Genomic DNA, 144,179 nt, shown 5'->3' with positions numbered 1-144,179 from the left:
ACGGGGAAAGTGGCTGTGAAATTCTCCCACCATGACGTTGCGGGTCCTTCAAGCTGATGTGTGGCAAACTTCACCTTCTCCGCATCCGTGCATCCTGTTGTGGTCAACTCTCTAGCTGTCTTGCCGAGCCAATCACCTGCTACTATCGGCTCGGTGCTACTGGAAAAAACCGGCGGATTTAGCCTAAGAAAATGGGCTAAGTGATCAACAGGTGGTTGTGGTGGTGGGTTGTTGTTGTTGTTGTTCCCCTGGTTCTGATTCTGTACTAGCAACTGCATCAATGTGTTCTGCTGCTGGATCAACTGGGTGAGCTCCGGTGGAAAGGTAAATCCGGGGTCACGTCTCAGAGGCATCTGAGGGTTTAGAAAAGATGAGATGTAAGAATAGAGGGGGTCTAAATAGAAAACACTACCCATATGCACGTGAGGCAAAAGCAAACAATTCACTTCATTCAATCAAACAAGGGCATACAATCGATCTAACTATCGCAAAAGTGCTCGGACTACTATATTTACATGGTGGACTACTACTACTAATGAGGTGGTCTACTAGAAATATTCTTCGGTTGCAGACTCCATGATATCTGCTCCGGCTTCATCAACATAGTCATCATCGCTTTCATCTGGGTCCGAGTCGGTGTCGTTGATGATCATGTAGTCTTCCGGGCTAATCTCCTTGGGTTCTTCATCTTCATCTACTGGTGTAGGGCCTCCCATAAATATCCCGATCTTCTTGATCAGATCGTCATTCTTCTCCACTAGTACTTCTATTTCCTCTTCATAATCTTCATGTGTAGCCTTGAGTTCTTCCTCCAGTTCCTTGATTCTTGTATTAGCCTTCTTCAGATCTATCATGTCGGCGCACATCTGATTCTCCTGACGTCGAATGTGCTGGTTTAATTCCTGAATAAAAGCTGCAATTGATCTATCCTTCCTGGTGCTAATCATCTCCCAGTGCTCATCTCGGCACCCACAAATCTGGTAGATAGTATCCTTGAGATCATTGCGGTAGACTTCTCCAATGCGTCCCATGGCGATATGAGCTGCCATGCTCTTTTCTAGACTCCGAGTGGGTACATCAAAAGAAAACTCTATGGGCTCAGTGACTGGCATGAACGTCCTTCCTGGAACTTGAACTTGAATCATCCAGCGCTCTTCTTCAGGTAAAGTGGCGTTGTAGGTTCCCGTGAAGCTTGGTACTCCTATATTCAGGTATCTAGTGACTTCCTTCAAGTGGCGTCCAAAGGGTGTATCTTCATCCGGTTGTGTGAACTTGTTCCTTGCATCCGCCATCCTAAAGAGTAGAAACGATGAGAGGTCAGAAGAGAAGAGAGTGAATAGTGATCTAGGTCTTGTGCTTAGTGGTCGTGTCCTACAGTCAGCGTGTGCTCTGATACCATCTCTATAGCGACCAGACCTCAAACAGTCTGATCTCTGTGCTCCGGTGTCATCCCTAGATCAGTAATGCTGACACCACAAAGTACTCGGAGGATTTATAACAGAGTAGCAATCACACACTTATTACATCAAGTGTCTCAAGAGAGAACTTATTACAATAAATATGGCTTAAGGCCATCTAATAACGATAACAGCGGAAGGCTTGGAAGATAAGTGAGTCCATCAACTCCAACGTCATCACTCAGTATAGAACCACGACCTAAAAACCCCTTAATCATCGTCTGAAAAGTTTGCAACATTAAAGTTGCAGCCCGAAAATACATGGAATATGCTGGCAAGGTAACACATAGAGTAATGGAATGAAACAGCTATACTATATGCATATTTGGCTGGTGGAAAGCTCTATGGTTACAGTTTTGCGTAAAGCCAATTTTTCCCTACTTCAAAGGAATAAATTTAATTACTATCATGGTGGTTGTTAAACATTGAGAATGGTTGACAGCATTCTCAATCCCAATTAAGCATCATCATTAAGCATAACCCAACGAAATTAATTTAGAGTAACATGTTGAGATTCACATGAAAATCCAAGTACTAGATACTCAAGATGTGCATAACCGGGGACACGGCTAACCATGATTAGTTTATTACACTCTGTAGAGGTTTGGGCACTTTTCCCCACAAGACTCGATCGCCTCCGTTTGGTTTCGCGCACTACACGGTGTTTGAGAAGACGGATGACCGAGACATAGTCTTTCAGAAGCGCTAGCACCTTACGATCGGTTAGACCGTACCACCTACATCCCCTACATCTGCTAGTCTACCACTGTAAGAGTTCGCACGACTTAGTCAACTATGCTAGATCCCATAATAGCTTGTGGCTGCACACGGAAGTTTCTAGTATGAATAGTCTCATGATCCCTTTGAGCCTGGGTGGCGGTCCAAAAGAAAACAGGCATGTCCTGGAATACCCAGGTGCCTCAATCCACCCAGATGTGTGTTTAAGTTGCCACCTTAGATAAACCATTAATTAACAATCTCACATCTGTCATGGATTTCACTCACCCAATCCACGTCTACTAGCATATCATGGCATAATAAGCAAACGTAGAAGTAACTCCCAAAGGTTTGATAGTAAACAGGTAATAGGTACTACCTCATCTACTTCCCATCCCACAATTTAATTAGATCCTAATCATGCAATGTGTGAGGATTGATCTAATGCAATAAAACTTGGTAGTAGAAAAGGTATGATCAAAGTGTTACTTGCCTTGCTGATGATCCGCGAAACCTAACGATACGAAGTAACAAGCGGCGCACTCCGGGTATTCTATCGCAGACAAACAAACAAGCATACAATAAGTACTCATCTAATGCACAGGTAAAAGTCAAATAAGAGATCTAACCAGAAGGTTCAACTTAAGAACTCCGGTTTGCAAAAAGAATCAAATCGAACGAAGCAAAGAAAGTCAAACGGTGAAAGAAAACAACTTCATTCTAGTAATCTGGATCTAGGGCAAATTTTACAGTAGCAAAATCTTCTTTAAGTTGGTTAAACGGATAGAGGGTTTCGAGACAAATCCCTAGGCGCTTGAATCGCATGATTTCGATAAACGAGCAAAAAGTTAAACTAAAACGAAAATCGGATCAGGAATCTCGATCAGAAAAATCGCGGATTTAATCCGAGAAAAAGAAAAAATCGAACGCCGAATATATATTTTTTTCTTTATTTCGGCATGGAAATCGAGGCGCGACGAACCTCGGGCGGCGGAATCGTCAGCGGCGGCAGCGGCGGCTCTGGCGGCACGCGCGGATCGAGGCGGGGCTGATGGGCTGGGGCGGCTTGGGGCGGCGCTATTTAAAGGCTGCCCCCGGGCGGTGTCCCGCTCGGGTACGGCCCGAAGTCGGTTCGTTTTTTTTATTATTCCGCTCGGAAGAAAAATAAAAATAAATACTAAACAGACTCCAATAATTCCAAAATAAATTTTTACGTGCTTCTAAAATCAAGCCGCACAAGGTGAACATTTATTTGGGCCCTAAACGCAATTTTGAAAAACGCACATTTTTCCTAAATTCAAATAAAACACTGAAAAACTCCAAAATAAAATCTTATTTGATTTTATTATTAAATCCTCAATATTTCTTTATTTTGGGAAAGTCATTTTATTCCCTCTCTCATATTTTTGTAATAGAAATAATTGATGATAAAATAAATAAAATCAAATGATCCTATTCTCAAAATTTGAGAAAACTCAAATATGAAAATAACAAAATCCCTAACTCTCTCCATGGGTCATTGAGTTGCGCAGAATTTCTAGGATCAACCAAAATGCAAAATAAAATATGATATGCATGATGCTCTAATGTATAACATTCCAAATTGAAAATTCGGGATGTTACACAACCACTTGAGGGAAAATTGCTACTGACCTACAAAACACTGCGCTTGGAGGCCCAACACGTGTCTACAAGAATAAAGTTGAGTAGTAGACATCAAGCTCTTTTCTGGTACCGTTGCCGGGGAAGCGAGTTCTTGAAGGTATATATTTAGATCTTGCAATTGAATCTTTTAGTTTCTTGTTTATAACTAGTTTGGTTTATAAAAAGAAAACTACAAAAATATGGAATTGAGGATGCATCATATTATTCATCGTTATAATGTATTTCGTGAAAATGATGGAAAGGAAAATTGTGCTCAATTGATAGAAGAAGAATTCAATAGAATGTATGTTATTAATTATGAGCATGATTGCAATGTTGTTAGTATGAATTCTTTGAATATCCATGATGTTAATGATATGCAAAGCCATAAGCTTGGGGATGCTATGTTTGATGAAGATGATATAATGATGTGCAAATTTGTTATAATGATTGCATGCCTCCTATTTATGATGATTATAATGATGAAAGTGGATTTGGAGAGGTCATGACTTTATTTAGTGATGAATCCACCATTTTGGATGAGGCTTCAATTGACTATGATAACAAAGTTGCTATCTATGAAGATTATGGTGATGACATTTATGATATTTTGAATAATGATAACCATGGAACTTGTCATCATAATTTTAATTTTCAATCCCATGATAGTTATTTTGTTGAGTTTGCTCCCACTACTATTGATGAGAATAAATTTGATTATGTGGAGAGCAATAAGATTTCTATGCTTATGCATCATGAAAAGAATGATTTACATGACAGTTATATTGTTGAATTCATTCATGGTGCTACTGAAAATTATTATTAGAGAGGGACATATGCTTGTAGGTATTGCAATAATATCAAGTTTCCTCTCTACGTGTTGAAAATCTTGAAGTTCCACTTGTTTTGCCTTCCTATGCTAGTTGATTCTTGTTCCCATAAGTTGTTTGCTCACAAAATCTCTATGAATAGGAAGTGGGTTAGGCTTAAATGTGCTTGCCATGTGTTTCAGGATGCTCTTGTTATGTTTCAATTATTATATTTTATGCGAGCATCATTGAAATCATCATGCCTAGCTTAAAAGCCATTAAAGAAAAGCGCTTGTTGGGAGACAACCCAACACTTTTACCTACTGTTTATGTGTGTTCACATGATTAGGCTACTGTAGTAATCATGTTTTATTGCTTTTGTTTCAATAAAGTACCAAGTAAGACCTTTGGGATGGCTTACGCTGATAGTTCATTTGATCTTGCTGAAAACAGAAACTTTTGCGCTCAGGAAAATAATTCTCATTTTTAATAGAAGCCTGATAAAATGTTGATTCTTATTTCAGAATATTAATAGACAAATTGCCCAGGTTTTCCTATTTTTTCAGAGTTTTTGGAGTAGTAGAAGTATGGTTGGAGTACAGATTACTACACACTATTCTGTTTTTGACAGATTTTGTTCTCAATGCATAGTTTTCTTGTTTTCTAGTTTCTATGGCTTATATTGCTCAATATAAATCATGAAAATGATATGATACAGTAGGCATTGTTCTTAAACAATTATGAATCTTGTCTTTGACATTACCAAAGTGAAATGGTTTGCTCTTTATCATACTAACCTATCTCACGAAGTTCCGTTTTGTTTTGTGTGATTGAAGTTTTCAAGTTTTGGGTGAGACATCGATATGAGGAGAATAATGAGTGACAAGACCCAAAGCTTGGGGATGCCCAAGGCACCCCAAGTTAATATTAAAGGAAGATCCAAGCAACTAAGCTTGGGGATGCCCCGGTAGGCATCCCCTCTTTCGTCTTCAACATTATTAGTAACCTCACTTGGAGCTATGTTTTCGTTCATCCCATGATATGAGATTTACTTGGAGCGTCATTTTATTTTGTTAGGATTTGCTTTCTGTTATTTAGAATATTTTTTTGCATCTTTTATTTTAATAAAAGTGGCAATGATAGCCTTTGCCATGCTTAATTTGCAAGTATACATGTTGCTGTTTCAAAACAGAAAGCTTATTGATGTTGCAAAAATTCCCTAGAAAAGTAAGAATGTGATAAAATGTTGATACTTTTTGCAAAATGAGCTCTGATAAATTTTCTACAGTGTGGAAAATTTTCATAAGTTTTGGAGTTAGTGAAGTATTGATACTCTTGCATTCTTACAGACTGTACAGTTTTGGCAGATTGCTGTTATGTTTGCATTGCTTGCATATGTTAGCTTGTTTAATGATTCTATTTGAGGATAGGAGTACTAAATATGAATAGGCATTTAGTGTGAAATGTTGAATAATAATTTTAGTGATTTTCTACAGTAGAGAATGATAAGGTTTTTGCATTGGTTTATACTAACTTATCTCATGAGTCCTTGCTGAGTTTTGTGTGGATGAAGCTTTTGAGATTTAGGAAAACCATGATATGAGAAGAATTAAGTAGACACAAAAGCTCAAGCTTGGCGATTCCCATGGCGTCCCAAGATAATATTTCAAGAAGTCTCAAGCACCTAAGCTTGGGGATGCCCCGGTAGGCATCCCACCTTTCTTCTTCAACAGTTATCGGTTAGGTATCAGTTGAGCCTAAGTTTTTGCTTCTTCACATGAGTTTTGCTATTCTTAGAATGTCATTTTATTTTCATTTTGCTTGATGTTCTAATAAAATACTTAGATCTGAAAGTTTTTAAATAAAATAGAGTCCTCAAATAGTTGCCAGAGAGGCTAGGTATGCGGCACTCACATCCTGTCAACGAAGCTCTTTTCTATGGAATTGCTCTAGTGCTTCATTTTTTCTTTTTGAGCACGGTGTGCTTTAGTATTCTTGAAGAAATTCTCTCTTTCTTCACTTAAATTAATTTAATAGAAATAAATATTATGCTCATGATCTTAATTTATATGTTTTTGGAGTAGCTTGTCATTTACTCTTGTGCTTCACTTATATCCTATGAGTAAAATTTTCAATAAATTGAATGTCATGAAGTTGAAATCATATCATGCGAGTGGTAGCTTCACATTGGGTTTAGGAAGTGAAATCTTTTGAGGATTGATAGTCACAATATTGGTCATACAAGCAATTCACAAATAATTAGGATAAGGAAGAGAACTTTCACATACAAATACACTATCTTAGATATCTTTTGTGATTGTGAGCCCCCATCAAAATATTATATGCCAAAATTGTTGACGTTGGACAAGTAAGACAACAAAATGGTTTACGTTTGTTCATATTCACATAGAAGTCATATTGTCATAGATCCTTCAACATGTGGTGCTTGCGCCCCATCTTTGCTAACCAAAAATTCCGCACCAAGTAGAGATACTACTTGTGCATCCAAAAACCCTTAAACCCAAATCTTATTTTCAAGAGTCCAACATACCTACCTAAGGATTGAATAAGATCCTTTAAGTAAGTTGTCATCGGTGCAATAAGGCAATAAAAATTGCTACTAAAAGTGTTAGATCATTTAGTGTAAAGAGAAAATTGAGCGTTGTACGAACTTGTGATGGCAAAGAATAAACGCGATAGAATGCATAATAAAGGTTGCTATCATCAGGGGCAATATAACGTGACGTTATTTTGCACTAAGGGGTTGAGCGTACAAACAAATAAGCACATGGAAACCTCTGCTTCCCTCTCCGAAGGGCCTATCTTTTACTTTTCAGTATTTACTTTTATGCAAAAGTCAAAGTATTTCTCTCTATTCCTTTTTATTTTTTTCTTTTGGCAAGTGTCGGTGTCAAAACAGGCGGATCTCGGGTAGGGGGTCCCGAACTATGCGTCTAAGGCGGATGGTAACAGGAGGCAGGGGACATGATGTTTTACCCAGGTTCAGGCCCTCTCGATGGAGGTAAAACCCTACGTCCTGCTTGATTAATATTGATGATATCTGTAGTACAAGAGTTGATCTACCACGAGATCGGAGAGGCTAAACCCTAGAAGCTAGCCTATGGTATGATTGTTTGTTTATATGATCTATGGACTAGCCTGGCCTCGGTTTATATAATGCACCAGAGGCCTAGGATAACAAGAGTCCTAGCCGAATACGCCGGTGGGGAGGAGTCCTTGTCTTGATCACCAAGTCTTGTGGAATCTTCCATGTATGCTGCAGCTGTCTGAACTAGCCCATGAGTATATGGCCATGGGGGTCCTCGGCCCAATCTAACAGATCGGGAGACGACGTGATGAGTACCCCCTAGTCCAGGACACCATCAGTAGCCCCCTGAACTGGTCTTCAAGTTAGGGACACTCCTCGATTCTTCCGAACTGCTCTTCATCTTCGGTCGTCGGTCTTGAAAACTGGTTCAATAAATCTTCTCATCTTCGATCTTGAGGATTGCCGAAATGCATTCGACGAGTTTATATGTCGGGTATCCGAGGAGCCCCTTTATGTTTCCGGCCTTTATCAATGCCTTGTTATTTTTATGCCACACCTCAGGTTTGAAGTTGTTCCCGGGAGGCAGTGTCCTCTTGCGTCCGAGCTCCAACGCCGGACTGCATTCGAGGTATCTTTTGCAAACGAGAACCAACGCCGGACCGCTTCCGAGCTCGAACGCCGGAATGTATCCGGGCTCCAACGCCGGACTGTATCCGAGCTCCAACGTTGGACAATGTCCAAGCTCCAACACCGAATAAATCACCTTGGTTCAAAAAAGTTGAAGGAGTTTAGCCGAGCTTAATGCCGGAAATGCCCTCTACGGAGCCAGCCACTAGCGCCCGAGCTTTATGCCGGACTACTTCCAAGGTGGTGCACCACCCCGACTGTGGGCCGATTTTTTTTCAATATTTTTGATTGATGCAGTTTATTCTCAGCCGAGATATATAGCCAGTAGCCCTCAAGGTGTCTATCGGTCTAAAACTCGAGATGCACCTGAAGGATGACGTAAGACCGCTGATCCCAGTAGCCGCTGAGACTCAGGGTGATTTGCCAAATCGGCCCGAGGATCAAGTCATAGCTCGGCAGAATACTTCGGGACACAAAAGGCGGTGTGATCAGTCCTCTAGACTCAGGTTGGGTGCGGCCGACCAACTTGAGGATCAAAATCTCGTCGGAAACTATATTGCACTTAAAATTTTCTGCATTGAACAGGCAATGCAGTAGCCCCCGAGACACTGGTCGGCTGGCAACACCAGATCAGGGGATCGATGTGCCCCTTTAATATTTGTAAATAATAAGCTCGAAGCCCAGTAGCCCTCGAGCCTTAATGCGGACATGGGTGGCCGAATTAAGGATCGATATCCATAGTAAAATCACAAATTATGTGTAATGACTCTATGTATCCAAGTACTTTACGTCATTAATGCTTGGATCCGCATTGTACAAAACTTTGTTGATCGACCATCGACTTCCACCTCCTCAGCCAGTAGCCGAGGAGTGTTTGTCCTACTTTATAAAGCCTTTATGAGGGCAAAGATTTACGACAAACAAGGCAATCTGGCCATACGGTTTTATAAACAAAGGTACGCAGAGAGATATTTTATATTACTATTTAACATAAGAAATGTCTTCCAAAGAAAATAGTCCCTCTATCGGTTCCTTTCTTTGGGTTTCCATGCTAAGCATGATCATGAAACGTCAGCTCTAATGTAAGAGCAAAATATCAAGGATTTAGTTTGGGAGGCTAGTTAATAGCCCCCGGTAGTGTTCGGCGACAGTCGAGGTTAAGCCGTAAACACTTCGGCCATTGTTATGAATGGCCCGTCATTTAACATAGTCATCGGATCGCTGACCAGTTTACGCTTATTGTGATAGTCAGTTTTCGGCTTTCTCCACTGAGGTGCTTAACCATGTGAGCTGGAAGCACAATCGCAGTGGTTCTCCCTTTGCACGCCTAGCCGAACAAAGCGGAACGTAGGAAGCAAGTGTAGGAGTAGGGAAACCCAACTATTGACCGAAGCCACAATTCGAAACCGATGCATATATAGCAATATCTGAGAATGTTTTTGCCGAATCTCTAAAGGTGTCTGGCGTTGCACTGCAAGACTTGTGCAGAAAACACACAAATAGTTTAAAAGTGCCATAAGCTTGGAAAACCAAAAAACGTTAGTAAAAACTTGACGCCCGAACAAGATCAAGTGTTCGGTGCCAATCCGAAAATTGGTCTTAGAAAAAAAGAGTGCTTCTGTTGTGCTTTAACATGACACATCCTATCTCAAGACTTCAAGCGGGCCATCCTACGGCTTCAACCTCCTATCCCGAAGGTGGAGTACTTCTCATTAGGCCAGTTTAGCAAACTAAACTCTAGCGGCTTTGAGAGAGAAATTAGGCTCCCCGGCTAGTGACCACACACTCGTGTCGAAAAAAGGTGTGATGAATAATAATAGTAATAAAAACTTTGCAACAATTAAGAAGAAGAACACTTATTATAAAACGGCTCATATAAATTTAAGAGCCCCCAAGTGACTTGGGTAAAAGAATTTTTTGTATAATGATTGTATGTACCGAAGTACTAATATCATATCTTTGTTCACCCGAACTTTAAACACGTCTTAACCGACCGTTGGCTTCTCCCTCTTCGGTCAAGGACCAAAAAGTGTTATGTACTCCACCTGTCGAGAATATCGACAGTGTTTCCGATAACCAGGCAACCGGGCCATAAGGCTGTAACAGACAAAGCACGTTCAGGGAACTTATGCTATATTACAGACGAAGTGTAAGAAGCATCTTCGAAGAAAATAGTACCCCCACCGATACCTTTCTTCGGTGCTCATTATTAGTATGAGACTTGTGCAATAGATTTTTTGTACTCATGAGTTCCGTTGTGTGCCGACCATGATCGAAAACAATAAGAGCGCTAGCTTTCGGCTTCACCAAGTCTGAGGTCAGAGCTCGGAGGACCCGGTCGTGAGAATCGCAGAGGTGCTCCCTTTACTCCCTAGCCGAACAATCGGGAACGTAGGGGTAAGCACAGGAGCCAGGCAACCCAGCTTGCAAATCGCTTAAGTCAATATGGTGCATATTGTGGCGTAATACACGAACAAGGAACGAAGCTGTACAAGTATAATCATATGCAAGAGGAAAAGCTTCATAAAGGAAGCCCCCAAATAAACGGGGTATTTGAATTTGTGCGTCACAAACAAAGTTTGGACAAGGAAATTTTTACAAGCAACTTTTTTCCAAAACAGTATGATGCTTGGTCGAACCGAACACAAGTTAAAAATTTAAAACTTTGAGCATGAAGGCAACTTAGCTAGTTAATGTGTTCGGTATTGATGACGCGGTCTGAGCTTGATGCGGGACAAGGTTCCATCCCCCAAGCCGGTCCAGAGGTGGCGGAGCAAAGGGCTCGGCACTCCGAAGTGGTGACATAGCACGGTCATTGCAGGCCAGCAGAGTGATGCCGAAGTCCCCGGCATGGGGTAATGAAGTGTTGACGAAGCCCCCCGTCCAGCCGAGGTGACGTAGTATGTCAGTACGCCGAGTTGACGATACTGCCCAACCCGGATCATTTTCCTGTGCACAAAAAATAGTGCAAATCAAAGATAATAGTAATGATAATAACACAAATGTTGCATACTAAATAATTTATGCAAAGTGAGTAATAAAAGAAATATGGCCTGGCGCCGAAGTCAATGTCGATGGAGGGCGTCGGCGTGATGCGATAAGGCGTGGCAAAGCCTCAATTCACAGGTCGGTCCGAGTTCCGGATGCGGCGTTTCACCGGACCATGTACGGAAACTGACCGAAGCACCATGCGACCATCGTTAATGCGACCATCATTTGATAGACCTGCGTACATATGATGAACAAACTAGAGTATTAATTCCGGTCAATGTCACATAGTAAGAGGAGCGTGATGCCAGTATCTTTAATATGTTGTGACTGCAGATGGAGCTGCCGCCGTGGAGACCCTTCGGGCGGAACTTGCCCGAGCCAACAAACAAACAAGGATTAGTAATGCGGCCACTTTAAAGGTGGGCGAAGAGTTAAGAGACGAGAAGGCCGCGCATTGCGAGAGCAAAGAAAAGATGGCCAAGATGGCTATAAAGTTAAAAGACACTGTTGACCGTTGCCGGTTCCTTGAAGAAGAAAACTGAGCGAAGGCGACGGACCTCGAAAAGGCCATGATGGCGGCCAAAGACACCCGCTCTGCCATGAGGGCAAAGAAGGAAGATCTTCGTGAAGCTGGTGATACTGTGGTTGGGAAGCCCTTTTTGCTGCGGAGGAAGTTCGGAGATCCGCGGTATGCCCCTCTGGATCGGCTGTGGAGTTTGGCAGACGCATATCTGGATTTGGCGGTGAGTGTTGTCGATGCGGCCGAATACTTCTGAGATCAAACAGATCGTGAAGTGGACAAGCTATTCTGGTCGCAGTTTAACGTTCCAGAGCGTCCTCTTCCACTAACTGATCAACTTGCCGAATGGGCCGAACTCAATAGATTGTCTGGACTCGCCATGAGGTCCGTCGTAGATCATCTGTGGCCGGAAAAGCCGAAGCCGAACAACTATTTTAGCTTAGTGCAACAGTTCCTTGGTGCGGTGCCGCGCATCAATGCGATGAAGAGGTCGCCGTGCATAGAAGGCTCGCGGATGGCCCTACCCCGTGTCAAAGCATACTGGGCGGAGATGGATGCTACCACTGTTGCGGCGCAGGGTTGGGCCATAGGCCGAGTGCCTGCCGAGCACTTTTTTGAAGAAGTTCTTGAGGGTGCTCGTTTGATAGAGGCCCAGTGCTCGAAGAATATTATGTTTGAGTGACATGTATTCCCATTGTAAAAACAATGATTATCAAATTTATTAGGGCTGTATTTATACTTTTGCCTGAAAGTAATATGATGCCTCCTGTGCCGCCGTTTATGTATATATGTATATAACCTGAAAGATTGCAGTCGTCGGCTTCAGCCCCCACGCATATAATGCGGGGGTGTTCACAGAAGATGCATGTTCACACTTAATCCAACGTCTTGGTCCTAATAAGGAGGTGATAGCGCAGCGAACGTGGCAACCGGACTATAATGCTTTAACACTTTCACTTAGCCATAGGAGTTTGACGGTGGGGCTACTATATAGCCCCTGGTGGCTCCGCACTCTCCCGAATTCGGGGTGCGTACATGCCTGGCCGGGAAACGGCCCTTCGTTAAGGCGGAGGAATTCTAACATTCCGATGGGTCATCGAGTGGTTGACCTGTCTCACGCTATATCATGACAGTCAGTTTTCGGCTTTCTCTACTGAGGTGCTCGTCCGGATGAACCGGGGCAAAATCGCAGTAGTTCTCCTAGTGCCGCCTTAGCCGATAGAGCGGAACGTAAGGAAGCAAAACACAGGAGCCTGGCAAACCCAACATTTGACCAAAGACATGATTCAGAGCTAATGCATATAAGGCCAAACTCGCGACGTCGAACACTCCCTAAGGTATTCGGTCTTTTATGGTATAAACCGGGCCTAAACAGTGCCCTTTGTAAGAAGCCCCTAGTGTCCAGGTACGTGCATTATTCTGACGTGGCCACATGCCAAGACGTCAGCATCCTTCTCAATAGTACTGAGAATCCGAGGGGTGTGTATCAACAAGAGACAGTAAGAAAGGTTTAGGCAAGGTCTTAATCTAAAAAGAATCCTTGGAACGGGTCCCTGCTGCACGTCTGCGCCTGTGTCTCCGTTGTGCCGTATCCTGGATGGGTGTAGCACGATGGTCATCTGTAAAAGAGAGGAGCTTAGGTGAAAAAATTTCGTGCAAAAAGGTAGGTTATATTAAAGAAACCATGTACAATTCAAGATGACTAAAAATTGCCACTTGTCTGCGCGTGTTGAGCCCCTTGTATTTGTAATAGGGGTGTGGCCATCAAACCTGTATGAATTACATATAGTTGCGTCGGACTCATCTAACCGTGTCCGTAGTCTTGACGACATATCGAATGCTTTAGTTGGTGAGTCCGTTTGAGTGTGCGGCTGCCAAGGCAGCCGCACTATCTTTGGCGCACAAGGATCGCTCAATATTTCCATTTACTGTAATGATGCCACGTGGACCGGGCATCTTAAGCGTGAGGGAAGCGTAATGCGGTGTTGTATTAAAGCGAGTGAAAGCTTCGCGTCCAAGTAGTGCATGATAGTCACTTTGGAACGGAGCAATGTGGAAGGTTCAATTTTCGCTACGGAAGTTATCGGGGAAGCCGAATATAACCTCTAGTATCAGGGAGCCCGTGCAATGAGCCCCTGGGCCTGGCGTTACTCCTTTAAAGGTAGTATTGATGTGGCAAATTTTCGTTGGGTCTATCCCCATTTTGCGGATTGTATCCTGATATATCAGGTTTAGACTGCTGCCACCGTCCATCTGGACTCATGTGAAGTGGTATCCGTCAATTATTGGATCTAATACCAAGGCAACCCATCCTGCACGCCAGATACTTGCTAAGTAATCCCGATGGTCGAAAGTGATCGGTTGGGATGGCCAGTGGCAGGACTCCGCGGTGATAGGCCCTTGGGCATATTTCTCTGGGAGTGCCGCTTTGTTTCTCCCCTTGATCACGTGTAACACGTGTACTGTTTTGACTTCTGGTGGAAATTTCTTTTGTTCCCTAGTGTCTTGCTTGAGAGGCCCATCCTCGTCTTCGCTTGGTGTATCCTCCCCCTTGTGTACGGCGTTGAGCTTGCCGGACTGCTTGAAGACCCAACATTCTCTTTCGGTATGATTTGCAGGTTTATCAGGGGTGCTATGGATCTAACATATTTGGTCCAGAATTTTTTTTAGGCTGGACAGTTCATCTCTGGCGCCTTTAGAGGGCGGCTTTTGCTGACCTGGCCGAGAGCTTTTGAATCCGGCGTTTACCGTCGTGCTCTTCGGGCTGTCTTCTTTATTCCGGCGCTTATTATTTTTGCTGCATCATGATTTCCCGTTTCCATCTCTAACTTTGGATGTACTTGGGTTGCTGGTGCTGCATCGGGCTAGCCAGCTGTCCTTGCTCGTGCAAAAGTGGGTCATGAGGCTTGTTAATGCTGCCATTGTTCTTGGCTTTTCTTGGCCGAGGTGTCTAGCAAGCCATTCGTCTCGGACGCTGTGTTTAAAAGCTGCCAAGGCTTCGGCGTCCGGATAGTCGACTATTTGGTTCTTTTCAGTAACAAACCCGTTCCAAAGCTTTCGGGATGACTCTTCGGGCTGTTGAGTTATATGACTTAAATCGTCCGCATCCGGAGGTCGGACATACGTCCCTTGAAAATTTGCCCGAAAAGCGTCTTCGAGGTCTTCCCAACTTCCAATGGAGCTTTCGGGGAGGCTTTTGAGCCAGTGCCGAGCTGGCCCTTTGAGCTTGAGGGGTAAGTACTTGATGGCATGGAGATCATCTCCTCGAGCCATATGGATATGGAGGATATAGTCCTCAATCCAGACCCCAGGGTCTGTTGTTCCGTCGTATGCCTCTATGTTTACGGGTTTAAATCCCTTTGGAAATTCATGGTCCAGCACCTCGTCGGTGAAACATAGTTGGTGTGCGGCACCCCTGTATCTGGGTGTACCGTGATGTTCGGATGTTTGTTGTGTTGCATCTTATGCTGGAGCACGTATTAGCTTATGTGCGGCGTTGTTTGCCGCTCTATGTTGGCCGTGAGGTCGTCTATCCGGCCAGATGGCTGTTTTAATTTTTGGTTGCAGGGGATCTAAGGCTTCCTCATCGAATTCAGGTAGAAACTTCCGCTTCGGGTAGCTCTTGGTGGGGCGATTACCGCCGTACTTCGCTGTTGTGTTGAGTACTTTACTCCATCTGATTCTGAGTGTGTCTTGCGCAGCCTTGAGCCTTTGCTTCTGCTTTTTTGGACTCCTCGCGGTGGCAACAAGCCTTTGACGGGCATTCTGTTGCTCCGGGTGTCCGTCCGGTGTGATGTCGTCCGGACTATTATCTTTGACAGAGTCGGGTTGTTCGGTTTGATTCTCCGTGTTGCCGTGGTCCGGCGATTGTTCACCCTGCTCTAAGGCTGGGTCTATATGATCGTTGTTTCTGCCGAGGCGGGATTTGGGGCGGCGCTTATGCCGCTGCTTTGACTGCTTCTCGAGGGGACAACCCTCTGTTGCGTCCTTCCATTCCTCGTCGTCGTCTTCTTTTGGTGTGTCCACCATGTATACGTCATGTGATGAAGTGGGCGTCCAGTGCCCTGTGGGCAGTGGTTCCTGTTCGCCTCCTGCATCCTCATCCATACCGTCGATGTCTTCGGAGTCGAAGTCGAGCAAGTCGGTTAAGTCATCGACAGTGGCTATTAAGTGGGTGGTGGGTGGGCGGCAAATTTATTCATCATCCGCATCCCAATCCTGCCGGACATAGTTCGGCCAGGACTCTCCTGACAAGGAGAGAGAGACTTTAATGAATTCAGTATGTCGCCGAAGGGCGAGTGCTGAAAGATATCCGCGGAGGTGAACTCCATGATTGGCGCCCAGTCGGATTTGATAGGCACGGGCGCAGGCGGTTCGGAGTCCGTGGCCGGGGAAGGATCCGGCAGTTTGGCAACACGGCTCTCGTGAAGGGTAAGGATGATATTCGGCTCGATCGCCGCGGAGGGTAAGGCCTCCATGGTGGGGTCCATCAACCCGTCCATGGACGAGCAACAGGCTCCGAATTGAGGGTCGGAGCGACTGCTCGTGCGATCTCCTGAACATTGTCTGATGGTAGAGCCACATCGTACTCATCATGACCGCGCAACGCACAAGGCAAAGGCTCGAATCCGTCGAAGATCAAGTCTCTGCGGATATCAGCCGTGTAGTTTAAGCTTCCAAATCTGACCTGGTGGCCCAGGGCGTGACTTTCGATCTACTCCAAATGGCCAAGCGAGTTGTCCCGCAGTGCGAAACCGCTGAATACAAAAATCTGTCCAGGGAGAAAAGTCTCACCCTGGACTGCATCGCTATCGATGCTAGAAGGAGCCATCAAGCCTAACGGCGACGACACAGAGGAACTCTCAATGAAAGCACCAATGTCGGTGTCAAAACCGGCGGATCTCGGGTAGGGGGTCCCGAACTATGCGTCTAAGGTGGATGGTAACAGGAGGCAGGGGACACGATGTTTTACCCAGGTTCGGGCCCTCTTGATGGAGGTAAAACCCTATGTCATGCTTGATTAATATTGATGATATGGGTAGTACAAGAGTAGATCTACCATGAGATCAGAGAGGCTAAACCCTAGAAGCTAGCCTATGGTATGATTGTATGTTATTGTGTCCTACGGACTAAAACCCTCCTGTTTAGATACACATCGGAGGGGGCTAGGGTTACACAAGGTCGGTTACAAAGGAAGAGATATCCATATCCGTACTTCCTAGCTTGCCTTCCACGCCAAGTAGAGTCCCATCCGGACGCGAGACGAAGTCTTCAATCTTGTATCTTCATAGTCCAATAGTCCGGCCAAAGGATATAATTCGGCTGTCCGGAGACCCCTAATCCCGGACTCCCTCACCGACCATAACGGGCCATCGTTAATAGGCCGTATTTGATGATGCTATGAAAACGGCCCAACGTATTGAAGGACCACAAACAGGCCGACTGTAACCACAGGCTGAATTTGGCCCACAAGCAGAAAATGACAGTAACGGGCCGTAAGTAAACGAATGCTGGAAATGAGCCCAAGAATAAATGGGCTCTGAGAAGGCCGAAAGATAACATGGGCTGGAAATGGCCCAACGGAATAACGGGTCGTTAATGGTTATAAAGTGATACACTATTCATTACGGGCCAGTTTCACCACGGGCCGTTAATGGGTGTAAAGCGATACACTGTTCATTATGGGCCAGTTTCACCATGGGCCGTTAATAGGCCAAGAGTTACATAGGGCCTCATATGCGCCGAAAGACGTCATGGGCCAGAAGTGAAAACGGGATGGAATCATATTGGGTCGCCCAGATGACGCTACTGGGCCTAATTCGGATAGGGCGTAACGGGCCTTGGGTTAGCGGGCTGTAAATGGGCTATATGCGAACAGGCCGTTAACCGGCTTTACATGGGCCCGCCCGCCACCTTTTGACCAAGTCAAACGGGCCGGCCTTTTCACAGGAATGGGCCTCCGTTGGGCCGTGCCACATGTCGACGTATCATATGCGCCTTCTATCCAATGAGTGGATGACATCTGTCCCAACGATGAGCCCACACATGTTTCCTCCAGCCAATGATGATTTTACACGTGGAAAATCCCCATTGGTTGGGGCTGTTAACGGGTTATCAGATCCAAAACCCGACCCGATAGCTTAACAGCGTTCCGTTATGGTGGATGCCACGTGTCGGTCACCCTTGACGAAACCACTTCTGTGACGCGGGATTTATCGTCATGGAAGTGGACACTTCCGTGATGATAATTTTGGTAATGTCATGGAACACTTCTACGACAACACAGGTATGACTATCTTGATTCTGTCATAAAATCGTCATGGATGTACATGCATGACAGAAAATGCGACCTACTGTGACAAACATGTATCATCACGGAAGTGTATTTTTTTGTAGTGTGTACTCCTAACGAGGATGCCGCATCCCATCTTAATACCTTCGTGAAATTATGCGATATTCAGAAGAAAAAAGATGTGGACAATGATGTTGTGAAGATGAAATTATTTCCGTTTTCTTTGCGTGATTCTACAAAAATTTGGTTCTCTTCTTTGCCTCGCAATAGTATTGATTCTTGGAATAAGTGCAAAGAAGCTTTTCTCACTAAGTATTTTCCTCCTACAAAAATTATTTCCCTTAGAACCCAGATCACGAGTTTCAAGCAACTTGATCATGAGCATGATGCACAATCTTGGGAAAGGATGCAAATGATGCTACGGAATTGCCCAACTCATGGGTTAAATCTTTGGATGATCATACAATTTTTTTATGCGGGGTTGAATTTTGTTTCTCGTAATCTTTAGATTCCACTGCGGGTGGTACTTTTATGGAAATTGCTTTGGGTGAAGCCACCAAATTGCTTGATAATATCATGGCTAATTATTCACAATGGCATACCAAAAGAGCTCCTACTAGTAAAAAGGTTAATTTGGTTGAAGAAAATTCTTCTTTGAGTGAAAAAGGTGATGCTCTTATGAAAATGTTTGCTAGTAAAAGTGATCCCATTGATTTCAATGATATGCATTTGTCTACTTTGATTGACCAAACTAGTGATGCCGAATATGTGAATTTTATCTCTTGAAATAATTTCAATAGTAATGCTTATAGAGGTAATTTTAATCCTAGGCCTTTTCCTAGTAATTCCTCTAATAATTATGGTAATTCCTATGGAAATCCTTATCATAATAATAATAATATGAACACCTCTGATCTTGAGAATAATATTAAGGCTCTTAAAATCAATTAAAGCTCTTTATGTTTCTATGGATGAAAGTAAGAAAATAACCGCTATGCTTAGAGCTAAAAGAGAATTTTTAGAAAAAAAATGTTTTCTAGTGATTACTTTTGCAAAAGTGATGAAGATCTTAAAATGATTGTTGTTTCTTCTATTGATTCCTTGTTTAGTAAAGTTATGATTGATTAAAAAGGGACTGGAGAGGAGTAAACTTTAGTTAGAAGGCGTCCCGATATTTCAGAGGGTGAAAATATTGTTGACAAAATTGATAAAAGTGGGTTTGAAGAGGTCAAAACTTTAACTAGTGATGTACCCACTCTTTTGGATCACAAAGACTTTAATTATGATAGTTGCTCTTTGATTGATTGTATTTCTTTGTTGCAATCCATGATAAATTCACCCCATGCTTATGAACAAAATAAAGCTTTTACTAAACATATTGTTGATGCTATGATGAAAGCTTTATAAGAAAAGTTGGAATTAGAAGTTTCAATTCCTAGAAAATTCCATGATGAGTGGGAACCTACTATAAAAGTCAAGATTAAAAATTATGAGTGCTTTGCTTTGTGTGACTTGGGTGCTAGTGTTTCTACAATTCTGAAATCTTTCTGTGATGTGGTTGGTCTTACAATATTGAATCATGTTCTATGAACTTGCACTTGGCGGATTTTACTATTAAAAACCCTATGGGAAGAATTAATGATGTTCTTATTATTGAAAATAGGAATTATGTGCCCATATATTTTATTGTTATTGATATTGATTGCAATCCGTCTTGTCCAATTATTCTTGGTAGACCGTTTTACGCATTATCAGTGCCGTGATTGATATGAAAGAAGGCAATATTAAGTTCCAATTTACTTTGAGGAAGGGTATGAAACACTTCCCTAGAACATGAATTAGGCCACCATATGAATCAATCATGAGGGCATCTTATGGATCTCGAAACAAAGATGACAAAACTTAGATCCTTGCTTTATGCCTAGCTAAGGGAGTAAAACTATAGCACTTGTTGGGAGGCAACCCAATAAATAAAATTTATTTTTGATTTTTTCTTTCCGTTCTTGAGTGTTAGCACAATTATCCTACTGTAATGATTGTGTTTTTTGTGTTTTAATTAGTGTTTGTGCCAAGTAAAGCCTTTAGGATCTTCTTGGGTGATAGTTGTTTGATCTTGCTGAAAAAACGGAAACTTTTGTGGTGGAAAAAATAATTTTCATTTTTAACCAGAGAGCGATAAAATACCAATTGCTTTTGAAGTAGATTAATATACAAATTTCGCAGGTCTTCCTAATGTTTCGGAGTTTTTGGAGTTACAGAAGTATTCGAAACATCCAGATTGCTACAAACTATTCTATTTTTGACAAATTCTGTTTTCTTTGTGTTGTGTGCTTGTTTTGATTGCTCTATGGTCTTCTTTGATGAGTTTTTGCCATAGAAAAGTTGGAATACAGTAGATATAATGCAAGAAAAAGATATGAATTGGTTTACTACAGCAATTATAGTAGTGATTTGTTTTCTTATACTAACGGATCTCACGAAGGCTTTTGTCGAGTTTTGTGTGATTGAAGTTTTCTAGTTTTGGTTTATCTTACGATGGATGAAGGAATAAGGAGTAAGAAGAGCCTAATCTTGGGGATGCCCTGGCATCCCAAGCTATTATCCAAAAGAGAGCAAGCAAATAAGCTTGGGGATGCCCCCGAGTGGCATCCCCTCTTTCTTCTAACGACCATCAGTATTTTACTCGAAGCTATATTTTTACTCGTCACATACTATGTGTTTTGCTTGGAGTGTCTTGTATGATATGAGTCTTTGCTTATTTTTGTGTGTGTTTTAAGTCTTGATTCCTTGCTGGACACACCTATTTGAGAGAGCCAAAATTATGCCATGACTTGCTAGAATTGCTCTCTATGCTTCACTTAAATTTTTATGAGCTATGGACTTGCTCTAGTGCTTCACTTATATCTTTTTGAGCACGGTGTGCGTTAATATTTTTTAAGAAATGCTCTCTTTATTCACTTAGTATTTGAGAGTTAGTAAAATTTTCAAGAAATTCTCTCTTGCTTGACTTAAATTAATTTGAGAGAAATAAAAATTATGCTCATGATCTTCACTTATACTTGTTTGATATTATCAAAAGCAACCCATGAAAATTAGTCCCAAAGTGATAGATATCCAAGAAGGATATAATAAAAAACTTTCATGAAGATCATTGGAAAAAATAAACTTGATTCTTAGTAATAGTTTTGAGATATGATGATGTGATATGTGAGTTATATTGATAAGTAATTATGCTTTAGTAAGAATATTGGTGTTAAGGTTTGTGATTCGATATGCAAGCACGAAAGTCAATAATTATGCAATGAAATTATATCCTACTTGTGGTGCATTATTCGGTGTTAATTATGCTTAATGCTTGCTTATGAGATTATTCATTTCTTGGTTGGTCGCTTCTCAATCTTTTGCTAGCCTTCATTTTGCACTAAGTATGATCACTATTTGTATATCCAAAAACCTTTAAACCAGTTTTGCCACATGAGTCCACTATATCTACCTATATGTGGTATTCTTTTGCCGTTCTAAGCAAATTTGTATGTGCCATCTCTAATTTTCAAAATAAATTTCCCTTTTGTGTGTTCGTTCCGCTAGCGGAGCGGTGAGGGGTGGCTAATATTTTCCATGCTAGATGTGTTATTCTCACGGTGAGTGTTTATTCACTTATCATTGCATGAGAGTAAGGCAAAGGTATTAGGGATGCCCAGTCCCGAAATGAAAAATGAATTTATTTTATTTTGTCAAATAGTAAATTCCTTGGAAAGTGTTGGTATGGAAGGCACCCGTGGATACAGTTAGCCATGGAGAGTGAAAGTATGGTGGAAAAAGGAATAAACTTTATTTTCTGTTCGGGAACCACCTATGATATATCTATCATGGAAAGTGTTGGGAACTCTAAGTCGTTTTCGTTGGTGGGAAGGACACACCTACCAAAATGTTTTTATCCCTAAATTTTTCGCTTTGAGCTCTGGCACCTCTACAAATCCCTACTTCCCTCTGCGAAGGGCCTTTCTTTTACTTTATGCAATTTTGATTTTGAATTTGAGTCTCCATCTTCTCTTACAAAAGCACCAACTAGGAGGCACTATGATCGTACTTGAGCATTAGGTGTAGTTAATATGCGAGTGTGTTTCATGAATGGATCAATGATTGAGCATGCTATAAAGAAAAGATTATGATATGACATGTTAGGCAGCATTCCACATCAAAAAATATGTATTTATCACTTACCTACTCGAGGGCGAGCAGGAGTTAAGCTTGGGGGTGCTGATACGTTTCCAACATATCTATAATTTTTGATTGTTCCATGCTGTTATATTATCAATCTTGGATGTTTTATAATCATTTTATATCATTTTTTGGTACTAACCTATTGACATAGTGTCAAGTGCCAGTTGCTATTTTTTGCATGTTTTTTACATCGTAGATAATCAATACCACGGAGTCCAAATGCAACGAAACTTCACAGGGATTTTTTATGGACCAGAAGACACCTAATGGGCCAAGGCATCGCCTGGGGGTGCTCTGAGGAGAGCACAACCCACCAGGGCGCGCTTGGAGGCCCAGGTGAGCCTTGGTGGGTTGTTCCCACCTCAGGTGACCCCTGGACCGCCTCTTTGCTCTTTAAATACCCCAATATTCCAGAAACCCTAGGGGAGTCGACGAAAATCAATTCCAGCCACCGTAGAGTCCAGAACCACCAGATCCAATCTAGATACCATCACGGAGGGGTTCACCACTTCCATTGGTGCCTATCCGATGATGCGTGAGTACTTCTTTGTAGACCTTCGGGGTCCATAGTTAGTAGCTAGATGGCTTCCTCTCTCTCGTTCGATTCTCAATACAATGGTCTCTTGGAGATCCATATGATGTAACTCTTTTTGGAGTGTGTTTGCTGGGATTGGGTGAACTTTGAGTTTATGATCAGATCTATCTTTTTATATCCATGAAAGTTATTTGAGTTTCTTTGATCTCTTATATGCATTATTGCTTATAGCCTCTTATTTCTTCTCCGATATTTGGGTTTTGTTTGGCCAACTTGATCTATTTATCTTGCAATGGGAAGAGGTGCTTTGTAGTGGCTTCGATCTTACGGTGGTTGATCCCAGTGACAGAAGGGGAACCGACATGTATGTATCATTGCTACTAAGGATAAAACTATGGGGTCTATCTCTACATAGATAGGTCTTGTCAACATCATGTCATTGTTCTTATTGCATTACTCCGTTTCTCCATGGAACTTAATACACTAGATGCATGCTGGATAGCAGTCGATGTGTGGAGTAATAGTAGTAGATGCAGGCAGGAGTCGGTCTACTAATCTTGGACGTGATGCCTATATAATGATCATTGCCTAGATATCATCATGATTATTTGAAGTTCTATCAATTTTCAACAGTAATTTGTTTACCCATCATTTGCTATTTTTCTCGAGAGAAGCCACTAGTGAAACCTACGCCCCCCAGGTCTCTTTCTCATATTATTTGCCTTCGCGATCTATTTTATTTGCCTTTTATTTTCAGATCTATTAAATCAAAAATACAAAAATACCTTGCTGTAATTTATTTTATTTGGCGTTCAATCTATCAATATTTACAACTTTCTCCTATCCACGTGTCAATTTCTGGCGCCGCTACCCGAAAGGGATTGACAACCCCTTTTACACGCCGGGTTGCGAGTAGTTGTTATTTGTATGCAGGTGCTATTTACGTTGTGTTGCTTGGTTCTGCTACTGGTTCAATAACCTTGGTTTCATATCTGATGGAAATACCTACCGCTGTTGTGCTGCATCATCCCTTCCTCTTTAGGGAAATACCGATGTTGCTTCAAGCGACATCACGTCACGGTCATCTCCTTGGTCCGAAGATGGAAAATGTGTCTCTCCGTCCTCCACCGATTAACAAGCGCGATGATTGTTGTAGCATTGAGACTCGGCGTCGACCGGCTGACCGGCTAAATGAAAGGGAGGAGTCATGTCTCCCTTATGTGCGGTGTGTACCGCTCATCATAGCATATGCCACCACTGGTGACCCCGTGAGACCGAATCTTCAGAGGTTGAAGCTCCTACAAACAAGCAAATTAGAGTATTACATATGGGGCATGTGTTTTTCAAATAAACACAAAATTCGTAATACCGACCACTTTGATTATTACCCACTGCTCCACTGACATAAAGTAGGGCCGGTGTCGAGTGTCATAATGGTCATCGAGAAGACAAACCATCCTACAAATTTCAAACAATAAACATACGGGAGCTAACTACCATACTTCCTACGGAAAATTTCAACAATCGGTACAAACTAAAAGGAAAATTTCAACAATCATCAGAAAAAACATATCTTTCCAAAACAATATAGGGTTCCATAATGGTTTCATCTAATAAACATCTCAACATGTAGGGCTCCTAAATGAAAGCATTATTGACATGTATAGGGTTCATCTAAAATACAAATCTAGAATTTCATCTCACTCATCTAAAAAAAAACATCAACACAAACATCTATACATGTATATGGTTCATCTCAACAACCTAAGTTTTCAACATGGAAGCATATATTGTCAATACAAATCAACTAAACTAGGGTTACAAAACGATTACGAATCATATACAAATCTTAAATCCCACAAATCTATTTCAAAATATACATGCAAGTTTCTAATCCAATCAAACAAGGGTTCAACAAATCTTCAAAAAAAAAGTAACATTTTCTAGATAGAAAGAAGGGGGTTGGAGGAGAATACCTTCTAGGATGGATTCGTAAAGAAATCCACAGAACAAATCATCATATCTGAAGATATTTGGACAGAGGATTGAGAGGGGGAGAGGAGGAAGCCGCCGCCCCTAAGTTTCTGTAACTGGGGTGGGGGAGGGCTAGCGCGTGGCTGCATCTAAGTCACAGTGCAGTGCCTAAGAGTTAGGCGCTACACATTACATGCGTGGCGCCTAGCTCTCAGGCGTTGCACTGCTCGGTGCGGGCCCCAGGGGTGCCACGCTAGCCAGACATGCAACGCCTCAGAGCTAGGCGCCACACAAAAGGGTCAGCTGAGAAATTTTTTTCCTAATCAATTCAGTTTGTGAATTGTTTTCGTTCATAGGTTAATTTTATCTTTTTTGCCGGATCCAGCACCGGGGGCCACGCGTGGAGGGCGCCGCGTGTAGACGCGGGGTTTGTCTGGAAATCGTGTCTGCGCCGACTCAATCACAGGACTCCACGTGGCGCCGTTTGATTGGTGTGGAGCAGGGCAAGGCGGAGATTGGCGCGCCTGGGCGTTGTTGCTGTCGCTATCACGGGGCGCCTGGCGTGGCCCTAACCCTGGAGTGTATGGCACCACAGACCATCCAGGTGAGCAGTTAGTTGGGCCAGGCGCCAATCCCGAGGCAGATTCGCCTTGGATCATGTCCGAGCTATCTCCTAGCCCTGGACACATGAAATAAGGTCTGCTTTGGGCGATTTCTACATTATTTTCATCGCTGTTTTTTTTCTTCTGTTTCATCACAAACCTTAGATTCAGCATTAGTACGAGGGTTAGCCAACGGTGGAGCATTACAATTATCATGTCCCCAATGATCAATACTGGTCAGATGAGATGGCAAAAGAAGGATTTCCTTTTGATTGTAAGCCTCCGGCATTGGGATGAAGATGGGCAAAAGAGAAATTTGTTTCATCAAACACAATGTCTCGAGAAATATAGATGTGGCCAGTGGTTACATCTACACATTTGACACCTTTGTGTTGAGGGCTATAGCCAAGAACAAACACATTGGGTGGAACAAAAGATAAGTTTACGTTTGTTGTAGTGTCTAAGATTCGGCCAAGAAGCACATCCAAACACACAAAGAGATGTGTAATCTGGTTTGGTATGAAAAAGTCTTTCTACCGGAGTTTCATTATTAATGACATGACTAGGGAGCATGTTAATCATATGAACTGCAACAAGAAAAGGTTCATCCCAGAATTTTAGAGGCATAGATGCGCCTGCAAGAAGGGCTAGGCCAACTTATACAACATGTATGTGTTTGCATTCAGTAGATCCGTTTTGCCGATGAGCATGAGGACATGAAACATGGTGTGATGTTCCTATTTGTTGAAAAAAGGAATTCAAGTTGCGGTATTCGCCACCCCAATCTGATTGAAGGGCAATGATTTTGGAATCAAACTTGCATTCAACGAGAACTTGAAAATTGTGAAAAACTTAGAAAACATCATATCGTTTCTTGAGAAGATAGATCCACATATATTTGCTATAGCCATCAATGAAACTAACGTAATATGAATGTCTACGAACAGAGGTGGGGGCAGGACCCCAAACATCAGAAAATATGAGTTGCAATGGTTTGGTAGAAACTCTGGTAGATATAGGATAAGGTAACTAAAGACTCTTAGCACGTTGACTTGAATCACAAATTATTTCACTACTACGCTCACCAACATACACGAACTTATTTTTCCTAAGCACTCATTCCACTAATGAAAAAGAAGCATGTCCTAATCGATCGCGCCACCGGGTTGATGAATGTTTGGTGACACCATATGCTTGTTTATTGAACCTTCTAATATCCGGAATCAACGGGTAAATCCCTCGAAAACATCTACCTCAAAACATGATTCTCTTCGTGCCTGATCCTTGATCAAAAAGAAGAAGGGGTGAAATTCAAGAAAAACATGATTATCAAGAGCAATACGATGAACGGAGAGAAGGCTTTTTGAGGCACTAGGAACATGCAAGATTTTCCTAAGATGAATTTTGCGAGTGGGGGTTTTAGTAATTGAATGACCAACGTGACAAATCCTCATACCTTCACCCTTTGCGGTAGTGTGGATTTGATCCTGGCCACGGTACTTCTCGCACATGGTCACCTTCTCCAGCTCGACTATGATGTGGTTAGTGGCGCCACTGTCCACATACCAGTTTGTGTCGATGCCATAGGAGCCATCTGCTGCGGCAGCCACCTTCTCATCTGCGGCATGTGAGCAAAGTAGGCCGCCACCGTCTGAGTTCGCTTCTACGCAGTGGAGAGGGCGATCCGGATGTTGTTGATCCGTGATCGGGACTGCGACGAGAACATGCTCGACAGTGCAGTCCAGAGCTCGTGCGGCGTGGTGATGGATGTGACCAGCACGAGGACTACGTTGGAGAGGCTATTCAACAGATATCCAAGACCTTGGGGCGGCGTGTTCTTACCTGTCCGTGTATGTGGTGACCAGGACCTTGGCGGGCTCCGGCGTGGTTCCATCGACATAGCCGAAGATCCCAGCACCTCTCAGTTGCGGCGTCACCTGGGTACGCCACAGCACATAGTTGGTGCAAGTAAGCTTCTCGGTGACCTGACCACTTAGGCCGGCAGAGGAAGTACCGAAGGAGGACGACATGGCAAGAGCGGAGGCGGAAGGCGTGGTGGCTAGATGAGATGGGAAGAGGAGGCTCTGTATACCATGTAAGCTTTCTATGAAGCGTCGTGCCTTGTTCGAGGCAGCGCCTGCGTGTTTAGAAGGGCAGGGTCTAAACCCTGATTGCATTACAGAAGGTTGTTGCGGGAGTACAACTTGAGAGAGAAGAAATAGATTACAGAGAGATAAAGACTACAACAGTTGATTTGAGAAGAATCCTATCTCTCTACTCTAAGGCTAACTCCCTACCGAAGGCATGCATTTCGTTATCAGTTTTGCTAAAGCACATCTAGATGTGCCATAAGTATTGCACATCTAAGTCCTATGTCATTGATCTTACGTTGAGATTCGTGTGGATATTTTCCTTTTCTTTTTCCTTTTCCTCTTTATGCATGATTCACTCACTTAGATGTGCAATAACTAGAGCACATCTAGATGTGCCCTAGACACACCCTTTCGTTATCATCAGTGACCAACATGGTAACGTGACAACAATGTTTAACAATGATAAGACCTATGGTGGGAAATGCCTGCTGAACTGGAAGCGTATTTGTGCCCCCAAATCTGTTGGGGGCCTTGGCATCAAAGAGCTTGCAGCTTACAGAAGGGCCCTTCGCCTGCATTGGCCTTGCTACGAGTGGGGCAACATTGACAGGCCTTTTAAGGGCACTGCAACCCCATGTGATGATCCTGATCATCAGCTTTTTGCCGCCTGCAGTAGCATTCAGCTCGGAAAATGGAAGAAAAGCACGGTTCTGAACTGACAGATGGCTCCCATGGATCTTGTGCCTGAACTGTACAAGTTGTCTCGTAGGAAACAACTATCTGTCCGAGATGATCTTCAAGATAACCATTGGATGGTTGGGTTGAACAGGATCACCGATGTTGAGACGCTTGACTCCCTGCTGAACCTTTGAACGGCCATGCAGCAGGTCCTCCTCAATGATTGGGAGGATGAAATCACTTGGATTCGCTCCTCGAATGGATGCTACAGCTATGTTGGCATACAACATTCAGTTCATCACTAGAATTGCAATGCCGCAGCTTGGATTGGTATGGAAACTTAAAGCTGAGCCAAAGATCAGATTCTTCTATTTGGACCTTGCTCCAAAACAGGTTGTGGACTGCTGACCGCCTTGCCAATCGAGGATGGCCTCACAATGATAGTTGCAGCACCTGTGATCAGCTTCCGGAGTCTGCGCATCACCTCTTGCTCGGCTGCCCTTTTGCCAAGGAAATATGGCAATCCTTTGCGTCTTTGCAATTTGAGACCACTGCTGCTGCCGTGCCACTTCCATTCAGTCCTGGTAGACGGCTACAACAAGATGCAAGATCAAGTGCGACAACCTCCATGCACCTACGGTGGCGGTATATATTGCTTGGAATATATGGAACGAGCGAAATAGGGCGTGTTTTCCAACACAAGATGGCAACAGTGCCTGGGGTTCATGTGATGATTAGAGATGAGATCAGCCTCTTTATTGGGGCTTGGGAGTTTTAGGTGTTTTCTTTCTGGGCCAGGCTGCTTCACAGTGACCTAGCCCTTTTCTTTCTCTCCCTCCGGCTGTTTTTCCAGCCTAGCTGTACAGTTTTTTCCCCTACTAAATGAAAAGGCAGAGCACCTGCCATTGTCCGTCAAAAAAAAAGAGGAACACAAAAGCGTGCAGATGTTTTGTTTGATGCGTTCTCGATCAGTAGGTGTATATATACTAATCATTATCTCTGAAAAACTAGAAATGGTGTATTTATACATGAGTGATTAACTGAGTACATCGAGAAATTTGTGAAGTTTCACCACAAAGACAAACATTCAAGGATATAAAATATATACATACACATTACGACAGAAGCAAAGTAAGTATTAAACTAGAATGTAGCACACTAGCACGAACATACTCCTATTACCAGAATGGCAGCTGCAATGCACCAGGTCTGCTACTGCTTCTTATTGCAGGACAGTTGCCCAAATGCGTCCCTAATCGCTGCTACGGCTGCCAGGTACTTGCTCCTCTGTTGAAGATACATTTCTTCTCTCACCAACCGCTGTGCTGTATCATCTAATCCGAGCAACCATTGCTGCTCTGAACGATCTTCGACAAACAACCGAGCAACGACTAAGGAGAAAGACTCCGGAGAATGCATCCTGCTGAGCTGCCTAGCCTGGTCTCCCATTAGTTTCCAGCTGAGCTTGTCTGAAAGCATTGTCAGGTCCTTCAAGTGCCCTTCCACCTGCTGCATCAGGCACCCCAGGTTACTTGAATCAGGCGAGTCTCTGTCTTTTAGTACCTGGACTCTTGCGATGACATAGGGCTTTGTTCTGACGACCTCCAGGACACGGAACCGATCACCGCCGACGCACGTCAGGAAGAAGCGGTCATTGACGAGCTTATCGCACTGAACGATATGGACCATGCATCCAACATCAGCCATCCTACTATCTTTCCTGCTGGAGTAGATGATACCAAAGCTGCGGCCTTCCTGGAGTAGTAGTGTCTGCATCATGATGCGATATCTGAACTCAACCGTCTGCATCTGCAGCGTCTGGCCGGGGAAAACGACTGATTGGTGCAGGACTATGGGGATCTCAGTAGTCTGATGATCCTGATGGGGCTGGACAACCTCGTCGATGTGGCCACGCGGATTGGCTCTGCATTTCAGGACTGAACTCTGAAGGCGATTCTTCGTGGCAATTCTTGCTTGCGGTCTTGAGTGAGGTTTTGGCTGATAACAATAAGACTTGGAGTTGGAGGGACTGAAACTGCAACTGTCTGGCCTTGCTAAACTGGGTGGAGCTTGCAGAGTCTTAAAGGCCATGTACTTGAAGTCCTCTTTCAGTGATGAGCCTGTTAAGACATATCCAAAGACAAAGAAAGTGCTGTGTTCAGTAACCCTCTGGCAGCAACATGAGTGCCTTGTACCCAGTGATATGGCTACTGAGCAATCTTTAAACATGAACGAGTAACGGAAGTCAATCAGATATTAAACACGTGCAACAGCTAAACAAAACTTAAATCGACATGCTGAGAAAGATGTTAACACTCTCATAATATGTTTCCTGGAAAGGCACTAACACTCTCATAATATCTTCTTTGAAAAGGCATATTCACACTTCCATAATTGTAGTGAAAAAGCTCTGTATCAGTTACTGGTGAGTTGGATGAAAGCTTCTACTGTCTCCAAAGAAAATCAGTCACTAGAGAGTACAATTGTACAAATACCAATCATCTGAAGCAAAGTTTATGCTCATGATCCTGGCAGCTGTAAGCCTATAACTATAGTTCTAGACCAGCTTGTAATGGAACAGAGTCTGTCAAAGTGCTCCCTAGTAGTACTGTATTTCCTAACAGAGGATAAATAACGAACAAAGAAAAAACTAATATAAACCCTGGCTTTGAAAGACGCAGTTCGTGGCACCAGTTTGACAAGAAGATCTACTTGATGAAGAACACCATGGGGGATGGATAAGACGAGGAAAAGCCGCCGGATCATATCTTCATATCACAGCCAACAAAGGGGAGGAAAAACAAGCCGTACAGGTGGAGAAGAAAGCGATCGACATGCAGGAAGAGGAAGGGATGCATCGCCGCTGTTTACCTTGTTTGGCCTGCTTTCAGGAGGAGCAGAGCAGCAGATCGGACTCGGCTCAGAGAGGATAGGGGGGACGGCCGGCAAAGGGGGGAAGAGGATAGAGTGATAGAGCCTGCCACTTATATCAACTCAATATGTTTATCGGATCTAACCAATCTTCTAGACCGTGGGTGGTGGCCCCCACGCCGTACCTACCGCTGCCGCTAGTCGAATCGTTATACTTTCTAGTACGTTTCATAATGTATTGCATATAGATTTTTTTAAAGTCAAATCTCATAAATTTTAATCAAGCTTGCGGAAAAAAATATGATTTTATAAATTATATTTTTAGTATAGTAGATACAAATAGTTTCTTCGTAAACTTGATCAAATTTTATAAAGTTTAACTTCTTAAAAAACCTATATGTACTACATTGTAAATTTTATATTTTACGTTTTATTAAGAGTAAATAAATTTATCCATAAATTTAATGAAATTTTATGAAATTAACTTCTTAAAAAATATATACGCACTACTCCCTCTATTTTTAAATATAAGTTTTTTAGACATTTCAAATGGCTACAACATACAATGCATGTAAACATATTATAGAGTGTAAATTCACTCATTTTGCTTTGTATGTAGTCATTTGTTGAAATCACTAAAAAAACTTATATTTGGAAACGGAGGGAGTACATTATAAAACGGGGGAGTAGTCATCGTAGAGATGATTGAGTTGATGCCGCCAAAGTGCCCATATCATCATTTTTTTTATCATGAAGCACCCCAACGCAACAGACAACACTTGTTATATATAACTGCAAGTAGGTAGCTAGCAGCAATCGAACAACAGTGTGCCGCACATTGTTTCCATCGTACGCCCTTCTCTTGTGGATAAGGAGGACTGAGGCGGGGGGATCTGGACCGGAGTGGAGTCCTGCACTTCTCTCCTCGTCGAGACATGATCCAGATAAGATTAGCCAAGGCGGCATCATTTGTCGCACACTCACACCCACACGCACACGCTTGATCCTTCTTAGCCATCGTGTGTGCGTGGCTTCAACAAGAAACGGCTTGGGATTCTGCTGGCAGCAACTTCCTGGAGATTCAGAACGGCACTTCCTAGGCATCGATACGCAAGGCACCGAATGTTTTTTTTTTCAAACGATCAGTGTCACAAGTATGGCACAAAGCAATTTCATCCTGACATTTTTTATAACTAAATTTTTACCATCCAAAAAGTAAAAAATAAATCACAGTACAGCCGTAAATACTCATACATACGCATATACATTTACCATATATACGCATGCACGCACGCCCTACCTACATCTATAAGTATCTACGGAGACTAAGCCCGCACATCATTTTAAAATTGACGAAATCGTCACACACGTTTTTGTAGTCGACGGAAATAGCTCCTCCATTAGCGCACATCGCCGAAAGACCTAAAATAAATCCGAAAAAATGTGAGCCTTTGTATAAGAATTTCATGAGATAAGATTCCTAAAAAGGAATCTTTAGAGCCTTTTTGTTTGTAGGAGTGGATTCTTATTCTTATATGGAAGCTCTTCACATTTCAAAGGAAGAAAAATCATTAGCTTGGATGTAACTCGAAAAAAATATCCTAGCCTACTAACCAAATGAAGTATCTTTTTCTATATGATTTGCCATTTTTTTTAACTTCAAATCCTATCATGCGAACCAAATGACATCACTTTTTCTACATGATTTGACATTTTCCATAACTTTCCTATTCCTATGAACCAAAGAGACCCCAATGAAATTGTTTTCGTCGGCATATGCAGCCATGTACCATGTTCTCGATGAAGCCAGAAGGTTGAGCACAATAGACTGTCTCATGTAAGTCACCATGAAGGAATGCATTTTTAATGCCGTGTTGATGGTTGGACCAAGAATTGAACATGCCGATGCTGAAAACGACATGAATGGTTGCAGGCTTGACCACCAGACTGAAGGTCTCGTCATAATCCACTCCCTCTTGTTGTGTAAACACGCGAGCGAGCCATCTCATTGTGTACCGCGCCATGGATCCATCTGTGTTGAATTTGTGGCAAAAACAAATCCACTTAATTCCTAGTGAAGGCATTCACACTAGCAGGCCTAGGAACCAAAGATCAAGTCAACATTTTAATTAAAGCATCAAATTCTTCTTTCATTGTTTGTCGCCAATGGGGATCTTTGAGAGCAGACCGGTAGGTAGAAGGGATATGAGATGTGGGTGACGAGGAGTCAGCGACAAGGATTAATCGGGGCATAAAATGTCCTTGTTTGGCACGGGTGGACATCTTGTGGGAGTTTCTAGGTGACTCTATGGAATTGCTTGGCGAGGCAAACATGGCGAAGGAGTAGAGGGCGGGGCGGAAAAATCGAGGAAGATTGGGGGAGGTTCTGCCAACGGATCAGTGTGGCCAGGCACGTAAACGAAGCACGAACTGGAGGCATGCAATTGGGGTGTGGAAACGGAGGAATATCCCAACAGATCTGGGACAGGGGAGGCAAGCGTGTGGATCGAGGACGGGCTGGTCTCTTGGGCGGTCTATCCACAGATGGAGCGACATGTGGACAAATTCAGTAGTTGGGCGGATGGTGGATGGGAGCTGATTGGTCCGAACATAGCTGGGGAACCAGAGTGGGGCCCATACCTAATTGGGACGACGGTGGGATCCGAGAGGATCGTGGTAGGTGGGATAGGACTTAGTTGATCCGGTGTGAGGGGAAGGTGTGTGGGTGATGGTGTGGGTGGGATATAGGGAAACACTGATTCATCAAAGATAACGTGTCGAGAGACGATCACCCATCACGGGAGTAAAAACTCCTATAGCCCTTATGTTCGAGAGGGTAGCCAAGAAAAACGCATGTAGTGGAACGAGGTGATAATTTGTTGGCGGTGGTGGAATGCAAGTTGGGAAAACATAGGAAACCAAATACCCGAAGGTGGTCATACGAGGGAGGAGTGTCGTGGAGTAGGTAGTATGGCGTAGCACCGATGATGCCACGAGAATGATAGTGTTAAGAGGTAGGTGGCGGTGTGGAGGGCCTCTACCCAAAATACCGGAGGGAGGTTTGCGTGTAGAAGTAATGTGTGAATGACATCATTGGTGGTACGGATCATAAGTTCTACTTTGCCATTTTTGGGCGAGGTGTGGTGCAAGAGAAGAGATAAGAGACACCGTTGGTAGGGAAAAATGTACGGAGTGAAGAGTTGATAAACTCACCACCATTGTCACACTGCACGCTCCATATAGTAACATTGTATTGTGTGTGAAAAAAAAGATAAGAAACTCAGTAGGGTGGTGGACGTACCAGATTTTTGGCGTAAAGGAAATGACCAAGAAAAATGACTATAGTCATCAAGAATAATAAGATAGTACTGAAAACTAGAAAAGCTTACAACCGGAGAGGTCCACAAGTCATAGTGAATTAAATCAAATGGTTCATAAGATTTGCTAAACGAGAACGAGAAAGGGAGGCCGGGTGTTGGCGTCCTAATTGATAGGGTTTATATGGAGTATGTGGAGCTTTATTGCATGATGAAAGAAAATCTCTAGCTAAGAAAGAGATTGGGTGCATGGGTGACCAAGTAGTCGATGCCACAAATCCGAAGTCATGGTAGTGAGAACCGTGCACATCGCATGTTATCGTCGTGCAAGGAGTAGAGACTGCCAGAGCTGGTGGACATCAGGATGACTCTCCGAGTGCGAAGACCCTTCACAAGAAAGCCTAATGGGTAAAACTCAATTAAACAAGAATTGTATTTTGTAAATTTCCTAACTAAAATAATGTTCCGAATAATGATTGGAGAGACTATGAAATTGCGTAGACAAAAATTATGAGGGGGAAGTACGGTAGAACTGGTAGAGTACTGGATAGATGATTCCCATTGCCAACAATAATAGTAGAAGGATGAAGATTTTAAAGAAGAATTTGACAAGGTAAGGTTACCAGGGTTTCCCGTCACATGTGAAGAGGCGCCGCTATCAAAGTACTACTCAAATGCGTGGATCTAGTTGGGGAAGCTTTGAGTTGCTACTATGAGCCACTTGGAGCATTGCAATGTACTCCCACGACGGAGAATAATATGGTGCTGGAGGTGGTGGAGACACGTGCATCGGGTAGGCATGAGATCCAGGCCGAGGATCAAGGATGACGGTGGCCTTGGGTGGGACCTATCAGCATGGCAATGGGCACACGCAACCCGCAAAACCGGCGGGTAAAACCCCGATTAGGGTAAGGGTTTGGGAAAATAGATACCCATGGATTTATAAATGGGGAAAATTGTACCCATTGGGTAAGCCGAGTATGATTACATGAAGGCAATACTTAGACCCGCGTACCCGCGTAAGGGGATGCAACCGCTAGTCCAACCCAAAATCCTCTCCTTTTACTCATGTGCATGATCTTGTTGAAATATGTTGATCTTGTTTTGTGAACTTATCATTTTGTCTCTGATTTTGTTGATCTTATTATATAATCTCCTTCATTTGATCATTTCAATGTAGGGGTTGCAGAAGTAACTTCAATAAAAGAAAATTAGAGAAAATTGTGCCCATCTTGTTTGTCTTGTAATTGGAAAAAGAAGAAAAAACATATGTGAATGTTTCTCTAAGAAGTTCACTTATAGGCTACTCATCCATTAATGTAATTGTACATTGTTTGGTGTCATTTAGTTCATGCTTATTACTATCCACTTTTGAAAATTAATACCCTTTATCACACAACAAATCGTGATATATATGTGCTCAAGTGGTAAAATGTGGTATATATGTGTTTAAATTTTAAAGTATACATCCTGAAATATTCTGTATATATGCAGAAATGCTAAAAAATACATGGTGAAGTGTGAATTGGGTAAGTTGGCCGAGATGGGTATTTTTACCCGTGAGTATTACCCGCACCCGACCGGATATGGCTATGGGAACAATTTGAAACCCAACATGCGGGTACGGGTTTGGGCGAATGATATTGAGATGAGTAACGTCTAGGCAAACATTACCCGCATCCGAACCCGGTGTGGGGACAAGAGGGCCATCAAGTAGGACGCAAAGTAGCCCATGAAAGGATGATGTGCTGGACCAGGGGTACTTACCATGTCGACTCCCGGGCAGGTGGGCTGAGCCGAGGACCCATTTGTCAATTTTGTCCTGGGCCACTTCGGATGGGCCATGACGCATACATGGGAGATTCCACAAGACAAGGCATACAAGACAAGGACTTCTCTCCACTGACGTAGCCGACTAGGACTCTTGTTATCCTAGTCCTCTGGTGCTCTTATATAAACCGGGGCTAGGCTAGTCAATAGATCTCATGGTAGATCACATGGTAGATCACATGTACTCTGTACCCCCTCAAAGTAAATACAATCACGGTATTATCCCTCGAGAGGGCCCGAACCTGGGTAACTCTTCTGCCTCGGTTACCTTCGTGCCAAGATTACCAGCTCGGGACCCCCCTACCCAAGATCTGCTGGATTTGACTCCAATATTGGTGGCCCATAGAGGTCCAGTCGCGTAGTCGCTACGGTATGATGGGAATTCAGATCGGTTCCAGCATGATCTATGTACCAGAATGAATCTTTGTATTCGACGTCGGCATCTTTGTTGCCTTCACCTCATCTAGGTAGAGGACTACACCCCATGCCGGATCATCAAGATTGGACGGGTGTCTTCATCAATGTCAAGTTTGATCTCAACCGAGATCATGGAGAAATTCATCCATGGAGCGGACATGTCTCCAACGTATCTATAATTTATGAAGTCTTCCTGCCTTATTTACCTAAGTTCTACATGGTTTTGGTGCACTTTATATGATTTTGATGGACAAACCTATTGAGCTAGTGCTTAGTGTGAATTCCTATTTTTTTTGGCTATTTTTTGTTTCGTGGAAAATTCATACCAAACGAAGTCCAATTGCCACTAAACGAAGTCCAATTTCCACTAAACCTTATTTCCCGAAGCTTCAAGGAAGGACCAGAAGACCCATGAGGGAGTCATGAGCTCACCCCACATGCCCTCGGGGGGGGGGGGGGAGGGAGCGTCCACTAAGCTCGTGGGTCCCTTGGCACTCCCCTTGATGTGAAACCGACGCCAAAAATTCTTATAAATAGGGAAACCTCTAGAAAGAAACCTAGAACTTCCACGCCGCCGCCGCAAGCCTCTGTTCCAAAGCGATCTTATCTGGAGGCCTTTCTTGGCGCCCTGTAGGAGGGGGAAATCGTCACCGAAGGCCATCTTCATCATCCTGGCAGTCTCCATGACAAGGAAGGAGTAGTTCACCCTCGAGGCTGAGGGTATGTACCAGTAGCTATGTGTTCGATCTCTCTCTCTCTCTCTCTCTTGGGTTCTTGATTTGGCATGATCCTGATGTACCATGAGCTTTGTTAAGATAGTTGGATCCTAGGGTGTTCTTCCCTCTCTATCTTGTTGTGATGAATTGAGTCTTTCCATTTGAGGTTTCATTATGGGATTGAATATTTTGGATTTGAGATCACTTGATGTATGTCTTTCATGTGGATACCCATGGTGACAATGGGATAGTCTATTGAGTCACTTAATATATGTTTTGGTAATCAACTTGTGGATTCCCGTGGTGACATTGGAGTAATCTAGGCACAAAGGTTGATACATGTTTTCATACTACTTTCTTCGATAGAAACTTTGGGATACTCTTTGAAGTTGTTTGTGTTGGATTGAATATTATGAATCTGAAATTGTTTGATGCATGTCGAATAATTAACTCATGGATACTTGTGGTTACATTGGAGTATCTAGCTGACATTAGAGTTGATTGATGCGTATCATATGGTGTTATTGTAGTACGAACTCTAGGGTTATTTGTGACACTTATATATAAGGATGGCTTAATAGATTGATCAGAAAGATAACTTTGAGGGGGTTCACTACCTACAACAACTTCATCTTATGTTCTCTGCTATTGATAAGAACTTTGGAGTGATTCTTTGTCACATGTTGAGGGATTGTTATATGATTCAATTATGTTAGCACTGTTAAGATATTACACTAGTGAAAGTATGAACCCTATGCCTTGTTTTCAAGCATTGCAATACCATTTGTGCTCACTTTTATCACTTGCTACCTTCTTTTTATTATTATTTCAGATTACACAAACCTACATCTACTATCCATACTATACTTGTATCACCATATCTTCGCCGAACAAGTGAACCTATACAATTTACCATTGTATTGGGTATGTTGGGGACACAAGAGATTTCTTGTACTTGATTGCAGGGTTGTTTAAGAGAGACCATCTTCATCCTAAACCTCCCATGGATTGATAAACCTTAGGTCATTCACTTGATGGAAATTTGCTGCTGTTCTATAAAACTCTGCGTTTGGAGGCCCAGTAGGGTCTACAAGAAGAAAATTTACGTAGTAGACATCAGGAGCTCGGGCGCTAAACATCAACATTGCCCTCGCGCGTCTGTGCATATTTTTCTGGCAACAGATTTGTTTTCGTTGTCCCCGCCTCCTCAAGCGATGCTTTAACAATTGCTTCAATAAAATTGTGTGGAACTGAGTCTACAATGACAACGTAAAATTTCAACGCGTTCGGATGAAGGAATCTCTTGCAACTACCGATATACTAGAGCCCTGTCGGATCTGGATGGGGATCCACACGAGTTCGGGGCGATGAGTCTGGCCATCGTCTCAAACATCTTTAAGAAGATCTAACCATTCATCTGCAGTGAAATTCTTATATAAACAAGCCCTCAAAATTTTAGCTCGATTCGACGGTGTAAACTCTGAACAATACCCGAGTAGTGCATCAATTTTTGAATTGATTTTCTATGTGGAAACAAATCTAACCCAAGTCCATCCTTTTTGGAGGAATTTTTTTTTGTAAGGTATTGTGTTTTGATCTCATAGACATGCCTACAATTCATGGGTTGCGCCGGTGTCAAACCGGGCCGACCTCGTTGCTCCACGGGTGCCGGCCTGCGCTGGCCACGCCGTCACTTCGTCGGGTGCTACTTGTAAACTGCAGTGGGATTTTCCCCGAAGAGAAAGGGTGGAGTAGTATAGTAGAGATAAGTATTTTCCTCAGTGAGAACTAAGGTTATCGAACCAATAGGAGACCCACACAAATTCTCGTCTTCAACACCTACACACACAAAAGCAAATACTTGCACCCAACACGGGCAAGAGGGTTGTCAATCCCCTTGAACTCTTACTTGCATGGATTAATTTTGATAGTGATAGATAGAGAAAAAGAAAAGTAAATTAAAATATAAAATTGCAACAAGGTATTTTTTATTTTAATAATATGATTAAAGTAGACCTGGGGTCCATAGTTTTCACTAGAGGCTTCTCTCTCGAAACAATAGCATACGGTGGGTAGACAAATTACTCTTGGGCAGATAGAAAAGCGCGTAGTTATGACGTTATTCATGGCAATCATCACACATATAGGCATCACGTCCGTGACAAGTAGACCGACTACTGCATTCATGCATCTACTACTATTGCTCCACAAATCGACCGCTATCCAGCATGCATATATGGTATTAAATTCATGAAAGACTGAGTAACACCTTAAGCAAGATGACATGATATAGGAAAAGTAAACTCAATCAATATCATTGCACTGGTAGAAAAAGGGCCTATTGTCCCGGTTCGTAAGGGCCTTTTGTCCCGGTTCCTGAACCGGGACTAAAGGGTCGGTACTAATGCCCTGCCCCTTTAGTCCCGGTTCAATCCAGAACCGGGACTGATGGGCCTCCACGTGGCCTGTGCGCGAAGCCCAGGCAGGAGACCCTTTGGTCCCGGTTGGTGGCACCAACCGGGACCAATAGGCATCCACGCGTCAGCATTTCTGTGGCTGGGGTTTTTGTTTTTTTTGAAGGGGGGGGGTTGGGGGTTTTGGGGAGTTAATTTAGGTGTTTCATATATTGTGTTAGCTAGCTATAATTAATAGAGAGAAGTGTCCTCTCTTATGTCTGTGCTTGGTCGACGCTACGTACTATACATACGTATAGAGAGGACTACACACGCTAGCTAGCTAGTAAGAAAACAAGGAAACAGAAGATCGTCATGAACATATATGCATACAGAGAAAAGGGATATCGACCACCTCTCCTTCTCCGAGAGATTGGTCGAACAACAAGTTCTCGTATATCTATCCGACACTACTGGCTACATATATACAATAATTATCTCTTACAAATATAATCATACGGACTCATGGTCCACATAGTATTCTCCGTCTTCAGCGATCACGTGGTCAAGAAAGAATGCTGCAAATTCCTCTTGAATTGCTCGCATGTGAGCTGGTGCTAGGAGTTCATCCTGCTTCCAAAACATCTAATTTGAAGAAGGGGGTCAATACATATATATATATATATGAATGAATGAAACTCAACACAAATGATGGTAATAAAATAAAATTGTGAATGTTGTTATTTACGTACTTCATATTGTTCGTCAGTGTAGCCCCGCTCACAGGTCGTGTGGCGGATGGAGTCGCAAACGTAGTATCCACAGAAATCATTCCCTTTTTCCTGCCACAACCAGTTTACAAGAAATAGAGGTCAATCAAACTGATAAGCAAGAATGCCAAATCAATAGGAGATGCGCGGAACATGCTACTATAGTACTTACTTTCGGGTGTCTAAATTGCAGCTTCTTCGGGAGTCCTGGAGCTTTTTTGGAGAATTTTTTCCAAACCCTGCCATACAAAGAGAACAATTACTTGATATATCAGGAAATGAACAAAGTTGCTGATATGGTGGATAATGATCGATTTAACTTACTTCTCGAGCATCTGAGTCATGTCCGCATAGTCCTGGGGATCTTTTCGTTTTGAGTCTAAGACAGTTACTAGTCCCTGCTCAGGCTTAATCTCTAGGAGAATATAGTGGTAACTGCACACACATGCATAACTCATCAATTACATTACTATAACCTTGACTAATATATATATATATATATATATATATATATAAGGGAAACCGAATACGCACAAGGCAGTAACACTCACTTGAAGTTGTAAGGAAAGAGTATTATATCTTTGTTTTCATTTATTACCAACGATCGTAGCAAGTTGGCCTCGGTATCTGCGGCATGAAATTTAACCTAAGTTGCATCTATGAGATATGTGTTAATGAACCCAATATCACCGACTTGTCTTTTCTTCAATTCGGCGATCTTCAATCTGCATAATATAGTGAGGATGATTATAAACACATGCAATGAAAGAGCTGAGCTATATAGAGAGACTTAATGACAGAAGTAGAACTACTTACAGACAGTAGCAGGTGACCGTTGTTTTATCGAGGGCCAATTGATTGAAAAACTGAAAGAACTCCTCAAATGGAACAAGCAACAGTTCAATTCCAACGAGGTCATGCTCCTTTTTAACTTTCACATACAAAGTACTCCTCCCCCCAGAGTCTCTGCAGATTTTCAAGTACCAATCATGCAATCTTCGCATCATCGTTGATAGAGATCTTTCATCTTCGCATCACCGTACTCGTATCTTTGTATCTGCACCTCCATGGGTTCATAATGTACATCGTCGGGCAGGTAATCGGCAAGATTGCTATAACCGGGCACCATCCTCGGATCATTAGCGACATTGTCGCTAGGCACCTTGAGCGGGGGGCACAATTGCTTCGCTTGTTCGCCGAGCTGGGCAATTTGTTTCCCAGCTCGTCGTTCTTTCAGCCTTTGATCACTGACAGTACTTCCCGACTGCTCCGCTTCGGAAAATTCCTTTCCAATAATGCGCTCATAGTTTCCTTTCGGCGGAGACTTGGGTGGTTTTGTCAGGGCAGCCAGAGTGCGCTTCGCTTTCACCGGATCTACCTTCTCCTCCGGAGGTGGATGTCTCTTTGCTTTCAACCCTTGAAACCAGTCATCCACTTCGGTTCACGCGATCTCGGCGTTCTCCTCTAGGGTCCTCTCGTATTGTAACTTCTCTGGAGTCTTCAGAGAAGGACCGAATCTGCATGTCCTCCCGCCTCTGGCTGTAGTGCTAGACGCCGGCCGAGCAGACGGAGCGGTTGTCTTCTTTACTTGCTTACGAGGCGGAGGAGAAGGACTACGACGCACCGGAGCAGCCGGAGCAGCGGCAGGTCTCTTCCGCCCTTGCTGACGAGGCGGAGAAGGAGGAGGCTGGGTGGTCGGGCACGTCGGCGCAGGCGGAGAAGGAGGCGGAGTGCCGCCACGTGCTGGAGAAGGAGCCGGTCGAGTGCCCTGATCGTCACTCGCCGGAGGAGGAGGCGGTGGAGGAGGCGGAGTGCCCTGACTCGCCGGAGGAGGAGGCGGTGGAGGAGGCGGAGTGCCCTGACTTGCCGGAGGAGGAGGAGTAGGCGGAGGCGTCCAGTTCGGAAGGTTGATGAGCTCCTTCCGCCATAGGCATGGAGTCTTCAGAGCAGACCCCAGCCTAGTCTCCCCTTCACCGGTAGGGTGGTCAAGCTGGAGGTCCTCAAATCCCTCCGTTATTTCATCCACCATCACCCTAGCATATCCTTCTGGAATCGGCCGGCAGTGAAAAGTTGCGCCGGGTTCAGTAGGATAAACAGAGCCAACAGCCGCCTTGACCTTCAAATTCATCCATTGCGTCATAAGGTGGAAATTTTGAGACTCCGTGATAGCATCCACGAGATAGCTGGCAGGAGCCGTCAAGGCATGCTCCGGCTGAAGCAGCTCGGTGGAAGCCATGCTGCTTCTCCGCTGAGATGGCGGGGTAGCTTCGGGGGAAGCTTCGGCAGTACGTTTGCTGCGATTTGCTTCTCATTCCTCTATCGCTTGTACCCTTGCTTGCAGCGCCTGCATTTGGGTCTGCTGCACTTTTTTCCTCCTCTCATAGGATTTGTAACCGCCTGCGTCCGGAAACCCAACCTTCCACGGAATGGAGCCTGGTATGCCTCGTGTCCGTCCAGGGTGCTCAGGATTCCCGAGGGCCATTATGAGCTCGTCGTTCTCTCTGTCTAGAAAGAACGTCCCTTGCTGCGCTGCTTCGATATACTGCTGAAGCTTCCTGACTGGTATGTCCATTTGATCGTTCGTCCAAATGCACTTCCCTATTACAGGGTCCAAGGTTCCGCCAGCCCCGAAGAACCAAGTCCGGCAACGGTCTAGCCAGTTAATTGTCTCTGGTTCGATCCCTTTATCAACCAGATCATTCTCAGTCTTGGCCCACTTAGGCTGGGCTACGAGGTAGCCACCTGACCCCATGCGATGGTGATGCTTCTTCTTCGCAGCATTTTGCTTGTTTGTCGCCGACATCTTCTTATTCTTTTCCGATGTCTTGTGGGCCACAAATGCGGTCCAGTGATCTCTGATCTTCTCATATCTGCCCTTGAATTCTGGTGTCTCATTATTTTCGACAAACTTATTCAGCTCTTTCTTCCACCTCCTGAATAGTTCTGCCATCCTCTTAAGAGCAAAAGACTTGATTAATTGCTCTTTAACTGGCTTCTCTGGATTATCCTCTGGCGGTAGGGTGAAATTTGACTTCAGCTCAGTCCAAAGATCATTTTTCTGCATATCATTGACATAAGACACCTCAGGGTCTTCTGTAGCCGGCTTAAACCATTGCTGGATGCTGATCGGGATCTTCTCCCTAACCAAAACCCCGCACTGAGCAACAAATGCGCTCTTTGTCCGGAGGGGTTCAATCGGTTGGCCGTCGGGCGCGATTGCTATGATCTCAAACTTTTCATCCGAGCTCAATCGGGCCTCGTCTCTTTACCGAAGTTGTGCTCGATCCGGAGGGCTAGAAAAAAGAACAAAGACTTAATTAATATGTGTACATACCAAAACAATGAATGCATCAATTAGCTAGTCAGCAGAAGCTTAACTAATATATATACCTGGCCGGACTCGGTTCGGTCACCGGAGACGTCATCACGGTCTCCTTCTTGCACCGGCATTGGGTCACCGGAGCCGTCCTCACGGTCTCCTTCTTGCACCGGCATTGGGTCACCGGAGCCATCATAATCATAGCCAGCTGCTTCTAGACCATCGGCGTCATTGAGAAAGAACGAGCAGACGGCATCACTTCCTCGTGCGATTATGTCCCCCAACAACTCTTCTTGTACTTCGTCTCGGGCGGTGTCCATAGTTTCTACAAATATTGACAACATGGCAATTATTATTCAAACATGACAGATGGATATATAAGTGGCAAACGTAGAACTAATATTAATTAGTGGCCTCGACGCTGCTTCTCTAGGGTTTGGGGGTGGCCTCGACGCTGCTGCTCTAGGGTTTGGGGTGGCCTCGACAACGCTTCAAGGATAAAAAAAGAAGAGGAAGAAGAAAAAAAAGAGGAGAAGAAAGAATAGAGGAGATCTTCTCCTCTATTTTTTCTTCTCCTCTTTTTTTTTATTCCTCTTCTTTTTTTATCCTCTTCTTCCTCTCATGTTCGATGACCCTTGACCCGTCGGCGACCCTAGACCCCTCGAACCCTCGACGACCCTGGAACCCTCGACCCCTAGACGACCCTGGAACCCTCGACCCTCGATCCCTTGACCCTATAGAACCCTCGAACCCTCGACCCTCTACCCTAGGTCTAAAATCCGTCTATGCACGATAGAAAATTCTGAAAAAATACATCTATTATCCCTCAACGTCCCGCCTGATCATGAACAAAAAAAAATCTGTGAATTAAAAAAACATCATGTTCTATGAATAAAAAAACATTATATTTCATCCACATTCGTGCATACATCATATATGGGATCATCTATGAAAAAAACATCAGATTCTATAAAAAAATCATTACATATATATAAGAAACAAGCATATATATATATATATATATAAAACAAGCATCTATCTTTTGCACAGAGAACATATATACATACAATCATATACTCACACATATACATATAATCTGAAAAAAACACCATATATACATGAAAAAACAGATCCGGGGGGGGCGCCGACATGACAGTGCAGTGGTGGCTGGGCGGCGCGCGGCGCCAGCGCAGGGCAGGGGCGGCGCACGGCAGCCGCGCAGGGCAGGGGCGGCGGCGCGGCGGCCGCGCAGGACAGGGGCGCGGGACGGGAGGGGCTGTGCTCACAGGGGGGGGGGCGGCGGCGACGGCGAAGGCGATCAGCCTGACGGCGTCGGTGGCGGCAGCGACAGCGAAGGCGAGCAGCCTGACGGCGTCGGTAGCGATGGCGACGAGGAGGAGCAGGGGCGTCGGGCGGCGACGGCGACGAGGAGGAGCAGGGGCGTCGGGGGACAAGTGGGTGATTTGGTCGAAAACTGCCAAGTGCTGTATATATAGCCAGAGCATTGGTCCCGGTTCGTGAAACCAACCGGGACTAATGCCACCTTTAGTCCCGGTTGGTGGCACCAACCGGGACTAAAGGGCACCAACCGTGACCAATGCCCCCTTTAGTCCCGGTTGGTGCCACCAACCGGGACCAAAGGCCTTGTGCTGCCCCACGCCCAAATGTTTAGTCCCACCTCGCTAGTTGAGAGGGAGCCGCACCTGTTTATCAGGTGCGGTGCGCCTTCCCTCTCGAGCTCCTCTCTAAAGCAGGCTTTCGGGCCTAACCGTGCAATGTGTGCCAGTGGGCCTACTGGGCCTCCCGCGAGCCTGAATCCTGGCCCATGGTAGGGTTTCTAGTCGTATTCAGGCCGTGGGTGCCCAGTAGGTGGCACTTTTTTTGTTTTTTTGTTTCTACTTACAGCAAAATACTTATTGTTGCTATATTTAATTTTTTTCTAGTTTTTTTGTTTTGTTTTCCGCATTATTTATTTTCTTTTGTTTTTTGCTTTATTTTTTAATTCTTTTTGCTTTTAGTTTTAGAAAAATTATAAACTTTCTGTTAGTGCCATTAGTTTTCAAATTTGAAAACACTTTTTTTTGTTTTTTTGGTTGCTTTATTTATTTTATTTTGTTTCTACTTACAACAAAGTACTTATTGTTCCTATTTTTATTTTTTTCCATTTTTTTTGTTTTGTTTCCTGTATAATTTATTTTCTTTTGTTTTTTGCTTTATTTTTTAATTCTTTTTGCTTTTAGGTCAGCAAAATTATAAACTTTCTGTTGCTTTATTTATTTTATTTTGTTTCTACTTACAACAAAATACTTATTATTGCTATTTGTTTTCCAGTTTTTTTGTTTTGTTTTCTGCATTATTTATTTTCTTTTATTTTTTTCTTTATTTTTTTATTATTTTTGCTTTTAGTTGTAGAAAAATTATAAACTTTCTGTTAGTGCCAATAGTTTTCAAATTTGAAAACACTTTTTTAGTTTTTTTGGTTTTCTTTGTTGCTTTATTTATTTTATTTTGTGATTAACTTTACTATAAAAATAGTTTTTTTCCTATTTTTTTGATTTGTTTTGTGCATTATTTATTTTCTTTTATTTTTTGCTTTAATTTTTAATTCTGTTTGCTTTTAGGTTAGCAAAATTATAAACTTTCTATTAGTGCCATTAGTTTTAGAAAAATTATAAACTTTCTGTTAGTGCCATTAGTTTTCAAATTTGAATAGTTAAAATTTGAATTCTTTGAAAATTGTTTGAATCACAAGTTTGTGATTAACTTACTAAAAAATGAGAATAGATGCGCTTATAGAGAAAATTCAACCTAAATTCCTAGTAAATTTCTATGAATTTCAGAGAAATTCACTATGAATTTAGGTTAAACTTTTCTCTATTAGGGCATCTATTTTCACTTTGAGAGGAGCTCAACAAGGCAGAGAGGGAAGGGCTTATAAACCGGTGTGAGCCCCCTTCGGTTGGCGAGGTGGGACTAAACTCTGCCCGCAACGAGGACCAACCCTTTAGTCCGGGTTTGTGGCACAAACCGGGACTAATGGTGATGGGCCAGGGGCGAGGAGCAAAATTATAAACTTTCTGTTAGTGCCATTAGTTTTAGAAAGTTGAAAGTTGAAAGTTGGCATGGGCCAGGGACTAATGGTCATGGTATTACGAGGGCCGAACCATAAGACATGAAAGCATTTCAAATGAACTCTGAAAAAGTTGAAAGTTGGCATGGTATCATAATTTCACCCACATAGCATGTGCATGTACAAAACGGACAATGGTAGCATGTTCGTGTGTTACAAAGTTGGCATGGTATCATCATAATAGTTGCGGGAGAAAGTCTTCACTTTTTCTTCGCTTGTGTCATTTGCTTATTGCGCCGTAACCATGGATAATCTTCATTGTTTATTAGGATGCTTGGGTCAGCCTTGACATTGAAGGGAGGAATTTCATGAAACTTTTCATAATCTTTAGACATGTCTGTCTTGCCGTCCACTCCCAGGTTGTCCCTTTTTCCTGAAAGAACTATGTGGCGCTTTGGCTCATCGTATGATGTATTCGCTTCCTTATCTTATCTTTTTCTCGGTTTGGTAGACATGTCCTTCACATAGATAACCTGTGCCACATCATTGGCTAGGACGAACGGTTCGTCAGTGTACCCAAGATTTTTCAGATCCACTGTTGTCATTCCGTACTGTGGGTTTACCTGTACCCCGCCGCCTAACAGATTGACCCATTTGCACTTAAACAAAGGGACCTTAAAATCAGGTCCGTAGTCAAGTTCCCATATGTCCACTAGGTAACCATAATATGTGTCCTTTCCGCTCTCGGTTGCTGCATCAAAGCGGACACCGCTGTTTTGGTTGGTGCTCTTTTGATCTTGGGCGATCATGTAAAATGTATTCCCATTTATATCGTATCCTTTGTAAGTCAATACAGTCAAAGATGGTCCCCTGGACAACAAGTACAACTCATCACAAACAGTGTTGTCACCTCTGAGACGTGTTTCTAACCAACTGCTGAAAGTCCTGATGTGTTCACATGTAATCCAGCCGTCGCACTGCTTCGGGTGTTTGGAGCGCAGACTGTTCTTGTGTTCATCGACATACGGGGTCACCAAGGTAGAGTTCTGTAGAACTGTGTAGTGTGCTTGAGACCAAGAATATCCGTCCCTGCATATTATTGAGTCTCTTCCAAGAGTGCCTTTTCCAGTCAGTCTCCCCTCATACCGCGATTTAGGGAGACCTATCTTCTTAAGGCCAGGAATGAAGTCAACACAAAACCCGATAACATCCTCTGTTTGATGGCCCATGGAGATGCTTCCTTCTGGCCTAGCGCGGTTACGGACATATTTCTTTAGGACTCCCATGAACCTCTCAAAGGGGAACATATTGTGTAGAAATACGGGCCCTAGGATGACATTCTCGTCGACTAGATGAACTAGGACGTGCGTCATGATATTGAAGAAGGATGGTGGGAACACCAGCTCGAAACTGACAAGACATTGTGCCACATCACTCCTTAGCCTTGGTACGATTTCTGGATCGATCACCTTCTGAGAGATTGCATTAAGGAATGCACATAGCTTCACAATGGCTAATCGGACGTTTTCCGGTAGAAGCCCCCTCAATGCAACCGGAAGCAGTTGCGTCATAATCACGTGGCAGTCATGAGACTTTAGGTTCTGAAACATTTTCTCTGGCATATTTATTATTCCCTTTATATTCGACGAGAAGCCAGTCGTGACCTTCATACTGAGCAGGCATTCAAAGAAGATTTCTTTCTCTTCTTTCGTAAGAGCGTAGTTGGCAGGACCTTTATACTGCTTCGGAGGCTTGCCGTCTTTTTCGTGCAACCGTTGCAGGTCCTCCCGTGCCTCAGGTGTATCTTTTGTCTTCCCATACACGCCCAAGAAGCCTAGCAGGTTCACGCAAAGGTTCTTCGTCACGTGCATCACGTCGATTGAGGAGCGGACCTCTAGTTCTTTCCAGTAGGGTAGGTCCCAAAATATAGATTTCTTCTTCCACATGGGTGCGTGTCAGCGTCATTCGGAACAGCTAGTCCACCGGGACCCTTTCCAAAGATTACGTAGTGTAAATCATTGACCATAGCAAGTACGTGATCACCGGTACGCATGGCGGGCTTCTTCCGGTGATCTTCCTCGCCTTTGAAATGCTTGCCTTTCTTTCGACATTGATGGTTGGTCGAAAGAAATCGACGATGGCCCAGGGACGCATTCTTCCTGCATTTGTCCAGGTATATACTTTCAGTGTCATCTAAACAGTGCGTGCATGCGTGGTATCCTTTGTTTGTCTGTCCTGAAAGGTTACTGAGAGCGGGCGAATCGTTGATGGTCACGAACAGCAACGCCTTAAGGTTAAATTCCTCCTGTCTGTGCTCATCCCACGTACGTACACCGTTTCCATTCCATAGCTATAAAAGTTCTTCAACTAATGGCCTTAGGTACACATCAATTTCGTTGCCGGGTTGCTTAGGGCCTTGGATGAGAACTGGCATCATAATGAACTTCCGCTTCATGCACATCCAAGGAGGAAGGTTATACATACATAGAGTCACGGGCCAGGTGTTGTGATTGCTGCTCTGCTCCCCGAAAGGATTAATGCCCTCCGCGCTTAATGCAAACCATACATTCCTTGGGTCCTTTGCAAACTCATCCCAGTACTTTCTCTCGATTTTTCTCCACTGCGACCCGTCAGCGGGTGCTCTCAACTTCCCATCTTTCTTTCGGTTCTCACTGTGCCATCGCATCAACTTGGCTTGCTCTTCATTTCTGAACAGTCGTTTCAACCGTGGTATTATAGGAGCATACCACATCACCTTCGCAGGAACCCTCTTCCTAGGGGGCTCGCCGTCAACATCACCAAGGTCATCTCGTCTGATCTTATACTGCAATGCATCGCATACCGGGCATGCGTTCAGATCCTTGTATGCACCGCGGTAGAGGATGCAGTCATTAGGGCATGCATGTATCTTCTCCACCTCCAATCCTAGAGGGCATACGACCTTATTTGTTGCGTATGTACTGTCGGGCAATTCGTTATCCTTTGGAAGCTTCTTCTTCAATATTTTCAGTAGCTTCTCAAATCCTTTGTCAGCCACAGCATTCTCTGCCTTCCACTGCAGCAATTCCAGTACGGTACCGAGCTTTGTGTTGCCATCTTCGCAATTGGGGTATAACCCTTTTTTCTGATCCTCTAACATGCGATCGAACTTCAGCTTCTCCTTTTGACTTTCGCATTGCGTCCTTGCATCGACAATGACCCGGCGGAGATCATCATCATCGGGCACATCGTCTGGTTCCTCTTGATCTTCAGCAGCTTCACCCGTTGCAGCATCATTGGGCACATTGTCTGGTTCCTCTTGATCTTCAACAGCTCCCCCCATTGCAGAATCACCGTATTCAGGGGGCACATAGCTGTCATCATACTCTTCTTCTTCGTCGTCTTCCATCATAACCCCTATTTCTCCGTGCCTCGTCCAAACATTATAGTGTGGCATGAAACCCTTGTAAAGCAGGTGGGAGTGAAGGATTTTCCTTCGAGTAAGACCTCGTATTCCCACATTCAGTGCATGGACAACACATAAAACCATTCTGCTTGTTTGCCTCAGCCGCATCGAGAAACTCATGCACGCCCTTAATGTACTCGTAGGTGTGTCTGTCACTGTACATCCATTGCCGGTTCATCTGCGTGCATTATATATAATTAAGTCTCCAAATTAATAGAAGTTCATCATCACATTAAAACCAAAGTGCATACATAGTTCTCATCTAACAACATATAGCTCTCCAGAGCATCTAATTAATTAAACCATACATTGAAACTATGTAAAACATTTCAATGCGAAAACAAATGCGATCATAATCGCAACCAAGGTAACAATTGATCCAACGGCATAATGATACCAAGCCTCGGTATGAATGGCATATTTTCTAATCTTTCTAATCTTCAAGAGCATTGCATCCATCTTGATCTTGTGATCATCGACGACATCATGCAACTCCAATATCATCTTCTCCTCCTCAATTTTTTTTATTTTTTTCCTTCAACAAATTGTTTTCTTCTTCAACTAAATTTAACCTCTCGACAATAGGGTCAGTTGGCATTTCCGATTCACATACATCCTACATAAATAAAATCTATGTCACGTCGGTCAGCATAATTTTCATAAACAATAGATGAACCAATAGTTATAAAGATAATATATATACCACATCCGAATCATAGACAGGACGAGGGCCGACGGGGGCGGATACCAAAACCATCGCACTATATAAGATGCAATAATAAAAGTAAGAAAATAATACAAGTATCTATGTAAACATACAAGTAAGAATATTTTTCCTTTCAGAAAGAAGATAAGAACAAGAGGCTCACCACGGTGGTGCCGGCGATGAGCTCGGCGCGGGTGATCGACGGCGGTGAAGACGGGGACGGGGCGTGACGGACCGCTAAACCTAGACAAATATTATGGAAAATGGAGCTTGGAGGTCGAGCTTGGAGAGGAGAAAGCTTAAGTAGTGTGGCTCAGGCATTCCATCGAACACCTTGTGTGCATAGGAGGTGAGCTAGAGCACCACCAAGCCCTCTCCCCCTCGGCCAGAGAAAAACAAAGCACTGGGGTGCTCTGCTCACGAGCGAGGGGTATATATAGGCACCTCATTGGTCCCGGTTGGTGACATGAGCCGGGACTAAAGGGGAGCCTTTGGTCCCGGTTCAAGCCACCAACCGGGACCAATGGTGGTGGGCCAGGAGCGAGGCCCATTGGTCCCGGTTCATCCCACCAACCGGGACCAAAAGGTCCAGATGAACCGGGACCAATGGCCCACATGGCCCGGCCGGCCCCCTGGGCTCACGAACCGGGACTAATGGGCTGACCCGACCTGGACCAAAGCGCTATTTTCTACTAATGTTGAACCCCATCGTTTTACCCTTAATGGCAAAAACACTACATGTGCCTCGCCACCCCATCTGTCACTAGGTGAGGACACCGCAAGATTGAACCCATTACAAAGCACCTCTCCTACTGAAGATAAATCAATCTAGTTGATCAAACCAAACGGATCGATAGGAGAGAAATACAAAGCTATAACAATTATACATAATAAAGTTCAAAAAAGACTCAATTACTTTCAATGAATAATCTGATCATAAACCCACAATTCATTGGATCCCAACAAACACACCACAAAAGAATATTACATTTGATAGAACTCCAAGAAGATCGAGGAGAACATTGTATTGAAGATCAAAGAGAGAGTAGAAGTCATCTAGATACTAGCTATGGACCCGTAGGCCTATGGTGAACAACTCACACATCATCAAAAGGCAGCAACAATGATGTATAAGCCCTCCGTGATCGATCCCGCCCTCTGACAGAGTACCGAAATAGTCCTTCAGATGGGATCACGGAAGAACAGAAGCTTGCGGTGGTGGAAAAACTATTTTGGGTGGCTCTCGGAGGGTTTCCCAATTTTTGACAATTTATAGAAGTGGAATTAGGTCAGATGGATCCACGTGGGGACCACAAGGTAACAGGGTCCGCCTTACCCCCTGGGCGTTCCCTATTGCCTTGTTGTCTCCTCGCTTCATGTCTGATCTCCTCCCAAAGCTTCTAGGGTCTCTTTTGTCCAGAAAAATCGGCAAAAAAATTTGTAGCATTTGGACTCCGTTTGGTACTGATTTTCTGGAAAACCAAAAACAAGCAGAAACAGCAACTGGCACTAGGCACCAGGTTAATAGATTAGTTCCCAAAAAATGATATAAAATAGCATATAACGCAATTAAAGTATCCAAGATGTAATAGCATGAACCAATCAAAAATTATAGATATGTTGGAGACGTATCATCGGGCTGACGTCAACCACGCCGCGTCGCCACCTCGGATAGCTGACTAGGAGTTCGACATCGCCAAGACCACATCATGGCCCCATAGAGTGCGCGGGTCGGGTGTCCTAGCATCTCCGAGCCATTACTTCTTCAAGACGACATCATTCTCGTCACAAATTCTGACCTATGTCGGCATCACTGTGCAGTCTCTTCATCAAGGCTACGTCCACCACGCCGACCTGCTCCGCAACATTGACCGACATGGGGCTCCGACATTGATAACCCACATGTATAGGGGATTGCGACAGTTTTCGAGGGTAGAGTATTCAACCCAAATTTATAGATTCGACACAAGGGGAGCCAAAGAATATTTTCCAGAATTAGCAACTGAGTTGTCAATTCAACCACACCTGGAGATTAATTATCTACATCCAAGTGACCAGTAGCAAAGTAGTATGATAGTTTTGATAATAGTAGCAACAGCAATAGTAACGGTAACAGTGATATATAGCAGTAACGATAGCAGTAGTAACTTAGCAAGAACAATATAAGATAAATTCGTAGGCATTGGATCGGTAATTTTTTGGATGATATACATCATGTGATAGTCATAACCTAGGGCGATACGGCACCAGCTCCAGTTCATAAATATAATGTAGGCATGTATTTCGTAAATAGTCATACGTGCTTATGGAAAGAACTTGCCTGACATCTTTTGTCCTACCCTCCCGTGGCAGCGGGGTCCTATTGGAAACTAAGGGATATTAAGGCCTCCTTTTAATAGAGAGCCAGAACAAAGCATTAACACACGGTGACATGAACTCCTCAAACTACGGTCATCACCAGGAGTGGTACCGACTATTGTCACTCCGGGGTTGCCGGATCATAACACGAGTAGGTGACTATAACTTGCAAGATCGGATCTAGAACATGGATATAATGGTGATAACATAAAAGGTTCAAATCTTAAATCATGGCACCCAGGCCCAAAGCGACAAGCATTAAGCATGGCAAAGTCAAAGAAACATTAATCTCAAAACATAGTGGATACTAGGGATCAAGCCCTAACAAAATTAACTAAATTACATGATGAATCTCATCCAACTCCTCACCGACCAGCGAGCCTATGAAGGAATTACTCACTCCCGGTGAGGAGCATCATGGAATTGGCAATGGAGAAGGGTTGGTGATGACGAAGATCGAAGATCCCCCTCTCCGGAGCCCCAAGCGGACTCCAGATCTGGCTTCCCGATGAAGAACAGGAGAGATGGCGGCTCCGTCTCGTTGAACACGATAATTCTTTCTCCCTGGTTTTTTCCTGCAAATATGTGATTTTATAGCGTCGATTTCAGGGTCTGCGGGGCCACAAGGTGGGGATAAGGCTGGAGGGCCCTGGTGGGTTGTGCCCCCCTCTAGTGGTTCTTGGCTCAAGAAATTCTCTTTGTTGATATAAAAAATCCTCGCAAAGTTTCGTTCCATTCCGAGAACTTCTATTTCTGCAGAAAAAATAACACCATGGTAGTTCTGCTGAAAACAACGTCAGTCCGGGGTTATTTTCATTCAAATCATCCCATTAGAATCCAAAACAAGAGGAAAAGTAGATACGTTGGAGATGTATCAACTCCCCCAAGCTTAAACCTTTGCTTGTCCTCAAGCAATTTAGTTGATAAACTGAAAGTTAAAAAGAAAAAAAACTACGAACTCTTTTGCTACTGTTTGCATAAATAAGCTTAAACAACACCTAGGTCTCAGCCAACATTATAACTAACCATGCCGACAATAACTCTTAAAAATTATATTAACTCATATCAATGACATAATCAGCTAGCGAGCAATAATAAGATATCTCAAATAGAAACACTTGTCAAAACAACCATGATATAATGTGACAATGGTGGTATCTCGCTAGACATTTCGGAGACCGCAAAACATAAATGCAGAGGACCTCCAAAGTTGTAACATCCCAAATTTTCAATTTGGAATGTTATACATTAGATCATCTATGCATATCATATTTTATTTTGCATTTTGGTTGATCCTAGAAATTCTACGCAACTCAATGACCCACGGAGAGAGTTGGGGATTTTGTTATTTTCATATTTGAGTTTCCTCAAATTTTGAGAATAGGATCATTTGATTTTATTTATTTTATCATCAATTATTTCTATTACAAAAATATGAGAGAGGGAATAAAATGACTTTCCCAAAATAAACAAATATTGAGGATTTAATAATAAAATCAAATAAGTTTTTATTTCGGAGTTTTTCGGTGTTTTATTTGAATTTAGGAAAAATGTGTGTTTTTCAAAATTGCATTTAGGTCCCAAATAAATGTTCACCTTGTGCGGCTTGATTTTAGAAGCCCGTGAAAATTTATTTTTGAATTTTTGGCGTCCGTTTAGTATTTCTTTTTATTTTTCTTCCGAGCGAAATAAATAATAATAAAAAAAACGAACCGGCCTACGGGCCGTGTTCGGATAGGACTCCGGCCCGAGGCGGCTTTATAAGCCGGCCCACCCGGGAATCCTAGCCCCAGCCGCCAGCCGCAGCCGCCCGACCCCGCCGCCACCCGCCGCAGCCGCCGCCGCCCGCCGCCGCCGGATTCTGCCGCCCGAGGTTCACCGCGCCTCGATTTCCGTGCCATCGGTTTTTTTTTAAATAGATCGGTTTTTCCGTCGGTTTTTTTAGATTCGGTTTTTTTAAATAGATCGGTTTTTCCGATTTATTTAAATAGTAAGCGTTCGTCCGTTCGTTCGTTCTAGCGAGCGTTCGTCGTTTTTCTTTTTCTCGGATTAAATCCGCAATTTTTCTGATCGCGATTCCTGATCCGATTTTCGTCTTAGTATAACTTTTCGCTCGTTCATCGGAATCAGGCGATTCAAGCGCCTGGAGTTTCGTCTCGAAACCCTCTATCTGTTTAGCCAACTTAAACAGGTTTTTGCTACTGTAAAATTTGCCCTAGATCCAGATTAGTGGAATGAAGTTGTTTTCTTTCACCGTTTGACTTTCGTTGCTTCGTTCGATTTGATTCTTTTTGCCAACCGGAGTTCTTAAGTTGAACCTTCTGGTTAGTTCTCTTATTTGAGTTTTACCTATGCATTAGATGAGTACTTATTGTATGCTTGTTTGTTTGTCTGCGATAGAGTACCCGGAGTGCGCCACTTGTTACTTTGAATCGCTAGGTTTCGCGGATCATCAGCAAGGCAAGTAACACTTTGATCATACCTTTTCTACTACCCAGTTTTATTGCATTAGATCAACCCTCACACATTGCATGACTAGGATCTAATTAAATTGTGGGATGTGAAGTAGATGAGGTAGTACCTATTACCTGTTTATTATCAAACCTTTGGGAGTTACTTCTACATTTGCTTATTATGCCATGCTATGCTAGTAGACGTGGATTTGGGTGAGTGATATCCATGACAGATGTGAGTTTTGTTAATTAATGGTTTATTTAAGGTGGCAACTTAAACACACATCTGGGTGTATTGAGGCACCTGGGTATTCCAGGACTTGCCTGTTTTCTTTTGGACCATCACCCAGGCTCAAAGGGATCATGAGACTATTCATACTAGAAACTTCCGTGTGCAGCCACAAGCTATTATGGGCTCTAGCATAGTTGACTAAGTCGTGCGAACTCTTACAGTGGTATACTAGCAGATGTAGGGGATTGTAGGTGGTACGGTCTACCCGATCGTAAGGTGCTAGCGCTTCTGAAAGACTATGTCTCGGTCATCCGTTTCTCAAACACCTTGTAGTGCGAGAAACCAAACGGAGGTGATCGAGTCTTGTGGGGAAAAGTGCGCAAACCTCTGCAGTGTAATAAACTAATCATGGTTAGCGGTGTCCCCGGTTATGGACATCTTGAGTATCTACTACCTGGATTATCATGTGAATCTCAAAATGTTACTCTAAATTAATTTTGTGGGGTTTTGTTTAATGATGATGCTTAAATGGGATTGAGAATGCTGTCAACCATTCTCAATGTTTAACAACTACCATGATAGTTAAATAAATTTATTCCTTTGATGTAGGGAAAAATTGGCTTTACGCAAAACTGTAACCATAGAGCTTTCCACCAGCCAAATATGCATATAGTATAGCTGTTTCATTCCATTACTCTCTATGTGTTACATTGCCGGCATATTCCATGTGCTGACCCGTTTCGGGATGCAACGTTAATGTTGCAGACTTTTCAAACGACGATTAAGGAGTTTTTAGGTCGTGGTTCTATACTCAGTGATGCCGTTGGAGTTGATGGACTCACTTATCTTCCAAGCCTTCCGCTGTTATAGTTATTAGATGGCCTTAAGCCATATTTATTGTAATAAGTTCTCTTTTGAGACACTCGATGTAATAAGTGTGTTATTGCTACTCTGTTATAAATCCTCCGAGTACTATGCGGTGTCAGCATTACTGATCCAGGGATGACACCGGAGCACAGAGATCAGACTGTTTGAGGTCTGGTCGCTACAGAGATGGTATCAGAGCACACGCTGACTGTAGGACACGACCACTAAGCTAGAGACCTGGATCACTATTCACTCTCTTCTCTTCTGACTTCTCATCTTTTCTACTCTTTAGGATGGCGGATGCGAGGAACAAGTTCACACAACCAGATGAAGATACACCCTTTGGATGTCACTTGAAGGAAGTCACTAGATACCTGAACATAGGATTACCAAGCTTCACAGGAACCTACAACGCCACTTTACCCGAAGAAGAGCGCTGGATGATTCAAGTTCAAGTTCCAGGAAGGACGTTCATGCCAGTCACTGAGCCCATAGAATTTTCTTTTGATGCACCAACTTGGAGTCTAGGAAAGAGCATGGCAGCTCACATCGCCATGGGACGCATTGGAGAAGTCTACCGCAATGATCTCAAGGATACTATCTACCAGATTTGTGGGCGCCGAGATGAACACTGGGAGATGATCAGCACCAAGAAGGATATATAATCGCAGCTTTTATCCAGGAGTTAAACCAGCACATTCGACGACAGGAGAACTAGATGTATGCTGACATGATAGATCTGAAGAAGGCTAAGACTAGAATCAAGGAATTGGAGGAAGAACTCAAGGCTACACGTGAAGATTATGAAGAGGAAATTGAAGTATTGGTGGAGAAGAATGACGACCTGATCAAGAAGATTGGAATATTTATGGGAGGCCCTACACCAGTAGATGAAGACGAAGAACCCAAGGAGATTAGCCCGGAAGACTACATCATCATCGACGGCACCGACTCGGATCCAGATAGTAGCGATGATGACTATGTTGATGAAGCTGGAGCAGATATCATGGAGTCTGCAACTGAAGAATATTTCTAGTAGACCACCTCATCAGTAGTAGTAGTCCACCATGTAAATATAGTAGTCCGAGCACTTTTGCAATAATTAGATCGATTGTATGCCCTTGTTTGATTGAATGAAGTGAATTGTTTGCTTTTGCCTCATGTGCATATGGGTAGTGTTTTCTCTTTAGACCCCCTCTATTCTTACATCTCATCTTTTCTAAACCCTCAGATGCCTCCGAGACGTGACCCCGGATTTGCCTTTCCACCGGAGCTCACCCAGTTGATCCAGCAGCAGAACACATTGATGCAGTTGCTAGTCCAGAATCAGAATCAGGGGAACAACAACAACAACCCACCACCACCACCACCTGTTGACCACTTAGCCCGTTTTCTTAGGCTGAATCCGCCGGTGTTTTGCAGTAGCACCGAGCCGATAGTAGCAGATGATTGGCTCCGCAAGATAGCTAGGGAGTTGACCACAGCAGGATGCACAGATGCGGAGAAGGTGAAGTTTGCCGCACATCAGCTAGAAGGACCCGCAGCATCATGGTGGGAGAATTTCACAGCCACTTTCCCAGTTGACACTGTCATATGGGACCAGTTTCAGCAGGCTTTTCGTACTGCTCATGTTTCAGCAGGAGCTATGGCCATGAAGAAGCGTGAGTTTCGCAACTTGCGCCAAGGAGGACGGACAGTTGGCCAGTATGTGGAGAACTTTAGTAAGTTAGCATGTTATGCCCCAGATGACGTCGCTACGGATGCAGCTAAACATGAGAAGTTTCTAGAAGGACTGAATGATGAGTTGAGCATGCAGTTGATGGTAGCAACCTTCAACAACTATCAGGAGTTGGTAGATCGTGCTCTTATGATTGAAGGGAAGCAGCAGCAAATTGAGAATCGCCAGAGGAAGTATGGACAAGGGAAGTACAATTCAGGAGCTCAGCAGAAGCCACGTTTTACCCCTAGACCGGGAGGACATTTTCAGCATACCCATGGAGGAGGAAGCTCGCACAATCACAATGGCACCAAGAATGGTAATGGCAATGGAGGAAGCAACGGCCAGAATCGCACCAACCCACCAACCCCAGCCAAGAAGGACCTAAGCCAAGTCACTTGCTTTAAGTGCCAAAAGACCGGACATTATGCCAATGAATGTCCTGAAGGCCAAAATGGCAATGGAAGTTCTGGGAAGAAGCCGAACCCTTTCAACAGGGGACAGGTGAACCACATTAGCGTGGAGGAGGTTGAAGCTCAGCCTGATGCAATAATAGGTAAGTTTTTGGTTAAGTCATTTACTGCACTTGTTCTTTTTGATACTGGTGCATCGCATTCATACATCTCAAGGGGATTTGTGGATAAGTATAACCTATCAACCCAAGCCCTTAGGTCACCCATGTTAGTAACCTCGCCTGGAGTAGAGTATGTGGCTGGTCTATGGTGTGATCGGTTACCATTAAGGATTGGTAACTATGTTTTTCCCTCAGACCTAATAGTATTGGAATCTCAAGGATTGGATGTGATATTAGGCAGGGATTGGTTATCAAAGTATGAAGGGAATATTGAATGTGCTAGTAAGTCAATTTTGCTTACCACCCCAGAAGGGAGAAGGATCAAGTATGTATCCCGGCATGTGCCAAAGAGGACTCAAGTAAATTGCCTAACAGGAGTTGTGCAGGAGGAAGTACCAGTGGTAAGGGATTTCCCTGAAGTATTTCCAGAAGAGTTGCCAGGCATGCCACCGGATAGAGATATTGAGTTTTTGATTGAGCTATTGCCAGGCACAGGGCCAATATCAAAGAGACCATATAGGATGCCAGCAAAGGATTTGGTGGAAATTAAGAAGCAGATTAAGGAGTTACTGGATAAAGGATATATTCGCCCAAGTTCTTCGCCTTGGGGATCGCCAGTACTACTAGTGGAGAAGAAGGATGGATCGTTCAGGATGGTTGTTGATTATCGAGGATCGAATGAAGTAACGATCAAAAACAAGTACCCACTACCAATGATCAACGAACAGGGTCACCTAAGCAACAAAAAATTGCAATCAATAAAGCACAAGAACAAAAACTAATTGGACCATTGGAGGAGTCACATACCAAGGAACAATCCCCCATAGCAGTTTTGTGAATGGAGCTTTGAGCAAGGAGATCGAAAATGGCAGCAAGATGAGGAAGAACTCGGGTTTGAGCTAGCTAGTGATTTTTTGGGAGGAAGAAGGAGTGTGTGATGGCTGGAATAAGTGGAGGGGAGCCACCATGGGCCCACGAGGCAGGGGGCGCGCCCAGGGGGTGGGCGCGCCCTGGACCCTCGTGGTCAGGTGCTTGCTCCCCTGCTGTGTTCTCAGTGCCAGATATTCTCAAATATTCTAGAAAAAAATCATATTTAATTTTCAGGGCGTTTGGAGAATTTTTATTTTCGGGGTATTTTTTATTGCATGGATAATTCAGAAAACAGACAGAAAATACTATTTTTGCTTTATTTAATATAAATAACAAAAAGTAAAAATAGGGTACAGAGAGTTGTGTTTTCTAAATTCATCCATCTCATTCTCATCAAAAGGAATCAACTAACAAGGTTGGTCAGGTCTTGTTAACAAATTCATTTCGAATAACATGAAACTGGAGAATTTTCGAATAACACTAGGTTACCTCAACGGGGATATGCATGTCCCCAACAATAAGAATATCATATTTCTTCTTGACAGTAGGAAGAGGAAATTCAAAACCTCCTATAGTGATTGTTGAATTTTTTTCCAATAGAATTGATACTGTGGACTTGAGGTTGTTTCCTCAGAAAGTGTACCGTATGCTCATTAGCATTAACATGAAAAGTGACATTGCCTTTGGTGCAATCAATAACAGCCCGTGCAGTATTCAAAAAGGGTCTTCCAAGAATAATAGACATACTATCATCCTAGGGAATATTAAGAATAACAAAGTCCGGTAAAATAGTAACGTTTGCAACCACAACAGGCACATCCTCACAAATACTGACAGGTATAGCAGTTGATTTGTCAGCCATTTGCAAAGATATTTCAGTAGGTGTCAACTTATTCAAATCAAGTCTACGATATAAAGAGAGAGGCATAACACTAACACCGGCTCCAAGATCACATAAAGCAGTTTTAACATAGTTTCTTTTAATGGAACATGGTATAGTTGGTACTCCTGGATCTCCAAGTTTCTTTGGTATTCCACCCTTAAAAGTATAATTAGCAAGCATGGTGGAAATTTCAGCTTCCGGTATCTTTCTCTTATTTGTAACAATATCCTTCATATACTTAGCATAAGGATTCATTTTAAGCAAATCAGTCAAACGCATACGCAAAAAGATAGGTCTAATCATTTCAGCAAAGCGCTCAAATCCTCATCATCCTTTTTCTTGGATGGTTTAGGAGGAAACGGCATGGGTTTCTGAACCCATGGTTCTCTTTCTTTACCATGCTTCCTAGCAACAAAGTCTCTCTTATCATAATGTTGATTCTTTGATTGTGGGTTATCAAGATCAACAGCAGGTTCAATTTCTACATCATCATTATTATTGCTAGGTTGAGCATCAGCATTAACATCATCATTAACATTATCACTAGGTTCATGTTCATTCCCAAATTGTGTTTCAGCATCAGAAATAGAAATATCATTGGGATTCTCAGGTGTGTCTACAACAGGTTCACTAGAAGCATGCAAAGTCCTATCATTTTTCTTTTTCTTCCTCTTAGAAGGACTAGGTGCATCAATATTAATTCTCTGAGAATCTTGCTCAATTCTCTTAGGATGGCCCTCAGGATACAAAGGTTCCTGAGTCACTTTACCTCCTCTAGTTGCATCTCTAACAACAAAGTCATTATTCTTACTATTCAATTCATTGAGCAAATCATTCTGAGCTTTAAGCACTTGTTCTACTTGAGTGGTACCCATAGAAGCATGTTTACTAATTCTGCTACTCTATGTACAAAACAGCATGCAATTTGCGCTCTACGTACAAATCCTCTTTATCTCTCAACTCATATAGAAAACATCAAACTGAAGCAAACATTTGCGGCTCTCCAACATCCAATTGTCATATTCCCCACTGCATGATGCAGTCATCACCTGGCGATCGCATCCGCGTGGCTATCCTGGGATCTCCAGCTTGTGCTCCGGCTCCTGAGACCACGGGAGAAAACCAAGCTCCACTCCGATGAGTCCGACCTCAAGGTTGGGTGTGTCCAAAGCAAGCAAACATGTTGTCGAACATGCATCTACTAACTCCCCTCTGTGACGAACGGCTCCCTCTCGATGACCATGAGATCTTCCTCGGTGCATCACCATTGTTGAAACCCCCATCCACCTCAGTGTAGACAACTGGGAGGGGAGCTCCCTCTCGTCGGCCCTCCTGCCACCAGCGAACCTCCTGACAGCAAAGCCTCCACCAGGGAGCCTCCAAATGGTAAACCCAACCATCGTCTCCTCCTCACTGCCAGCCTCAGCCCCGGTGTTGCTGCCCTGGTCATCGGCGGCACAGAGGTCACTCACCGGAGCAGGCCGTGCCACATCTGTGGGCAGCTTGTGCCGGCACACGAGACATGAGTTACGCAGTGCGAGCCACGGCAGGATGCAGTCCTGGTGGTACATGTGGCTGCAGGGCATCTCCCTAGCCTAGTCGCCCAGCTCGAAGGCCTTCTTGCAGATGAAGTAGTGGGAGTCGGCGCCGATGTGGCCAGGGCAGGCGGCGACGTCGACGGTGGGCATGGGCTCGATGGTAGCCTTGCAGTTCGGCGTGTTGTCGCACGGGCGGACGGCGCCGAAGCCGCCGGCCTTAATCTGGGCGAGCTGCTTGAGGAACCGCTCGAGTATGGACCCCATGAGGAAGTCAAACATGGTCTCGGGCAGCGGGTGGAGGCCAGATCCGGCGCCGTCATCGTAGAAGAGCTCGAAGCTGCTGGTGGCGCCGGGGGCCTCGTCGCAGGGAGGGCGGCGGAGCGCCGGAGCACAATGACTTGTTTGTATGGCGACCCCCTAGCGGTCACCCGAGGCGCCACACCGGCTGCAGCCGGGCAGGACCTCGTTGACCCCGTGGGGGCGGAGGGCGCGGTGGCCCGGCGCGGCGGCGATGCGTCCATCTGCTCCAGGAAGCCGCCGTCACAGCCGGGGTGGCAGGGAAGCTCAGGTCCTAGGAGCTGACGGTGGATAAGATAAAGAAAGGAGCGCCAGCGTAATTCTTACAAACTGCAGGGGTTAATTTGCAAAATCAAATCGTTTTCCCTGTCGACTCAAATACGTACTGCGGGTTCAATTTTCAAAAACCACATAGATTGTTTTCCAAAAACATCACAACAGTGAACCCGAGAGACTCAACACGTGCTTTATTATTAGGGAAAGATAAGCTTAAGTTCACCTTTAACACTGGCCATATAATCACTCAAGTGTTCAATCATATAAGCATTATATTTCAATTGTCTACCAACATGAGCATTGAAGTTTTCTTGTTTAACAATAAAATTATCAAACTCATCTAAGCATTGGCTAGCAGACTTATTACGAGGAATATCACCTTCATCAAATATATAGAGAGAATTTACCTTTGCTACATGTGTCGGGTTATCGAGACCTTGTGTTTCTTCAATAGGTGATAAATTAATACCATGTATTTCTTCAATAGAAGGTAAATTCTTAACATCTTCAACTTTTGTACCTTTTTCTTTCATAGATTTCTTTGCCTCTTGCATATCTTCAGGACTGAGAAATAGAATACCCCTTTTCTTCGGAGTTGGTTCAGGAAGTGTCCAATTATTTTCACTAGTAGTCTACCCGTGCATTCGCACGGGCTAGCATGAGAATGCTATCTTTGAGCAATGTTGAACATACATTACAATTCATCTTTTTTTTGCCGGAATCATAATATGTAAATGATAGTTTTTATTAACTTAATCCTTTCATTGGCGGCAATTATTAATTACAGTACACATACTAATGTCTTTATAGCGACGATTCTAAAAGTATCTTACGCTTCGAAAATTGGTGTCTAAATTTATTCCACTTGGTGCACGTTGCATAAGACACTTAGCTTCAATGTATAACTTTAAATTTGGTTCAACTCTAGGATGTACAAATTGAGTTTGCATTTGGAGAGCAAATATCCTGTTGTCCGACGGAGATTATTTCTTGTTGCACGTCTATATTTCATAGATTACATTTTCTGTTTGCATTTGTAGCAGTGTGTATAATCACACATGAGTTATGCTTATCTATATCTCTTCACTGTAAAACTAATATTTAATCTAATATAAATTATCGGCTGATGTTCATTATGGGTTGGCAATGCTAATTATTGAATGATGCACCTTATGGGTTGTGTACTATATTATACTCGGAGGCGAGAAGATAAGATGGCCAGTGGAGAATTGCAGATTTTCGTCAGGTGGATTGGATTGTTGACGCCTCAACATATACACCTACCATCTGCTTTTGACTAAGATGCATATTAGTAACTTCGTGACATAGATGAAAGGGATTAATTAACACCAAAGTATATATGTAAAACACAGTTCCATTGTCCCATACATGCTATATTACATCGTAGTTTTTTTATTAAATATCGATCAATCCACCACTTATATTTCAAGGTCTTGATGCTCCAAGATTCTGAAATTCCTCGGTCGCCGATTCTTTATAAACACCGATATGGAAATTGTATTGCAGAAGTACATTCAAATACAAAAAAAATCTTACATGGTTATTATTTTGAATTCCCTTGTTCGTGACAGTACCCTTTTATTGGTCCTTGAATAATTTTCACTTCATCTTTTTTCCTGAATGTGCAACATCAATATTTTTTCTGGTATTTAAGCAGCGCCACATAAGCGAGTTATTGTAAGCTTTCTCTTAGGTCCCAATTCTTTAAATATGGATTTATCTTTATCGTCACTGCCATCAGAATATACAACACACGTTGCTCTAGACCTTTTTGTTGTTGTTCACAATTTGCTTATCATCGGTAACATGCTTCTACAAAAACATGACAAAACTTGTGTTAACTACTGTAAAATAATGATTATAAATATAATTTGTTATGCAGTAGATACTAAAAGCATAGAGCATTATAGTAGAAAAGTCGATCCATGTTCAAAATTTTCTTTTGATCTCTTCCATCTGCCAAGTATAAGACCTGCTTTTATCCTGTTTCGTTTTACAAAACGTTCATCAACATGCAGTATTGGCGAATCCTTTTGGGAGCCTAGGAAAACGATTCCATATACAGTGATACATATAGAGAATGTGAATTGATATATCAATCTCTATCCACGTAATTTCTGGAATCTTTTTTCTTCTCGTTCATAACATAATTATTTGTATCTATCAAGAATCTTGCGATTGCTTATCCATCTTCTTCCTTATGACTCAAGCATGGTGCAAGTTGATGCTCCATTCAGGTCACACATCTCCTCTAGCTTAAGTTTGTACCTATACATAATACTAACATATATGGGTCTGTGCAGAATAGATTACTAACTTATAATGTGATATTATCAAAATGTACCGTGGACACATGTACAGGAGTCAAGAATGATACAGAATCGCTAGAAAATAATTGGACAAAAGATGCTTCGTAATCCGAATCCAATGCTAATGTTTGGATGGATTCAAGTATAAATCAGGAAAAAAACAAAATACCTGAACCTAAACTATTTTATATGGGTGCGACAGTCACAACATGATAAAGAGCCACACCGTTTGCCTCTCTCACTTGACACACGATGTTTTCTTCCATGTCACCAAAAGGGGAATAGTCTTTTTGTTAGTAAGATTGAACATAATCATTCCATATCATTGATGAAAGAAATGCCTAGTCCAACCTTCTAGCAAGCAAAACAACTACCGCAACCACGACAGGGTATAATTTATGAACCTTAGGAAGTCTGTAAGAAAAACTTAAGCAGACATGGAGAAAGTAGGACACACTTGGGTAAAAATGGAGAAGAGCTGCATGGAGCACTTGTGTTGTTTACTTAAAGTGCTGGAGCCTTTACCCTAGGATCTCCCCAAATGCAAATACTGCTCCATTGAATGCTTAGAAAATAACTCACGTATTGGTCTGGACTGGGCTTTTCATTATCTAAGAAGATGCATCGAGCTGCGACGTACTTTCCGGTGAAAGATATCTGCAAAAACTGGCTCCATTTGTTCCTTGCTCTTATGTTGCCTGAATCGATCTCCAAGTATAAACCTATCTTGTCAAAAACGAATTAATCAACCTGCAAAAACACACACCAAAATACATAATGCCGGAATCAATCGATGGCCAAAGACAAACAATGTTCTGTGTATGTGCATCCATTGTACGTGAATCAATAAGCTAGCTGCCATGTACTTGCCTATTTTCCCGCATCCAGTCAGTTCAAAAAGTAGTCATGTTAGCTGCTATCTGGTCAACAACGAATTAATCAACCTGCAATAACACATGCCAAAATATATAATGCCAGAATCAATCTATGGCCGAAGACAAATAACGTTATGTGTATGTGCATGCACTGTACGTGAATCAATAAGCCAGCATCCTTGTACTTGCCTATTTTCCCGCATCCAGTCTGTTCAAAAAGTAATCAAATTAGCTTCCATAGGTGCGTGATCTCTGGAAAGAACTTCGCTTCTTGCATCAGCGAGGTCGGGTTATGCCACCAAGACAGAAGAGTCGGAATTTGGAACCCTTCTTTTTCATGATGGTAGACGCGTTCGACTTGGATGTGGAGATTGGATTGGAGCCCTCAAACAAAGGGATACACCACATCAGATCTTGGTGGAATTCAATAGTTTAGAACCTATAGGAGGATCAGATCAATGCATCTATGTATGGTACAACCTATAAGTAGCCATGTATGCATTCCTAGTCTGTCAGATGTTCTAGATCAAAGCAGCATATGATTTGTCTTTGAAGAGGAGAGGATGGTTACCTGATATCAGCAAGATTTGTGTCGGAGTGGAGTAGAGGGGCAGGCAAGAAAACGCTGCAGCATATCTTGTGGGATCTCCATGTAGGCTAGGGGTAGAACTTGGCATCGATGCACACTGTTCATGTTGACACCTGCTAGGGCACATGAAGTTCCAGGGTCACTATCCATCTAGCGTCGCCATACCACGTATCGATGAGAGTTAAGGTCCTGATGTTTTTAAGATGGGTTTTTTCTTTCTTTTCATGGTGAACCCGATCAAGATGAGGAACCAAATTTTGAGGCCTTAAGATGTGATCAACTCAAGTGCTTCAGGTTGGAGAGAGATGATGGAGAGAGAAGGGTTTGGTGGAGAGAAATATACGGGGACAGAGAGAGAGAGGGAGAGAGAGAGAGGAGGAGGAGGAGGAGGAGGATATGGGGAAGAGAGAAAACGGAGAGATAAGGGATGGTATGTTTCCAAGGAAAGAGAGAGAGAGAATTAAGGATACGGAGGGCTGATGTATTTGCATAGGATGAGGCAAGAGGATACGTACCTGGTTAGGATTTTATTCTTGTTACAACATAAAGGTTCATGGACCTTTCAATTTTTTTGCTAAATAATACAATATACAAATTAAGGATTTTATGAGTAGATCTACTCCGTAATAATTTGGTCCCACCAGATTAACAGGTCGTAAATTCTAATTATTATGGAAATTTTTAGGGACTCACAAATTAGTATAGGTATAGATATAGATAGATAGATTAGTCAACATATTATTCAATAGCAATTCAGCTTGATCAACTGTTCTTTCCCTGAAGACACAACCAGCACAACTATCCAGGTAATCTCTGAAAGCATCGGTTAGTCCATTATAAAAGATATCAAGTATTTCATTTTTCTTGAGAGGATGATCAGGCAAAGCATTAAGTAATTGGAGAAGCCTCCCCCAAGCTTGTGGGAGACTCTCTTCTTCAATTTGCACAAAATTATATATTTCCCTTAAAGAAGCTTGTTTCTTATGAGCGGGGAAATATTTAGCAGAGAAATAGTAAGTCATATCCTGGGGACTACGCACTGATACGTCCATTTTGCATCATGCTTTTATATTGATATTTATTGCATTATGAGTTGTTATTACACATTATGTCACAATACTTATGCCTATTCTCTCTTATTTTACAAGGTTCACATGAAGAGGGAGAATGCCGGCAGCTGGGATTCTAGGCTAGAAAAGGAGCAAATATTAGAGACCTATTCTGCACAGCTCCAAAAGTCCTGAAACTTCACAGAAGTTATTTCCAGAATATATAAAAAATATTGGGCGAAAGAAGTTCCAGAGGGGGCCACACCCTGGGCACGAGGGCGGGGGCGCACCCTACCCCCTGGGCGCGCCCCCTGCCTCGTGGGTTCCCTGGTGGCCCTCCTATGCCCATCTTATGCTATATGAGGTCTTTCATCTGAGAAAAAAATAATAAGCAATCTTTGAGGAAGAAACTCCGTCGCCACAAGGAGGAACCAATCTAGGGCTCCGGCAGAGCTGTTCTGCCGGGGAAACTTCCCTCTGGGAGGGGGGAATCATCACCATCGTCATCACCAATGATCCTCTCATCGGGAGGAGGTCAATCTCCATCAACATCCTCACCAGCATCATCTCATCTCAAACCCTAGTTCATCTCTTGTATCCAATCTTTGTATCCAAACCTCAGATTGGTACTTGTGGGTTGCTAGTAGTGTTGATTTCTCCTTGTAGTTTATGCTAGTTAGTTTACTTCGTGGAATATCATATGTTGTGATCCATTATGCATATTAATACCCCTCTGATTATGAACATGAATATGCTTTGTGAGTAGTGACGTTTGTTCCTGAGGACATGGGAGAAGTGTTGCTATAAGTAGTCATGTGAATTTGGTATTCGTTCGATATTTTGATGAGATGTATGTTGTCATCCCTCTAGTGGTGTCATGTGATCACCGACTACATGACACTTCACCATTATTTGGGCCTAGAGGGAGGCATTGGGAAGTAATAAGTAGATGATGGGTTGCTAGAGTGACAGAAGCTTAAACCCTAGTTTATGTGTTGCTTTGTAAGGGGCTGATTTGGATCCATATGTTTCATGCTATGCTTAGGTTTACCTTAATACTTCTGTTGTAGTTGCGGATGCTTGCAATGCGGGTTAATCATCAGTGGGATGCTTGTCCAAGTAAGGACAGTACACAAGCACCGGTCCACCCACATATCAAATTATCAAAGTATCGAACGCGAATCATATGAACGTGATGAAAACTAGCTTGACGATAATTCCCATGTGTCCTCGGAAGCGCTTTCCTTCATATAAGAGTTTGTCCAGGCTTGTCCTTTGCTACAAAAAGGATTGGGCCATCTTGCTGCACCTTATTTACTTTTATTACTTGCGACTCGTTACAAATTACCTTATCACAAAACTATCTGTTACCGGTAATTTCAGTGCTTGCAGAGAATACCTTAATGAAAACTGCTTATCATTTCCTTCTACTCCTCGTTGGGTTCGACACTCTTACTTATCGAAAAGCTACGACAGATCCCCTACACTTGTGGGTCATCAGGACTCTTTTCTGGCACCGTTGCCGAGGAGTGAAGCGCCTTTGGTAGGTGGAATTTGGTAAGGAAAATTTTATATAGTGTGCTCAAATTTACTGTCACTTGTTACTATGGAACATAATCCTTTGAGGGGCTTGTTCGGGGTATCTTCACCCCGACCAGTGGAGCAAAGAGTTGCTCCTCAACCTACTGAACCTACTGAAAATTTTTACTTTGAAATTCCTTCGGGTATGATAGAGAAACTGCTAGCTAATCCTTTTGTAGGAGATGGAACATTGCATCCTGATTTGCACTTAATCTATGTGGATGAAGTTTGTGGATTATTTAAGCTTGCAGGTATGCCCGAGGATGTTAGCAAGAAGAAGGTCTTCCCTTTATCTTTGAAGGGAGAGGCATTTACATGGTATAGGCTATGTGATGATATGGGATCATGGGACTACAAGCGATTGAAATTGGAATTTCATCAGAAGTTTTATCCTATGCATCTTGTTCATCGTGATCGTAATTATATTTATGATTTTTGGCCTCGCGAAGGAGAAAGATTCTCTCAAGCTTGGGGGAGGCTTAAGTCAATGTTATATTCATGCCCCAATCATAAGTGCTCAAGAGAAATGATTATTCAAAAAAATTATGCTCGGCTTTCTCTCAGTAATCGCTCCATGATCGATATTTCTTGTACTAGATCTTTTATGATGAAGACTATTGAATTCAAATGGGATTTATTGGAAATAATTAAATGCAACTCTAAAGATTGGGACCTCCATGAAGGTAAGGGGTCAGGTATAACACCTAAGCTTGATTGTGTTAAATCTTTTATGAATATTGATACTTTTCGTGAATTTAGCACTAAATACGGACTTGACTCTGAGATAGTAGCTTCTTTCTGTGAATCCTTTGCTACTCATGTTGATCTCCCTAAGGAGAAGTGGTTTAAATATAATCCTCCCATTGAAGTAAAAGCAGTTGCACCTATTAAATTTGAAGAAAATACTATCATTTATGATAATCTTATTGTTCCTGCTGCTTATACTGAGAAACCACCTTTCCCTGTTAGAATAAAGAATCATGCTAAAGCTTCAACTATGGTTAACAAAAGTAATATTAAGACACCTAAACCCCCTAAGCAAATTAAAGTTGAACCTAGTATTGCTATGGTTAAAGATCTCTTGGCCGATAATATTGATGGGCATTTTATTTACTTCTGCAATGAAGCTGCTAGAATTGCTAGACTTGATGCTAAAAATAAACATAGACATGTTCTAGGCATGCCTATTATTTCTGTTAAAATAGGAGATCATTGTTATCGTGGCTTATGTGATATGGGTGCTAGTGCAAGTGCAATACCCCATCACTACAAAAAACACACATCCGTGACATTTTGGGCCGAACGAAAAAAAATTCTATCATACATATGACACTTTTATGACGATAATTGTGAACAAACCCGGTATCATCATAGATGTGGTGGGCTCCTACTTCCATGACAAAAAATCATGACAGAAAATGGGCTTTTCATCCTGGGCGGGCCGGAGACGCAGCTGCGTGACATTCTTTGGGCCGTCCATGACGGAAAAAACGTGGTAGAAGTGAGGGCGAGGAAAATTTCGAGGAGTTCCCGGTTACGGTGGGAGGTCGGGGGCTGAGCGATGCGCGTTTCTCTCGTACATGTATGCGCGTGTGTGCGAGGCGTTGGCTCTAACTGAACTAGAGCGAGGTGTTGGGCTCTAACTGAACCCGAGCGATTGCACTGCAGGCTACGCGATACTGAACTAGAGCGAGGTGTTGGGCTCTAACTGAACCCGAGCGATTGCACTGCAGGCTACGCGATACTGAACCCGAGCGATCGATCGATGGCTGTTAACTGAACCCGATCAAGCGATTCCTTCGCTACTGCTGCTAACTGAAGCCGATCGATGCTGCCACTGGGATGAACAGCGAGTGTTGGGGGGGGGGGGGTGGATGAACAGTGAGCGATGGCGTTGCCTCTGGATGAACAGGACCCCGTGGTGTGGTGGAGGGCTGGATGAACAGTAGACGGTGGAGGGGTGCCTGTGTAGGGGTGGTTGAACAGGACCCCATGGTGTGGAGGGCTGGATGAACAGTAGACGGTGGAGGGGTGCCCGTGGAGGGGTAGTTGAACAGGACCCCGTGGTGTGGAGGGCTGGATGAACAGTAGACGGTGGAGGGGTGGTTGAATAGTAGCCGGTGGAGTAGCGCGCGGTGGAGGCTGGAGGAGATCGATGGTGGAGATGAACAGTATCTCGTGGAGTACCGTTTTGCGGTACGCCACACCCCTCCCAATGAACAGGACCCCCGATTCGACCATAGCGCTGCAACACAAGTCTGTTTCGTCCGTTTTGCGGTACGCCACACCCTCCCGATCAACAGGACCCCCGTTTTGACTGTAGGAGGTCTGTTTCCTCCGTTTTGCGGTACGCCAGACCCCTCCCGATGAACAGGATCCCGTTTCTAACGTGGCCGGTCAAACACAAGGCCGTTTCCTCCGTTTTGCGGTACACCAGGCCTCGTTTCCATCGCCTGTTCTGTCCAAGCCCTCCCGATGAACACGACCACACATTCCGTTCCGACCAAGCCGGTTGGCTCCCACGCGTTCTATTGCCTCCCGATGAACACGACGCATTCTGTTGCCTCCCCATGAACACGACGCATTCTGTTGCCTCCCCATGAACACGACGACGACGCTATTTCTCCGTCCCGACCCAGCCATGTACACGAGCCCTAGCCGTACGTATGCGTGAGTAGGTGTTCAAGACCCCGCCCGTATGTACACATACATGGCCGTATTTTCTTTCTTGCACCCTGGCCGCTGTACGTATGTGTACATGCTACGTGCGCGCCTCTACTATGACACATGTGCGCCTCTACATCCACCAGTATATATGTACGTACACGTTCGCGACCAGAATGACAACGCTACGTACGCTTCGACCAGGTGGGTCCCGACTGTCAGGCACTTCCTTGCCTACGAAGATGTAGCTGGTGGGTCCCAGCAGTCAGGGGGGAGAATCGTTTTGTTTATTTTTTGCCCGGACGCACTTCCTTGCGTGCGAAGGTGTAGCTGGTGGGTCCCAGCAGTCAGGGGGGAAATGTTTTTTAAAAGAAATACGGTGGCCCGTCCAGTGGGTCCCCGCTCTCATGTGGAGGAATAATTATTTTGTGTGTAATAAGGAGGCACTTCCTTGCTGCGGCCGTGGACCCAGCTGTCAGCATCTCCACGCACAGTACTCTTCCGATGGAAGTCGGTCGTTGACCACATTGACCACGCCGCGCTGAGAGCACCACGGCGGTGGACGACGGCGAAGCCTAGGAACTGGACGACACGGAGGCAGGGAAGACTCAGCAGTTGTTTCCCACGCGGAGGGGAGTACGACTGTATGAGGGTTTGCTGGTTCGTCTGCTGTCGCCGGAGAATAACAGCAGGTGTGGGTGAGTAGATGGATGGCTAGGTCAGCGATGGGAGTACGATGGGGCGGTGAGGCCTGCGCGGCAGCACAGCCAGACGCGGGGAGGAGGGAGCAGGCAGTCCCGCCGGCGCTTGTTTGAGCGGCTGGAGCAGGAAGAGCAGAGATTGAAGAAGCACGATGGCCGTTGGATGGACATCCAACAGTCAGTGCTTGTGCGTCAACCTTATTTCAGGAAAGCCTCAAATCTGTGGAAAGCAGCATACAGCCCATCTGCCATTATTTCTAATAATTTACAGCCCATTTGCTAATTCTTAAGGTTTTTTTGGAGCCCATATTCTTTTTGTTTGCATTACAGCCCATATTGTGGCTACAGTTAAAAATTATATGAAAGTTTGCATATTTCGGTGTGGTCCGAACTGTTTTTAATCCTGAAATTTCGACTCACATTCAAACTAATTTTAAAAATAAATGTATATCAATATAAAATCCAACAAATTCTCCACGCATAAAAATTAATGTAATTTAAAATCTTGAAATGGAAAAAAAGATATTTGAAACTAATTGCCGGTTTGATGTGTTTTAAAAATGTACAGCCCATTTCTCATTACTGATGGGCCATTTTCTCAGCCAGCCGAATGAAAGCTCTCCTCGTCTTGAAAGATTTGCAGCCCAACTGGCCTGACAAAGCGATTTACTTGGCAAATCACAAAAAAACTGGGCTATGGCCGTGGACCCAGCTGTCAGCCTCTCCACGTACAGTACTCTTCCGATGGAAGTCGTTCCTTGACCACGTTGACCACGCCGCGCGGAGAGCACCACGGCGGTGGACGACGGCGAGGCCTAGGAAGGGGACGACGTGGAGCCGGGGAAGATGCGGCAGTGGAAGCCTGCGCGGAGTGGAGTACGAGGGTTCACTGGTTCGGCTTCGGTGTGAGGCTGCCGTCACTGCAGGGCCTGGCCAGCGGTGGGAATAGCAGGGGCGGTGAGGCCTCTGCGGCAGCAAAGCCGGCCATGGGAGGCAGGAGCATGCGGCATGACCGACGCTGCTTTGGGCGGCTGGAGCAAGAAGACCAGAGGTTGAAGAAGCACTACGGCCATTGGATGGACATCATACGGTCACTGGAGCTAGAATCGTTCATATTGACTAAGCTGACAAAGCCCTTCATCCCCGTCAACTTAGTAGGCCCACAAGTCAGCCTCCCACCAAGGTGGGTCCCAGCTAGCCGGGGGGTATTCATTTTTTTGTGCGTAATAAGGAGACACTTCCGGTGGGAACGAGCTGACAGCGGGGGGAACGTTTTTTTTGCGAAATACGGTGGCCCGTCCGGTGGGTCCCAATAGTCAGGGGGAAACGATTTTTTCGCAAAATAATGTTGGCCCGTCCGGTGGGTCCCCGCTGTCAGGTGGAGGAATAATTATTTTCCGCGTAATAAGGAGGCACTTCCTTGCGGCTGCCGTAGACCCAGCTGCCAGCCTCTCCACGTACAGTACTCTTCCAATGGAAGTCGGTCGTTGACCACATTGACCACGCCGCGCCGAGAGCACCGCGGCGGTGGACGACGGCGAGGATTAGGAAGGGGACGACGCGGAGCCGGGCAAGACACGGCAGTGGATGCCCACGCGGAGAGGAGTACGAGCGTTCACTGGTTTGGCTGCGGTGTGAGGTTGCAGTCGCCGTAGAATAACAGGGGGTGTGGGTTAGTGGAGGGATGGCCTGGCCAGTGGTGGGAGTAGTGTGGGGGCGGTGAGGCCTCCGCGGTAGCACAGCCGGCCACAGGAGGCATGAGCAGGCGGCACGACCGGCGCTGCTTTGGGCGGCTGGAGCAAGAAGACCAGAGGTTGAAGAAGCACTATGGCCGTTGGATGGATATCATATGGTCACTGGAGTATTGACTAAGTTGACAAAGCCCTCCGTCCCCATCAACTTAGTAGGCCCACAAGTCAGCCCAACAATATGGTGGGTCCCAGCTAGCACGGGGGTATTCATTTTTTTGGGCGTAATAAGGAAGCACTTCCTTGGGTGCGAAGATATAGCATTTTGGGTCGAACGAAAAAAATTCTGTCATACATATGACACTTTTATGACGATAATTGTGACCGAACCCGGTATCATCATAGATGTGGTGGGCTCCTATTTCTATGACAAAAAATCATGACAGAAAATGGGCTTTTCATCCTGGGTGGGCCGGAGACGCAGTTGCGTGACATTCGTTGGGCCGTCCACGACGGAAAAAACCATGTTAGAAGCGACGGCGAGGAAAATTTCGGGGATTTCTCGGTTACGGTGGGAGGTCAGGGGATGAGCGATGCGCGTTTCTCTCGTACACGTATGCGCGTGTGTGCGAGGCGTTGGCTCTAACTGAACTAGAGCGAGGCGTTGGGCTCTAACTGAACCCGAGCGATTGCACTGCAGGCTACGCGTTACTGAACCCGAGCGATCGATCGATGGCTGTTAACTGAACCCGATCGAGCGATTCCTTCGCTATTGCTGCTAACTGAAGCCGATCGATGCTGCCACTGGGATGAATAGTGAGCGTTGCGGGGGAGGGTGGATGAACAGTGAGCGGTGGCGTTGCCTCTGGATGAACACGACCCCGTGGTGTGGTGGAGGGCTGGATGAACAGTAGACGGTGGAGGGGTGCCTGTGTAGGGGTGGTTGAACAGGAGCCCATGGTGTGGAGGGCTGGATGAACAGTAGACGGTGGAGGGGTGCCCATGGAGGGGTGGTTGAACAGGACCCCGTGGTGTGGAGGGCTGGATGAACAGTAGACGGTGGAGGGGTGGTTGAACAGTAGCCGGTGGAGTAGCGCGCGGTGCAGGCTGGAGGAGGTCGACGGTGGAGATGAACAGTATCTCGTGGAGTCCCGTTTTGCGGTACGCCACGCCCCTCCCGATGAACAGGACCCCCGTTTCGACCATAGCGCTGCAACACAAGTCCGTTTCGTCCGTTTTGCGATACGCCACACCCTCCCGATCAACAGGACCCCCATTTCGACCGTAGGAGGTCCGTTTCCTCCATTTTGCGGTACGCCAGACCCCTCCCAATGAACAGGATCCCGTTTCGAACGTGGCCAGTCGAACACAAGGTCGTTTCCTCCATTTTGTTGTACGCCGGGCCTCCTTTCCATCGCCTGTTCCGTCCAAGCCCTCCCGATGAACACGACCACGCATTCCGTTCCGACCCAGCCGGTTGGCTCCCACGGGTTCCGTTGCCTCCCGATGAACACGACGCATTCCGTTGCCTCCCCATCAACACGACGCATTCTGTTGCCTCCCCATCAACACGACGACAATGCTATTTCTCCGTCCCGACCCAGCCATGTACACGAGCCCTGGCCGTACATATGCGTGAGTAGGCGCTCGAGACCACGCCCGTATGTACACATACGTGGCCATATTTTCTTTCTTGCACCCTGGCCGTTGTACGTATGTGTACATGCTACGTGTGTGCGTCTACTATGACACATGCGCGCATCTACATCCACCAGTATATATGTACGTACACGTTCGCGACCAGAATGACAACGCTGCGTACGCTTCGACCAGGTGGGTCCTGACTGTTAGGCACTCCCTTGCCTGCAAAGATGTAGCTGGTGGGTCCCAGCAGTTTGGGGGAGAATCGTTTTGTTTATTTTTTGCCCGGACGCAATTCCTTGCATGCGAAGGTTTAGCTGGTGGGTCCCAGCAGTCAGGGGGAAACATTTTTTAAGCGAAATACGGTGGCCCGTCCGGTGGGTCACCGCTGTCAGGTGGAGGAATAATTATTTTGCGCGGAATAAGGAGGCACTTCTGTTGGGGAACGTAGTAATTTCAAAAAAATTCCTACGCACACGCAAGATCATGGTGATGCATAGGAACGAGAGGGGAGAGTGTTGTCCACGTACCCTCGTAGACCGAAAGCAGAAGCGTTATGACAACGCGGTTGATGTTGTCGTACGACTTCCCGGCCCGACCGATCAAGCACCGAAACTACGGCACCTCCGAGTTCTAGCACACGTTCAGCTCGATGACGATCCCCGGACTCCGATCCAGCAGAATGTCGGGGCAGAGTTCCGTCAGCACGACGGTGTGGTGACGATCTTGATGTTCTACTGTTGCAGGGCTTCGCCTAAGCACCGCTACAATATTATCGAGGATTATGGTGGAGGGGGGCACCGCACACGGCTAAGAGAACGATCACGAAGATCAACTTGTGTGTCTATGGGGTGCCCCCTGCCCCCGTATATCAAGGAGTGGAGGAGGGGAGGGCCGGCGCTCTCTATGGCGCGCCCTAGGGGAGTCCTACTGCCACCGGGAGTAGGATTCCACCTTTCCTAGTAGAACTAGGAGCCCTTCCAAGTAGTAGGGGTAGGAGGGAAGGAAAGGGAAGGGAAAAGGAGAAGGAAGGAAGGGGGCGCCCCCCCTCCCTAGTCCAATTCGGACCAGCCCATGGGGAGGGGTGCGACCACCCTTTGAGGCCTTTCTCTCCTTTCCCGTATGGCCCATTAAGGCCCAATACGAATTCCCGTAACTCCCCGGTACTCCTGGAAATACCCGAATCACTTGGAACCTTTTCGAAGTCCGAATATAGTCGTCCAATATATCGATCTTTACGTCTCAACCATTTCGAGACTCCTTGTCATGTCCCCAATCTCATTCGGGACTCCGAACTCCTTCAGTACATCAAAACTCATAAACTCATAATATAACTGTCATCGAAACCTTAAGCGTGCGGACCCTACGGGTTCGAGAACAATGTAGACATGACCGAGACACGTCTCCAGTCAATAACCAATAGTGGAACCTGGATGCTCATATTGGCTCCCACATATTCTACGAAGATCTTTATCAGTCAGACCGCATAACAACGTACGTTGTTCCCTTTGTCATCGGTATGTTACTTGCCCGAGATTCGATCGTCGGTATCTCAATACCTAGTTCAATCTCGTTACCGGCAAGTCTCTTTACTCGTTCCGTAATACATCATCTCGCAACTAACTCATTAGTTGCAATGCTTGCAAGGCTTATGTGATGTGCATTACTGAGAGGGCCCAGAGATACCTCTCCGACAATCGGAGTGACAAATCCTAATCTCGAAATACGCCAACCCAACATGTACCTTTGGAGACACCTGTAGAGCTCCTTTATAATCACCCAGTTATGTTGTGACGTTTGGTGGCACACAAAGTGTTCCTCCGGTAAACGGGAGTTGCATAATATCATAGTCATAGGAACATGTATAACTCATGAAGAAAGCAATAGCAACAAACTAAACGATCAATTGCTATGCTAATGGAATGGGTCAAGTCAATCACATCATTCTCCTAATGATGTGATCCCGTTAATCAAATGACAACTCATGTCTATGGTTAGGAAACATAACCATCTTTGATCAATGAGCTAGTCAAGTAGAGACATACTAGTGACACTCTGTTTGTCTATGTATTCACACATGTATTATGTTTCTGGTTAATACAATTCTAGCATGAATAATAAACATTTATCATGATATAAGGAAATAAATAACAACTTTATTATTGCCTCTAGGGCATATTTCCTTCAGTCTCCCACTTGCAATAGAGTCAATAATCTAGTTCACATCGCCATGTGATTTAGCATCAATAGTTCACATCACCATGTGATTAACACCCATAGTTCACATCGACATGTGACCAACACCCAAAGGGTTTACTAGAGTCAATAATCTAGTTCACATCGCTATGTGATTAACACCCAAAGAGTAGTGAGGTGTGATCATGTTTTGCTTGTGAGAGAAGTTTAGTCAATGGGTCTGCCACATTCAGATCCGTAAGTATTTTGCAAATTTCTCTGTCAACAATGCTCTGCATGGAGCTACTCTAGCTAATTGCTCCCACTTTCAATATGTATCCAGATTGAGACTTAGAGTCATCTGGATCAGTGTCAAAACTTGCATCGACGTAACCCTTTACGATGAACCTTTTGTCACCTCCATATTCGAGAAACATATCCTTATTCCACTAAGGATAATTTTGACCAATGTCCAGTGATCTACTCCTAGATCACTATTGTACTCCCTTGCCAAATACAGGGCAGGGTATACAATAGGTCTGGTACACAGCATGGCATACTTTATAGAACCTATGACTGAGGCATAGGGAATGACTTTCATTCTCTTTCTATCTTCTGCCATGGTCGGGTTTTGAGTCTTACTCAATTTCACACCTTGTAACACAGGCAAGAACTCTTTCTTTGACTGTTCCATTTTGAACTACTTCAAAATCTTGTCAAGGTATGTACTCATTGAAAAAACTTACCAAGCGTTTTGATCTATCTCTATAGATCTTGATGCTCAATATGTAAGCAGCTTCACCAAGGTCCTTCTTCGAAAAACTCCTTTCAAACACTCCTTTATGCTTTGCAAAATAATTCTACATTATTTCCGATCAACAATATGTTATTCACATATACTTATCAGAAATGCTGTACTGCTCCCACTCACTTTCTTGTAAATACAGGCTTCACCGCAAGTCTGTATAAAACTATATGCTTTGATCAACTTATCAAAGCGTATACTCCAACTCCGAGATGCTTGCACCAGTCCATAGATAGATCGCTGGAGCTTGCATATTTTGTTAGCACCTTTAGGATTGACAAAACCTTCTGGTTGCATCATATACAACTCTTCTTTAATAAATCCATTAAGGAATGCAGTTTTGTTTATCCATTTGCCAGATTTCATAAAATGCGGTAATTGCTAACATGATTCGGACAGACTTAAGCATAGATACGAGTGAGAAACTCTCATCGTAGTCAACACCTTGAACCTGTCGAAAACCTTTTGCGACAATTCTAGCTTTGTAGATAGTAACACTGCTATTAGCGTCTATCTTCCTCTTGAAGATCCATTTATTTTCTATGGCTTGCCGGTCATCGGGCAAGTCAACCAAAGTCCACACTTTGTTCTCATATATGGATCCCATCTCAGATTTCATGGCCTCAAGCCATTTCTCGGAATCTGGGCTCATCATTGCTTCCTCATAGTTCGTAGGTTCGTCATGGTCAAGTAACATGACCTCCAGAACAGGATTACCGTACCACTCTGGTGCGGATCTCACTCTGGTTGACCTACGAGGTTCGGTAGTAACTTGATCTGAAGTTACATGATCATCATCATTAACTTCCTCACTAATTGGAGTAGGTGTCACAGAAACCGGTTTCTATGATGAACTACTTTCCAACAAGGGAGCAGGTACAAGAATCTCATCAAGTTCTACTTTCCTCCCACTCCCTTCTTTCGAGAGAAATTCCTTCTCTAGAAAGGATCCATTCTTAGCAACGAATGTGTTGCCTTCGGATCTGTGATAGAAGGTGTACCCAACTTTATCCTTTGGGTATCCTATGAAGACACATTTCTCCGATTTGGGTTTGAGCTTATTAGGATGAAACTTTTTCACATAAGCATCGCAACCCCAAACTTTAAAAAACGACAACTTTGGTTTCTTGCCAAACCACAGTTCATATTGTGTTGTCTCAACGGACTTAGATGGTGCCCCTTTTATTAATGTGAATGCAGCTGTCTCTAATGCATAACCCCAAAACGATAGTGGTAGATCGGTAAGAGACATCATAGATCACACCATATCTAATAAAGTACGGTTACGACGTTCGGACACACTATTACACTGTGGTGTTCCAGGTGGCGTGAGTGGTGAAACTATTTCACATTGTTTTAACTGAAGGCCAAACTTGTAACTCAAATATTCTCTTCCACGATCAGATCGTAGAAACTTTATTTTCTTGTTACGATGATTTTCCACTTCACTCGGAAATTCTTTGAACTTTTCAAATGTTTCAGACTTATGTTTCATCAAGTAGATATACACATATCTGCTCAAATCATCTGTGAAGTTCTGAAAATAACGATACTTGTCGCGAGCCTTAATACTCATCGGACCGCATACATCAGTATGTATTATTTCCAATAAGTTTGTTGCTCGCTCCATTGTTCCGGAGAACGGAGTCTTAGTCATCTTGCCCATGAGGCATGGTTCGCAAGCATCAAGTGATTCACAATCAAGTGATTCCAAAATTCCATCAGCATGGAGTTTCTTCATGTGCTTTACACCAATATGACCTAAACGGCAGTGCCACAAATAAGTTGCACTATCATTATTAACTTTGCATCTTTTGGCTTCAATATTATGAATATGTGTATCACTATGTTCGAGATCCAACAAACCATTTTGTTGGTGTGTATAACCATAGAAGGTTTTATTCATGTAAACAGAACAATAATTGTTCTCTAACTTAAATGAATAACCGTATTGCAATAAACATGATCAAATCATATTCATGCTCAACGCAAACACCAAATAACACTTATTTAGGTTCAACACTAATCCCGAAAGTATAGGGAGTGTGCCATGATGATCATATCAATCTTGGAACTATTTCCAACACACATCCTCACTTCACCCTTAACTAGTTTCTGTTCATTCTGCAACTCCCGTTTCGAGTTACTATTCTTAGCAACTGAACTAGTATCAAATACTGAGGGGTTGCTATAAACACTAGTAAAGTACACATCAATAATCATGTATATCAAATATACTTATGTTCACTTTGCCATCCTTCTTATCCGCCAATCACTTGGGGTACTTCCGCTTCCAGTGACCAGTCCCTTTGTAGTAGAAGCACTCGGTCTCAGGCTTAGGTCCAGACTTGGGCTTCTTCACTTGAGCAACAACTTGCTTGCCGTTCTTCTTGAAGTTCCACTTCTTCCCTTTGCCCTTTACTTGAAACTAGTGGTCTTGTTAACCATCAACACTTGATGTTTTTCTTGATTTCTACCTTCGTTGATTTCAGCATCACGAAGAGCTTGGGAATTACTTTCGTCATCCCTTGCATATTATAGTTCATCACAAAGTTCTATTAACTTGGTGATGGTGACTAGAGAATACTGTCAATCACTATTTTATCTGGAAGATTAACTCCCACTTGATTCAAGCGATTGTAGTACCCAGACAATCTGAGCACATGCTCACTGCTTGAGCGATTCTCCTCCATCTTTTAGCTATAGAACTTGTTGGAGACTTCATATCTCTCAACTCGGGGATTTGCTTGAAATATTAACTTCAACTTCTTGGAACATCTCATATGGTCCATGACGTTCAAAACATGTTTGAAGTCCCGATTCTAAGCCGTTAAGCATGGTGCACTAAACTATCAAGTAGTCATCATATTGAGCTAGCCAAACGTTCATAACTTCTGCATCTGCTCCTGCAATAGGTCTGTCACCTAGCGGTGCATCAAGGACATAATTCTTCTGTGCAGCAATGAGGATAAACCTCAGATCATGGATCCAATCCGCATCATTGCTACTAACATCTTTCAACACAATTTTCTCTAGGAACATATCAAAATAAACATATGAAAACAACAACGCGAGCTATTGATCTACAACATAATTTGCAAAGTACTACTAGGACTAAGTTCATAATAAATTTAAAGTTCAATTAATCATATTACTTAAGAACTCCCACTTAGATAGATATCCCTCTAATCATCTAAGTGATCACGTGATCCAAATCAACTAAACCATGTCCGATCATCACGTGAGATGGAGTAGTTTCATTGGTGAACATCACTATGTTGATCATATCTACTATATGATTCACGCTCGACCTTTCGGTCTCCGTGTTCCGAGGCCATATCTGTATATGCTTGGCTCGTCAAGTATAACCTGAGTATTCCGCGTGTGCAACTGTTTTGCACCCGTTGTATTTTAACGTAGAGCCTATCACACCCGATCATCACGTGGTGTCTCAGCACAAAGAACTTTCGCAACGGTGCATACTCAGGGAGAATACTTCTAGATAATTAGTGAGAGATCATCTTAAAATGCTACCGTCAAACTAAGCAAAATAAGATGTATAAAAAGATAAACATCATATGCAATCAAAATATGTGACATGATATGGCCATCAACATCTTGCGCCTTTGATCTCCATCTCCAAAGTACTGTCATGATCTCTATCGTCACCGGCATGACACCATGATCTTCATCATCTTGATCTATATCAATGTGTCGTCATGTGGACGTCTCGCCAACTATTGCTCTTGCAGCTATTGCTATCGCATAGCGATAAAGTAAAGCAATTATTTGGCGCTTGCATCTTATGCAATAAAGAGACAACCATAAGGCTTCTGCCAGTTGCCGATAACTTCAACAAAACATGATCATCTTATACAACAACTTATATATCATCATGTCTTGACCATATCACATCACAACATGCCCCGCAAAAACAAGTTAGACGTTCTCTACTTTGTTGTTGCAGGTTTTACGTGGCTGCTACGGGATTAGCAAGAACCGTTCTTACCTACGCATCAAAACCACAACGATAGTTTGTCAAGTTGGTGCTATTTTAACCTTCGCAAGGACCGGGCATAGCCACACTCGGTTCAACTAAAGTTGGAGAAACTGACACCCGCTAGTCACCTGTGTGCATAGCACGGCGGTAAAACCAGTCTCGCGTAAGCGTACGCGTAATGTCGGTCCGGGCCGCTTCATCCAACAATACCGCCGAACCAAAGTATGACATGCTGGTAAGCAGTATGACTTATATTGCCCACAACTCACTTGTGTTCTACTCGTGCATATTACATCAACGCATAAAACCAGGCTCGGATGCCACTGTTGGGGAACGTAGTAATTTCAAAAAAATTCTTATGCACACGCAAGATCATGGTGATGCATTGCAACGAGAGCGGAGAGTGTTGTCCACGTACCCTCGTAGACCGAAAGCGGAAGCGTTATGACAACGCGGTTGATGTAGTCGTACGTCTTCACGGCCCGACCGATCAAGCACCGAAACTACGGCACCTCCGAGTTCTAGCACACGTTCAGCTCGATGACGATCCTCGGACTCCGATCCAGCAGAATGTCGGGGAAGAGTTCCGTCAGCACGACAGTGTGGTGACGATCTTGATGTTCTACTATCGCAGGGCTTCGCCTAAGCACCGCTACAATATTATCGAGGATTATGGTGGAGGGGGGCACCGCACACGGCTAAGAGAACGATCACGAAGATCAACTTGTGTGTCTATGGGGTGCCCCCTGCCCCCGTATATCAAGGAGTGGAGGAGGGGAGGGCCGGTGCTCTCTATGGCGCGCCCTAGGGGAGTCCTACTCCCACCGGGAGTAGGATTCCCCCTTTCCTAGTAGAACTAGGAGCCCTTCCAAGTAGTATGAGTAGGATGGAAGGAAAGGGAAGGGAAAAGGAGAAGGAAGGAAGGGGGCGCCCCCCCCCTCCCTAGTCCAATTCGGACCAGCCCATGGGGAGGGGTGCGGCCACCCTTTGAGGCCTTTCTCTCCTTTCCCGTATGGGCCATTAAGGCCCAATACGAATTCCCGTAACTCCCTGGTACTCCTGAAAATACCCGAATCAGTCGGAACCTTTTCAAAGTCCGAATATAGTCGTCCAATATATTGATCTTTACGTCTCGACCATTTCAAGACTCCTCGTCATGTCCCCGATCTCATCCGGGACACTGAACTCCTTCGGTTCATCAAAACTCATAATATAACTGTCATCGAAACCTTAAGCGTGCGGACCCTACGGGTTCGAGAACAATGTAGACATGACCGAGACACATCTCCAGTCAATAACCAATAGCGGAACCTGGATGCTCATATTGGCTCCCACATATTCTACGAAGATCTTTATCGGTCAGACCGCATAACAACATACGTTGTTCCCTTTGTCATCGGTATGTTACTTGCCCGAGATTCGATCGTCGGTATCTCAATACCTAGTTCAATCTCGTTACTGGCAAGTCTCTTTACTCGTTCCGTAATACATCATCTCGCAACTAACTCATTAGTTGCAATGCTTGCAAGGCTTATGTGATGTGCATTACCGAGAGGGCCCAGAGATACCTCTCCGACAATCGGAGTGACAAATCCTAATCTCGAAATACGCCAACCCAACATGTACCTTTGGAGACACCTGTAGAGCTCCTTTATAATCACCCAGTTACGGTGTGACGTTTGGTGGAACACAAGGTGTTCCTCCGGTAAACGGGAGTTGCATAATCTCATAGTCATAGGAACATGTATAAGTCATGAAGAAAGCAATAGCAACAAACTAAACGATCAAGTGCTATGCTAACGGAATGGGTCAAGTCAATGACATAATTCTCCTAATGATGTGATCCCGTTAATCAAATGACAACTCATGTCTATGGTTAGGAAACATAACCATCTTTGATCAATGAGCTAGTCAAGTAGGGACATACTAGTGACACTCTGTTTGTCTATGTATTCACACATGTATTATGTTTCCGTTTAATACAATTCTAGCATGAATAATAAACATTTATCATGATATAAGGAAATAAATAATAACTTTATTATTGCCACTAGGGCATATTTCCTTCAACTTCCTTGCTGCGGCCGTGGACCCAGCTGTCAGCGTCTCCACGCACAGTACTCTTCCGATGGAAGTCGGTCGTTGACCACATTGACCACGCCGCACCGAGAGCACCACGGCGGTGGACGATGGCGAGGCCTAGGAAGGGGACGACGCGGAGGCAGGGAAGACTCGGTAGTTGTTTCCCACGCGGAGGGGAGAACGACTGTACGAGGGTTTGCTGGTTCGTCTGCTGTTGTCGGAGAATAACAGTAGGTGTGGGTGAGTAGATGGATGGCTAGGTCAGCGATGGGAGTACGATGGGGTGGTGAGGCCTGCGCGGCAGCACAGCCGGCCGCGGGGAGGAGGGAGCAGGCAGTCCCGCCGGCGCTTGTCTGAGCGGCTGGAGCAGGAAGAGCAGAGATTGAAGAAGCATGACGGCCGTTGGATGGACATCCAACAGTCAGTGCTTGTGCGTCAACCTTTTTTTTAGGAAAGCCTCAAATCTGTGGAAAGCAGCATACAGCCCATCTGCCATTATTTCTAATAATTTATAGCCCATTTGCTAATTCTTAAGGTTTTTTTGGAGCCCATATTCTTTTTGTTAGCATTAAAGCCCATATTGTGGCCACGGTTAAAAATTATATGAAATTTTGCATATTTCGGTGCGGTCCGAACTGTTTTTAATCCCGAATTTTCGACTCACATTCAAACTAATTTTAAAAATAAATGTATATCAATATAAAATCCAACAAATTCTCCACGCATAAAAATTAATGTAATTTAAAATCTTGAAATGGAAAAAAAGATATTTGAAACTAATTGCTGGTTTGATGTGTTTTAAAAATGTACAGCCCATTTCTCATTACTGATGGGCCATTTTCTCGGCCAGCCTAATGAAAGCTCCCCTCGTCTTGAAAGATTTGCAGCCCAACAGGTCTGACAAAGCGATTTACTTGGCAAATCACAAAAAAACTGGGCTGTGGCCGTGCACCCAGCTATCAGCCTCTCCACATACAGTACTCTTCCGATGGAAGTCGTTCCTTGACCACGTTGACCACGCCGCACGGAGAGCACCATGGCGGTGGACGACGGCGAGGCCTAGGAAGGGGACGACGCGGAGCCGGGGAAGATGCGGCAGTGGAAGCCCGCGCGGAGAGGAGTACGAGGGTTCACTGGTTCGGCTGCAGTGTGAGGCTGCTGTCACCGCAGGGCCTGGCCAGCGGTGGGAATAATAGGGGCGGTGAGGCCTCTGCGGCAGCACAGCCCCCGACGGGAGGCAGGAGCATGCGACACGACTGGGGCTGCTTTGGGTGGCTGGAGCAAGAAGACCAGAGGTTGAAGAAGCACTACGGCCGTTGGATGGACATCATACGGTCACTGGAGCTAGAATCATTCATATTGACTAAGTTGACAAAGCCCTTCGTCCCCGTCAACTTAGTAGGCCCACAAGTCAGCCTCCCACCAAGGTGGGTCCTAGCTAGCCGGGGGTATTCATTTTTTTTGTGCGTAATAAGGAGGCGCTTCCGGTGGGTCCGAGCTGACAGCGGGGGGAACGTTTTTTTTGCGAAATACGGTGGCCCGTCCGGTGGGTCCCAGCAGTCAGAGGGAAACGATTTTTTTCGCAAAATAATGTTGGCCTGTCCGGTGGGTCCCCGCTGTCAGGTGGAGGAATAATTATTTTCCGCGTAATAAGGAGGCACTTCCTTGCGGCTGTTGTGGACCCAGCTGCCAGCCTCTCCACGTACAGTACTCTTCCAATGGAAGTCGGTCGTTGACCACATTGACCACGCCGCGCCGACAGCACCACGGCGGTGGACGACGGTGATGCCTAGGAAGGGGACGACACGGAGCCGGGCAAGACACGGCAGTGGATGCCCACGCGGAGAGGAGTACGAGCGTTCACTGGTTCGGCTGCGGTGTGAGGTTGCAATCGCCACAAAATAACAGGGGGTGTGGGTTAGTGGAGGGATGGCCTGGCCAGTGGTGGGAGTAGTATCGGGGCGGTGAGGCCTCCGCGGTAGCACAGCCGGCCACAGGACGCATGAGCAGGCAGCACGACCGGCGTTGCTTTGGGCGGCTGGAGCAAGAAGACCAGAGGTTGAAGAAGCACTATGGCTGTTGGATGGACATCATACGGTCACTGGAGTATTGACTAAGTTGACAAAGCCCTCCGACCCCGTCAACTTAGTAGGCCCACAAGTCAGCCCAACAATATGGTGGGTCCCAACTAGCAGGGGGGTATTCATTTTTTTGGGCGTAATAAGGAGGCACTTCCTTGCGTGCGAAGATATAGCTGGTGGGTCCGACCTGTCAGCGGGGGGAACGGTTTTCTCGCGAAATACAGAGGCCCTTCCTGTGGGTCCTAGCTGTTAGGTGGAGGAATCATTATTTTGCGCGTAATAAGGAGGCATTTCCTTGCGTGCGGCCATGGACCTAGCTGTCAGCCTCTCCACGAACAGTCCACTTCCGACGGATGTCGTTCATTGACCACATTGACCAGGCCACGCCGAGAGAACCAGGGCGGTGGACGACGGCGAGGCCAAGGAAGGGAACGACACGGAGCCAGGGAATACTCGGTAGTTGTTTCCCACACAGAGGAGTATGAGGGTTTACTGGTTCATCTGCTGTCGCCAGAGAATAACAGCATGTGTGTGTGAGTAGGGGGATGGCTAGGCCAGCGATGGGAGTACGATGGGGCCGTGAGGCCTGCGCGGCAGCATAGCCGGTCGCGGGAGGAGGGAGCAGGCAGTCCCGTCGGCGCTTGGTTGAGCGGCTGGAGCATGAAGAGTAGATATTGAAGAAGCACAATTGCAGTTGGATGGACATCCAACAGTCACTGCTCTCGTGTGTTGACTAAGTTGATGGGGCGTTGCGTGTGCATCAACCTTTTTTATGAAAGCATACGCGTCAACCTGTAGTAGGCGCACAAGTCAGCCTCAAATCTGTGGAAAATAGCATACAGCCCATCTGCCATTATTTCTAATAATGTACAGCCCATTTGCTAATTCTTAAGAATTTTTTTGGATCCCACCTTCTTTTTGTTAGCATTACACCCCATATTGTGGCCACGGTTAAAAAGTATACGAAATTTTGCATATTTCGGTGCGGTCAACTGTTTTTAATCCAGAAATATCGATTCACATTCAAACTATTTGAAAATTAATTTATATAAATATAAAATCCAAATAATAGTCCACGCATAAAAATCAATGGAATATAAGATCTTGTAATGAAAAAAATTGAAACTAATTCCCGGTTTGATGTGTTTTAAAAATGTACAGCCCATTTCTGGGCAAACCGAATGAAACTCTCCTCGTCTTGAAAGATTTGCAGCCCAGCAGGGCCGATAAAGCAAGTAGGCCTTGTTTGGGTATTTCTTTAAAAAAATAGAACTGGGCTAGCCATTTTCAGCAAGAAAAAAACACAACTGGGCTCATGGTGTGGTAAACATAAATAAAACCCTGGCTAGACGGGCCACAGCCCCGCACAACCCCGTTGTTACCCTGATCCGTCGCTAAAACTAGTATAAATAACAACTGCTTGTTCCGCAAAAAAAACTGCGCGACTTGCTGGGTCCCTAGTGTCAGCCGCTCGTAGTGTAATTCTCTCGTTTATTGACTACGTTGACAATGGCGTGAGCCCCAGATGTCCAACCATTAGGAGGAACCATATTTTTGGACTTGTACTATAGAGGCACTTGCTTGCGTACTGCCATGACGCTGGTGGGTCCCTACTGTCATCCTCTCCACGTACAATCATCTCCTTGTTCCTCTCGGTTGTTGACGACGTTGACAACGCAAGAGGGCGGCGCACCGCGCACGGCGAGCGAACCAAGGCCGTAAGGCGGAGGACGACAGCGAGGCCTCGCACCGAATGAACAGGAGCCGTTGAAGATGCGTCGGTCCAGTCACAGGCGGAGGGGAGTACGAGGGTTGACTGTTTCGGGCGCGGGTGCGTGTTGGGGCTGACTGCTACCTCTTGAGCTTGCGTTGGTTTTCCCCGAAGAGGAAGGGATGATGCAGCAGAGTAGCGTAAGTATTTCCCTCAGCTTTTGAGAACCAAGGTATCAATCCAGTAGGAGGCCACGCTCAAGTCCCTCGTACCTACACAAAACGATAGCTACTCGCAACCAACGCGGTTAGGGGTTGTCAATCCCTTCACGGTCACTTACGAGAGTGAGATCTGATAGATATAATATTTTTGGTATTTTTGGTATAAAGATGGAAAGTAAAAAAGTAAAGGCAAAGTAAAAAAGCAAAACAAGATTAAAGTGATGGAGATTAATATGATGAGAATAGACCCGGGGGCCATAGGTTTGACTAGTGGCTTCTCTCAAGAGCATAAGTATTCTACGGTGGTGAACAAATTACTGTTGAGCAATTGACAGAATTGAGCATAGTTATGAGAATATCTAGGCATGATCATGTATATAGGCATCACGTCCGTGACAAGTAGACCGAAACGATTCTGCATCTACTACTATTACTCCACTCATCAACCGCTATCCAGCATGCATCTAGAGTATTAAGTCAAAAACACAGTAACGCTTTAAGCAAGATTACATGATGTAGAGAGATAAATTCATGCAATATGAAATAAACTCCATCTTGTTATCCTTGATGGCAACGATGCAATACGTGCCTTGCTGCCCCTTCTGTCACTGGGAAAGGGCACCACAAGATCGAACCCAAAGCTAAGCACTTCTCCCATGGCAAGAACTACCAATCTAGTTGGCCAAACCAAACGGATAATTCGAAGACACTTGCAAAGATAACCAATCATACATAAAAGAATTCAGAGAAGATTCAAATATTATTCATAGATAGACTTGATCATAAGCCCACAATTCAGCGGTCTCAACAAACACACTGCAAGAAGAAGATTACATCGAATAGATCTCCACAAGTGAGGGGGAGAACTTTGTATTGAGATCCAAAAAGAGAGAAGAAGCCATCTAGCTACTAACTATGGACCCGAAGGTCTCAGGTAAACTACTCACACTTCATCGGAGAGGCTATGATGATGTAGAAGCCCTCCGTGATGACGGCCCTCTCCGGCGGAGCTCCGAAACAGGCCCCAAGATGGGATCTTGTGGATACAGAAAGTTGTGGCGGTGGAATTAGATTTTTGGCTCATGTTCTGGTCGTTTGGGGGTACGTCAGTGGAGCTCCGAGGGGCCCACTAGGCAGGGGGCGCGCACCCCACCCTCGTGACCGCCTCTCTGATGCCTTGGCGTAGGGTCCAAGTCTCCTGGATCACGTTCGGTGAGAAAATCACGTTCCCGAAGGTTTCATTCCGGTTGGACTCCGTTTGATATTCTGTTTCTTCGAAACACTGAGATAGGCAAAAAACATCAATTCTGGGTTGGGCCTCCGGTTAATAGGTTAGTCCCAAAAATAATATAAAAGTGGAAAATAAAGCCCAATATAGTCCAAAACAGTAGATAATATAGCATGGAGCAATCAAAAATTATAGATACGTTGGAGACGTATCAGGCATCCCCAAGCTTAATTCCTGCTCGTCCTCGAGTAGGTAAATGATAAAAAGAGAAATTTTCATGCGGAGTGCTACTTGGCATAATTTCAATGCAAATCTTCTTAATTGTGATATGAATATTCAGATTCGAAAGATTCAAGACAAAAGTTTATATTGACATAAAAATAATAATACTTCAAGCATACTAACAAAGCAATTATGTCTTCTCAAAATATCATGGCCAATGAAAGTTATACCTACAAAATCATATAGTCTGGCTATGCTCTATCTTCACCACACAAGGTATTTAAATCATGCACAACCCCGATGACAAGCCAAGCAATTGTTTCATACTCTAACTTTTTCAAAACTTTTTCAATTTTCATGTAATACATGAGCGTGAGCCATGGATATAGCACTATAGATGGAATAGAATGGTGGTTGTGGAGAAGACAAAAAGGAGGAGATAGTCTCACATTAACTAGGCGTATCAACGGGCTATGGAGATGCCCATCAATATATATCAATGTGAGTGAGTAGGGATTGCCGTGCAACGGATGCACTAGAGCTATAAGTATATGAAAGCTCAAAAAGAAACTAAGTGGGTGTGCATCCAACTTGCTTGCTCATGAAGACCTAGGGCAATTTGAGGAAGCCAATCATTGGAATATACAAGCCAAGTTCTATAATGAAAGATTCCCACTAGTATATGAAAGTAATAACATGAGAGACTCTCTACTATGAAGATCATGGTGCTACTTTGAAGCACAAGTGTGGTAAAAGGATAGTAACATTGTCCCTTCTCTCTTTTTCTCTCAGTTTTTATTATTTTTTTGTTTGGGCCTTTTCTCTTTTTTATGGCCTTTTATTTGGGCTTCTTTGGCCTCTTTCTTCCGTCCAGAGTCTCATCCCGACTTATGGGGGAATCATACTCTCCATCATTCTTTCCTCACTTGGGACAATGCTCTAAAATGATGATCATCACACTTTTATTTTTCTTACAACTCAACAATTACAGCTCGATACTTAGAACAAAATATGACTCGATATTAATGCCTCCGGCGGTGTACCGGGATATGCAATATGACAATGATGAATGTGTCATGATAAACGGAACGGTGGAAAGTTGCATGGCAATCTATCCCGGAATGGCTATGGAAATGCCATGATAGGTAGGTATGGTGGCTGTTTTGAGGAAGGTATATGGTAGGTGTATGATACCGGCGAAAGGTGTGCGGTATTAGAGAGGCTAGCAAAGGTGGAAGGGTGAGAGTGCGTATAATCCATGGACTCAACATTAGTCATAAAGAACTCATATACTTATTGCAAAAATCTAGAAGTTATCAAAGCAAAGTATTACGCGCATGCTCCTAGGGGGATAGATTGGTAGGAAAAGACCATCGCTCATCCCCGACCGCCACTCATAAGGAAGACAATCAACAAATAAATCATGCTCCGACTTCATCACATAACAGTTCACCATACGTGCATGCTACGGGAATCACAAACTTTAACACAAGTATTCTTTAAATTCACAACTACTCAACTAGCATGACTCTAATATTATCACCTCCATATCTCAAAACAATTATCATGCTTCAATCTTTTCTTAGTATTCAACACACTCAAAAGAAAATTTCACAAATCTTGAATACCAAGCATATTATTATTAAGAAAATTACCATGCTATTAAGAGACTCTCAAAATAATTTAAGTGAAGCATGATAGATCAATAGTTTCTCTAAAACAAATCCACCACCGTGCTCTAAAAGATCTAACTGAAGCACATAGAGCAAAATTATAATGCTCAAAAGATATAAGTGAAGCACATAGAGCAAAACTATATAGCTCAAAAGATATAAGTGAAGCACATAGAGCAAAATTATAATGCTCAAAAGATATAAGTGAAGCACATAGAGTATTCTATCAAATTTTAATTCATGTATGGCTCTCTCAAAAGGTGTGTACAGCAAGGATGATTGTGGCATACTAAAACACAAAGACACAAATAATACAAGACGCTCCAAGCAAAACACATATCATGTTGGTGAATAAAAATATAGCTCCAAGTAATTTACCAATGAAGTCGACGAAAGAGGGGATGCCTTCTGGGGCATCCCCAAGCTTTGGCTTTTTGGTGTCCTTGGATTATCTTGGAGGTGCCACTCCTTGTTCCATAATCCATCAAAAGAATTCGCCCAAAACTTGAAAACTTCACAACACAAAACTTAAAGTAGAAAACTCGTGAGCTCCGTTAGCGAAAGAAAAAAAAGACCACTTCAAGGTACTGTAATGAACTCATTATTTATTTATATTGGTGTTAAACCTACTGTATTCCAACTTCTCTATGGATTATAAACTATTTTACTAGCCATAGATTCATCATAATAAGCAAACAACACACGAAAAACAGAATCTGTCAAAAAGAATTAATTTCTGGATGTGAGGAATCTATCAAAATATGTATCTACCGAAGATCTGGAACCCCAAAAATTCTAAAATAAATTTCTGGACGTGAGGAATTTATCTATTAATCATCTTCAAAAATAATTAACTAAATAGCACTCTTCAAATAAAAATGACAGCAGTTCTCGTGAGCGCTAAAGTTTCTGTTTTTTACAGCAAGTTCAACAAGACTTTCCCCAAGTCTTCCCAACGGTTCTACTTGGCACAAACACTAATTAAACACAAAAAACACAACCAAAACAGAGGCTAGATAATTTATTTATTACTAAACAGGGGCAAAAAGCAAGGAATAAAAATAAAATTGGGTTGCCTCCCAACAAGCGCTATCGTTTAATGCCCCTAGCTAGGCATAAAAGCGAGGATAGATCTGTTGGGGAACGTAGCAGAATTTTAAAATTTTCTGCGCATCACCAAGATCAATCTATGGAGTCATCTAGCAACGAGGGAGAGGGGAGTGCATCTACATACCCTTGTAGATCGCGAGCGGAAGCGTTCAAGAGAACGGGGTTCATGGAGTCGTACTCGTCGTGATCCAAATCACCGATGACCTAGCACCGAACGGACGGCACCTCCGCGTTCAACACACGTACGGTTGGGAAGACGTCTCCTCCAACTTGATCCAGCAAGGGGGAAGGAGTGGTTGATGGAGATCTAGCAGCACGACGGCGTGGTGGTGGAAGCAACGGTGATCTCGGCAGGGCTTCGCCAAGCTTAGCGAGAGGGAGAGGTGTGACGGGAGGGAGAGGGAGGTGCCAGGGGCAGGGGTTCGGCTGCCCTCCCGCCCCCCCACTATATATAGGACCCCTAGGGGGGGGCTCTGGCCCTAGGAGATGCAATCTCCAAGGGGGGCGGCGGCCAAGGGGGGTGGAGTGCCCCCCAAGCCAAGTGGGGCGCCCCACCTCTAGGGTTTCCAACCCTAGGCGCAGGGGGAGGCCCATGGGGGGCGCACCAGGCCACTAGGGGCTGGTTCCCCTCCCACTTCAGCCCATGGGGCCCATCGGGATAGGTGGCCCCACCCGGTGGACCCCCGGGACCCTTCTGGTGGTCCCGGTACAATACCGATTACCCCCGAAACTTTCCCGATGGCCGAAACTTGACTTCCTATATATAAATCTTCACCTCCGGACCATTACGGAACTCCTCGTGGCGTCCGGGATCTCATCCGGGACTCCGAACAACTTTTGGGTTACCGTATACTAATATCTCAACAACCCTAGCGTCATCGAACCTTAAGTGTGTAGAACCTAGGGGTTCGGGAGACACGCAGACATGACCGAGACGACTCTCCGGTCAATAACCAATAGCGTGATCTGGATACCCATGTTGGCTCCCACATGCTCCTTGATGATCTCATCAGATGAACCACGATGTCGAGGATTCAATCAATCCCGTATACAATTCCCTTTGTCAATCGGTACGTTACTTGCCCGAGATTCGATCGTCGGTATCCCAATACCTCGTTCAATCTCGTTGCCGGCAAGTCACTTTACTTGTACCGTAATGCATGATCCTATGATCAACCACGTGGTCACATTGAGCTCATTATGATGATGCATTACCGAGTGGGCCTAGAGATACCTCTCCATCATACGGAGTGACAAATCCCAGTCTCGATTCGTGCCAACCCAACAGACACTTTCAGAGATACCCATAGTGTACCTTTATAGTCACCTAGTTACGTTGTGACGTTTGGCACACCCAAAGCACTCCTACGGTATCCGGTAGTTGCACAATCTCATGGTCTAAGGAAATGATACTTCACATTCGGAAAAGCTATAGCAAACGAACTACACGATCTTGGAGCTATGCTTAGGATTGGGTCTTGTCCATCACATCATTCTCCTAATGATGTGATCCCGTTATCAATGACATCCAATGTCCATAGTCAGGAAACCATGACTATCTTTTGATCAACGAGCTAGTCAACTAGAGGCTCACTAGGGACGTGTTCTGGTCTATGTATTCACACATGTATTATGATTTCCGGATAACACAATTATAGCATTAACAATAGACAATTATCATGAACAAGAAAATATAATAATAACCATTTTATTACTGCCTCTAGGGCAAATTTCCAACAGTCTCCCACTAGCACTAGAGTCAGTGATCTAGTTACATTGTGATGAATCGAACACCCATGCAGTTCTGGTGTTGATCATGTTTTGCTCTAGGGAGAGGTTTAGTCAACGGATCTGCTACATTCAGGTCCGTATGTACTTTACAAATACCTATGTCTCCATTTTGAACACTTTCACGAATGGAGTTGAAGCGACGCTTTATATGCCTAGTCTTCCTGTGAAACCTGGGCTCCTTGGCAAGGGCAATAGCTCCAGTGTTGTCACAGAAGAGAGTCATCGGGCCCGACGCATTGGGAATGACTCCTAGGTCGGTAATGAACTCCTTCACCCAGATTGCTTCTTGTGCTGACACCGAGGCTGCCATGTACTCCGCTTCACATGTAGATCCCGCCACAACGCTTTGCTTGCAACTGCACTAGCTCAAAATATACACCTATCCGGTTTGTGACTTAGAGTCATCCAGATCTGTGTCGAAGCTAGCATCGACGTAACCCTTTACGATGAGCTCTTCGTCGCCTCCATAAATGAGAAACATATCCTTAGTCCTCTTCAGGTACTTCAGGATATTCTTGACCGCTGTCCAGTGTTCCATGCCGGGATTACTTTGGTACCTTCCTACCAAACTTACGGCAAGGTTTACATCAGGTCTGGTACACAGCATAGCATACATGATAGACCCTATGGCCGAGGCATAGGGGACGACACTCATCTTTTCTCTATCTTCTACCGTGGTCGGGCATTGAGCCGTGCTCAATCTCATACCTTGCAATACAGGCAAGAACCCCTTCTTTGACTGATCCATATTGAACTTCTTCAATATCTTGTCAAGGTACGTACTTTGTGAAAGACCAATGAGGCGTCTCGATCTATCTCTATAGATCTTGATGCCTAATATGTAAGCAGCTTCTCCAAGATCCTTCATTGAAAAACACTTGTTCAAGTAGGCCTTTATGCTTTCCAAGAATTCTATATCATTTCCCATCAACAGTATGTCATCCACATACAATATGAGAAATGCTATAGAGCTCCCACTCACTTTCTTGTAAATGCAGGCTTCTCCATAAGTCTGCGTAAACCCAAACGCTTTGATCATCTCATCAAAACGAATGTTCCAACTCTGAGATGCTTGCACCAGCCCATAGATCGAGCGTTAAAGCTTGCACACCTTGTCAGCATTCTTTGGATCGACAAAACCTTCCAGCTGCATCATATACAATTCTTCCTTAAGGAAACCATTAAGGAATGCCATTTTGACGTCCATTTGCCATATCTAATAATCATAGAATTCGGCAATTGCTAACATGATTCGGACGGACTTCAGCTTCGCTACGGGTGAGAAAGTCTCATCGTAGTCAACCCCTTGAACTTGTCGATAACCCTTAGCGACAAGCCGAGCTTTATAGATGGTTACATTACCATCCGCGTCTGTCTTCTTCTTAATGATCCACTTATGTTCTATAGCTCGCCGATCATCGGGCAAGTCAGTCAAAGTCCATACTTTGTTTTCATACATGGATCCTATCTCGGATTTCATGGCTTCCAGCCATTTGTTGGAATCTGGGCCCGCCATCGATTCCTCATAGTTTGAAGGTTCACCGTTGTCTAACAACATGATTTCCAAGACAGGGTTGCCGTACCACTCTGGTGCGGAACGTGTCCTGGTGGACCTACGAAGTTCAGTAGCAACTTGATCTAAAGTTTCATGATCATCATCATTAACTTCCTCTCTGGTCGGTGCAGGCACCTCAGGAACATTTTCCTGAGTCGCGCCACTTACCGGTTCAAGAGGTAATACTTCATCAAGTTCTACTTTCCTCCCACTTCTTTCGAGAGAAACTCTTTCTCTAGAAAGGATCCATTCTTGGCAACAAAGATCTTGCCTTCGGATCTGAGGTAGAAGGTATACCCAATAGTTTCTTTAGGGTATCCTATGAAGACGCATTTTTCCGATTTGGGTTCGAGCTTTTCAGGTTGAAGTTTCTTGACATAAGCATCGCATCCCCAAACTTTTAGAAACGACACGTTAGGTTTCTTCCCAAACCACAATTCATACGGTGTCGTCTCAACGGATTTCGATGGAGCCCTATTTAAAGTGAATGCGGCAGTCTCTAAAGCATAGCCCAAAATGACAACGGTAGATCGGTAAGAGACATCATAGATCGCACCATATCCAATAGAGTGCGATTACGACGTACGGACACACCATTACACTGAGGTGTTCCAGGCGGCGTGAGTTGCGAAACCATTCCACATTTCCTTAAGTGCGTGCCAAATTCGTGACTCAAATATTCTCCCCCACGATCTGATCGCAAGAACTTGATTTTTCTGTCACGTTGATTCTCACCCTTACTCTGAAATTCCTTGAACTTTTCAAAGGTCTCAGACTTGTGTTTCATTAAGTAGACATACCCATATCTACTCAAGTCATCAGTGAGGGTGAGAACATAACGATACCCACTGCGAGCCTCAACGCTCATTGGACCGCACACATCAGTATGTATGATTTCCAATAAGTTGGTTGCTCGCTCCATTGTTCCTGAGAACGGAGTCTTGGTCATTTTACCCATGAGGCATGGTTCGCACGTGTCAAATGATTCGTAATCAAGAGACTCCAAAAGTCCATCTGCATGGAGTTTCTTCATGCGTTTGACACCTATGTGACCAAGGAGGTAGTGCCACAAGTATGTGGGACTATCATTATCAACCTTACATTTTTTGGTATTCACACTATGAATATGTGTAACATTACGCTCAAGATTCATTAATAATAAACCATTCACCAGCGGAGCATGACCATAAAACATATCTCTCATATAAATAGAATAACCACTATTCTCGGATTTAAATGAGTAGCCATCTCGAATTAAACGAGATCCTGATACAATGTTCATGCTCAAAGCTAGCACTAAATAACAATTATTGAGGTTCAAAACTAATCCCGTAGGTAAATGTAGAGGCAGCGTGCCGACAGCGATCACATCAACCTTGGAACCATTCCCGACGCGCATCGTCACCTCGTCCTTCGCCAGTCTCCGCTTATTCCGCATCTCCTACTTTGAGTTACAAATGTGAGAAACCGCACCGGTATCAAATACCCAGGAGCTACTACGAGTACTGGTAAGGTACACATCAATTACATGTATATCACATATACCTTTAGTGTTGTCGGCCTTCTTGTCCGCTAAGTATTTGGGGCAGTTCCGCTTCCAGTGACCACTTCCCTTGCAATAAAAACACTCAGTCTCAGGCTTGGGTCCATTCTTTGACTTCTTCCCGGCAGCTTGCTTACCGGGCGCGGCAACTCCCTTGCCGTCCTTCTTGAAGTTCTTTTTACCCTTGCCTTTCTTGAACTTAGTGGTTTTATTCACCATCAACACTTGATGTTCCTTTTTGATTTCCACCTCTGCTGATTTCAGCATTGAATATACCTCAGGAATGGTCTTTTCCATCCCCTGCATATTGAAGTCATCACAAAGCTCTTGTAGCTCGGTGGAAGCGACTGAAGGATTCTGTCAATGACCGTGTCATCTGGGAGATTAACTCCCAGCTGAGTCGAGCGGTTATGCAACCCAGACATTTTGACTATGTGCTCACTGACAGAACTATTTTCCTCCATCTTACAACTGAAGAACTTGTTGGAGACTTCATATCTCTCAACCCGGGCATGAGCTTGGAAAACCATTTTCAGCTCTTCGAACATCTCATATGCTCCGTGTCTCTCAAAACGCTTTTGGAGCCCCGGTTCTAAGCTGTAAAGCATGCCGCACTGAACGAGGGAGTAATCATCAGCACGTGACTGCCAAGCGTTCATAACGTCTTGGTTCTCTGGGATAGGTGCGTCACCTAGCAGTGCTTCTAGGACATAGCCTTTATTGGCAGCTATGAGGATGATCCTCAGGTTCCGGACCCAGTCCATATAGTTGCAGCCATCATCTTTCAGCTTGGTTTTCTCTAGGAACGCGTTGAAGTTGAGGGCAACATTAGCGTGGGCCATTTGATCTACAAGACATAATGTAAAGATTTTAGACTAAGTTCATGATAATTAAGTTCATCTAATCAAATTATTCAATGAACTCCCACTCAGATAGACATCCCTCTAGTCATCTAAGTGAAACATGATCTGGGTCAACTAGGTCGTGTCCGATCATCACGTGAGACGGACTAGTCAACATTGGTGAACATCTTCATGTTGATCGTATCTTCTATACGACTCATGCTCGACCTTTCGGTCTTCCATGTTCCGAGGCTATGTCTGTACATGCTAGGCTCGTCAAGTCGACCCAAGTGTATTGCGTGTGTAAATCTGGCTTACACCCGTTGTATTCGAACGTTAGAATCTATCACACCCGATCATCACGTGGTGCTTCGAAACAACGAACCTTCGCAACGGTGCACAGTTAGGGGGAACACTTTCTTGAAATTATTACGAGGGATCATCTTAGTTAAGCTACCGTCGTTCTAAGCAAATAAGATGTAAAACATGATAAACATCACATGCAATCAAATAGTGACATGATATGGCCAATATCATTTGCTCCTTTTGATCTCCATCTTCGGGGCTCCATGATCATCGTTGTCACCGGCATGACACCATGATCTTCATCGTTATGATCTCCATCATCGTGTCTTCTTGAAGTTGTCTCGTCATCTATTACTTCTACTACTATGGCTAACGCTTTAGCAATAAAGTAAAGTAATTACATGATGTTTATGTTGACACGCAGGTCATAAATAAATTAAGACAACTCCTATGGCTCCTGCCGATTGTCATACTCATCGACATGCAAGTCATGATTCCTATTACAAGAACATGATCAATCTCATACATCACATATATCATTCATCACATCCTTTTGGCCATATCACATCACACGGCACATGCTGCAAAAACAAGTTAGACGTCCTCTAATTGTTGTTGCAAGTTTTTACGTGGCTGCTATAGGTTTCTAGCAAGAACGTTTCTTACCTACGCCAAAACCACAACGTGATATGCCAATTTCTATTTACCCTTCATAAGGACCCTATTCATCGAATCCGATCCGACTAAAGTGGGAGAGACAAACACCCGCCAGCCACCTTATGCAACTAGTGCATGTCAATCGGTGGAACCAGTCTCACGTAAGCGTACGTGTAAGGTCGGTCCTGGCCGCTTCATCCCACTATGCCGCCGAATCAAGATAAGACCAGTAACGGCAAGTAAATTGACAATATCGACGCCCACAACAGCTTTGTGTTCTACTCGTGCATAGAAACTACGCATAGACCTAGCTCATGATGCCACTATTGGGGAACGTAGCAGAATTTTAAAATTTTCTACTCATCACCAAGATCAATCTATGGAGTCATCTAGCAACGAGGGAGAGGGGAGTGCATCTACATACCCTTGTAGATCGTGAGTGGAAGTGTTCAAGAGAACGGGGTTGATGGAGTCGTACTCGTCGTGATCCAAATCACCGATGACCTAGCGCCGAATGGACGGCACCTCCACGTTCAACACACGTACAGTTGGGAAGACGTATCCTCCAACTTGATCCAGCAAGGGGGAAGGAGAGGTTGATGGAGATCCAGCAGCACGACGGCATGGTGGTGGAAGCAACGGTGATCTCGGCAGGGCTTCGCCAAGCTTAGCGAGAGGGAGAAGTGTCATGGGAGGGAGAGGGAGGCGCCAGGGGATGGGGTTCGGCTGCCCTCCCCCCCCCACTATATATAAGACCCCTAGGGGGCGCCGGCCCTAGGAGATGCAATCTCCAAGGGGGCGGCGGCCAAGGGGGTGGAGTGCCCCCCAAGCCAAGTGGGGCGCCCCCCACCCCTAGGGTTTCCAACCCTAGGCGCGGGGGGAGGCCCATGGGGGGCGCACCAGCCCACTAGGGGCTGGTTCCCCTCCCACTTCAGCCCATGGGGCCCTCCGGGATAGGTGGCGCCACCCGGTGGACCCCGGGGACCCTTCCGGTGGTCCCGGTACAATACCGATTACCCCCGAAACTTTCCCGATGGCCGAAACTTGACTTCCTATATATAAATCTTCACCTCCGGACCATTCCGTAACTCCTCGTGACGTCCGGGATCTCATCCGGGACTCCAAACAACTTTCGGGTTACCGTATACTAATATCTCAACAACCCTAGCGTCACCGAACCTTAAGTGTGTAGACCCTACGGCTTCGGGAGACACGCAGACATGACCGAGACGACTCTCCGGTCAATAACAAACAGCGGGATCTGGATACCCATGTTGGCTCCCACATGCTCCTCGATGATCTCATCAGATGAACCACGATGTCGAGGATTCAATCAATCTCGTATACAATTCCCTTTGTCAATCGGTACGTTACTTGCCCGAGATTCGATCATCGGTATCCCAATACCTCGTTCAATCTCGTTGCCGGCAAGTCACATTACTCGTACCATAATGCATGATCCGGTGATCAACCACTTGGTCACATTGAGCTCATTATGATGATGCATTACCGAGTGGGCCCAGAGATACCTCTCTGTCATACGGAGTGACAAATCCCAGTGTCGATTCGTGCCAACCCAACAAACACTTTCGGAGATACCCGTAGTATACCTTTATAGTCACCCAGTTACGTTGTGACGTTTGGCACACCCAAAGCACTCATACAGTATCCGGGAGTTGCACAATCTCATGGTCTAAGGAAATGATACTTGACATTCAGAAAAGCTATAGCAAACGAACTACACGATCTTTGAGCTATGCTTAGGATTGGGTCTTGTCCATCACATCATTCTCCTAATGATGTGATCTCGTTATCAATGACATCCAATGTCCATAGTTAGGAAACCATGACTATCTTTTGATCAACGAGCTAGTCAACTAGAGGCTCACTAGGGACGTGTTGTGGTCTATGTATTCACACATGTATTACGATTTCCGGATAACACAATTATAGCATGAACAATAGACAATTATCATGACCAAGAATATATAATAATAACCATTTTATTATTGCCTCTAGGGCATATTTCCAACAAGATCTAGGTATTGCCATCTTTGGTAGGCAATTCTTTGATGAGGCATCTATTTTCCTTAGGAATTTCTTTCTTTCTAGTGATTATTAAACTTTTAGGCACAAGAACGAAAAACTCATTTGTAGCAATTGGTTCCTTAATGATATCAAAAATATTGGGATGAATACTTATAGATTTAAGATCCGCAGTTTCCTTAGATGATTCACCCTTATTTTTAGGAACATACATAAGCTTGGCAATTTTAGTAGGAGGATTTGGAGTATTCTTTACGGAAGAAAAAGTGGTTCCCAAGTTTGTAATGATACCCCAAAGTTTATCAATTCTAGTAGAATCTAAGTTCATCTTCTCATTAACTATGGGTTCCTTTTCCTTATATATTTTTCAAAGTCATTCCTACCTTAGATCCATATCGAGTAATTTGATTGTGCATCTTTTTATCTAGATTTTCAATTAATTCAATAGTAGCAACTTTATTTTCAATAATTTCAAGTCTTTGCATAAAATGCTCCAAAGTTAACATGGTTCCATTAACCAAAAGAGGTGGTGAGCCGAATAAATCTAACATAGCTTTATAAGAATCAAAAGTATGGCTACCCAAGAAGTTCCCTCCGCTAATGGTATCGAGGATATATCTATACCAAGGATTAACACCTACATAAAAATTGCGGAGAAGAAGTAAGGTAGATTGCTTCCTGGTAGATCTATTTTGAGCATTGCAAATTCTATACCAAGCATCTTTTAGATTTCCTCCCTCCCTTTGTTTAAAATTTAGAACTTCACTCTCGGGAGACAACGGAGAAGATATGAGACTAGTCATGACGATAAGCAAACGAAAAAGCAAGCGGAAAGGAGAGGGAGGATAGAGAGAGAGGGCGAATAAAACGGCAAGAGCGAAGTGGGGGAGAGGAAAACGAGAGGCAAATGGCAAATAATGTAATGCGAGAGATAGGGATTGTGATGGATACTTGGTATGTTGACTTTTTGCATAGACTCCCCGGCAACGGCGCCAGAAATGGCTCGTTGTTGGGAGTCAAATCTTGACTTGCGCGAACCTCCCCGGCAACGGCGCCAAAAATCCTTCTTGCTACCTCTTGAGCTTGCGTTGGTTTTCCCCGAAGAGGAAGGGATGATGCAGCAGAGCAGCGTAAGTATTTCCCTCAGTTTTTGAGAACCAAGGTATCAATCCAGTAGGAGGCCACGCTCAAGTCCCTCGTACCTACACAAAAAGATAGCTACTCGCAACCAACGCGATTAGGGGTTGTCAATCCCTTCACGGCCACTTACGATAGATATAATATTTTTGGTATTTTTGGTATAAAGATGCAAAGTAAAAAAGTAAAGGCAAAGTAAAAAGCAAAAGAAGATTAAAGTGATGGAGATTAATATGATGAGAATAGACCCGGGGGCCATAGGTTTCACTAGTGGCTTCTCTCGAGAGCATAAGTATTCTATGGTGGTGAACAAATTACTGTTGAGCAATTGACAGAATTGAGCATAGTTATGAGAATATCTAGGCATGATCATGTATATAGGCATCACGTCCGTGACAAGTAGATCGAAACGATTCTGCATCTACTACTATTACTCCACTCATCGACCGCTATCCAGCATGCATCTAGAGTATTAAGTTAAAAACAGAGTAACGCTTTAAGCAAGATGACATGATGTAGAGAGATAAATTCATGCAATATGAAATAAACCCCATATTGTTATCCTCCATGGCAACGATGCAATACGTGCCTTGCTGCCCCTTCTGTCACTGGGAAAGGACACCGCAAGATCAAACCCAAAGCTAAGGACTTCTCCCATGGCAAGAACTACCAATCTAGTTGGCCAGACCAAACGGATAATTCGGAGAGACTTGCAAAGATAACCAATCATACATAAAATAATTCAAAGAAGATTCAAATATTATTCATAGATAGACTTGATCATAAACACACAATTCATCGGTCTCAACAAACACACCGCAAAAAGAAGATTACATCGAATAGATCTCCACAAGAGAGGGGGGGACTTTGTATTGAGATCCAAAAAGAGAGAAGAAGCCATCTAGATACTAACTATGGACCCAAAGGTCTGAGGTAAACTACTCACACTTCATCGGAGAGGCTATGATGATGTAGAAGCCCTCCGTGATGACGGCCCTCTCCGGCGGAGCTCCGGAACAGGCCCCAAGATGGGATCTCGTGGATACAGAAAGTTGCGGCGGTGGAATTAGGTTTTTGGCTCCTGTTCTGATCATTTGGGGGTACGTAGGTATATATAGGAGGAAGGAGTATGTTGGTGGAGCTCCGAGGGGCCCACGAGGCAGGGGGTGCGCCCTAGGGGGCGCCCCCCACCCTCGTGACCGCCTCTCTGATGCCTTGGCGTAGGGTCCAAGTCTCCTGGATCACGTTCGGTGAGAAAATCACGTTCCCAAAGGTTTCATTCTGTTTGGACTCCGTTTGATATTTCGTTTCTTCGAAACACTGAAATAAGCAAAAAAAACAGCAATTCTGGGCTGGGCCTCCGGTTAATAGGTTAGTCCCAAAAATAATATAAAAGTGGAAAATAAAGCCCAATATAGTCCAAAACAGTAGATAATATAGCATGGAGCAATCAAAAATTATAGATACGTTGGAGACGTATCACTGACGTCGCTGGAGAATAAGAGGACATGTGGGGGAATAGAGGGAGGGATTGGCCAACGTGCCACTGAGAGTGCGGCCTCCGTGGCGGGGTCTATCCCTCCGTCGTCGGATGGCGCAGTTTGCTCCAGATTGAAGGCTGGTGTCACACCCTAGTTAGTTCAAGCATTAGAGTGTGCATCATGTTTAAATTCCTTTTAAATTTGAAATGGGGATGACAGAACCCCCAGCACCCCCCTGGAACAACTAGGGTTTACTTAAAACTTTTCCAATGAACCTGAAATGCCCTTCTAAAAAGCCCACCCTTTTTGTTTTGGGTTAAAACCTTTGACAAAAATGGTGCACATTTTTCTAGGACATCAAAGGTCATTGGATTAATCCTTTTGGTATTTGCATTTGGGCATTTAAATGCTATAAAATATTTTAAATGCTCAAATAATCATAAACTAAAATGTTTGCTGTTGGATATATTCTTAGTAGTGGCCATGATTAATTTAATGATTTATGATAAAGCCCTGGTATTTTTAATAAAGCCCAACAGTTGCAGAAAAATAGAAAAAGAAACAAATCAAAAAAGAAAGGAGAGAGAGAGAACTTACCTGGCTTACCTGCAGCCTAGCTGTGCGGCCAAACACTGTAGCCAGCCCAGCCCAACTCCTCCCCTGTCTTCAACCTCGTGCCAGTAGGCACGAGGGCGTGTGCCCGCGGCACGCGCGCACTCGGCCACCTCCTGCTTTCCCGGGGTGCCCTGAGCCTTCCGTCGTGCCACGCCAACCCCCCCAGACCCGTATGGATCGATCTCTCCCTCCCTCACTCTCCCCGTGCTCCTCTCCCTCCTATGGCTCTCCTCTCGCACGCACCGAGAGCCATTGTCGCCGCCGCACGCCGTTACCGCGCCCACCGCCACTGCCTCACCTCTCCGACAAGCCCATTAGCTCCATGCTGCCGTCGTCGACCTCTCCGTCGACCCACTCAAGCTCGGACGACCCCAAGATGACGTGGTGACCTTCTTCCCCGTCTACGGCCGCCGGATGCCGTCATTCGATTCGCTGGCCTCAAGTCCTCCCCGAGCTCACTAGCCGGCTCCGCGAGTTCCCTGTGAGCCCATCTTTCCTCCGCCCCTCTCCCCGTCGTCTCTTGCGACCTCTAGCCGTGGTTTCCACCTCGGCCGGAGCCCGCAGCCGCCTCCACGAAGCTCGCCGTCGCTAGCAGCCCTGCTTAGCCAAACCAATCACGTAGGCGTGCTCTGGGCATCCCTAGGAAGCCGCAGCACGCCTCAGGCCGCTTGCTAGTGCACCGCAACCCTCGCGCCTGAGCTCGCCGAGCTCTGGCCGCCGCACTTGCCCTCGCCGCCGTCGCTGTAGGGAACCCCAGCTGCTGCCGCTGGCCGCAATAGATGCGCGCGAGCCTGGGCATCTCATAGAGCCCCTCCGCCGCTCTTCCGGTCGCCGGAGGGCGAGTTCCGACGCCCTCCACCGTCCCTGGCGTCGCCGGCGACGAGCCGCGGGTCAACTCTGGCGAGTTGACCCGGGGGTTTGACCCGCTGACAAGGGGTTTGACCTCCCCAAGCCCTTGCTTAATTAGCATTAGGTTAATTAGTGTTAAATTAACTTAGTTAATTAGATGTGCCACTCACATGTGGGCCTAGGGCCTAACTAACCTAGTTTAGTGCTAACTAAACACTAACTAACTCTGTTAGTTAGCTGAGACACTGACTGATGGGGCCCACCAGTCAGGTTTGACCTGGGCTGGCGCCTTTGACCCGCTTACATCACAGTGACGCAGTGCTGACGCATTAATTCAATTACTGGATTTATTCTTTAATAGGAAATTCCAAAAAATAGTCAAAACTTCTAAAAATCATAGAAAATCAACCATAGCTACAAATGCAAAGATTTATATATGAAAAATGATCAGAAAAATTCAATTTATCCATCTGTAATGGTTTCATGCATGACAAAACAAGTTAAGCTTGCTGTTTAAGCAGAATAAGGTAATGCACTAATAAGGCCATGTTTAATGAGCTAATATTTGAATCTTTGATTCAAATGAGTTCATCCCCTTCTGTTTTAGCTTGCATTAGGCCAAGACACTTTCATCTTGCCATGTCATAGCATGCATCATATTGTTGCATATTGCCATGTGTTGATTATGTTCGGTGTGACTTTCGTGGTAGGTTCTGCCTCCGAGGATAACCCCGAGTATCCGTCTGAAGGGCAGTACCCTACTACCTCTACAACAAGCAAGCAACCCGTTGATCATTCCGATACAACCCATGTTCTCGCTTCTGCTCTTGTTTACTGCATTAAGACAACGCGATTCAAACTGTTGTGTGCTACGGTAGTTGAACCCTTATCCTCTGCATGACCTGTCATTGCCACAGTAACTAGATGAAACCCACTAGCATGTTAGGAGTTGATTGAGCCATGTATGTGATTCCTACCTTGCTATGCCTGCTATGCTTAGAGTTGTGTCAGGTCTGGTTCATCTTGGTGATGGGCTAGAGTGAAATGATTATGTCGGTAATGTGAGGGACGTGTGGAACATGTTTTGGTAAAGGTATCGATGAGAGGCCATGTAGGAGTACATGGTGGGTTGTTTCATTGAGGCCGTCCCTAAGAACTGAGATCTGTATGTATGATTTAAGATTCAGCTACTACCATGCATTGGGATCCTTAATTGACCCTCTCGGCTTCTTAAATACCCTAGTACTCTGTCCAGGAGTTGCAAATAGTTTTTGGTGTTTGTAGGTTATGTGTTGGCGGCCGTGCGTAGCGCTGACCCTAGGGGTGGGCTATGTTGTGGTAGATACAACGTGGCACGGTGTACCGAGTCACCCGTTTGGTGTCTCGGGAACCCTGTTCACATCGTTCGGGGCCGTATGTGGAAACCTCGGCCGGACTCCCTGCGGATGGAACCTGGATAGGCGATAAACCTGGACTAGAGACTTAAGTGTTTAGGTAGGCCGTGGCCGACACCCTCGCTGGGCTTCCGCTTGAAGGTTGCCGAGTACATGTCGTGTAAACGGAGGTAAGAGGTGAAAGCATGTATGAAGAAGTATACCCCTGCAGGGTTAACATCATCTATTCGAATAGCCGCGTCCGCGGTAAAGGACTACTTGGTTGCCAATATAGTTCATAGACAAGTTAATGGATACTACTAAAAGACTCAAGATAAGTGTGAGTACCGAGGATGGCCCTCCCGTAGGATGACGAGAGAGGATCCATGGTGGAGTATGGTGTTGGTGAGTAGTGGACTCGTGTGCAAAAACTATTTTACTAGTGGAGTTCCGTAGGATAGCTTAGCCAAGAGTCAAAGCTGGCTTGCTGCGATAACCCCACCACCTTCTTGACAATGAGCATGTATAGTAGGTTCTGTTGTAAGACTTGCTGAGTACATTTGTACTCATGTTTGCTTAATTACTATTTTCAGACGACAACACCACCCCCTCCGATGGGTTCTACGTAGACCTTGACGTCGACGAGTGACTAGCCACCCAGGTGGTGGTCCTGGCCATGGAGGGCCCTATGTAGATAGACAGGCTTCGAGAAGCCTTCTTTCTTTCTAGTGTCTGTACTCAAACTAGTTGCTTCCGCTTGTGCTTGTATGATTGTATGACTTGAGTGTCGGGTCATGTGACCCCTATCTGTATGAACATGTTATGTATGGCTCTCTGGAGCCTTTAAATAAAGTACTTGAGTTGTAGAGTTTTATTGTGATGCCATGTTGTATGTACTCATATCGGGCATATTGTGTGTATGATTGAAATGCTTGGTATGAGTGGGATCCGACAATCTAGTTGTTTATCCTTGGCAGCCTTTCTTATGGGGAAATGTAGTCTAGTGTTCCTCGAGCCATAGTAGTAAGCTACAGCCCGGTTCACCGGAGTCCTGCTAGCCCAACACTACTGCTCAAGACACTTGACTGGCCGGCATGTGTTTCACATCGTTCCTATGTCTGTCCCTTCAAGGAAATGTCACGCGGTGACATCTGGAGTCCTGCCTAGCCTGCTACAGCCCGGGTTCCCCGGAGTCCTGTTAGCCCAGTGCTACAGCCCAGAATCACTCGCTGATGACCGACATGCTCGATGTGATTCATGTATGCCTATATCCATAGGTCTGTGCCGCTTTGGGTTCACAACTAGCCATGTCGGCCCGGGTTCTCTGTCATAGGGATGCTAGCGACACTATCATATACGTGAGCCAAAAGATGCAAACGGTCCCGAGCCATGGTAAGGCGACACCCGTGGGATACCGTGCGTGAGGCCGCAAAGTGATATGAGGTGTTACTGGCTAGATCGATGTGACTTGGAATCGGGGTCCTGACAGCGTTGGCATCAGAGCCGGACTGCCTGTAGGTTCGTTGAGCCAAACTGGTCGATGTCGAGTCTAGAAATGCTTTAGTTATATGTAGGGGAATTGATTGTGGGAGGGAACGTAAGGCTCTTTTACTCCTTTACCTTATGCCCTCTGATCTGAGTCATTCTCTTCTCATTCAACGTGGGTTAAGGACTAGGCTCTCTTCTTCTATCAGGTTCACGTGTTACTAATCCGTAGTAGCTTAAAGGATTGTTGTTACCATCCCCAGTTCAGTTTCTACTATTTCTAGTATGTTGCTAGTTGAATCAGAACCTTGATATGATGTTGTTGAGTGGTATTGCAATTGTTGTGGATGTCTCAAATCTTTTTGTGAGCATTTACAGGCGTTATGATGTCCAATTTTCCCAAGAAATTCTAATGTCTTTGCATTGTGGTTGTGCTTACAGATGGCCAACCGTGCTCAAAACCAAGTGGTTCGCCTGACCCGGTGCCTCGACGTGCCCGGTCATACTTCTATGTTAGTCCGGGTAATGATCGAGCACTACAAGAAATATTTCAACTTATGACCTTCTGTCAGTGACACTCGAAGAATTGGTCATAAATTTATGACCATTTTAGACCAATTGGTCAAAAGCTGTCTAGGGGGCTCCAAACCCTAAACCATTGCGACCATTTTGGTCAGAAAGGTCGTAATTTCCATACACGAAATGGTCACAAAGCAAACAGTGCTAGTCCGCTGCCTTATTTCTAGTTTTTAATGACCAATATAGATGGTCATAGCCTTGTAGATTGTGGTGGGTTGTGATGACTAGGTGCCATCTCATCAGTTTTGCCTATGTGTCATGTCCATGTGGCAGTTTTTGCCCTAGGTTGTGAAGCAACCTATATTTCTATCATTCCCAGAATTCCCCAAAAAATCTCATAAATTCTTCAGGGCATATCTTCATCAAATATGTAAAAATCCTTCCTTGCCTAGTTCAAAACTAATTCAACAATATTCATTTTCCTATTATGTTCACAACAACACTTTATGAAGGAAGTGCTATTTATATATTCTTGATTGCCCTCGGAATTTTTGGGCACTCTTTCCTATCCAAATCATTACCGCATGACAAAATTCAGCTCCATTTGCCAAGCAAATCTTCTTCGGCAAATTTCCAAAGTTTTTGTCCACCTAGAAGCATTGTGAAGGAAGTACCTTTTTTATATCTCTAAATGACATGAAATTTATACAGTTCCTTCATATGCCCAAATTATCACCCTCCTCCAAATTGCATCTCAGTCAAATCATCTATGTGAGTCGAGGTTCAATTTATATTTTATGGCCAAATTGGCACGTTGCAAAGCAAGTGTTATATAGACCCCTCCTATTACCCTCAAACTTTTCGGGCACTCTTCCATACCCAAATCATTGCCACATGATAATATTCAGCTCAATTTTCCTAGTAAATCTTTTTCGGGAAATTTCCAAAGTTTCTACCTCGAGAGAAGCTTTGTGAAGTAAGTACTAGCTAGGCTTACCCAAATGATCTTAAAATTTACCAGCGCATGACCATACCTAAGTAACTTACCTACACCAATTTTGAGCTCATTTCATTCATCCAATCTCTCTCACTAGTTTTCCCAAGTTTCTGTCCATAGAAGAGCATTGTGAAGGAAGTACTACTTTGGCATGTCCAAATGGTATCAATTTTCTACAATGCTTTCCTATGCCCAAATAACCATCCTCCACAAAATTTCAGCTCACTCCATTCATTATTTTGAGCCCAGCTTCAACATTCATATTTTTGTCCAGCGTGGCACTTTGCAAAGCAAGTACCACCTAGGATCCTCCTTTTGATCTCAAAATTTGTGAAGAAATTCTCCTTAGTAGATGATCATCCTCAGCCAAAACTCACGCCCATTGGCCATGTGCATTTCCCGTACCGCTAATCAAACACTTGGCTGCTAATTCATGTTTCAGCATCGATCGGTCTCCTCGTGAGAATCTTATGTTGTAATTTTCTTACTAGCACCAACCTGGGGAGTGCCCAACCCACTAGACATGCCTAGGCCGCCTAGAACACATGGCAACATTACGGTCACGCGGTGACCACGCGACGGGCATGCGAGTTTTCGTGCTCTAGAGTTGGGGCCCTCGGCCACCGCCCAAATCTCGACGTATCGCCGCCAAACCATGTATTTATGATTAAATAGGTCCTTATGTAACTAGAAATGATTTTTGGAAAAAAATAAATAGCAAACTATGAGGCAGCTGCAGTTCAAATTTGACCCGCTTCCAGCTAAATCGGCGGAAATTTGTCTTTTTCACGAGAGGTGGATCAAAAACTTTTACACCCAACCATTTTGTCAATTGTGCATTAAATATGTCCTAGTATTTTATAAAAATGATTTGGTCCAATTTTGCAACAATTATTTGGTAGTTCCTTCACAAAAAAACCTCCTTTCGGGCACTCGAAAAATGGAAAATGGTTTTTTCATCCAACGAAAATGAAAACTTCCTTAGGCAACATTGTTTGCGATTCCAATATGCACCCTTGTGCACAATATGAGATCATTTGAACAAACTATGCCATGAATGTGGCCATAAGACTGATCATTTGGCTTGAAAGCCATTGATCTCCACACATGATAGCTCGTTTCTGAGAACACTTTTTTAAAATAATTGACGTATTACAAGTTTGTTATTTTTCCTAGGAACTTGGCCACATATGATGACACAATGCGAAGGTTTCCCAATGTTTTGATTTTTTTGAATTTTTTATGCCCGTTTCAAAATGCAGTCAAAACGGCGGGAATGACCGTTCCTAGCTAGTGGTTGAATCTTGGAATTTTTTGGTGTTTCTCTGATTAAATAGATACTTATGTACCTAGAAATGATTTTTGGAAAAAATAAATAGCAAACTATGAGGCAGCTCCAGTTCAAATTTGACCCGCTTCCATCTGAATCGGTGGAAATTTGTCTTTTTCACGAGAGGTGGATCAAAAACTTTTACACCCAACCATTTTGTCAATTGTGCATTAAATATGGCCTAGTATTTTATAAAAATGATTTGGTCCAATTTTGCAACAATTATTTGGTAGTTCCTTCACAAAAAAACCTTCTTTCAGGCACTCGAAAAATGGAAAATGGTTTTTTCGTCCAACGAAAATGAAAACTTCCTTAGGCAACATTGTTTGCCATTACAATATGCACCCTTGTGCACAATATGAGATCATTTGAACAAACTATGCCATGAATGTGGCCATAAGACTGATCATTTGGCTTGAAAGCCATAGATCTCCACACATGATAGCTCGTTTCTGAGAACACTTTTTAAAAATAATTGTTGTATTACAAGTTTGTTATTTTTCCTAGGAACTTGGCCACATATGATGACACAATGCGAAGGTTTCCCAATTTTTTGATTTTTTTTGAATTTTTTATGCCCGTTTCAAAATGCGATCAAAAGGCGAAAATGATCGTTCCTAGCTAGTGGTTGAATCTTGGAATTTTTTTGGTGTTTCTATGATTAAATAGATACTTATGTACCTAGAAATGATTTTTGGAAAAAATAAATAGCAAACTATGAGGCAGCTGCAGTTCAAGTTTGACCAGCTTCCAGCTGAATCGGCGGAAATTTGTCTTTTTCATGAGAGGTGGATCAAAAACTTTTACACCCAACCATTTTGTCAATTGTGCATTAAATATGGCCTAGTATTTTATAAAAATTATTTGGTCCAATTTTGCAACAATTATTTGGTAGTTCCTTCACAAAAAAACCTCCTTTCGGGCACTCGAAAAATGGAAAATGGTTTTTTCGTCCAACGAAAATGAAAACTTCCTTAGGCAACATTGTTTGCCATTACAATATGCACGCTTGTGCACAATATGAGATCATTTGAACAAACTATGCCATGAATGTGGCCATAAGATTGATCATTTGGCTTGAAAGCCATTGATCTCCACACATGATAGCTCGTTTCTGAGAACACTTTTTCAAAATAATTGCCGTATTACAAGTTTGTTATTTTTCCTAGGAACTTGGCCACATATGATGACACAATGCGAAGGTTTCCCAATTTTTTGATTTTTTTGAATTTTTTATGCCCGTTTCAAAATGCGGTCAAAACGGCGGGAATGACCGTTCCCAGCTAGTGGTTGAATCTTGGAATTTTTTTGGTGTTTCTCTGATTAAATAGATACTTATGTAGCTAGAAATGATTTTTGAAAAAAATAAATAGCAAACTATGAGGCAACTGCAGTTCAAATTTGACCCGCTTCCAGCTGAATCGGCGGAAATTTGTCTTTTTCACGAGAGGTGAATCAAAAATTTTTACACCCAACCATTTTGTCAATTATGCATTAAATATGGCCTAGTATTTTATAAAATTGATTTGGTCCAATTTTGCAACAATTATTTGGTAGTTCCTTCACAAAAAAACCTCCTTTCGGGCACTCGAAAAATGGAAAATGGTTTTTTCGTCCAACGAAAATGAAATCTTCCTTAGGCAACATTGTTTGCCATTACAATATGCACCCTTGTGCACAATATGAGATCATTTGAACAAACTATGCCATGAATGTGGTCATAAGATTGATCATTTGGCTTGAAAGCCATTGATCTCCACACATGATAGCTTGCTTCTGAGAACACTTTTTTAAAATAATTGCCGTATTACAAGTTTGTTATTTTTCCTAGGAACTTGGCCACATATGATGACATAATGCGAAGGTTTCCCAATTTTTTGAATTTTTTATGCCCGTTTCAAAATGCGGTTAAAACGGCGGGAATGACCGTTCCCAGCTAGTGGTTGAATCTTGGAATTTTTTTGGTGTTTCTCTGATTAAATAGATACTTATGTACCTAGAAATTATTTTTGAAAAAAATAAATAGCAAACTATGAGGCAACTGCAGTTCAAATTTGACCCGCTTCCAGCTGAATCGGTGGAAATTTGTCTTTTTCACGAGAGGTGGATCAAAAATTTTTACACCCAACCATTTTGTCAATTATGCATTAAATATGGCCTAGTATTTTATAAAAATGATTTGGTCCAATTTTGCAACAATTATTTGGTAGTTCCTTCACAAAAAAACCTCCTTTCGGGCACTCGAAAAATGGAAAATGGTTTTTTCGTCCAACGAAAATGAAAACTTCCTTAGGCAACATTGTTTGCCATTACAATATGCACCCTTGTGCACAATATGAGATCATTTGAACAAACTATGCCATGAATGTGGTCATAAGATTGATCATTTGGCTTGAAAGCCATTGATCTCCACACATGATAGCTCGCTTCTGAGAACACTTTTTTAAAATAATTGTCGTATTACAAGTTTGTTATTTTTCCTAGGAACTTGGCCACATATGATGACATAATGCGAAGGTTTCCCAATTTTTTGAATTTTTTATGCCCGTTTCAAAATGCGGTCAAAACGGCGGGAATGACCGTTCCTAGCTAGTGGTTGAATCTTTGAATTTTTTTGGTGTTTCTCTGATTAAATAGATACTTATGTACCTAGAAATGATTTTTGGGAAAAAAATAAATAGCAAACTATGAGGCAACTACAGTTCAAATTTGACCCGCTTCCAGCTGAATCGGCGGAAATTTGTCTTTTTCACGAGAGGTGGATCAAAACTTTTTACACCCAACAATTTTCTCAATTGTGCATTAAATATGTCCCAGTATTTTATAAAATTGATTTGGTTCAATTTTGCAAAAAAATATATTTGGTAGGTTCCTCACAAAAAAGCTCATTTTGGGCACTCAAAAAATGGAAAATGATTTTTTCGTGGATCAAAAGCATTTTACATAAAATCATTTGGTCAATTATACATAAAATTTGGTCTAATACATAGAATTGGTAGGTTCGTCACAACAAAACTATTTTTTATACCTCAACAATGAAAAATGCTTTTCTCCTGCAAAAAAACTTATTTTTAATCAATTATGACCTATTTATATGGTCATAAAGTCATCAAGGCCTTTATTGCATTCTGATTGGTCCACGAGCACCTCACGCGGATCATGCCTGACCACCGTTGGATAGGCCCAGATCCGACGGCAGCCCTCTTCCCCCACCCCTTCTACCCCTCATCCCTCTCATCCCCCGCTGCCCCCATCGATTCCGCCCAACACCGTCGTCCCCCTCCACTCGCTCTCCTCCATGAGCCGGATCCCCACCTCCTCCGACTCCCTTCCACTCACTCGCCCGGATTCCGCACACCCACAGCCGCCGCCCTCTCCCTCCCTGAGATCTCGATCCGATCCAGATCGACGCCGTCACAGCTTCCCGTCGCCAGCCACGCCCGGATGGGGACTGGCACTGCTGGCCGTGGCGGCAGCGCTCGCGGCGGCGCTCCTCTACACCGTGCCCTTCTCCAAGGTGCGCGGTGCCTCACGCCCCTCGAATCTGCATGCGGCGGTATGGTGGCGGAGGCTAACGGTGTTCGTTGTTTTTGCGCGCGTGCAGGGCCTCGGCGGGGAAGAGTGTAGATCCGTCGCGTTGCTTCCGAATCCGCGCCCTCGTCACGCACGCTCGACACCATGGAACTCGTCAACAAGGTCTTCTCTCGCCCTCCTCTCTTCTCCTTTTGATTTGATCTGGATGTTGCTCACACATGCCCGATTTGTTTTTCTTCCTCACGCAGGTCGTCGTCAAGCCCTCGATCTGGCTACGACCTCCAGCGCACTCGCGCGGTTGATGGGCATAGGTCCATGCACGCTGGTGATGGCGGCTCACCAAGGTTGTCGTCGTCGCCTGGATGCACGAGGCACCCGACAACCTCCTCCATCACCAACCACCAGCACCTGTCTGGAGGATTTGTGTTCTATCCCCTCCCCCACATGAACGACCTCCTGCCTGCAACCATCGCACGCACGGGAGAGCTCAGCTCGCCTTCATTGGCGCCCTCTTGCTGGCCACCGATAAGTTGATCTGTTGCCTTCTGTTTAAGACTTTGCATTTCGGTAAATTGGTTTGGTCGCTGGGAATGGTAGTATGCTGTGGTGAATCAGATGGGGTTCCTGGCGATACTCTTGCTAGTTGACTAGTTAGTACTGATAGCTAGGTGTTCTAGTTAATCATGTATTTATTTGTCTCTTAGAGGTGTCTGTACCCTGCCCGATAGCTTATTCTCAATAACTGGAACCAAATCTATGTGTTTTCGCTAACCAGCTTCGGTTATTGCCTTCACATATTGTTTTGAATTTCAAAATGAATACACTCAAAGTGTTGCGACTGGTGCCTCTGTTGAAGATTTGAATCCTCTTTTGTGATAGGATTACTCAACCTGCACCTGTTTTGTCAAAGAATTACTTAATCTTGCACAGGACAGTGCCAATTTTTTTCATTTCCACCATTTGCAATAAATGTTGCACCTCCTGGCACTGCCATGTGCCATCATCTCGTTGTTCATTTGTCCACTCTAGTTGAAGGGAGATGCATATCTGCTTAGCAGACAAGGTGACATACTGACATGGCATTGATCTTACCCTCCCATCAGATCAATGAACTAAGAACCTGGACTCTTGGGAGCCACTGTTTGAACATGATAGGCTATAGCAGAATAAATTGCAATATTATGTATTCTTGCATTTCATACTTATTATGAACTGTTATGATAGGGCATGAAGATAGCATGTGCTGTTAGTATGATAGACTCTCGGTCTGATAGCATGGATCTGTTGCTCTATTTTATTGTGTTGAACTTTGTTGTTACCTGGATGTTGCAGTCCTTGACTGTTCTCATGATGTTGTACAGGAGGCCCTTGTGGTCACCGCTGGAGGGGATGGAGCTTGGCGGTAGCCTGGCGGATGACGGGGGCCTGGACGGTGGCTATTTCTGCAGCAGGATGATAGCCTAAATTTTGTGATAATTTTGGAATAGCTTCAGCACCTACAGTTAATTTTTCACATAAAGCTTGAGTAATTTTGCACATGAAGCTTCAGTATTTTAGCACATGAAGCTTCTGCTACTGTTATTCTTGTCATGAATCTTCCACCATTTTTCAGTAGCTTAAATTTGACTTGGTGTAGTAATCTTGGTGCTTAGTGCTGCTTGTATCTCATGCTAATTGTTGCATGAGTAGTTTCAGTAGTTTTATAACAGCAGTAGTAGCACAAATTTAACTGGACTATGATTATAACAGCAGCGGTAGTTTCAGTAGCTTATTTATTTAGTGACTGCAGACTGTGATTATACAGTAGAAGTAGTTAGTATCGCTGTAGACTGCATATTATACAGTAGAAGTAGTTAGCCAATTTCTAGGGTTGTTTGTTCACCTGTTAGTATCTCTGTAGACTATACATGCTTCAAATGGGGATGGCTTTTATGCTCCCTTGAATGCATTTTGATCTTAGTAGTACTTACCACACAGTAACAAAATAAGCAACAGCCTGTGCTTTTAGGTTCAGGGTTTCTCTTGACACATACTAGCAAGCATGAACATGAAGCTGCGATCTTGACACAGTACCCTATGTAGAACTGGATCTTAAACTGTTTGTTGAACCAGAAATATCATTAATCAATAAAACTCTTTATTATAGTATAAAACATTTTGAACCTCCATACAGTTTACTGAATTCCTAGTGGTAGTTCTAGAATCTGATCTGAAACTGATCTAAAACATTTTGAACTGGATCTCAAACTGTCAGTTTACTGAATTCCTAGTGGTAGTTCCAGAATCTGATCTGAAATTGTTAGTGTTGTTGACCAGAACTATGCGTTTACAATAAAACTTTTTTGAACCTCATAATATATTTATATAATATGTCTGTTCATAATATATTGGCTCTAGTGTTTTAATTCTTCTCTTCTGATTCATGTAACAGGGCGACGGCCAAAGGCATGATGATAGTTCTATTGTTGTTCTAGTGTAGCGAAGGTGGCCTAGTTGACTATGGTCGCCTAGTGAGTCGTGCATAGGATTTCATTTGACTAACCTTGATGTAAACTGCTCCTATTGTGGAGCTTGTTATCTGATTGTAAACTTGATGCTGATCACATTTGTATGTGTGTTATATGATGTAGCACTTTGATGGTTGATAATATTTGAAGTATTTCGTGTGTTTTCTGTGTGCCAATTTAAATACCACGTATTTATTTGCGTGAAATAAAAAAATGAAGAATATTGCCCTGATCGCTAGGACCCAGTACTAGAACCTGACAATGGGGGACCCACCTAACTAGTGAACCCAATTTAGAAAAAAAGAAAAAAAATGAAACTGTTGAGACAAAAAGGCCATGGGCCAAAAACAAAAAGGCTGTAATGTTGGGCTTGTTCCATGAAGTTGACAAAAAATTCACATGAAAAAAATATAGAAAGGCCGAATTCTTGGGCTAGGCCCATGTAGAAAACCAAATTGGACCGGGCTGAATCTTGTGCCACATCAGCTTGCCACGCTGGATGCCTACGTGGCCTGGGGACGTTGCTAATGACCAAAATGCCACGGTGGACTTATTTTGGTCATAAATGTTTGCGACCATTCCAGAAGAAAGGTCGCTATAGTCAGTTTATGACGGCCAGCTTTTGACCTTATGTTTTTGGTCACAAAAAGGTCACAAATGGAAATTTGTGACCATTCAGTGACCAATAGTGGTGGTCACAAGTTGACATATTTCTTGTAGTGGAGACGGGTTACCGTTGGTATCCCGAATACACCGTTGAAGAGCAATTCCGAGACTTTAATCAAAGCCAATATTTCTGCACTGTCAGGATATTTCCTTCTTATCCTGGATCTACCGAGCCCCTTCACTGTTCCTATGGACTCGGGGTTACTGTTGAGATGGTTGTGCAGGATGCTGCCTATTCCATGATGACCATCATGCGAGTCCGGACTGGCCTGCTTCGGAACACTGACTTCCATTACATGCCAGCTTCACTTCTGGGGGCGCAAGGGTATCTTCAGGCTATCTATGCTGACTCCACTCAGGAGGACTCATTAACTCATACTACTGCCGAGATGCTCGAAGATAAGGACTGAGAGAATCGGGCCTTGAGGTTGGAGCTTTTCAATACCCGTGTTGATCATTGGGCCACATTGACTCGGTTTGCACCTGCGGTGCAAGCTGGATGTATGGATACAAGGGATCTGTATCCTGTGAGATCTGCTCTGCTATACATGGTGGATTGGCGTGATGTGGGAGGCATCACCCCACCCCGTGGTCCTCGCAGGCCACCGTTTGTTGGTCCAAGACCTCATCCTAGCCCCTTTGGTCCACAAGCTCCTTAGGACCGTCTGTTCCCGGATGATCACGTTGAACTTCCAGGCTATGGAGGTGACTTCTATGAGGACTACTACGGAGCTGTCTGAGTTAGTAGTAGTATCACTAGTATTGTAATAGTTGTATCTCCACTGTCCTGCGTGACTTGTGGAATATGACTTTGTGTGTAATCAATTCCGGAGGTGTAGACAAATAATGTATAGGAGCTTGGAATGCCTCCGATGAGATGTAACGTCTTTCATCATAGTTGTACTGTAGCCTGGGCTTGTACTAAACTATGTATGATGTGTATGACCGTTGGTATATATGGTAGTTTTATATTACCATGACATACGGATGAACATCTCTGCATTCCGTGTTATCCATTACATTCTGCACTTCCTTGCTAAGTTTGAGCCATCCTTATCTAAACTGTTGTCTTGTTTTCTTCTAGGATGGTCAACACCCGCAGCAACCCTACTGCCCCGGAGCAGGGGGAAGCCAGTGCAGCTAGGGGTGAAAATCTACCTCACCCGCCTTCCCTGGCCGAAGTGATGCTGGAGGCGAAAAGAAACAAGCGTGAGACTAACCGCCTGCTAGAGCGGATTGAGCAAAACACTGCACGCCATCAACGAAATGACTTGGTGTCAATCAATGACTTTATCAAGCTGTACCCACCAAAGTTTAACCATTCCATCGAGCCCCTCGACGCGGATGACTGGCTTCGCAGCATCACCCACAAGCTACGTTCTGCCAACGTAGCCGAAGCCGACAAGGTTACTTACGCTGCCTACCATCTCGAAGGCCCTGCTAGCCTCTGGTGGGAAAGTTTTGAAGCTATGCGCCCGGTCGGCCAAATCACTACTTGGGCTGAATTCAGTGAGGCTTTCCGTGAGCATCACATTCCGGAAGGTCTCATGGATCGCAAGAGGGAGGAGTTCTGCACTTTCACCCAAGGAAGACTAACTGTGGATGCATATAGTCAAGAATTTGTGAATCTGGCACGTTATGCCCCTGAAGAGGTATCTACTGACGCTAAGAAGCAGGCAAGGTTCCGCAAGGGACTTAGCCCTGAGCTTCGCCGCGATCATCGTCTGCACGAGTGCACCTCCTTTCAGAAGTTGGTCAATAAAGCCATCAGTGCTGAGACAGGCCAGACTGATTATGACGCTTCACGCAAGCACTCCAGTGATTTTGGCTCTTCATATGGCCCTGGAGCTCAGAAGCGCCGTGTGTGGATTCCAAGCACGGGACTGCCACCCAGGTTCATCCCGAGGCCATCCTTTGAGGCACCTCGTCCCAACCAGCAGTTTGCACCACCCAAGCCCTATGGTGGCCCCGCTGCTAATGCTGCTCCATGCCCCAATGTTGTGACTTGTTTCAAGTGTGGAGAGCCGGGTCACTATAGCCGAGAGTGTCCCCAGAACAGCAACCCCAATCAAACTGGAAAGTCTGTTGGCCGTGGTAAGCCCGCGGGAAAGACATTCTACGCCAAGCCGGTCACCACTGCCCGTGGCCATGTCAACTATGTTTCAGCCGAGGAGGCTCATGAGGATCCTAACGTCGTCCTTGGTACGCTCCTTGTTAACTGCCATCCGGCATCTGTTCTTTTCGATACTGGAGCATCTCATTCATTCATATCCGAGAACTATGCTCGATTGCATAATACGACATTCTGTGACATGCCCACTTCTCTGGTAATTCAAACTCAGGGTTCCAAATGGCAAACTTCTAGAGTAAGCCATGGGAACGAAATTCTTGTCGATAGACTTGTCTTCCTTGCATCCTTAATAGCTCTCAAGTCCTCGGACATAAACATCATCTTGGGTATGGACTGGATGTTAGCTCATTATGCTAAGATTGATTGTGCCACTAGAACCGTTCAACTTACTGACCCATCGGGCAAGACAGTCCATGTCTTAACTCGAGTGGCCAAGCGCCAACTTTACTCCCTAAATGCCAACCCCCTTCCAGACCTTGAGGATGTTCCGGTAGTCCGAGACTTTATGGATGTCTTCCCAGAAGAACTGCCAGGTGTTCCACCTGACAGGGATGTCGAGTTTGTGATAGACCTTGTTCCATGAACCGTTCCAATTTCTAGAAGACCCTACAAGATGGCACCCTTAGAACTAGCCGAGCTTAAGAACCAACTCGATGAGTCCTTGAAAAAGGGTTTCATCCGTCCTAGTTCCTCTCCTTGGGCTTGCCCCGTCCTCTTCGTCAAGAAGAAGGATGGAACAGATCGAATGGTTGTAGATTACCGACCTGTCAACTTGGTCACCATCAAGAACAAGTATCCGCTTCCCAGGATCAACGATCTGTATGATCAGGTCGCTGGATCCTCAGTCTTTTCCAAGATGGATTTGAGGTTGGGCTACCATCAAATCAAAATCAGAAACGGGGACATTCCCAAAACGGCCTTTGTTACTCGTTATGGCCAATACGAGTACACCGTTATGTCCTTCGGTTTAACCAATGCCCCAGCTACCTTCTCCCGGTTAATGAACTCGGTCTTCATGGAGTATTTGGATAAATTTGTCGTAGTATACCTCGATGACATACTCATCCACTCCAAGAATGAAGAGGAACATGCCGAACATCTAAGGCTGGTATTGATGAAACTTCGAGAGCATCGCCTTTATGCCAAATTCTCCAAATGTGAATTTTGGTTGCAAGAAGTGACCTATCTAGGCCATGTAATCTCTGGTAAGGGTATTGTTGTCAATCCTGAGCGAGTTCAAGCCGTCCTTGATTGGACTCCACCTGAGACAGTCAAGCAAGTTCGGAGCTTCCTTGGCTTAGCGAGCTATTGCCGCCGCTTCGTCGAGAATTTCTCCAAGGTTGCTAAACCTCTAACTGAACTCGTCAAGAAAGATAAAAAGTTCGAGTGGACTCCATAGTGCGAGTTCAGCTTTCAGGAACTGAAAAGACGCCTGACATCTGCTCCCGTACTGGTACCACCAGATTTCTCCAAGGACTTTGTTATCTATTGCGACGCCTCGCGACAAGGACTAGGTTGCATACTCATGCAGGATCGTCAGGTAATTGCCTATCCTTCACGGCAATTACACCCACATGAGGAAAACTATCCCACACATGATCTAGAGCTTGCAGCTGTAGTCCATGCACTCAAAACTTGGCGACACTACCTCCTTGGTAATCGTTGCGAGATCTTCACCGATCACCAAAGTTTGAAATATATCTTCACCCAACCAGATTTGAATCTCAGGCAAAGACGTTGGGTCGAGTTGATCTCGGATTACGACTTAGGAATAACCTACACCCCGGGCAAAGCCAATGTCATGGCCGATGCGCTAAGTCGTAAGTCCTATTGTAACAACCTGATGTTACAACAAAGTCAACCATTTCTCGATGAGGAATTTCGTAAGCTTAATCTTCACATTGTTCCTCGAGGATTCCTATCCACCCTGGTGACGAAGCCTAATCTTATGGATCAGATCATAACCGCCCAGCGGTATGATAAGGGCATATCCCGGATTAAGGAAAACATCGCTAGTGGAGTTGCTAAATGTTTTTCCATGAATGAGCGAGGTGTTGTCTTCTTCGAGAACCGCTTGGTGGTTCCCAAGAAACAACATCTACGCCAGTTGATTCTTAAGGAAGCTCATGAATCCCCTCTCACCATTCATCCCGGTAGTACTAAAATGTATCAAGACCTACGCCAGAGGTTTTGGTGGACTAGGATGAAGAGAGAAATCGCTCAATACATTGCTAATTGCGACGTTTGTCGTTGTGTTAAGGCAGAGCATCAACGGCCTGCTGGCACTCTTCAACCTTTGGCTATTCCTGAGTGGAAATGGGATAAAATCAGTATGGATTTCATCACTGGGTTTCCCAGGACCAAGAGAGGGAATAATGCCATCTTCGTTGTGATCGACCGACTTTCCAAAGTAGCCCACTTTCTACCTATTCGTGAGAGTATCACCGCTAGCCAGCTAGCCGATTTATACATCTCCCGAATAGTGTCTCTTCGTGGTGTTCCATTGGAAATTAACTCAGACCGTGGGAGTCTCTTCACCTCTCGATTTTGGGAAAGTTTCCAAAATGCTATGGGAACTCGTCTCTCTTTTAGCACCGCCTTCCATCCTCAATCAAGTGGTCAAGTAGAGCGAATCAATCAAATTCTGGAAGATATGCTCCGAGCTTCTGTCATCTCGTTCGGAATGGGTTGGGAGAAATGCCTACCATTCGCGCAGTTTGCTTATAACAATAGTTATCAACCTAGCTTGGGAAAGGCTCCTTTTGAAGTTCTCTATGGACGAAAATGTCGAACGCCTCTTAACTGGTCAGAAACAGGGGAAAGACAACTCTTTGGCCCGGATATGATTCAGGAAGCAGAAGAGCAGGTTCGTGTTATTCGTGAGAAATTGAAAACAGCCCAATCTCGTCAAAAGAGTCAATATGATCATAAACATAAGCCTATGACTTATGAATTCGGCGAGAAGGCCTACCTTCGGGTTACTCCGTCAAAGGGAACCCATCGTTTTGGTATCAAAGGCAAATTGGCTCCTCGTTACATTGGACCCTTTCGCATTCTTGCCAAACGAGGAGAAGTTGCCTACCAATTGGAACTACCTTTGCATCTTTCCAGAGTTCACGATGTCTTCCATGTTTCTCAACTCAGGCGTTGCTTCGCGGATCCTATCCGTGAAGTGGACCACAAAACGCTTGATCTACAAGATAACCTCTCATATCGGGAATATCCCGTTCATATTCTTGATCAAGCCGAGCGTACCACTCGACGTCGTAATATCAAATTTCTCCAGGTTCAATGGCCACACCATTCCGAAAAGGAAGCCACATGGGAAAGGGAGGACCGTCTTCGACTCGAACACCCCACCTTCTTTTCGGAGGATCCTAAATCTCGAGACGAGATTCTTTTGAGTGGGGGTGAGTTGTCACACCCTAGTTAGTTCAAGCATTAGAGTGTGCATCATGTTTAAATTCCTTTTAAATTTGAAATGGGGATGACAGAAACCCCAGCACCCCCCCCCCCTGGAACAACTAGGGTTTACAAAAAACTTTTCCAATGAACCTGAAATGCCCTTCTAAAAAGCCCACCCTTTTTGTTTTGGGTTAAAACCTTTGACAAAAATGGTGCACATTTTTCTAGGACATCAAAGGTCATTGGATTAATCCTTTTGGTATTTGCATTTGGGCATTTAAATGCTATAAAATATTTTAAATGCTCAAATAATCATGAACTAAAATGTTTGTTGTTGGATATATTCTAAGCAGTGGCCATGATTAATTTTATGATTTATGATAAAGCCCTGGTATTTTTAATAAAGCCCAACAGTTGTAGAAAAATAGAAAAAGAAACAAATCAGAAAAGAAAGGAGAGAGAGAGAGAGAACTTACCTGGCTTACCTGCAGCCCAGCTGTGCGGCCCAACACGGTAGCCAGCCCAGCCCAACTCCTCCCCTGTCTTCAACCTCGTGCCAGTAGGCACGAGGGCGTGTGCCCGCGGCACGCACGCGCGCGCCCGGCCAGCTCCTGCTTTCCCGGGGCGCCCTGAGCCTTCCATCGCGCCACGCCAACCCCCCCAGACCCGTATGGATCGATCTCTCCCTCCCTCACTCTCCCCGAGCTCCTCTCCCTCCTCTGGCTCTCCTCTTGCACGCACCGAGGGCCATTGTCGCCGCCGCACGCCGTTGCCGCGCCCACCGCCACTGCCTCGCCTATCCGACAAGCCCATTAGCTCCGCGCTGACGTCCTCGACCTCTCCGTCGACCCACGCAAGCTCGGACGACCCCAAGACGACGTGGTGACCTTCTTCCCCGTCTATGACCGCCGGATGCCGTCGTTCGATTCGCCCGCCTCAAGTCCTCCCCGAGCTCACTAGCCTGCTCCGCGAGTTTCCTGTGAGCCCATCTTTCCTCCGCCCCTGTCCCCGTCGTCTCTTGCGACCTCTAGCCGTGGTTTCCACCTCGGCTGGAGCCCGCCGTCGCCTCCATGAAGCTCGCCATCGCTAGCAGCCCCGCCTGGCTAAACCAATCACCTAGGCGTGCTCTGGGCATCCCCAGGAAGCCGCAGCACGCCTCAGGCCGCTGGCTAGTGCACCGCAACCCTCGCGCCTGAGCTCGCCGAGCTCCGGCCGCCGCACTTGCCCTCGCCGCCATCGCTGTAGGGCACCCCAGCTGCTGCCGCTGGCCGCAATGGATGCGCGCGAGCCTGGGTGTCTCGTAGAGCCCCTCCGCCGCTCTTCCGGTCGCCGAAGGGCGAGTTCCGATGCCCTCCACCGTCCCTGGCGTCGCCAGCGACGAGCCGCGGGTCAACTCCGGCGAGTTGACCTGGGGTTTTGACCCTCTGACAAGGGGTTTGACCTCCCCAAGCCCCTGCTTAATTAGCATTAGGTTAATTAGTGTTAAATTAACTTAGTTAATTAGATGAGCCACTGACATGTGGGCCCAGGGCCTAACTGACCTAGTTTAGTGCTAACTAAACACTAACTAACTCTGTTAGTTAGCTGAGACACTGACTGATGGGGCCCACCAGTCAGGTTTGACCTGGGCTGGCGCCTTTGACCCGCTGACGTCATAGTGATGCAGTGATGACGCATTAATTCAATTACTGGTTTTATTCTTTAATAGGAAATTCCAGAAAATAGTCAAAACTTCTAAAAATCATAGAAAATCAACCATAGCTCCAAATGCAAAGATTTATATATGAAAAATGATCAAAAAAATTCAATCTATCCATCTGTAATGGTTTCATGCATGACAAAACAAGTTAACCTTGCTGTTTAAGCAGAATAAGGTAATGCACTAATAAGGCCATGTTTAATGAGCTAACATTTGAATCTTTGATTCAAATGAGTTCATCCCCCACTACTAGGGAAAAGCCTATACACATATTTTACCAGTAGCTAGCGCTGTACAAAATCAAGCGCTGCTACTACTTAGTAGCAGCGCGCATAAATAAACCGCGCTACTGCTATGACTTTAGCAGTAGCACATACTAGTGAAAAGCGTTGCTGCTACGTTTGAACTAGGCGCACATGGCTAGCCCAACCTAGTAGTAGCGCGTATAATGGCCCAGCGCTACTGCTAATCTCCTTAGCTGTAGCGCGCTTACGTGTAAAGCGCTGCTGCTAACGGAAATAAAATAAAGTGAAAAACAAGTAGAAAAGTAAATGAAAATGAAAAAAATAGAAAAAGGAGAAAGGGAAAAAATAAAATGTAAAGAAAAATAAAAGAAAAAAGGGGAAAAAGGAGAAAGGAATAGCAGTAGCGGGTTTCAGTAAACGCGCTATAGCTAACTTAGCTATAGCGCGTTTCCGGGAACGCGCTACCGTTATGTTTCACTTAAACAACGGTTTCCCCCCACCCCGCCCCCCGGCCACCAATTCTTCCCCAAATCGTCCCTCGCCCTCGCCGCCGTCTCCTCACCGCCGCCGCCCGAGGCCGCCCTCAGCCTCACCGCCGCCGCCCGAGGCCGCCCTCAGCCTCACCGCCGACGCCCGAGGCCGTCCTCAGCCTCACCGCCGCCGCCCAAGGCCGCCCTCAGCCTCACAGCCGCCGCCCAAGGCCGCCCTCCACGTCACCATCGGCGCCCTCCACCTCACCGCCGCCCTTGCCCGCCCAGGACCGCCCTTGCCCGTGCCCGAGCCCGCCCTCTCCGCCCCTGCCTCCGTCACCGAGCACCTCCCCTCCACCGTCTCTTCCCTCTCTGTAAGTCCCCCACCCCTCCCCCTCACTCATCTCTCTCTGTATTTTAGAGAAAAAATTAGATGTTAATTAGATATTTTTTAGTTAGGGCACTAGAGTTTTGCTAGGTTAATTAGGTTAGTAGTGCTGCTAGTAGTATTGGTATAGTAGGTTAATTAGGTGATGTTAAATGAATAACCAAAATGAATGAAATTAGTAGTTAACTGAAAAAAATTTCCTTTCATCATTATAGAGCACTAAAGTTAACTGAATATTGTTCTATTAGTAGTTAAATGAATTTTCTTCTACACTGTTTGCACATGTGGTTGCTCGTGTATATTTGGACACTGTTTGCAGGGAATGTTGCTTAGTGGCCTATGTTTTTCCGTAATGTTGGTTCATTTCTTTTCCGGCAAATTTCAGGTTCTCAATTTGTCCACTTTTTAGCAAAGCTCCTGCCGTAATTTTCCGTGAATTTCGGCATGACTTGTGCTACAAACTAGGACATATCGAGTGCCCGTCATTTGCTGCACCAGGAAGGAGTCAACATTCCTGCAAAACAATAGGCCTTTTTTATGTCATTATTCATTTTATTAGGTCTAGAATTAATTGACTAGATTTAATCATAGGAAACATGGCTAGCAACGATGAAGAATAGGGTTCTGGTGATTGCGACGACGCCTACCGAGCGATAGACGAATTTTTTAGCCTTACCGATGATCAACCGATGTTACTGCTGGGCCCACCGGTGGCATCGGGGACTGAGACCGACACGCAGACCGGTGCTGAGACTGAGACCGGCGCTCAGACTCAGACCGGCATCGAGACCGGCGCTGAGACTGAGACCGGCGCTGCCTCGGGGAGCGGTGCCGGTGTAGAACCGAAAGCAAAGAGGCAACGGGTTCCTAACAAACTCAGGACTACTAGAGTGGTGGTCACGGAGGTGGACGACGGCAATTTTGAGCCAACGGCGCCCGAGGAAGCGCGTCGATGCTACGGCAATCAAATAGGCTGCATCGTACAGACAACCGCCACCATCAACGATGAGAAACTACAGAAGAGAGAAAATATGAGGAGGTCCCTCCTAAAGAAGTTTCACCAGATATTCTTGTTCCCGGGCTGGAATGAGAAGGATTATAAAGATCCAGATGAGGACCCGGCAATGAAGAAGATAAACAAACACGCCATGACCAAGTTTAGCGACGCGTTGGCCACCTGGAAAAATCGAGTGAAAGCAAGGATATCGACAAGAAGGAACCCTACTCCGAGATTGTAAAGGATAATCCGACAATCACGGAAGAGCAGTTTCAAATATTCAAGGAGGCTTGCGAGGCCGAAGATGCCAAAAAAAAGTCTAAGTACATGAAGGGGCTTCAAGAGAGGAACATTAGGAGGCACCACCTCGGAAGCCGTGGTTACGGCGGAAAGAGGTCCAAATGGGCCAAGGAGGACGCGGAAGCCGCGAGTCTGGGCATCCCAGACCCCTTGGCGGAGTTCACCGTCCCGCAGGAGCGTGACGTCCTCAGGGCCCCGCACCGTTGGGACCCAGTGAAAAAGGTTTATGAGACAACACCGGTCATTACGGAGTTCATGAGACTGCTGGTAATTTTAGTTTCTGATCAATTCAACTGCACACGTTAGTCATATATGTAAACGATCGTTGTGCCTTTTGCAGAGAGAGGAGCACAGGATTGCGGCCGAAAGCGACTCGCCGTCTGAGGCATTGGGGAGGCCCAAGTGGGACACTCCATTCAACCGGGCGTTGAACATATTGAAACAACAACCGGTGGATACTCGACCGTCGTATGGATGCGTGCACGGTGTCGGAGACGGCGCCACGTGGAAGAAGTACTACCGTGAGACCACGGACGAGAGAAAGGAAAGACGGAGGTTAAATGAAGAAAACATCGACAAGAGTGTTGAGATTGCGGTTGAGAAGAAATCAACTAAGACAGTCGCAACAGCGGTAGCTGCCGCAAAACAGGTGGCTTTAGATATTTCTACTACCTTGGTTCCGGCCGTTTTCAATTGGACCAGGCAAAATCCAAAAAAAGATGCAGCGGACTTTCCCCTTGCTGACTTCTTGGCGGGGAGCAGCTCGACTAGCGTTGCACCAGCACCTGCAGCTGCACCTGCTCCCGCACCAGCTCCCGCACCGGACGTGCTAGGTGGTGCTTCATCTTTGGCTGAGCTCAACGCCCTCACGGTATCTGTCACACCGGCCCCCTTCAATATAAATGTATAATCTCCCGTTTTCGTTGCCTTTCGGATGTCTCACGTGGCAGACTTTTCTTTGCAGGTCGACGAAACCCCGTGCACCATATTGTACACCATCGGCGACCAGAAGGTGGACGTGGGGAAGGCGACGATAATGAAGCCGAAGGAACCATTGTTCCACACCCGGCCGATCCCCCCGAACGTCTTCAAGGTTTCCGTGGCCAGTGTCAAACCGGGCCACGAGAATTTGCCTCCTCCAGTACTACTGGGGGATGACGACGAGACATCGCGGCGGCTTGGTGACTGTTGCAATGCTGGGTGGGTCCTGTTGTGGCCAAAGAGTCTGCTTCGTCTGGAGGCAGCCGGGAGCACACCCACGAGCATGTAGCCTCGGCAAGGTATAAACATCAACACCCCACCTACCCAATTATCGTCGGGTGTCGGCTTGGGTGATAGCGTACGGGGTAAGGAGGAGGCTCCATTAGTCGCTGATGACGTCGCCATGGATGAGGATGAGGACGACGATGGCGCTGCTGAACAGTATGTCTATACTGGTGCCTCCTCAGGGTTTGAGCATCATGAGTCAGTGCCTGAATTGTCGTCTCAACATATTATGGACGACCTTCCGGTAGTAAAGAAGTTTAGGAAGAGAGCGAAGAAAGGAAAAAAAGTTGTTTCTATGATCCAGCCGCCTCAGCAGCCTCGGCTTCAGGACCGTATAGATATCCCCGGTGCGGATAAATGGCATATCCCCGGTCAACCAATCCTACCCGCAACAGCGCTACGGGCCAGATTCGGCGATCTAAAGAGACTTCATGACGATGTACTGCGGGTAGAGAAAGACCTCATCGCCTCGAAAGATCCAGGATATCCACTCTACGTGGTTAACGTTCCGCGGCAAATGTCGTACGTCGACAGCTTCCCCGCGGATAAGTTCTTCCTCCGATTCGATTACATATTCGACATGTTTCACGTGAAGAAGCTGGATTTTATGTTTGTCCGCATTTATGCCTTGCACATGAACTACAGCATCGGGGTTGAGCAGATATCTCATATCTGCGTCGCTGGCCCGTACTACATGCACGAGGGCTTCTTGGGAGTCTGCGCAAGTCACCGTGAATACGCGAGGGATTACATCGTCAGTTTCATGCTCACCAATAAGGACAAGGGGGCGATTCTCGTGCCTTATCATCCCGTGTAAGTCATCCGCGCTGCTATCCTTCCTTCGATTTCAATCATTCATTTGCACTGTGGAGGCTAATTAATTTGAGGACTTATTTTGCGCAGCGGCGGGCGCGCCGTCCTCATCATCCTCTACCCCCGATTCTCCCACGCTCTTTACTTGGACACGTTGAAGAACATTCACAAAAAGGATTACACCCACATCAAGGATGTTCTCGACAGTGCTATGTATCACTACCAATCACTGGGTGGAGAGGTCAGGGACAAGAAGATGAGAGGCGGCAGGGTCGCCTTCGGCCATAAGACCAACTTCTGCTGCATCCAGCAACCGAACGATTATCTTAATGATGGATTCTATGTCCTACACCACATGCTGGAGTACAGACAGGATCACCAGAACCTTCGCATGGCACCTTCTTCCGGCGATGCCCATATTCTGCAATGGGCAAAGGACATAGGAGATATCGAGGATCATCGACTTCGAGCTAAGTTCTATAACATCCAGCGCGAACTTGCCCAAATCATCATGAAGGAGGTCGTCGGAAAAACAGGGATGTTCTACGGAGAAGGACAAATGTCGCGGGAAGACGTCCGAACATGGATAGCCTCTCAGCGTCTCGACCTAAAGCCTTTCACTAGGCTCGGGGACTATCTCCCTGACTTGGATGGATGGAACGACATGTTGGAGTGATTGTCGATATATGACAATGTGTCCGTTTAGTCCATACTTTCTGTATGACAAAACTATGAGTTATGCACGGTGAAACTTTATTTGTGATGTAATTAAACCGTCCTCCTCCTCGACTAGCGAAAATCACTCTAGTTAGGGCATTTTGGGGTACGATGAACTTTGTTATTTATGCTTATGATATGTTGTTTTTATTTTTGCGAAGTCTGTCTCTTTCTGTTGCTCAACTATATATGTTGCATATCATCGAATCATGTGATGATGCAGGTGCATAGATCATAGATGGCGAAGAAGTGCTATGCTAGGAGTATATATACGACAAGTGGCCGGAGTGTCAGGCCCTTCCGGTTTCCGAGCGACAGGCAGTAGTTAGTTTAGAGGTTCACGCTAATGCGAAAGAGGGATATGAACTCATGTTCTCAAAGTGATAGCTCTTCTCGCGTATATCATTGTTTAGATGGATGACGATGTATTTGCATATCATTCGAGACTTGTATCGCTATTTTCGAGATGATGACGAGAGACAACTTTGTGTTGGATGATGATTATGAAGATGACATGATTTGATGAGACTAATAGTATGTATATGCTATGATTACATTTGTATGTGTATGATATGCTAAATATTATTGTATAAAGCCTATTCAAATACAAAAAAAAATATGCAGGAAAAAAACTAATAAATAAACTAGTAGTAGCGAGGGGGGAAATTTAGCAGTAGCGCCGCATTGTCAGTAGCGCGTCCCAGCAAACAGCGCTGCAGATAATATCAGTAGCGCCCTTTCCCAAAGAGTGCTACAGCTATTCATGTATAGTAGTAGTGTGGGACAACCGGCGCTACTGCTATACGTTAGCTGTAGTGCCTTATTAGTAGCGCTTGTGCCCGCGCTACTGAGAGGCCCAAAACCCTCGCTGCTGGTAGGCTTTTCCCTAGTAGTGCCCTTCTGTTTTAGCTTGCATTAGGCCAAGACACTTTCATCTTGCCATGTCATAGCATGCATCATATTGTTGCATATTGCCATGTGTTGATTATGTTCGGTGTGACTTTCGTGGTAGGTTCTGCCTCCGAGGATAACCCCGAGTATCAGTCTGAAGGGCAGTACCCTACTACCTCTACAACAGGCAAGCAACCCGTTGATCATTCCGATACAACCCATGTTCTCGCTTCTGCCCTTGTTTACTACATTAAGACAACGTGATTCCAACTGATGTGTGCTACGGTAGTTGAACCCTTATCCTCTGCATGACCTGTCATTGCCACAGTAACTAGATGAAACCCACTAGCATGTGTAGGAGTTGATTGAGCCATGTATGTGATTCCTACCTTGCTATGTCTGCTATGCTTAGAGTTGTGTCAGGTCTGGTTCATCTTGGTGATGGGCTAGACTGAAATGATTATGTCGGTAATGTGAGGGACGTGTGGAACATGTTTTGGTAAAGGTATCGATGAGAGGCCATGTAGGAGTACATGGTGGGTTGTTTCATTGAGGCCATCCCTAAGAATTGAGATCTGTATGTGTGATTTAAGATTCAGCTACTACCATGCATTGGGATCCTTAATTGACCCTCTCGGCTTCTTAAATACCCTAGTACTCTGTCCAGGAGTTGCAAATAGTTTCTGGTGTTTGTAGGTTATGTGTTGGCGGCCGTGCGTAGCGCTGACCCTAGGGGTGGGCTATGTTGCGGTAGATACACCGTGGCACAGTGTACCGAGTCACCCGTTTGGTGTCTCGGGAACCCTGTTTACATCGTTCGGGGCCGTATGTGGAAACCTCGGCCGGACTCCTTGTGACTGGAACCTGGATAGGCGATAAACCTGGACTAGAGACTTAAGTGTTTAGGTAGGCCATGGCCGACACCCTCGCTGGGCTTCCGCTTGAAGGTTGCCGAGTACATGTCATGTAAACGGCGGTAAGAGGTGAAAGCATGTATGAAGAAGTATACCCCTGCAGGGTTAACATCATCTATTCGGATAGCCGCGTCCGCGGTAAAGGACTACTTGGTTGCCTATACAGTTCATAGACAAGTTAATGGATACTACTAAAAGACTCAAGATAAGTGTGAGTACCGAGGATGGCCCTCTCGTAGGATGACGAGAGAGGATCCACGGTGGAGTATGGTGTTGGTAAGTAGTGGACTCGTGTGCGAAAACTATTTTACTAGTGGAGTTCCGTAGGATAGCTTAGCCAAGAGTCAAAGCTGGCTTGCTGCGATAACCCCACCACCTTCTTGAGAATGAGCATGTATAGTAGGTTCTGTTGTAAGACTTGCTGAGTAACTTTATACTCATGTTTGCTTAATTACTATTTTCAGACGACAAAACCGCCCCCTCCGATGGGTTCTACGTAGACCTTGACATCGACGAGTGACTAGCCACCCAGGTGGTGGTCCTGGCCATGGAGGGCCCTATGTAGATAGACAGGCTTCGAGAAGCCTTCTTTCTTTCTAGTGTCTGTACTCAGACTAGTTGCTTCCGCTTGTGCTTGTATGATTGTATGACTTGAGTGTCGGGTCATGTGACCCCTATCTGTATGAACATGTTATGTATGGCTCTCTGGAGCCTTTAAATAAAGTACTTGAGTTGTAGATTTTTGTTGTGATGCCATGTTGTATGTACTCATATCGGGCATATTGTGTGTATGATTGAAATGCTTGGTATGAGTGGGATCTGACAATCTAGTTGTTTATCCTTGGCAGCCTTTCTTATGGGGAAATCTAGTCTAGTGTTCCTCGAGCCATAGTAGTCCGCTACAGCCCGGTTCACCAGAGTCCTGCTAGCCCAGCACTACTGCTCAGGACACTTGACTGGCCGGCATGTGTTTCACGTCTTTCCTATGTCTGTCCCTTTGGGGAAATGTCACGCGGTGACATCCGGAGTCCTTCCTAGCCTGCTACAGCCCGGGTTCCTCGGAGTCCTGTTAGCCCAGTGCTACAGCCCGGAATCACTCGCTGATGACCGACATGCTCGATGTGATTCATGTATGCATGTCTCCATAGGTCTGTGCCGCTTTGGGTTCACAACTAGCCATGTCGGCCCGGGTTCTCTGTCATATGGATTCTAGCGACACTATCATATACGTGAGCCAAAAGACGCAAACGGTCCCGAGCCATGGTAAGGCGACACCCGTGGGATACCGTGCGTGAGGCCGCAAAGTGATATGAGGTGTTATCGGCTAGATCGATGTGACTTGGAATCGGGGTCCTGATAGCCGGAGTAGTTGTAGGTGTGATCTCCCGAACACTATCCGACAGCAGAGCTAAATCATGCTCGTCATGATCGTGCAGCGCACCTGACATGGGCTTGAATCCGTCGAAGATCAAGTCTCCGCGCATGTCGGTAGTGTAGTTTAAGTTTCCGAACCTGGCCTGATGGCCAGGGGCGTAGCTCTCGATCTGCTCCAGATGGCCAAGCGAATTGGCCCGCAGTGCGAAGCCGCCAAATACGAAGATCTGTCCGGGGAGGAAAACCTCACCCTGGACCGCATCGTTACCGATGATCGAAGGGGCCATCGAGCCTTATGGTGACGGCACAGTGGAACTCTCAATGAAAGCACCAATGTCGGTGTCAAAACCAGCGGATCTCGGGTAGGGGGTCCCAAACTGTGCGTCTAAGGCGGATGGTAACGGGAGGCAGGGGACACGATGTTTACCCAGGTTCGGGACCTCTTGATGGAGGTAATACCCTACGTCCTGCTTGATTGATATTGATGATACGAGTATTACAAGAGTTGATCTACCACGAGATCGTAGAGGCTAAACCCTAGAAGCTAGCCTATGGTATGATTGTATGTTGTCCTACGGACTAAACCCTCCTGTTTATATAGACACCGGAGGGGGCTAGGGTTACACAGAGTCAGTTACAAGGGAGGAGATCTACATATCTGTATTGCCAAGCTTGCCTTCCATGCCAAGGAAAGTCCCATCTAGATACGGGACGAAGTCTTCAATCTTGTATCTTCATAGTCCAACAGTCCGGTTAGAGGATATAGTCCGGCTGTCCGGAGACCCCCTAATCCAGGACTCCCTCAGAGTTGATAAGAAATTAAATGGTATCCAATATGCTAGTAAAACTCTAGGCAGCGCACAAAGAAATTATGCTACTACTGAAAAAGAATTCTTAGCAGTTGTGTTTTCTTGTGATAAGTTCAGACCTTATAGTGTTGATTCTAAAGTAACTATTCACACTAATCATGCTGCTATTAAATATCTCGTGGAAAAGGAAGATGCTAAACCTAGGCTTATTAGATGGGTTCTCCTGCTACAAGAATTTGTTTTGCATATGATTGATAGAAAGGGAGCTGAGAACCCCGTTGCAAATAACTTGTCTAGGTTAGAGAATGTTCTTGATGACCCACTATCTATAGATGATAGCTTTCCTGATGAACAATTAGTTGTCATAAATGCTTCTCATACTGCTCCATGGTATGCTGATTATGCTAATTATATTGTTGCTAAGTTTATACCACCTAGTTTCACATACCAGCAAAAGAAAAAGTTCTTCTATGATTTAAGACATTACTTCTGGGATGACCCACATCTTTATAAAGAAGGAGTAGATGGTGTTATTAGACGTTGTGTACCTAAGCATGAACAGGAACAGATCTTACACAAATGTCACTCCGAAGCTTATGGAGGACACCATGCTGGAGATAGAACTGCACACAAGGTATTGCAATCCGGTTTTTATTGGCCTACTCTCTTCAAGGATGTCCGTAAGTTTTTTTTTGACCATAAACAGTAGGGGAACCCCCTACTGTGAAATAATTAATTAAATGGGGATGATTTAAATGGGGATGTCCGTAAGTTTGTTTTATCTTGTGATGAATGTCAAAGAATTAGTAATATTAGTAGACGTCAAGAAATGTCTATGAATTATTCACTCGTTATTGAACCATTTGATGTTTGGGGCTTCGATTATATGGGACTGTTTCCTTCCTCAAATGGGTATACACATATTTTAGTTGTTGTTGATTACGTTACTAAGTGGGTAGAAGCTATTCCAACTAGTAGTGCTGATCATAACACCTCTATTAAGATGCTTCAAGAAGTTATTTTTTCGAGGTTTGGAGTCCCTGGATATTTAATGACTGATGGTGGTTCACATTTTATTCATGGCGCCTTTCGTAAAATGCTTGCTAAGTATGATGTTAGTCATAGAATTGCATCTCCATATCATCCACAGCCTAGTGGTCAAGTAGAACTTAGCAATAGAGAGCTTAAATTAATTTTGCAAAAGACTGTTAATAGATCTAGAAAGAATTGGTCCAAGAAACTTGACGATGCATTATGGGCTTATAGAACTGCATACAAAAATCCCATGGGTATGTCTCCGTATAAAATGGTTTATGGTAAAGCATGTCACTTACCTCTTGAATTAGAACATAAGGCATATTGGGCTATTAAAGAGCTCAACTATGACTTCAAACTTGCCGGTGAGAAAAGGCTTTTTGACATTAGCTCACTTGATGAATGGAGAACCCTGGCATATGAAAATGCCAAGCTGTTTAAAGAAAAAGTTAAAAGATGGCACGATAAAAGGATACAAAAATGTGAGTTCAATGTAGGTGATTATGTATTGTTGTACAACTCTCACTTAAGATTTTTTGCAGGCAAACTTCTCTCTAAATGGGAAGGTCCTTATGTTATCGAGGAGGTCTATCGTTTCGGTGCCATAAAAAACAACAACTTCGAAGGCACAAATCCGAAGGTGGTGAACTGTCAAAAAATCAAACATTATATCTCAGGTAATCCCATAAATGTTCAAACTAATATTATTGAAACCGTAACCCCGGAGGAATACATAAGGGACACTTTCCAGAACGTTTGACACTCTGAAAAGGAATAGGTACATGGTACGGTAAGTAAACTTACTCCAAAACAGTTCTAATGGCAATATTTCTCCGTTTTGGAATATATAAAAAATAGGAAAATAAGAAGCAGACCGGAAAGGACACGGGGCTTCCATGAGGGTGGAGGGCGCGCCCTACCCCCCTGGGCGCGCCCCCTGCCTTGTGGGCACCCCGTGTGCTCTACGGACTCCGTTTTCTTGCGCGATACTTATTTTGGTCGGTAAAAATGAAGGAAATATGCCCTAGAGGCAATAATAAAGTTATTATTTATTTCCTTATATCATGATAAATGTTTATTATTCATGCTAGAATTGTATTAATCGGTAACATAATACATGTGTGAATACATAGACAAACAGAGTGTCACTAGTATGCCTCTACTTGACTAGCTCGTTGATCGAAGATGGTTATGTTTCCTAACCATAGACATGTGTTGTCATTTGATTAACGGGATCACATCATTAGGAGAATGATGTGATTGACTTGACCCATTCCGTTAGCTTAGCACTCGATCGTTTAGTATGTTGCTATTGCTTTCTTCATGACTTATACATGTTCCTATGACTATGAGATTATGCGACTCCCATTTACCGGAGGAACACTTTGTGTGCTACCAAACGTCACAATGTAACTGGGTGATTATAAGGGAGCTCTACAGGTGTCTCCAAAGGTACATGTTGGGTTGGCATATTTCGAGATTAGGATTTGTCACTCCGATTGTCGGAGAGGTATCTCTGGGCCCTCTCGATAATGCACATCACATAAGCCTTGCAAGCATTGCAACTAATGAGTTAGTTGTGAGATGATGTATTACGGAACGAGTAAAGAGACTTGCCGCTAACGAGATTGAACTAGGTATTGAGATACCGACGATCAAATCTCGGGCAAGTAACATACCGATGACAAAGGGAACAACGTATGTTGTTATGCGGTCTGACCGATAAAGATCTTCGTAGAATATGTAGGAGCCAATATGAGCATCCAGGTTCCGCTATTGGTTATTGACCGGAGACGTGTCTCAGTCATGTCTACATTGTTCTCGAACCCGTAGGGTCCGCACGCTTAAGGTTTCGATGACGGTCATATTATGAGTTTATGAGTTTTGATGTACCGAAGGAGTTCAGAGTCCCGGATGAGATCGGGGACATGACGAGGAGTCTCGAAATGGTCGAGACATAAAGATCTATATATTGGACGACTATATTTGGACATCGGAAAGGTTCCGAGTGGTTTGGGTATTTTTCGGAGTACCGGGGAGTTACGGGAATACGGGGGAAGAAGTATATGGGCCTTATTGGGCTTTAGGGGAGAGGGAGAGGCAGGTCGCGCGCCCCCCCAAGGCCTAGTCCGAATTGGACTAGGGGAAGGGGCTGCGCCCCCTCCTTTCTTCTCTTCCCTCTTCCCCTTCCTTGTCTCCTACTCCTACTACATGGAAGAACTCCTAGTTGGACTAGGAAAAGGGGAATCCTACTCCCGGTGGGAGTAGGACTCCCCTAGGGCGCGCCATAGAGAGGGCCGGCCCTCCCCTCCTCCACTCCTTTATATACGGGGGCAGGGGGCACCCCATAGACACACAAGTTAATCTTCGTGATCGTTCTCTTAGCTGTGTGCGGTGCCCCCCTCCACCATAATCCTCGATAATATTGTAGCAGTGCTTAGGCGAAGCCCTGCAATGGTAGAACATCAAGATCGTCACCACGCCGTCGTGCTGACGGAACTCTTCCTCGACACTTTGCTGTATCGGTGTCCGGGGATCGTCATCGAGCTGAACGTGTGCTAGAACTCGGAGGTGCCGTAGTTTCGGTGCTTGATCGGTCGGGCCATGAAGACGTATGACTACATCAACCGCGTTGTGCCAACGCTTCCGCTGTCGGTCTGCGAGGGTATGTAGACAACACTCTCCCCTCTCGTTGCTATGCATCACCATGATCTTGCGTGTGCGTAGGAAATTTTTTGAAATTACTACGTTCCCCAACAGTGGCATCCGAGCCAGGTTTTATGCGTTGATGTAATATGCACGAGTAGAACACAAGTGAGTTGTGGGCGATATAAGTCATACTGCTTACCAGCATGTCACACTTTGGTTCGGCGGTATTGTTGGATGAAGCGGCCCGGACCGACATTACGCGTACGCTTATGCGAGACTGGTTCTACCGACGTGCTTTGCACACAGGTGGCTGGCGGGTGTCAGTTTCTCCAACTTTAGTTGAACCGAGTGTGGCTACGCCCGGTCCTTGCGAAGGTTAAAACAGCACCAACTTGACAAACTATCGTTGTGGTTTTTGATGCATAGGTAAGAACGGTTCTTGCTAAGCCCGTAGCAGCCAGGTAAAACTTGCAACAACAAAGTAGAGGACGTCTAACTTGTTTTTGCAGGGCATGGTGTGATGTGATATGGTCAAGACGTGATGAGTTATAAGTTTTTGTATAAGATGATCATGTTTTGTTGAAGTTATCGGCAACTGGCAAAAGCCTTATGGTCGTCTCTTTATTGCATAAGATGCAAGCGCCAAATAATTGCTTTACTTTATTGCTATGCGATAGCAATAATTGCAAGAGCAATAGTTGGCGAGACGTCCACGTGATGACACATTGATATAGATCAAGATGATGAAGATCATGGTGTCATGCCAGTGACGATAGAGATCATGACAGTACTTTGGAGATGGAAATCAAAGGCGCAAGATGATGATGGCCATATTATGTCACATATTTTGATTGCATATGATGTTTATCTTTTATACATCTTATTTTTCTTAGTTTGATGGTAGCATTTTAAGATGATCTCTCACTAATTATCAAGAAGTGTTCTCCCTAAGTATGCACCGTTGCGAAAGTTCTTCGTGCTGAGACACCACGTGATGATCGGGTGTGATAGGCTCTACGTTCAAATACAACGGGTGCAAAATAGTTGCACACGTGGAATACTCAGGTTATACTTGACGAGCCAAGCATATACAGATATGGCCTCGGAACACGGAGACCGAAAGGTCGAGCGTGAATCATATAGTAGATATGATCAACATAGTGATGTTCACCATTGAAAACTACTCGATCTCACGTGATGATCGGACATGGTTTAGTTGATTTGGATCACGTGATCACTTAGAAGATTAGAGGGATGTCTTTCTAAGTGGGAGTTCTTAAGTAATATGATTAATTGAACTTTAAATTTATCATGAACTTAGTCCTGGTAGTATTTTGCAAATTATGTTGTAGATCAATAGCTCGCGTTGTTGCTTCCCTGTGTTTATTTTTGATATGCTCCTAGAGAAAATTGTGTTGAAAAATGTTAGTAGCAATGATGCGGATTGGATCCGTGATCTGAGGTTTATCCTCATTGCTGCACAGAACAATTATGTCCTTGATGCACCGCTAGGTGACAGACCTATTGCAGGAGCAGATGCAGACATTATGAACGTTTGGCTAGCTCAATATGATGACTACTTGATAGTTTAGTGCACCATGCTTAACGGCTTAGAATCGGGACTTCAAAGACGTTTTGAACGTCATGGAACATATGAGATGTTCCAGGAGTTGAAGTTAATATTTCAAGCAAATACCCGAGTTGAGAGACATGAAGTTTCCAACAAGTTCTATAGCTAAAAGATGGAGGAGAATCGCTCAACTAGTGAGCATGTGCTCAGATTGTCTGGGTACTACAATTGCTTGAATCAAGTGGGAGTTAATCTTCCAGATAAAATAGTGATTAACAGAATTCTCTAGTCACCATCATCAAGTTAGTAGAACTTCGTGATGAACTATGATATGCAAGGGATAACGGAAACGATTCCCAAGCTCTTCGTAATGCTGAAATTGACGAAGGTAGAAATCGAGAAAAACATCAAGTGTTGATGGTAGACAAGACCACTAGTTTCAAGAAAAAGGGCAGAGGGAAGAAGGGGAACTTCAAGAAGAACAGCAAGCAAGTTGCTGCTCAAGTGAAGAAGCCCAAGTCTGGTCCTAAGCCTGAGACTAAGTGCTTCTACTGCAAAGGGACTGGTCACTGGAAGCGGAACTACCCCAAGTGATTGGCGGATAAGAAGGATGGCAAAGTGAACATAAGTATATTTGATATACATGTTATTGATGTGTACTTTACTAGTGTTTATAGCAACCCCTCAGTATTTGATACTAGTTCAGTTACTAAGATTAGTAACTCGAAACGGGAGTTGCAGAATAAACAGAGACTAGTTAAGGGTGAAGTGACGATGTGTGTTGGAAGTGGTTCCGAGATTGATATGATCATCATCGCACACTCCCCATAATTTCGGGATTAGTGTTGAACCTAAATAAGTGTTATTTGGTGTTTGCGTTGAGCATGAATATGATTTGATCATGTTTATTGTAATATGGTTATTCATTTAAGTAAGAGAATAAATTGTTGTTTTGTTTACATGAATAAAACCTTATATGGTTACACACCCAATGAAAATAGTTCGTTGGATCTCGATCGTAGTGATACACATAATCATAATATTGAAACCAAAAGATGCAAAGTTAATAATGATAGTGCAACTTATTTGTGGCACTGCCGTTTAGGTCATATTGGTGTAAAGCGCATGAAGAAACTCCATGCTGATGGGATTTTGGAATCACTTGATGCTTGCGAACCATGCCTTATGGGCAAGATGACTAAGACTCCGTTCTCCGGAACAACGGAGCGAGCAACTGACTTATTGGAAATAATACATACTGATGTATGTGATCCAATGAGTGTTGAGGCTCGCGGCGGGTATCGTTATTTTCTGACCTTCACAGATGATTTGAGCAGATATGGGTATATCTACTTGATGAAACACAAGTATGAAACATTTGAAAAGTTCAAAGAATTTCAGCGAGAAGTAGAGAATCACCGTAACAAGAAAATAAAAGTTTCTACGATATGATCGCAGAGGTAAATATTTGAGTTACAAGTTTGGCCTTCAGTTAAAACAATGTGAAATAGTTTCACTACTTACGCCACCTGGAACACCACAGTGTAATGGTGTGTCCGAACATCGTAATCGTACTTTACTTGATATGGTGCGATCTGTGATGTTTCTTACCAATTAACCACTATCATTTTGGGGTTATGCATTAGAGACAGGTGCATTCACGTTAAATAGGGCACCATCTAAATCCGTTGAAAAGACACCGTATGAACTATGGTTTGGCAAGAAACCTAAGCTGTCGTTTCTTAAAGTTTGAGGTTGCAATGCTTATGTGAAAAAGTTTCAACCTGATAAGCTCAAACCCAAATCGGAGAAGTGCGTCTTCATAGGATACCCAAAAAAAAATGTTGGGTACACCTTCTATCACAGATCTGAAGGCAAGATATTCGTTGCTTTGAATGGATCCTTTCTAGAGAAGGAATTTCTCTCGAAAGAAGTGAGTGGGAGGAAAGTAGAACTTGATGAGGTAACTGTACCTGCTCCCTTATTGGAAAGTAGTTCATCACAGAAATCTGTTCCTGTGACTACTACACCGATTAGTGAGGAAGCTAATGATGATGATCATGTAACTTCAGATCAAGTTACTACCGAACCTCGTAGGTAAACCAAAGTGAGATCCGCACCAGAGTGGTACGGTAATCCTGTTCTGGGGGTCATGTTACTTGACCATGACGAGCCTACGAACTATGAGGAAGCGATGATGAGCCCAGATTCCGCGAAATGGCTTGAGGCCATGAAATCTGAGATGAGATCCGTGTATGAGAACAAAGTATGGACTTTGATTGACTTGCCCAATGATCGGCGAGCCATTGAGATTAAATGGATCTTCAAGAGGAAGATGGACGCTGATAGTAGTGTTACTATCTACAAAGCTAGAATTGTCGCAAAAAAAAGGTTTTTCGACAAGTTCAAGGTGTTGACTACGATGAGAGTTTCTCACTCGTATCTATGCTTAAGTCTGTCCGAATCATGTTAGCAATTGCCGCATTTTATGAAATCTGGCAAATGGATAAACAAAACTGCATTCCTTAATGGATTTATTAAAGAAGAGTTGTATACGATGCAACTAGAAGGTTTTGTCGATCCTAAAGGTGTTAACTAAATATGCAAGCTCCAGCGATCCATCTATGTACTGGTGCAAGCATCTCGGAGTTGGAACATACGCTTTGATAAGTTGATCAAAGCATATAGTTTTATACAGACTTGCGGTGAAGCCTGTATTTACAAGAAAGTGAGTGGGAGCACTACAACATTTCTGATAAGTATATGTGAACGACATATTGTTGATCGGAAATAATGTATAATTTTCTGGAAAGCATAAAGGAATATTTGAAAGGATTTTTTCAAAGAAAGACCTCGGTGAAGCTGCTTACATATTGAGCATCAAGATCTATAGAGATAGATCAAGACGCTTGATAAGTTTTTTCAATGAGTACATACCTTGACAAGATTTTGAAGTAGTTCAAAATGGACCAGTCAAAGAAAGAGTTCTTGCCTGTGTTGCAAGGTGTGAAATTGAGTAAGACTCAAAGCCCGACCACGGCAGAAGATAGAAAGAGAATGAAAGTCATTCCCTATGCCTCAGCCATAGATTCTATAAAGTATGCCATGTTGTGTACCAGATTTGTTGTATACCCTACATTGTGTTAAGCGAGGGAATACAATAGTGATCTAGGAAGTAGATCACTAGACAGCGGTCAAAATTATCCTTAGTGGAATGAGGATATGTTTCTCGATTATGGAGGTGACAAAAAGGTTCATCGTAAAGGGTTATGTTGATGCAAGTTTTGACACTGATCCAGATGACTCTAACTCTCAATCTGGATACATATTGAAAGTGGGAGCAAATAGCTAGAGTAGCTCCGTGCAGAGCATTGTTGACATACGAATTCACAAAATACTTACGGATCTGTATGTGACAGACCCGTTGACTAAACTTCTCTCACAAGCAAAACATGATCACACCTTAGTACTCTTTGGGTGTTAATCACATAGCAATGTGAACTAGATTACTGACTCTAGTAAACCCTTTGGGTGTTGGTCACATATCGATGTGAACTATGGGTGTTAACCACATAAAGATGTGAACTATTGATGTTAGATCACATGGCGATGTGAACTAGATTATTGACTCTAGTGCAAGTGGGAGACTGAAGGAAATATGCCCTAGAGGCAATAATAAAGTTATTATTTATTTCCTTATATCATGAATAATGTTT

At 44.4% G+C, this 144,179-nt stretch overlaps 1 protein-coding gene and 1 pseudogene across 1 annotated transcript; both read right to left on the bottom strand.

Annotated features, from left to right (window-relative positions):
- Positions 1 to 29,194: 29,194 nt before the first annotated feature.
- On the bottom strand, positions 29,195 to 31,221 carry LOC125514454 (lon protease-like). Its single transcript, XM_048679799.1, has 2 exons — positions 31,084 to 31,221; positions 29,195 to 30,332 (listed from the first exon to the last, which is right to left on the bottom strand). The coding sequence occupies exon 2, from the start codon at positions 30,301 to 30,303 to the stop codon at positions 29,425 to 29,427; it is 879 nt and encodes a 292-aa protein (XP_048535756.1). The 5' UTR covers positions 30,304 to 30,332; positions 31,084 to 31,221; the 3' UTR covers positions 29,195 to 29,424.
- A 30,693-nt stretch (positions 31,222 to 61,914) lies between these two features.
- On the bottom strand, positions 61,915 to 124,968 carry LOC125516504 (annotated as a pseudogene).
- Between the last annotated feature and the right edge of the window lie 19,211 nt (positions 124,969 to 144,179).

This window comes from Triticum urartu, chromosome 6 (genome assembly GCF_003073215.2).
Source record: "Triticum urartu cultivar G1812 chromosome 6, Tu2.1, whole genome shotgun sequence".
Taxonomy (NCBI): Eukaryota; Viridiplantae; Streptophyta; class Magnoliopsida; order Poales; family Poaceae; genus Triticum; species Triticum urartu.
This window is presented reverse-complemented; position numbering and strand designations above follow the sequence as displayed.

What these genes read in the sequence shown, in the direction of transcription:
- LOC125514454 (XM_048679799.1), bottom strand. Translation starts at nt 30,303, where the DNA reads ATGGCCTTTAAGACTCTGCAAGCTCCACCCAGTTTAGCAAGGCCAGAC.